The 113,943-nt window shown below is 46.3% G+C and overlaps 5 protein-coding genes across 10 annotated transcripts; 3 read left to right on the top strand and 2 right to left on the bottom strand.

The window, feature by feature from the left end:
* Nucleotides 1-3,549: 3,549 nt before the first annotated feature.
* Nucleotides 3,550-43,818, top strand: CASS4 (Cas scaffold protein family member 4; the record flags this gene model as incomplete). 5 transcript variants are annotated; one of them, XM_081256746.1, is made up of 7 exons in its annotated part: nt 3,550-3,937; nt 27,038-27,460; nt 31,959-32,060; nt 34,853-34,936; nt 35,679-36,986; nt 38,417-38,494; nt 41,506-43,817. In XM_081256746.1, the coding sequence occupies 7 exons, from the start codon at nt 3,902-3,904 to the stop codon at nt 41,914-41,916; spliced, it is 2,442 nt and encodes an 813-aa protein (XP_081112872.1). In that variant the 3' UTR covers nt 41,917-43,817. The 5 variants fall into 5 exon arrangements, with proteins under 5 accessions (XP_081112872.1, XP_081112875.1, XP_081112874.1 ...); XM_081256748.1 differs by lacking the exon at nt 3,550-3,937 and adding an exon at nt 3,954-4,078; XM_081256747.1 differs by lacking the exon at nt 3,550-3,937 and adding an exon at nt 13,406-13,531.
* On the bottom strand, nt 33,205-33,846 carry LOC308629195 (large ribosomal subunit protein uL22-like). The gene has a single exon (XM_081256753.1). The coding sequence runs from the start codon at nt 33,810-33,812 to the stop codon at nt 33,258-33,260; it is 555 nt and encodes a 184-aa protein (XP_081112879.1). The 5' UTR covers nt 33,813-33,846; the 3' UTR covers nt 33,205-33,257.
* A 3,512-nt stretch (nt 43,819-47,330) lies between the features above and the next one.
* Nucleotides 47,331-88,356, top strand: RTF2 (replication termination factor 2). 2 transcript variants are annotated; one of them, XM_081256752.1, is made up of 9 exons: nt 47,331-47,479; nt 51,117-51,211; nt 52,270-52,363; nt 54,101-54,240; nt 58,140-58,218; nt 83,654-83,767; nt 86,625-86,679; nt 86,787-86,882; nt 87,724-88,356. In XM_081256752.1, the coding sequence occupies exons 1-9, from the start codon at nt 47,411-47,413 to the stop codon at nt 87,897-87,899; spliced, it is 918 nt and encodes a 305-aa protein (XP_081112878.1). In that variant the 5' UTR covers nt 47,331-47,410; the 3' UTR covers nt 87,900-88,356. The 2 variants fall into 2 exon arrangements, with proteins under 2 accessions (XP_081112878.1, XP_081112877.1); XM_081256751.1 differs by having other exon boundaries at nt 47,332-47,479; nt 87,721-88,356.
* On the bottom strand, nt 59,918-77,919 carry LOC308629193 (beta-1,3-galactosyl-O-glycosyl-glycoprotein beta-1,6-N-acetylglucosaminyltransferase 7). Its single transcript, XM_081256750.1, has 4 exons — nt 77,784-77,919; nt 71,371-72,399; nt 70,342-70,437; nt 59,918-66,728 (listed from the first exon to the last, which is right to left on the bottom strand). The coding sequence occupies exons 1-4, from the start codon at nt 77,797-77,799 to the stop codon at nt 66,505-66,507; spliced, it is 1,365 nt and encodes a 454-aa protein (XP_081112876.1). The 5' UTR covers nt 77,800-77,919; the 3' UTR covers nt 59,918-66,504.
* Nucleotides 88,357-90,500: 2,144 nt separating the features above from the next.
* LOC308628881 (protein FAM209-like) lies at nt 90,501-92,244 on the top strand (the record flags this gene model as incomplete). Its single annotated transcript, XM_081256237.1, has 2 exons — nt 90,501-91,040; nt 91,978-92,244. The coding sequence occupies exons 1-2, from the start codon at nt 90,798-90,800 to the stop codon at nt 92,242-92,244; spliced, it is 510 nt and encodes a 169-aa protein (XP_081112363.1). The 5' UTR covers nt 90,501-90,797.
* Between the last annotated feature and the right edge of the window lie 21,699 nt (nt 92,245-113,943).

Raw genomic sequence — 113,943 nt, 5'->3', positions numbered from 1 at the left:
CCGCTCCGCGGCATGTGGGATCTTCCCGGACCGGGGCACGAACCCGTGTCTCCTGCATCGGCAGGCGGACTCTCAACCACTGTGCCACCAGGGAAGCCCAAAGGAGCTGTTTTGAGTTATGTTCATGAAGTTAAAATCTGCCAGATAATCAGGTGATTTTAAAGCAGCAGAGTCTGAAATGTCCTGCCAGGCCTGTAAGTCTCTGGACATTATGAGTGGTGGTTGGCTGGACTTGAATAAGTCAGGTATTGAGCTACCACTCATGGAGCTGAATGGCTGAAAGTCCACACGAAAACAGTATAAAAGCATATAAAGAGCAGTACACAAAAGCCATCTGCCTTCTTGTACATTTATTTATTTACTTATTTTTAATTTATTTATTTGGCAGTGCCGGCTCTTAGTTGAGGCAAGCGGGATCTTTAGTTGTGGCACATGGGATCTAGTTTCCTGACCAGGTATCAAACCCGGGACCCCTGCATTGGGAGCATGGCGTCTTAGCCACTGGACCACCAGGGAAGTCCCTGCCTTCTTGCACATTGATTGGGAGCTGTGGAGGTGATCTGACTCCCTAGGTTCTGAAAAGAAAATCAATTCAAAATTCTGTTCTCTGGAATTCCCTGGCACTCCAGTAGTTAAGACAGAACTCTGCGTTTTCACTGCCGAGGGCCTAGGTTCAATCCCTGTTTGGGGAACTAAGATCCTGCATGATGCTCAGCCAAAAAAAAAAAAAAAAATACTATTCTCAGTGGTATCTTAGTTAAGAGAGGAGGGGTGGGAATTACCTTATTAGAAGCTCTCTCACTTGGTTCTTTTGAATTCTAACTGTTTCAAACTTCTGCCTGCAGTATATTGTGAAAACCACCCAATTTTCTAGAATGATCAACTCTCACAATATTTGTGCACGTAAGAGACTGATTTGCCTTAAGATGTAAATATGAATGGATTGCAGCAAAATGTCTACAGGCTTTCATTCAGAAAAATCTTAGCAGGGTCAAATAGGAGTCTGAGAACTCAAGCCCCTTGTTCACAAAATACTACACTAAATATCTATGTAGGGGTGAGTATTTAATTTCAAGGCCAAATCCTATTACTTTTGTGTCTTGGATTTTGGTTCTGATTGTTTTTCCTTAAAAAGGCATGCAGGGACTTACCTGGTGGCACAGTGGTCAAGAATCCGCCTGCCAATGCAGGGGACACGGGTTCGATCCCTGGTCTGGGAAGATCCCACATGCTGCAGAGCAACTAAGCCCGTGCGCCACACTATTAAGCCTGTGCCACAATTACTGAAGCCCGCGTGCCTAGAGCCCGTGCTGCAAAACAAAGGCACCGCAATGAGAAGCCCTCGCACCGCACTAGAGAAAGCCCATGCACAGCAACGAAGACCCAACACATATGAATTTATTTATTCATAAATAAATAAATGAAATAAATTTTTAAATAAGACATGCAAATTATAGCATTCTAATCTGTTTAGGGACCTTTGAAGTCAGCCCTTCAGTATAGGGAAGAATTACTGTCTGGAGTTCGAGAAGGTGATAGGAACCGTCTAAACTTGAATTGGTGTGAAATCTGTCTGTTGTCTTTTTTTGTTCATCACTGTGTGACCTTAAGTGAGTATATCCATCCTTTCTTTTTACTTTTTTTCAAATATATACGAAAGTCAATAATACAGTAGAAACAATGGTTGCCAGGGGCGGGGGCAGAGGAGACCAAGGAATGACAGCTGATGGGTACGGGCTTTCTCACTGGGGTGACGAAAACATTCTGGAATTAGTGGTGATGGTTGCACAACTCTGAATATACTAAAAAACACTGAATTGTACTTTTGTGGTATGTGAATTATATCTTAATAAAGCTGTTATTTTTTTAATTCAATATCAGCAGTACAGTACAATGAATCCCCATGGACTCATCACTCGGACTCCCCAGTTTTCAACTCATGCCCAGTATTGTCCTACCTATACCTCTATCTGCTTTCCCCTTGAATTATTTTGAATTTTCAAATTTTATCTGTAAATATTTCAGTATATATCTCTGAGAGATAAGGACTTTTTAAAATGCAATCATAACATTTTTCCGTCTCAATATATATGTGGAAACATGGAATCTTGGTTTAATAAATTCCCACTCTGGAAACATGAACCTCAGCCTTAGCTGGACAGTGCTTGCCTCTTCCTCATCTGAGGTGCTACATGGCCCATGGCCACTGACACAGAGGAGCTGCTGGAGCCAGAAGAAAAAGCAGGAGGGAAGAGGTGCGCCCAAGAGAAACACCCAGATTCACATTTATCAACATGGAAATCACCTGCTATTTTGCAGCGGCCTTTGCCTCACAGATATCACCTGTTACATGCATTGCAGTGGTACTACTTTAATGAGTTGTCTCAGCTGTAAAGACTAACAGGATAAACTACTTCTGTTAGCTCAGGCTCTATACTGCTCTGCCCCTGCTTCTCGTACCTTGCCTTCCTCGTGAAGCCTTCCCTAAATTACTCCCCCACTCTCCCATCTCTGTCCTCCTCTCTATGGATCTCCACCTTGAACTTGTTGCCAAGTCAGTTTGTGACCCTTCTGTGCAATCACTGTTCCCTCCCTGTTATCTGCTCCCATCAACAGCACGTCAATTAATTGGCACTGCAAGTTAACTTCCAACACTGGTAACGATTTAAAATATAGGTCGTGGGGACTTCCTTAGTGGTCAGGTGGCTAAGACTCTACACTCCCAAAGCAGGGGGCCCAGGTTCAATCCCTGGTCAGGGACCTAGATCCCACATGCCACAACTAAGAGTTCGCATGCTGCAACTAGAAGATCCTGCATGCTGCAACTAAGACCTGACAGAGCTAAATAAATCTTTTTAAAAATAAATAAATAAAATGAAATATAGATTGTCTCAGCCAGAAATCAGTCAGCTATTTCCACCTGTAACTCCTTCCTGGTGCTCAGACTTGTAGGGGCTACATGTGGGACAGCCAGCAGACAAGACAGTAAGTGCTGTAATCACAGGAGAGAGACAGCCCACTGGAGGTGGAAGCTGAGCCCCGCTGGGAAGGATGGGTACTAGTTTGTTTATGTGAAATAAAAGTGTGAACATGCCTAGCAAGGAATCTGCTCTCAGGTAGGTCCTCTCTGGATGTTTAGTCTGAACTTAAGGAAAGTGGAAAGACTTAGCAAGTCGTCCTGAACTGTGTGAATTAGTGTGGCATCAAGTGGGTGGGTCGGTGAGATTTGAGAGATAATGTATTGATAAGTGCTCAGCATAGCTCTGCTGCAGAGCCAGCACTCAAAGACCAGGGGGTGAGTATGGGGGTCAGAGGAGGGGGAAGTGGAAGGGTGCACCTGACGGGGCAAGATGTGGGATGAGGTCCCTTGGGCACGCCCCCCCCCCCACCACTGGACTCGTTTTCTCCGGCTGTTGCAGGGTAAGTTTTAGGGGGCAAGAAGGAAGAAACACTGACCGCTATCACAAATTTGTCCTGGCGGCGTCTAATCAGAGAAATATGCTTGGTCTGTCCAGGGGGAGTTGTTCCACCACGTTCAAGGGATGAGAATTCCGTGCGTTCGTAAGTAGGAACTTCACCCTATAAAGCAGAAGACTTTTTTTTTTTTTTTCCTTTTGTGGTTTCTCGTAGCAAATGTGTGACAATTTCTACTTACAGACATCACACACTGAGGAGTGAGTGTGGCCTGGATTTCTGGTCTCCCTTCCTTCACCTCGTTTCTTCTCGTCCTTTCCAGAAAGTTTGCTGCTCGGAGAATCAGTCTGACAATTTCCTGCAGTGTCAGCTCCATAGAATTCAGTTTCGGAGAACCAGCCAGAGGCATGCAGTGACACTGCGCAACCACCTCTGAAGTCGGAGATAGCAGCCGTGGAGCTCAAAGGAGCCGTTTCACACCGGCAACATGAAAGGAGCGCACATCACGGACGGAGCGCCCAAGGTGAGTGGCGGGGCTGTCTGCAGAGGCAGACGGAGCAGCCTGTTTGTGTTATAAGGACGGCGGCCAATTTCAGGGCTGAGTTTCTGACGAAGTCAAAGATGAACGCCACTGACATCTAAGTTTGAGAAGAGAAAGTTTCACGTGAGGTTAAGTATAGAAACTATATGTGCCGTAAAGCTCCTGACCAGTCTGACTCAGAGACGGTTGCAAATTACTTTCTAGCAAAACCCAGTTTATGCGGTTGATAACACAACCCATCCCTTTGAATCCATTCACCTTCTAACAAACTTCTGAGCGACACATGGGTCTCTGCCCCAGCCCTGAGTCCTCAGCGGGCCTTCCTAGTGCTGTTTTCACGTTACCTTCTGTACTGACATGCATGAGTGGAGCTCAAGTCTGTGACAGGAATCAAAAAGGATTTGCTGTTTAGAATGTTGAAATGGCTGCTAAAAGAAAACTGCTTGGACACAAGGAAAAGTGAAGGTCAGGGTTATTTTGCTACATCTTTTATAAATTTTAAGTAGAACAGGAAAAAAAATGAAACAATTATGAAATGGGGAGCTTGCTTATATGATTAAATATGTGTTATTTATTATTATAATAATAACAATAGGTGTCACTGGTGAAATGTACAGCTGAATAACCCATGACAGTCTCTGTTACGTAGACTGCTACCATAGAATTTTGTACCTGACTATTTTCTTTGAAAAATTTTAAACCATTGGGAAAATAGAAAAAAAAATTCAGTAAACCTGTGTGTATCCTTTACCTAGATTCACCGATTCCTGGCACTTTGTCACATTTGTGTGCATCTATTTGTATATATTTAGACACAGGCTACATTCACATTTTCCAAAAATCCAAAAACATCCTTTCTAGCTTTTTTGGCTGTTATTATTTCTTTGCATGTTTATTTGTTTTTTTTTCCCAACCCAGGACTCATTCCAGGATCACACATTTTGTTTGTTAGGTCTCTGCCATCCTTAATCTAGAACAGTCCACTACTTTTTTTTTTGTTACATCTTTATTGGAGTATAATTGCTTTACAATGGTGTGTTACTTTCTGCTTTATAACAAAGTGAATCAACTCTACATATACATATGTCCCCATATCTCTTCCCTCTTGTGTCTCCCTCCCTCCCACCCTCCCTATCCCACCCCTCTAGGTGGTCACAAACCACTGAGTTGTTCTCCCTGTGCTATGCGGCTGCTTCCCACTAGCTATCTATTTTACATTTGGTAGTGTATATATGTCCATGCCTCTCTCTCGCTTTGTCACAGCTTACCCTTCCCCCTCCCCATATCCTCAAGTCCATTCTCTAGTAGGTCTGTGTCTTTATTCCTGTCTTACCCCTAGGTTCTTCATCAGTCCACTACTTTTTTATTTCTTTAATAACACTGACATTCTCTACAAATATCCAGATTTTTTAATGATTTATACTTTTTTTTTTTTAGAGAAATCTATATTCTTTTTTTTTTTAATTTAGTTATTTAGGGCTGTGTTGGTCTTCATTTCTGTGAGAGGGCTTTCTCTAGTTGCAGCAAGCGGGGGCCACTCTTCATCGTGGTGCGCGGGCCTCTCACTACCGCGGCCTCTCCTGTTGCGGAGCACAGGCTCCAGACGCGCAGGCTCAGTAGTTGTGGCTCACGGGCCCAGCCGCTCCGCGGCACGTGGGATCCTCCCAGACCAGGGCTCGAACCCGTGTCCCCTGCATTAGCAGGCAGACTCTCAACCACTGCGCCACCAGGGAAGCCCTATACTTTTTTTTAATGGGCCACTTATTCTGTCCAATTTCTATAGCACTTTACAATGTGTAATTGTAACATGTATATGTGTAATTAACATGTATATATACATATAACATATATTTGGTAGTCTCAGCATCCCCATGAATTTCTATTATCGATATTATACAGATAATAACAGCTGACCCTTACTGACTGTCCATCTGTCAGGCCTGCTGCTGAGTGCGCTTCTTCCTTTTTCTCATTACATCCTCTTGACATCTCCATAAGGTAGACGTGTTACTCTTATCCCCATTTGACAGATGAGGAAAGTAGGGTTCATTGACTTGCCAAGGTCATTTTCTAGTAAGTGGAATGCCAGGAGCCAAACCCAGACAGACTGACACAGACCCAGGCTTAACCAGCTCACTATATGCTGACCCTTAGGCCAGAGGTCCGCAGTCTTTTCATAAACAGCCAGCTAGTATTTTATGCTCTGTGGTCCACCTCTGATCTCTGGTGCATATTCTTGTTTCTATTTTTTATTTCTGGCCGCACCTCGGGTTTCGGGATCTTAGTTCCCGGACCAGGGAATCAAACCTGGCCCCCTGCTGTGGAAGATCAAAGTCCTAACCACTGGACTGCCAGGGAAGTCCCTCTGCTGCATATTCTTTTTTGTTTTTACAACCCTTTAAAAATATGAAATCATTCTTAACTCTTGGACTGGTCATGTGGATTTGGCCCACAGGCCCTAGTTTGCCGACCCAAGTCTTAGATGAATGATGTCTCAGCTCGTACGGATGCCCCCCCTACCCGGTAACAGCAGCACCAGGGCAAGAGCCCAAATCTTCCATTCCTAGCCCAGAGGCAACCTCAGTTCATGCTTTCTTGGGTATCCCTACAGAACTGCCAATGCACATATAAGATAATATGATTTTTTTAAAAGGTTTTTCAAGAACAGGAGCGGTAACTGAACAACTGTTGAGCTTCTTGTCTTTTACAGTGAACAGTACACATTAGAGTTCCATCTGTTTTAGCACCAGTGACCTACCTCAGTATTTTCAATGCCTACGTTGTCATTTAGGTGCTTTTGATTAAATGGTAACACAGTGCTTGAAGGAGTCATACCATGTGAGTGGTTCTCAGCATTGGTGCATCTGACTTTAAAGCAACCCTGACTTTCACTTAGGGGCACCCAGACTCCTTTCATGCCCCGAGGTCAGCCTGTGTACGTCATGTGGTGAACTGTGCCTGCCCTTTCAGGCTGTTGCCCAGTGTTGCTGCTTGACAAACAACCAAGAGTTCCTCGTCAGTAGAATTTCACCTTTGTGCACAGTAGATTTTGTATAATTGTCTGACTTTTATTAGGTTTCCGCAAACTGTCTTACAAAATGAAGAGAAAACTGAAAAATAAACATGGTGATATTAGAGCTAGGAAACACTGGTCTCAAACAGTGTAATTGCAAAAGGTAGAGACCGTTGTGTTGTTGCCAAGGTGGTAAATCCAACATCTTATTGGACTATAGCTGATTGACTCCATGTTCAACTCCATTCATGAAACGCTGGAAAATGAGGTCTGAAAGACAAGGTGAATAACTGGTTTTACTATATGTAAGTCCTTGCTTTGGATTTTTGGTTGTTTCAAAAGTGCCTTATTTATGAAAATAGAGTCTGCATGAATTTTAGTGATTCGGTCCCGTTTGTTGTACATTGTGTTTACTTCTGAGCGTACGTGTCTGTGTGTGCGTGCAGATGTCCACACCATTAGAGGTGATGCTGCAAATAGCATCTTTGTGTACAGGCATCTTTGTCTCCCTGGAGTGAATGGCCAGGAAATGAAAGAGGAATCCTGGGTCAAATAAGCATGGTATTTTGTTTTCCATCACTTTCTGAGAACTTCTAAAATTTGAAAACTTAGTTTCCGTAGTATTTTCTCTACAATCTATATATTTTCTCTCTTTTATAAATAGAGCCATAGGCAGTTTGCTCACTTGGTTTTCTGAAGGGAGTTTTCAAACCAAGTGTCTTTACCATGTTACTGAAGGGTGGATGTTCCAGAGCACTGATCAAAATAATATTTATGTTTTGGGCTTCCCTGGTGGCGCAGTGGTTGAGAGTCCGCCTGCCGATGCAGGGGACACGGGTTCGTGCCCCGGTCTGGGAAGATCCCACGTGCCGTGGAGCGGCTAGGCCCGTGAGCCATGGCCGCTGAGCCTGCGCATCTGGAGCCTGTGCTCCGCAACAGGAGAGGCCACAACAGTGAGAGGCCCGTGTACTGCAAAAAAATAAATAAATAAAAATAAATAAAATTTATATAAAAAAAATTATGTTTTAAGAACGTTTAAACGTCCTGAAATGTTCTCAACATTTCGGATTCAGCTTCAGTTAAAACGCAAATATCCTGTGGTCCTCTTCCATCTCAACTCTGAGTGGGATGGTTCTAGATTCACTCAAGGCGGGTCTAGGTAAAGACTCAGAATAATAATAAAAAAAATCACCAACACTCCTAGGGTTAGTTTAGACCCTGACAGGCTGCAGTGGCATCGGATGAGTCTGCCGCTCGCCAAGACTCTTCTGCTCTGGTGCTTCTGGGCAAGAACGCTCGGCGAGGCTTCGTTTGTGAATGAGGAGCAATTTCAGGCTCTCCTTGTACCTTCAAAGCTCTCAGATGGTGAGCAAGACACTTTCAACTCAGTCTTTGTCGAAGAAGGGCAAGTGCGATCACGGCAGGGAACTCACCGTCACCCACCAGCCCTGCCGCATGCCCCTCCCACCAGCTCCCACCAGCTCCCACCAGCTCAGTTCCTGGCCCTTCTCCCCTGGTGTTCCCGACCTGGGAATGCTCCTCTCTCCCTGTGGCTTCACCACTGGGTCCTCCTCTCAAGCATCTCCCCATCCAGAGGCCTCTCTGGACCACCCTGTCTAAACCACCTCCCTTTTCCACACCCATCCCATCATTCTCATCATCCATCTCAGCCTCACTTATCAAGATTGGAAATTGTCTTGCCTTTGTTTCGCCCTTTGGAAAGTCAGCTCCATGAGGGACAGATCTGGCCTTTCTTATTCAGTGCTGCATCTTTAGTGCCTACAGCAATGCCTGCACATAGTAGGTGTTCCAGAAACACTTTGGTCGGTGTGCGTGTGTGAATGAATGGGAGATTACCGGGAGTGCAGATAGAGCCCTTGCAACGTGGCCACGAGGACAGGAATGGTACTTCCTGCTCACCAGATGTCTGGGAACAGAAGTCACCCCTGACTCTCAGCTCTTCTAACCCCTACCTGGCCCCATCCTGACCTGCCTCTCAACCTAGATGCTTCGGAATTACCCCCCTCCTTCTCCCATGGTTAGATGTTGCCTTAGATCTGAGCCTGTGCAATTGAAGTCATGGCCACAGGACCTGTGGTCTTCCTCTGACCTCATCCAGCAGCCTCATCCCTTCACCTGCCTCCCAAAGCAAAACAAGTAACCACAGCACCCAGCTTGAAAACACAACTCATGGTCCACTGTTTAGCCTCTCACTCAAGACAGAATCATTGAGCTCTGGGGTTTCAGGCAATCAACACAGAGCCGACATTCCCGTGGGATCAGACAGTCGGTAAATGAGTAAATGGACACAATGATCTCGGGTGCTGACAACTGCCCTAAAGCAAAGAAAACAGGGCTTCCTGGTGGCACAGTGGTTAAGAATCTGCCTGCCAACGCAGGGGACACGGGTTCAAGCCCTGGTCCGGGAAGATCCCACATGCCGCGGAGCAACTAAGCCCGTGCTCCACAACTACTGAGCCTGCGCTCTAGAGCCTGTGAGCCACAACCACTGAGCCCAAGTGCCACAACTACTGAGGCCGTGAGCCACAACTACTGAGCCCGTGTGCCACAACTACTGAAGCCTGTGTGCCTAGAGCCCGTGCTCTGCAACAAGAGAATCCACAGCAGTGAGAAAAGCCCACACACTGCAACAAGGAGTAGCCCCCGCTCGCCGCAACTAGAGAAAGCCCCCGCACAGCAACGAAGACCCAACGCCGCTATAAATAAATAAATTAATTTTTAAAAAAGTAGTATAAACATTAAAAACAAACAAACAAACAGGGTGACCTGATAGAGATGATCCACAGAAAGGGCCTCTCTGGAAACCAGAGTGATGGGGAAAGTTTTCCAGGCAGAGGGAACAGCAAATGCAAGGGCAGGAATGAGTTCAGCAGAGCAGAGCGTCCACGAAAACGCCAGTGTTGTCAGAGCAGAGCTAACAAGGGGAGAAAGGGTCAGAAACAAGCTCTGAGGGGTGAGCAGGGTCTGTTCCCATAGGGCCCCGTGGACGCCTTAAGGACTCTGAAGTGCATTCTAACTGCAGAATGCACTCGAACTGCATGCCAACTGCTACTGTACACAAGCCACTGGCCTGTGTAAAGTAGGAGATAACATGGGCTGATTTACGTCTTTTAAGACATCTTAAGGCTGCTGTGCACACACAGACAGTCAGTAGGAAAGAGCAGGAGCGGGGAGGTGAGTCAGGAGGCAGGGCCAGGGCCTCATTTGCCATTTTGGATGGTACCGTGCTGTTCTCAGCGCACATGGAGAAGCACCGTTTGCTCAGTCTTTTGAAAACAATAAAACGTTTGGTGTTTGAGAGTGTCCGGAGATGTGAGCAGAAAGAAGAGTAAATAAAGGTATAAATAGCTTTTATTGAGCTACATGGGCTGTATGCTTTATTTTTTGAAGAAACGGATGTTTATTTTCCACCAACTTTATTTCCATTTTCTTTCATTCATTCCACAAATATATTGAGCCAGACGCTGCTCTAAATGCCACAGAAGACAAAAGTCTAGTCCCTTTTCTCAATATTTAATAAACTGTCGTTAGCGTTAAAAATCCATTACCTTCTATTATTCTTTCCCTTGTTCGGTAACCTTTATTCTCTCTCTTTTTTTTAATAAATTTATTTTATTTTTATTTATTTATTTTTGGCTGAGTTGGGTCTTCGTTGCTGTGCGCGGGCTTTCTCTAGTTGCAGCGAGCGGGAGCTACTCTTGGTTGCAGTGCGCAGGTTTCTCATCGCGGTGGCTTCTCTTGTTGCGGAGCACAGGCTCTAGGCACGCGGGCTCAGTAGTTGTGGCTCGTGGGCTCTAGAGCGCAGGCTCAGTAGTTGTGGCACATGGGCTCAGTAGTTATGGCTCGGGGGGCTCTGGAGCACAGGCTCAGTAGTTGTGGCACACGGGCTCAGCTGCTCTGTGGCATGTGGGATCTTCCCGGACCACGGCTCGAACTGGTGTCCCCTGCGTTGGCAGGTGGATTCTTAACCACTGTGCCACCAGGGAAGTCCATAACCTTTATTCTCTTAACATTGTATTTGCTATAGAGCTCACATGGCGGTGGGGGCGGGGGCGGGCGGGAAAGGCCAGACAGAACACCAACTGCTTATACTACAAGTTAAAAAAGTTGCCAGGACACTTTTCAAAGGAGAGTGGCCTGCATGATAATGGAATGAGGAAGCAACCGTAGAAATGTGTGTGGTCATGTTGGAACTGTGATGACTCAGGGGGGAAATGACAAGAGCCTGGAGGGGAAATAACTTCAAGGAGGAAGGTGGGAGGCTGGTAACAAAGAAAAAAAAAGATACCACTACAAGTGATATTCGAAGACTCCAACATGAGTTGCAAAAAGGGGAAATACGTATTTTAGGAACCATTTCCAAACGTATTGCCCATAAACTATGTGTTTACTGGAACGGAAGAGGGGTCCTGTGTGCACATGGTGAGGACAGAGATAGGAACAAGAAGGCGGAGTGCGCGCCTGCGCCTGGGACCGCATCTCCTGGCTCTTTGCGGGGAGGCTTTGCCGGCTCTTAAAACTCCTCCAGGAAATGTTATTCCTGGTCAAGTCTGGGCTCTGCATCCGCCCACCCACTCCAGGGCGAATCGATTGTTCTTTTTCTTTAAACTGTTGCTTCTCCTTAGAGTCAAGAGCAGTTTTGTTTGTTACACGTTTGTTACAGGCAGCTTGTCTTTTGGGGCTTGGAGGGGGTGAGAAGTGGGGTAAGAAAGCAGTAGGGTGGCTCTCCCTTGGAGACGCTTGCCATCTGGTTAACAAAAGGTAAAAAGTGCCTGTGGAATGTTCTCTTGGGTTCAGAATTTAAACTCAGAGGAGGCTGAAAGGGCACGAGAGTCAATTACTAAGAGCGAGAATGTCAAGTTGCTTCTGTCCTACACGGATGTTTCCCAACATGGAGGGGATCAACAGCCCTGGGGAAATCAACAGGGACAGTTACAAAGCACATTCTCTCTAACCTTCCTTGTGTGAGGCTAGCCATGGGTTTATCTGTGACTCATTATTGACAACAAAATGAATAAACCCAGTGAACTGGAATAAATGCCCACCAACAGACTGAGAGAAGAACTTAAAGAACAGGTGGCTTGCTGCTTTCCTAACACCCCTAAAAATGACCCTAGCAAATGGAGAATTCGGTGAACAAGTATGAATGTTCACTCATTTCTCTGTGATCCATTAAATAGCTTGGACCAGTTTTGAATTCTTCCTGATCAATCAAATGGAAAATAATCACACCCTGCAGGGACTTTGACCGCATTCATACAAGATGATTTTAGGTGTGGTACACAGATAGAACATTTTTTAATGTTAGCTCTGTATTTTAATGTGCATTGGAAAAACCTAAAACTAGCTCATCAAACTTGTAATTTCATAGGTCATATTGCTTTGGGAGACTTTTTTTTTTTAATGGCCTTAATTTAATATTTTCCTTGAAGTTAAAAATATACAGACAGCACATGGATATGACAGGAAGCATGCAGTTAATAGACACGGAAGTTTAAGAAACACAGTCTTAGACAAAGCTTTCTCCTAATCGGAGGTGGTATAATTGCTTAAGACCAATCAAAGGACACGAAACACCTTCTTTCGTCTCCATGCCTTTGATCCCCTTGATGCTTCAAAACAAGAAAAAGGGAAGGAAGGAAAAGATGAGAAAGGAAAAGATTCCACCTTCCATTTTCTTTAATCCCTCTGATGGCTTTCAGGAAGTAGGAGATAAGAGCAAGACAAGAAACCATGCAAAATGCAGGGGGTTGCAGCTGGATGGGAACCCTACACTTTCAGGTGAGGATACTGAGGCCCAGGAAAATTCTCAGCTACTTGCCCTCCCCCCTCCATGTGTTTCTCACAAGAGAGGGCTGAATTCTCAACCACTTACCTTGGCCCAACATTGCTCTCAACTCCTCTTTTCCCCAAACCAAATATCTGAAACAAGAATTCAGAAACTTGTCTAGCAAGGAGTGAACTTGGAGGTGGGGAGGGGGTTTGGGGGACGGATGAATAAATATGCTGGATCTCTAGGGCACTACAAGCTACAGAAACAGTTTGGTATAACATGGACCTGTCATGGGCCACATGCAAAAATATCAATTACTTAGAAGACCTGGGAGATCTTTATTGTTGCATCATTTCAACCCTGAGCTTAGACTAACAGAACCTTGTTCACCTTCCTCCCCCCAGCACACGTTGTCAGACATACAGTAGGTGCTTAATAAACAACTCAAATCAGTGAAGCAAGACAAGTGCATTTTAGCGAGGGTCCCACGAATAGGGGAAGTATATTCAAACAATATACCTTCCAGCGGGACCCAAACCTATTGGAAACCACAGCATTCAGGCATCAGGGAAGAAAATGTTTCACTTCCACTGGGTGGCTTTGGAATTTTTTTCTGACCACAGCCTCTTCCTCAAAGTCTCATCAGTCGGCAGTGCCTTCTGCGGCTACCCAAGTCTCCGTGGCGAGTGGCCTTTTCATCTGAACCATTAGGAAGAATTCAAAGCTGGAAGGATCAGAGTTCAACGTTATCATGGAGAAATCAGTTAAGGTTTGTGCGTGTTCACTGAATAAACCATGGTCAGGATCATTTTTAGAGGTGTTGGGAAAACTAGGAATCCTTCTTTTATTTAAGTTTTTCTTTTTCTCTTATATCCCTTCTCATTTCCAAGTTCACCAGGTTTATTCCCTTCTTAGTCCCCAGTGCCCACAGCTAAGCCGGAGACAATGGCTATTTGCATCCAGATGGGTGGAAGAGAACCTATGTGTTATGTAACCGGCCCCAAACTTTCCCACCCATGGCTGTTGGTTTCAGCCCAGATCTCCCACCCCACCTCCGGTAGGGACAGCTGCAGAAAGAGCAGTGCTCAGGCACAAGTGTTCTAGACCCCAAACCTCACAGCATGCCAGCGCCAGCTACTACAGAAGGAGTTCCCTTCTGAAGTGATTTCTGCCAGTGTTTTCCAGGGTATGGACTAATCACCTTTAAAAGTAATTTCTTTAAAGGATCAAGACGAAGGTGAATGTGAGTATCTGAGTTTCTCTCTTCTGGAATCCATTTCCTGCAAGAGTTCAGTTGCTTAGGACTCAGAGTGAACTGTGTAAATGCATCCATTACTTGTTATTCTGCATTTTTTCCACTAAGTTAAGGAAGTAGGTAATGATGTTTCCCAAGCAAATATCCCATCAGTGGAAATTATCAAAAGTTGTTTTATGTCCCACGTTTTGAAGCAAAAAAAGAGAGAAATAGAATTTTGTTTAGAAAGCTCTATTCTACTCAGTTAAGTTTTTGGGGTTGTTTGTTTGTTTGTTTGTTTGCGGTACGCGGGCCTCTCACTGTTGTGGCCTCTCCCATTGCGGAGCACAGGCTCCGGACGCGCAGGCTTAGCGGCCATGGCTCACCGGCCCAGCCGCTCCGCGGCATGTGGGATCTTCCCGGACCGGGGCACGAACCCGTGTCCCCTGCATCGGCAGGTGGACTCTCAACCACTGCGCCACCAGGGAAGCCCTAAGTTTTTTTTTTAAAGCTTAAAGGTGACTCTAAATATAAAAGTAATCTGGAAAAGGGCATTTCAGTATCTCAGTTAAATGACTCCAGATCACTTTCTACACATTCTGGAGTCTTTTAGTCCAGAACTTTTCAACTTTTTCAAAAGCGGAGCTGAAGCTAAAACTCAGTTATTTTCTAGCCTATCTGGCAAATTAATATTAACCACAAGAAAGACAGCAGTTTTCCCTCAGCCTCTCTCATTTAACCGCTTTGCTAAGTTTTTTAAAAAAATAGCTCCAAGAGAAGCAACTCTTCTTTATGCTGTGGGATGATGCAAGAAATTACTTACCTGTCACCTCATTTAAAAAGAAATTCTGGGGCTTCCCTGGTGGCGCAGTGGTTGAGAATCTGCCTGCCAATGCAGGGGACACGGGTTCGAGCCCTGGTCTGGGAAGATCCCACATGCCGCGGAGCAGCTAGCCCCGTGAGCCACAAATACTGAGCCTGCGCGTCTGGAGCCTGTGCTCCGCAACGAGAGGCCGCGATAGTGAGAGGCCCGTGCACCGCGATGAGGAGTGGCCCCCACTTGCCGCAACTAGAGAAAGCCCTCGCACAGAAACGAAGAGCCAACACAGCCATAAATAAATAAATAAATAAAAATTAAAAAAAAATAAAATAAAATAAAAAATAAAAATAAATTCTAAGTATTTCTGAAAATGGAATGCAGATCATTGCAGCCGAGCTGTGTCAAGTTCTACAGCACCATGTTAGGCATGACACATTAAAAGGAAATAATTTAATACAGTTGCCAATCTCAAGGCAAGTTCTGGTTGTGAAATATACCATTTTACTATGTTAAGTGACTCTCAGTTCCCTGTAACTTGTGGAATTTTACTTTTCAATGTAAATGTGGCTATGGAAAGCTACTGAAATTCACGAAAGGAAAGAAAAGTTAACTTAGAGAAGAGAAAGAGGAGGAGGCCTGATGGCCTGGGGGCCCATCTCAGCTGCAGACCTCATAATACAACTCCATGTGGAAGGAAAGCAGCAAATGGTTATCCCAACGCCTTCCCCAGTGGTACGGGAGTGCAAGGCACAGCTACAGTGTCCTGCGGCTGCTGGTCCTAATTTCTGGTCTTGGGAACAGTCCCCTCATGGGGGGGCCCTCCCACCTGGCCCAGGTGTTTGCGCCCAGGACCATGTCATTCTGCAGCTGACCTCAGGGGAGGGGGCGTACTGGTGGCAAAGGCACCCAGCCTCCCCTGTTTACCTGGAGACTTATTCGATGTCTCTCTAACTTGCCTGGGCCAGGCTAGAAAAACCCTTAAAGCTTCACCCCACCTAAACTTGTGTGATTCTTAACACACCTGCGGTGAGACCCTGTTGCCTTTAAGTGGTAGGTTTTTGTTGCCTTCTCTGGATGTCTTCTGTGGCCCTACTCTCAAGGAGCTGGGGAGAAAGAAACACTCACAAAATCAGCTGGTTCTCAACAACTGTCCAAGCACTTCTCAGCATTTTCCACGCTGTAAAGGGTCCTCTGATGGATGGGCAATAGAGTTCCATCAATGGTGTGAGTTATCCCGGAAGTACACAGAGGGTTTCCCCAGATGCCAGATGCTTTTGTGTGGCAAACTGCTTTTGGCTGAGATGAAGACTGACTGGGTCAAGGTTCCCTTCTATCAAATCTGGGAGTAGAACAAGCTTAAGTGATCATGGAAAGCAGGAGCTCAAGTTCACCAACGCAGAAGCAGTTCTCTTCTAACAGAACAGAATCTTTTTGAAACACTAGATTTTTATATTGAAAAAGCAAAACATGTACATATGGCTTTAAACATTCCAACTGTACCAATGAACATGGACTGAAAGCATGTTTTCCTTTAATCCTAGAGCTCTGTAGTTTCCTGGTCTCCGGTTCAGCTAGCCAGAGGGGGAGCCCCAATGACTCCCCAGAAAGATCATCTTCCAGAAAGATGCTGTACTCATAAAAGCATACATGGGGGGCTTCCCTGGTGGCACAGTGGTTGAGAGTCCGCCTGCCGATGCAGGGGACACGGGTTCGTGCCCCGGTCTGGGAAGATCCCACATGCCGCCGAGCGGCTGGGCCGGTGAGCCATGGCCGCTGAGCCTGCGCGTCCGGAGCCTGTGCTCCGCAGCGGGAGAGGCCACAGCAGTGAGAGGCCCGCGTACCGCAAAAAAAAAGCATACATGGGGACATACTGTCTGCACAGTTTCTCATCTTGCTTTTTAAAATATTAATCCTTGGGAATTCCCTGGTGGTCCAGTGGTTAGGACTTCACACTTTTACTGCCCAGGGCCCAGGTTCAATCTCTGGTCAGGGAACTAAGATCCCACAAGCCACATGATGCGGCCAAAAAAAAAAACACGTTAATACTCTATTTTAGAGAATGTTCCACTTTGGCTCATTTAAACTCTACCTCATTATTTCTAATGGCTGTACAGTATTCCATTATACAAATGTGTCATTATTTGCCAGTAATTACATTGAAGCCATTTCCCAAATTCTTAATGGAGAATCTAATTCTGATCCTCTAACCATACAACTTACCCAACTGAGTTAAAAATGTTATTATCAGCTTACCATGCCTCTCTCCAGAGGCACACTTTGTCATTTGCTCATCCATCAAAATGCACATGCCATCTCATGAAGGTTAGCATGCTAAGCACTATGATTTGTAGGCTAAGAGGGCAGACTCCAGGGTCAGAACTGCCTGTGTGCCAACCTTGGTTCTATTCGCTGCCCTCCGAGCAACCTTAGGCTAACTCACTCACCCTCTCTGTGCCTTAACTTTTCATCTTCTAAATGGGACATTAGTAACAGTCCCTGCTTTATGGGATTGTGACTATCATGTGAGATAATCAATGTTAATTACTTATCCCTGGAACAGGGTTGAAAAGCTGTGAGCAATCTTTATTAATGAGGCATTTGCTACATAGTGAACAACAATACAAACGTGACTCAATATGCATCCAAAAGATTAGAGAGGATTTTTTTTCTCTTTGGTTAATTATGGGAACTTAATATTAGTTGACACATACAGTGTGTAAGAAGTCTACGTAGTTATGTGGGGTTTGCAAAGTGGGGAGCCTTCCCAGATAGTCCTTGCTGTGACTCCTTAAAGCCCATTGAGCCCTCCCGTATCTCTCCCGAGATTGCCTTGCAGAATGCTGTCACCCATCCACATCTCTCATCAAAAAAGAGTCATGTGGGTACTTTGTTTCTTCCTCAGGGTTGTGTTCCTTCCTCTGTCTTTCTTCCCTTTTTGGAGAATGTGGGTGGGAAAGGGAAAATGGAGGTGGTGAGGGGATTTTTCTTACGCTCTTGGAATCTTTTCTTGCTCTCTCTCCTCTCTCTACTTTTTTTAACATATGCGTTTTAAAATATGATGGAAAATAAACATTCTCGAGCCAACAGATAGCACCGTTCTCTCTGCTTTGATCTTTCTAAGCCTATCTATGTATTTATATAATATGAAATACTTCCAAGTACATTGAAGGGAAGACCTTTGTCTTTAGAGATGATCAAAGAGCTTTCTCCATTCTGCGTTTACTCCTATGTTCTGAGTCTGGCCTCAGCAGCCTCATAAAAGATGTATAAGAGAATATCTCATTGAACTCAAAGAAAAAGTTCCTACATCCAGGGAAGACCTTCATGAACTTCAGGGGTTCACATCTCCCATACATCACAGGATTTGAAATATTTACAGTGCATGCATTTAAAAAAAATTGTGGCTTATGTATAACTATTCTCTTTCATGGCCCTCAGAGGGGGAGTATCAATCATTCCATCACCTTCCCCTAAAACTAACTACTACTTCCAAGAATTCTTGGAAGTAAGTCATGGAATCTGTGAGAAGGAAGCTAAAATGCTAAACATGGATGCTTTTCAAAGAAGGATTTTAGTAGAAGAAAAATGCCCGTCTTGTTAATGGGGTTCCACGATGTCGTACAGAGCAGGGACCCAGCAACAGCTTGCTGCTCAGGGTTCCTTCCACACTTATGATCTCTCTCTCTTCCTGTCTGGGACACTTATTTATTTACTACTTCCTGCCATGAGCTGGTGTCCCTGTGGTATGATTTACCTTCCCAAGGAAATGAAGATTTTCTGGCTACTTTAATGGAAAACATGCCAGGATCTCTACTCTCCTATCCCCTGGCCACTAACTCTGTCATTTCAAGAATACAAGAGTCTGGGGGCCGGGGGAGCACTTGTGAAGGATACAACGAGGAGAAAGCAGGACTGGGTTGTGATGCTGATCTGACCCTTGTGAGGGGAAAGAGGGGAGCAAGCAGGGGAGGGTAGAGAGAGCCTCAGACTGTGAGCATTTTGCACATAGTCTTGGATAACATAATGGAGGGTGGTGGTGACGGGGGGCTTCAGAACAGATTGCCCTTTAGAGGAGTCCTGCACTGGGCAGAAATGCTCCAGCCCCTGCTTGTTAACTTCGAGTTTGCAAAGGAAACCAGTGTGGGGCCTCTAAGAGCCCAGCAGTGGGCTGGACTCAGCCGCAGAGTACTTCATTTGTCCCAAGTAGTCATCTTTTGAAATCTGCCTGAGCATGCTGCAGTCTCCACCACTCCCAAACGTCTGACACCTGGCCTGCCTCCCTGACATAATACTGCTTGCCCGGCTCCTATGACCATTTGAGTTTGCCTCTCCTGCCCATAGATGTCATTGACCCAGCTCCTTCTAAGTTTACATGCATCTAGACTTTAGCAGATTAGAGTAGGAAATTGACTTGGACTCGGGGAGGCTGTGCACTGAATTGACAGGCTTCAGAGTCCGAAAGACTCGAGTTTGAATCCCCACTCTACTGACCGCTGCTGTGTGACCTTAACCTCTCCTAGTCTCGGGCACCATAAAGCTCTAAAATGAGGCCAACACAGCAAGTGAGCCCCCCACCCCCACCCCATCCAGCTCGAACACTCTGAGTTTCTGCAGCTTTGCTCTTTCAAGTGAACTCAAGAAAAGTGGAAAGTAAAGCAGGAAGGCAAGCCAGGCTCTTGGAGAGCCAGCATGGGGCAGTCACTGCGGAGCTGTGCCCACCCTCCCAGCCCAGAGAGGGGATGACCATCCTGGCAGTGGGAATGATGCAGAAGCCCAAAAAGAAGCTTCAGCAGGTGGCATTTCTACAGGCTCGTCTAATGTGGTTCTGCTTAGAACTGTAGCTGCTGGCTCTTCACATCACTGCAGAAGACAAAGTATGAGAACCAAATCTGTCTCTCTGCATCTTACTTCCCTTGGTCCACAGCACGCCTCTCTTCCCTTCTCTGACAGTTACAATTCTGCCCTTCTTTCAAGACTCACCTTAGGGTTGCCCGCAATCCCTTGCCAACTCCTCCTGGCAGCACTCCTAGAGCCACCTGCCACCCTCATCTGAGCCTCAGGCATCTCCCGCCTGGACTGGACCGCTGGCTTTGATGAGCCTCTTTGGCTTCACACTGGCTCCGTGGAATCCCCTTTTCACCCAGCAATCAGAGATAAACATCAACCAATATGGAACCCAAGCCCCAGGTTTTTGTTTACTTCTCTCCAGACAACCTGGTCATCTTTCAGTTTCCCCGACTCACAATGCACTTCGCATAGACACACAAATTCACTCCCTCCCTCCCTCCCCCACTTTTCTTCCTCTGCCTGGATGATTTGTCCCCCTTTCTTTCTTGATCTGACTAACTTCTACTCACTCCCCGATTGCAACTTCCATGGCCCGTTTCTCAAGGGAACGTTCCCTAAGCCCTCATCCATCCCCACTTCCCAACTGCACTCATAATTCCTCATACATTTCTGTATCTTCCTTCATTGCACTTAAGAGAAGTAGAAACCCTACGTTTATTTCTGATGTGACTGGAATGTGTCTCCTCTGCTAGGGCGTACACCGGCATGAGATCAGGAACTGTTTTGTTCACCGCTGTATCTCTAGCAGAGTGCTGGGCGTATAGTCGATGCTCAATGCAATCTTGATGTATGAATGATTGAATGAATGAATGAATGAAGCTAGCTAATTACTCCCATGACTCATTGCTGATCCAGTATAGATTAGCACATTGCACCTGGCCATTGTGTGAACGTCTCCCCAGAGAGGGAATCTCTTATTTGCCTTCGTTTCCCCAGTCTCCTTTCCCTTCTCCCAACTGTTGTATGAAGATGGGCATTTGGGGGAAATGTCCTTTTTGGAAATTGGTTAAGGTTTCATCCGTTGTACCTAGAACCTAACTGTCTTTGTGCCCAAAGAGAATAAAAATATAAACATATGCCCTCTTTCATCTCTTAAATATCTACACGAATGTTGCCAAATTATCACCCTGTTAAAAAATAACTTGGGAGTGGCCTCAGTGACAATTGCAGTTGTTATCAGGATGCTTTGCAGTCCTCGTCAGTCCCTTCCATCTGTTGTCTATAAAGCGTTTAGCACAGTGCCGGGGCATGGGTTCACGATGCCTGTTTGCTGCGGCTGCTATTTCTTGTTCTCCCCACACGGCCAGCCTGTCCATAAAAGCCTGGGTTGCCCCGACTGGACTGTTTCTTAAACATGCCTAGAGGGTCATCATCTCCAAGGCCCGTGGATGCACGTGGAGGAGCCCAGCCTCCAGCGTGTGGTCAGGGACATTCTCTTCAGGAGGTGACTCGAGCTGAGATCTGAAGGAGGATGAGTCATTCGTGCAAAGATCTGGCAGAAGAGCATTCAGGGCAGGAGGACTAGCATGGGCAAAGGTCCTGAGGTGGAAGCAAGCTTAGTGCATCGCAGAAAAGTAAGAAAATGATGCAACTGGAGGGAAATTAACGGGAGTAGTAGCGGCCCAGGAAGCCGATCAGGCAGGGCAATCTGGTAGGGAGTTTAGGTTTTGTTCTAAATAGGGTTCTAAGCAACTGGACATTTTTAAACAAGAGACCAAAAGTCTGATTTATGTGTATAAAAGACCATTCTATGCAAATCAAAACTACAATGAGGTATCACTTCACACTGGTCAGAATGGCCATCATCAAAAAGTCTACGAATAATAAATGCTGGAGAGGGTGCGGAGAAAAGGGAACCCTCCTACACTGTTGGTGGGAATGTAAATTGGTGTAGTCACTACGGAAAACAGTATGTAGGTTCCTCAAAAAACTAAAAATAGTGCTACCATGTGATCCAGCAATCCCACTCCTGGGCATATATCTGGAGAAAACCATACTTTGAAAAGATACATGCACCACAATACTCACTGCAGCACTGTTTACAATTATCAAGACATGGAAGCACCCTAAATGTCCATCGACAGAGGAATGGATAAAGAAGATGTGGTACATATACATTATACAGTGGAGTATTACTCAGAGTCATAAAAAGAATGAAATAATGCCATTTGCGGCAACATGGACGGACCTAGAGATTATCACACCAAGTGAAGTAAGCCAGACAGAGAAAGACAAATATCATACAAAATATCATTCTGGCTGGTGTCTAGAGACTGAATTGTAAGGGGAAGCGTGCAATAACGGATGTGAGGAGAAGGCTTAGAGTCTACGTGACCTCGGACAAGTCATTTGACCTCTCTGACCCTCCATTTCCTCATCTGTAGGATGGAAATAAGAAAACCTACCTCTGAGGCAGTTGAAAATTAAGTGACATAATGGCTTCAGTGCCCCCAACACAAAACAAGTCCCCATTCAATATAGTCCACTGTTACCTACCTTTTCTGGGAGAGGAACTCCCCAAGATTTCTCACATTTTAAAAATTCTTTTACGACACAAATTTTCATAATCTTTGTTATTAAAACTCTAAGACATTAATTGACTGCAGGAGATGTCTCTGGACCAATTATAATGAAATACTATTCTGAAGGGAATCATGTTATAGCAACATATTTAGGATTTTCCTTTGCTGGGACTTTATATCCTTTAAGATGTTGGCTGCTGCTCTGAAGGCTTCAGGCTGCAAGTGCAAAGTAAACTGTGTCTCCATTTTGGACAGCTGTGGGTGCCCGATGGGGTGAGTGATCACACAAGCCCATTGTTCTCTGGACAAGCATCCCCGCCTTTTGCAACAGGCAAATCCACCAGCTAAAATGATGCCAGTCTGGGCACTTCAAAGCAACTGCCATGTTGAAGCAACTGCTCTGTCTAAAGATACACACAATCTTATTTCTAGACAGGTGCAAGCACGTTTCAGATGATGGGCTTTTTCTTTTCAGACTATGTTAGATGTATTTCATGGGAATTGTGATGACGGGTTGGAGATTGTGTTTTGTTTTCCCATTTCTTCCCAGTGTGGACAGTTACAGTATCATTTTCATAAAGGTAAAATCATGACTCTCGTGCGAATATAAAATGAACTCATGTCAAAGATTTTATTAAACTGAGTAATTAATGAAGGAACCAGAAAAAAAGTTAAAATCAGGTCAAAGAGCATTTGAGGATCTAGGTGTCTGGAGACAATTCAATACAGGAATCTTAGGATAGGATTGCAGGGCTAGACACAAATCTGGTTAAAATCCAACCAACAAGATAATAAACCATTAACATTTCAGGTTCTCTTTTCTTACTGAACAGAAGTTACTGGCTTCTTTAACTGGAAAAAAAAAATCCATAAGGTAGCAAGTAACTTTACTAAGTCAGGACCTTTAATCAAGACCCTTTTTAAGATTCTAAACCTCGCTTCCCTCTAAATGCTTCATCTCTGCTCGATTCTCCAAAGCTGAGCACCCATATTCCTGTGAAACCAACTCACGGCACATTGAGGGGACAGTACTGGAGTGGGCAGACCGGCCAGGCCTCGAGGTCCATCTTCTGGACATCTCAGGGGTCATCCTTACTGAGAGCCATCAGAAAGAGTGGCCAGAGAGTCCGAGAGCTTCCTTCTTCTTAGACAGAAACAGGAGCTCTCACCTTGGTGCTGGGTGTCTCTTTACCTTCCAAAGACTTGAACAGAAGGCATCGCATCACTCATCCTTAAGCACCCATTAACTAACCAAGTAGCCAGTGAGCACCTACTGTGTGCTGGAATCTGGGGATACAGTAAGAGCAGGAAAGTGTGGCCCCCTGCTCTCCTGGACGTTATGCTCCGCAGGGAGACAGATACCAAACAGATGATCGCCCACTTAATGCATTAAATACAAGGGTCATAAATCCTGATATGGAAAGGTGTTAAGAAAAAATAATGGGGAGAACTAGCTGAGTCTGGAGGACTATGGGTAACAGGGCATCCTCTTTCAAGGAACGGACGCTTTAAATTAATCTGGAAGGATGAGAGGGATTTCACGGGGAGCAGCGGGGGAAGGTGCTAACTGTTTTGGGTAGAGGGAACAGCTTGTGTGAAGGATTCGAGGACCCCAAAAGGGTGGCGCTCCTGAGTGGCTGGTGAGGAAGTGATGCCATGAGGCTGGACAGGAGAGCAGGGGCCTGGAAGTTTTGGCAGAGTTGGGGCTTCATCCAAAGTGTGCTGGGGAGCCATCGAAGGGCCGTAGGGTGAGGAATGACACGATCAGAATTTGTGTTCCTGGAAAGTCCAGCACTGGGAACAGCGCTGGTAAATACTCAGTAACAGGAACACAGGAACACAGGGCTGACCCGAGGGGATGCTTCTCAGGATCCCTGGCTGTTAGCTCTAACTCAGCTCTCTGCTGTCCAATGTAATCTCATAAACTCACTCAACCCCAGACAAGTAAGGCTTCATACCATCCCTCTAGCTGAGGATCTGTGGTTCACCATGGGTGAAAGAGAAACTCTCCACAGGCAGCGATGACCCTCACTGTACACCAGCCTGTAACTCTTCAGGCCTTTCTTCCTTCTTTGACAAATGAGTTAACAGTGGAGATGCCCCAGGGAGGTAACGCCCTTCCCAAACTGCAAAAACATTTCAAGTTTTCTTGACAAAGATTTTAAAACGAATGCGCCATCCAACAAAGAGCTGATGCACAGGGTATGTTAGCGTGCAAGGAACTGGGCAGTTTCGTTCAAGGGTCAGGGTGGGCAGATGTGGAAATGACTCAGACCTCGCTGGTGGGCCGTGAGCAGCCCGGAAGGGGAAGCCCCAGTGATTTCCACCTGCAACTCCCCTCCCACAAATGTGTCTGTGGAAATAACAGGGGGAGTTGCAGATAGTTGGCTATCAAGGTAATCATTTCAGCATTGTTTGTAATCGCTAAAAACTGGAATTAGCTAAAACGTCCCCAGATCAGGAAGTTCGAGTATGGGTCATTCATACAATGGAAAACCATTCTGCTATTTAAAAGAATAGTGGGGGCTTCCCGGTGGCGCAGTGGTTGAGAGTCCGCCTGCCGATGCAGGGGACACGGGTTCGTGCCCCGGTCTGGGAAGATCCCACATGCCGCGGAGCGGCTGGACCCGTGAGCCGTGGCCGCTGAGCCTGCGCGTCCGGAGCCGGTGCTCCGCAACGGGAGAGTCCACAGCAGTGAGAAGCCCGCGTACCGCAAAAAAAAAAAAAAAAAAAAAAAAGAATAGTGAAGAAAACTGTTTATAGGCTGAGGAAGATGTTCACAATCCATTTTTAAGTGGGGAAAAGCAGATTATAAAACTGGATGTATCATAGATTCTTATTATGTTTTTTAAACATCTTTATTGCAGTATAATTGCTTATAGTGATGTTAGTTTCTGCTGTATAACAAAGTGAATCAGCTATATGTATACATATATCCCCATATCTCTTCCCTCTTGCGTCTCCCTCCCACCCTCCCTATCCCATCCCTCTAGGTGGACACAAAGCACCAAGCTGGTCTCACTGTGCTATGCGGCTGCTTCCCCCTAGCTATCTATCTTACATTTGGTAGTGTATATATGTCCATGCCACTCTCTCACTTCGTCTCAGCTTACCCTTCCCCCTCCCCGTGTCCTCAAGTCCATTCTCTACGTCTGCGTCTTTATTCCTTTCCTGCCCCTAGGTTAAAATATAATTGTTACTCTAAGTATGTATATGAACATGTAAGTTCAAGAAAAGGTCTGGAAAGACACAACCAAAGAAGTAACAGTAGTGACCTGTGGTTGGTGGCACTGTAGGTGTTTTTGGTTTTTTCTATTTTCTTATCATCATTTTGTATTCTTTCTTTTATGAACTTTCATCGCTTTTGTAGCAAGGAAAAAAAGGCTCATGTACAAAAATGTGCATGATCTCCTAGGATCTCAGCTGCTGTAGATTTTATGGAGGATTTTCAGTGCCTATTTGCCTGCAAGGAGGATTTGATTCTACTTAGTCTTCTCAGATATACATGCATGTGTTTCCCCAAATCCACAGACCCTATTCTGGGTTTAAGATAGTATTTTTCAGCAGTTGGCCATCCAATTCCATTTTTGTGACAGAAAAAAAAAACATTATTATGCAAAAAAAACTGCATCAGTTCTCAACCAATGTAATGGGAGGATTGGTCGTTTTTGCTTTATTTATAAACTGTATATATATTAGGGGCTAGTGGGTATAAAAAGTATAATTAACTAAATTTGATTTTTTTAAAAAGGCAGCCAGAAGGATGTATACCAAAATGATGTAAATAGTTACCTCTGAGTGATGGGATTGTAGGTAATTTTCATTTTCTGCTTTTTGCTTCTCTACATTTCCTAATTTTTCTGTAATGCATTGATATAATAAGGGAAGGAGGCGATTACTTTAAAACCCACAGGAACAAATTGCATTCTTTTATTTACAGCAGAAAATTCCAGTAAGAAGGGGTTTTACCATTGCTGTCGCTACAACAGGTGGTTTTTCTTTTTTTGGAGGACTGTGTGGCTTACAGAAAGGGCATGGGTCTGAGAATTAGGAGACTGCCCGTGTTTTGATCCTGGCTGTATAGACTAGTCACTCACTCCCTGCGTCTTTGTTTCATTGCACGTGAATAAATGAACATTGATGGAGCCTCGCCTATGCGCCTGGGTACGTGCTTGATGCTGGGGAGAGAGCAGCAAATCGAGTGAGATCTGGTCCCAGAAGTCATGGAATTTCTAGTTCCAGTCAGGAGAAAAATAACAACCAGGCAAAGAGCAGTAGAATCATTTTGACACTTTACAGCCAAGCTTTACTGAGCACTTGGCAAATGCCAGCACTGTTCAATGAGCTTTCTACAGTTACCAACCCATTTAGCTCTCACAATAACTCCATCAGGTAGATAGTACTATTATTCCCAATTTACAGACAAGGAAACTGAGGCCCAAAGAAAGTAATTTAATTTGAGCTAATTTAAGTAATTTGAGCTAATTTACTCAAGGGCACACAGCTAGGAAGTCACAGAGTCAGGATTTCAACCCAACTCTGTGCTAGGCTGCCCTCTACCATATAACTAGGGGGGTCATAAATTAAATCAGGACCATGAGAGGGGAGAGACTGGACCTGGTCTCAGGGTGGAGGTAATACTTCCTGGAGGATCTGACATTTCACCTGAGACCACGCCCCACACTCCCCGAGGATGGGTAGAAATAAATCAGGCAAACAGCAGGGACAGGGCCTCTGGGGTCGAGGAAACAAGATAAATGAGCAGCTGTGACTGGGTGCTAAGCGAGTGGTATGGCTGCAGTGGTCATTGGCAATGATCATGACCGTGAATTCTTTCTCCCCTGCCCCCAGATGCTCTTGGCCAGGGCACTTTATGACAACCACCCCGACTGCGCAGATGAGCTGGCTTTCTGCAGAGGAGACATCCTGACCATTCTGGAACAAAATGTGCCAGAAAGCGAGGGCTGGTGGAAGTGTTTGCTTCACGGGAGGCAAGGCCTGGCCCCTGCCAACCGCCTTGAAATCCTCGTGGAGGCCTCTGCCGACAGGCCCTGTCCCCCTTTCCTGAGAGGCCCGGAAGATGCTTCCACCAGCTCCCAGGAGACCTATGAAGTGCCCACCCTGCTCAACCCCTCATCTCCAGGCCCTGTGTACGAGCAGATGAAGAGCTGGGTGGAGGGGCCTCCACCTCCCACAGTCCAAGTCTATGAAGTCCCTAACCCACCTGCCAGCGCCAGAATCGTCTGTGAAAAGACTCTAAGATTGCCAAAGCAGGTAAGCCTGTTTCCAGACAGAAGAAATAGGTCAAGGGGTACATAGCACCCAGGGGCTTAACTACCCTTGAATCGTGGGTGTCCGTCAGGAGATCAAACATACAAATGGGAACCAGATGGCCGGGGTGAGTGGATGAGCTTGTGTTTGGCGCCCACTTTGGTTGTCATTAACACTCTGGGTACCTTGGCGGTTCCTGGCTCGCCAAGACACCCACACTTTGCAGGAAACTAAGTGCTTAGTCAAGCTGTGTATGAAAGCATCTCAACATTCATGGTGGTCTTTTTTTACACAGGAACACTAGGATGGCTAGTGGTAAATGGAGGGGTTGAATTTCCATGGGTCAAAGACAGGAAATCACTCATCAGATTTAAAATATGTATTCCTTTCAATCCAGAAACTTTACTTCCAGAATTGCTGCAGAAATATACAAGAAGGCAGAAATAGATCTGGATGAGGAGGCCATAGGCACTATAGCATTATTTGTTACAGGGAAAAATCCAAGATGCCTAAATGTGTATTCATGGGGTATTTGTTACATAAATTTCAGCATAACCCTATGATGAGCTACTATGCAGTTGTGAAAAAAAGATGAAGCAGTCCTATAAGGTATTTATAAGTGGGGACAAAGAACCATTTAAATAAAAACCAACCTAACAGAGAAAAGCTCAAAAAAAAATTGTGCATGTATGTGTGCATTGAAAAGAATACACACCAACAGTGGTTACCCTTAGGAAGTGGAACTGGTTAAGGAGAAAGTGAAAGAAGGCATTAAGCAGGGACCTTTATTTTATTCGCTCCTGTGTCCCCAGCATCTGGGACCATGCCTGGCATGGGGTGGGTACTTGATAAATATTTGATGAACAAAGAGACTAGGAAGTTGATTTGTGCGTTATGTAGAGCATGTGTTACATCTGTCATTTTTTTAAATAACAATTTTAAAAAAACAGAGGAAAAGAAGCGCTCAGTAAATGCAGAATGAAACTTTTTTTTTTTAAAGAAGGAAAGGAATTAAAAGAAGAGAAAAATCATGTACTGTTTTTCCCCAAGCCCTGGCCTTCGTGAAGTGTTAACAATGTAGAACAGAGTTGCATGGTCTTCAGTCACTGCAGGCATTTCCTGCCGTCACACACTTTGCTTTCAGCCCAGATGACACATCCCACCCGGCCCCAGCTCTGCATGGAAGTCCCGGCGAGGTCCGTGTCCAGGAAGGGCCACTCCTCCCATGTATGTGCTGGCCCCAACCCCCCAGCCCCCCCGAGCAACATCCCACCTACGCTGCAGGCCTCCTCCACACTAACTTCTTCAAACAAGAAGGTGTTGATTCCTTAAGAGATCTTGAGTACTTCAGATTTCCTAGCTCCCGGGGGCCGCCAGGCAGAGAACCAGCTGTTACACAGAGCAGCTGCCACCCGTAGGCACTGGCTGCAAACACCAGAAGGAGGCAGCTGAGTCTCCAGCAGCCATCCGTGGGGTGGACCCCAAGTCACTTTTCGGGAACAACTGGCCCAGATCTAGGCCTGGCACACTCAGCTGTCATCTGAGCAGCTGACTCGGTGCTGGCTTCTCTGAGAACAACGAGTGGCCTGGGCTGAAGTTAATTGAGTTGCTTTTCAAAGCCACTAAAAGAAACAAAAAAAAAATCAAAGGCCCCCTAAAAGGACAGCAGCTGCAATGTCCACTGTTCCCCGGGGATCCCAACCCCCCAGCGCAGTGCCAGGCTCCTGCAAGATGCTCTGTAAACATTTACGGAAGGAATGAAACGACCGGATCCAACCTAAGGCTTCACAACCGCGGACTCACTGTCAACTCCTAGACTGACAATGGTATGAAAGGAGAGATGAGTTTACCATCCTAACTCAGAAAAGGGCCAGGGCATCAGCTGTAACATTTGTCCTTGACGTGAAGCGTGGAGCTCTCACTGGTGCAGGCTGCGGCCATGGACAGAAACCACGGCGGCCAAAGGGGAATTTAGAAGCGAGGGATTCCTCATCACTCAAGCAGGTCTTGCTGTGGCCCCAGTAAAACACCTGGGGAACTTTCCTGCCTTTCACTCCTGCTTACTTTCCCTCCATCGCTGCCCTGTCTATATTTTTCCTCCCTCCCCCCTCCCTTTTTTATTGCCTTCTCCGTGCTTGGGGGTCTTTTAAAGCAAGAGATGCCATCTGTGGCTTAGAAATCAGGAGTCCAGCTTCACTTGGCTTTGGGGGCAGCCACAGCTATGCTGGGTGATTGGAGACATCCCAGCACCCCTCTGGACTTCTCTTTCTTGCTCTGTATCAAGAGAAAGTGTGGGGCTTCCCTGGTGGCGCAGTGGTGGAGAGTCCGCCTGCCGATGCAGGGGACGCGGGTTCGTGCCCCGGTCCGGGAGGATCCCACGTGCCGCGGAGCGGCTGGGCCCGTGAGCCATGGCCGCTGAGCCTGCGTGTCCGGAGCCTGTGCTACGCAACGGGAGAGGCTACAGCGGTGAGAGGCCTGCGTACTGCAAAAAAAAAAAAAAAAAAGAGAGGGTGGGGCTCCATCATTTCTAAGTTCACCTCAAGTTGTACCTTTTGGTGATTCTGAATAATTTTGCTTCTTCCTCTACTACAAGAAGGAAGGAGCTAGAAGAATGCAAGATGATAATCAGTTAAGAATCTTCTGATTCACAGAAAAGGCAGACATCTTCTCCCCGTTCGGGTAATCTAGCGGTGAGCCTTGAGTCTGAGACCACCCAGAAAATATTACATTCTGAGCAGAAGCGGACATTGGCAAAACCAAGCACGTCCAGCCATTAGCTTTGGGCTGTTTTCTGACGGGCCGTTCACAGGGTTGGCACACGGCCCGGGGGACCCATTTCAGAGATTCCCCGGGTTGAGTATCTCTAGATTAAGGTTGGCCAAAAATTAAAAACCAAGAAGGTGGAAATATGTCACTTGTCTCAAGTTGTCCTAATAAGGGATTCTCCGTCTTTCTAGCTGGAAGAGACCCGTGTAGATTAGAACAACTCTTCGCTTTAAAACTGAGGAAGTTGATTCCCAGGGAGGTGAAAGGCCCATCCAGGGTCACACCCTGATGAATACCAGAGACCAAAGTTTCTTTGTTGTGTCTGTCTCTGTCTACACCCCTGGACTGACAACACCCAAGGCAGAGCCCTTGGCCTACCCTTGATCTTGTTCACCTGGCTCTGTGGCTGACGCTATCTATTTTGTTTTATTGAAGTTTAACCTATAGATCCTAAGGGTACATAGTTCATTCGCTAGTATCCGGATCTAGAAAAAGAACGAAACTAGCATCCCAGAAGCCCCCTCCCACCTCTCCCACCCACTTCCCCCCAGCGTAACCACTGTCTTGAGCTTTGTTTTACTTTTTATTCCGACTTCCTTAATATAACATGCCAGCCTCTCTTAAAAAAAATAATAAAATAAAATGACCGTACAAAGAAGGTATTTGATTTTGGTTTCAATTCAGAGAGGGTAATCTTTTGTATTTCAAGTAAAAAGGTTAGATTTCCTGATGAAATTGCTTTTAGACCCTCTAGTTCTCGAACTGTCCTCCAAACCTTTCAAAACCACGTTTTTCAAAACAGCTTCCTTAACTGACTGCCGTCTACATTTTCCAAGAAACACTGGGCATTTTTGAACTGACTCCTTTCCACCTAAAATTCCAAACACAGGAAAGTCCCCATGTAGTCTGTAGGTTGTCTCTTGGGCGAGTGTGACCCACAAAGGCAGCTGCATCAATAAAATGGACCTGTGGTGATTGGGGAGTGGTAGGCAGTGGAACCGCATTTGGACAGGCTCTGCAGTGGGAGAGAGCTCGGTGTGTTCCAATAAGGAGGTGGGGTGGGCAGGGAGGAAGGCAGGTGACGGCTGACAACTGGGGACACACCGTGCATAGTCCCTGGGGTTGGGCAGGGCATGGCCTGCAAGGAGCTTGGAATTAACCCAGAGCATAATGGGGAACCATTGCTGAGTTTGTCCTAGACAGATCAGCCGAAGACCAGCAGGGACCAAGTCCGGTTTACTAATCTGCGGCAGTGTAGGGGATCACAGAGCGGAGGATCAGGCAGCACCTGTAAAGCCCCCCTGCCTGCCTCATTCACAGCTGCATCCTCAGCATCATCAGACAAACATTAATAACCCAGCATTCGAATCACAGCCTGGGGTCCCTAGAGAACATCAGAATCACCCGGGAAACTTGATGATCCTGCAGTTTTTCAGTTTCTCCATCAAGACTCAGAAATGCTATACAGTGGACCCGGAGCCCAGGAATCTGCATTCCAACCTGCTTCCCAGGTGAGGCTGATGCAGGCAGCTATGGGCCAGCATGTGAGGAAGACTGCCCTCCACCACGGACCTCCCCAACAGCGCGTCCTGCTGTTCCCAGTCTCAGAGCGAAGGGTCTCCAACTAGAGGTGCCCAGAGAACGTCCCAGTGTGTCAGAGCTGCCTTTGCTGTCTCATGACCCGTGGACTCAGCGGTGACGTCTCTTTCCCTCAACTCTTCTTTCTCTCCCCAAGGCCCTCTTCACAATTCCCAGACCTGCTCGCACCTCATTGCCAGCTCTGCCTTGCCAGGTGTACGATGTGCCTGCCCAGAGCCGGTGCCTCCCAGCCCTGAAGGTGAGTCTCAGCCGTGGCCCTGCTCTTCCCACACCTCTGCATCCATCGTGGGGTCTCAGGGTCACGCAGACCCTGCATTTCAGCTTTACCACTGAGATATCTCCTGGAGCATCAGTCCTGACTCCAAAGGACACATCTCCGCTCAGAGACCAGCTTTGTGCCCAGGGAGCCCAGACCTGCTCAGGAGAATAGTACTACTATTTGAATTCTGAATATTTAAAACTTTTTTACTTTTCATTTGTAATAGATACTTTATATCCACGCACATGTACACACACAAACATACACATACACATATCTGCACTTCTTGGGTTTTTTTTCCGGTTTCCAAAGCACTTTTACTTTGGCAGGCGCGATCTTTGTTCCCCTGCAGTGGGAGTGTGGAGTCTTTTTTTAAAATAGATCTTTTTTTTTTTTTTTTTTTTTTTTTTTTTGCGGTACGCGTGCCTCTCACTGTTGTGACCTCTCCCGTTGCGGAGCACGGGCTCCGGATGCGCAGGCTCAGTGGCCATGGCTCACGGGCCCAGCTGCTCCGCGGCATGTGGGATCTTCCCGGACCGGGGCACGAACCCGTGTCCCCTGCATCGGCAGGCGGACTCTCAACCGCTGCACCACCAGGGGAGCCCTAAAATAGATCTTTATTGGAGTATACTTGCTTCACAATACTGTGTTAGTTCTGTTGTACAACAAAGTGGATCAGCCATCTGCATACATATGTCCCCATATCCCCTCCCTCTAGAGCCTCCGTCCCACCCTCCCTATCCCACCCCTCTAGGTGGACACAAAGCACGGAGTTGATCTCCCTGTGCTATGCGGCTGCTTCCCACCAGCCAACTGTTTTACGTTCGGTCGTGTATATATGTCGATGCTACTCTCTCTCGCCCCAGCTTCCCCCTCCCACCCTGCGTCCTCAAGTCCACCCTCTATATCTACATCTTTATTCCTGCCCTGTAACTGGGTTCATCAGTACCTTTTTTTTTTTTAGATGCCATATATATGTGTTAGCATACGGTATTTGCTCTTCTCTTTCTGACTTACTTCACTCTGTATGACAGACTCTGGGTCCATCCACCTCACTACAAGTAGCTCAATTTCATTTCTTTTTATGGCTGAGTAATATTCCATTGTATATATGTGCCACATCTTCTTTTTTTTTTTTCTTTTTTTACTTTTATTTGCATTTATTTTTTGCAGCATTTATTCCCGGGCCATAAGTTTTTGTTTCTTCAATTTCTTCTGGGATATCTTTTTCTTCTGGGCAACCTCCTCTTCTGGTTTAGGAACAATCTGTTCTTTTTCAGTAAGGATCATCTCAGCGTGGCACAGAGAGCTCATGTATGGGTTGATCCGACCATGAGCTCTATAAGTCCTGCGCCGCATCTTGGGGGCTTTGTTCACCTGGATATGCTCAATGACCAGAGAATCTACATCTAAGCCCTTAAGTTCAGCATTACTCTCTGCATTTTTGAGCATGTGCAGTAAAAATTCAGCACTCTTTTTGGGCCACCGACCCTGCGTCCAGCCCCACTGTTTGGCCTGGGCACACCTACCAACTCCACCATTGTAACGACGGAATGGCACACACTGCTTCTTTAAAGTGACATCCTTCAGATACTTGGTGGCTTTTCGGATATGCATACCCTTAATGGCCTGGGCTGTTTCACGAGTGTTCTTAAAGTGAACACGAAGATTTGAACCTCTCGACTTGCATGATTTTGTGGGATTTTCTGGGTCAAGTGAATAGCGAACCATTTTTAGAGGTCACCTCAGGCCGCTGACCGGAAAAGGAAGCGTGCCACATCTTCTTTATCCATTCATCTGTCGATGGACATTTAGGTTGGTTCCATGCCCTGGCTATTGTAAATAGAGCTGCAATGAACATTGTGGTACATGTCTCTTTTTGAATTATGGTTTTCTCAGGGTAAATGCCCAGTAGTGGGATTGCTGGGTCGTATGGTAGTTCTATTTTTAGTTTTGTAAGGAACCTCCATACTGTTTTCCATAGTGGCTGTATCAATTCACATTCCCACCAGCAGTGCAAGAGTGTTCCCTTTTCACCACACTCTTTCCAGCATTTATTGTTTCTAGATTTTTTGATAATGGCCATTTTGACCGGCGTGAGGTGATACCTCATTGTAGTTTTTTTTTTTTTTTTTTTTTTTTTCTCATTGTAGTTTTGATTTGCATTTCTCTAATAATTACTGATGTTGAGAATCTTTCCATGTGTCTCTTGGCCATCTGTATGTCTTCCTTGGTGAAAAGTCTATTTAGTTCTTCCACCCATTTTTTTTTTTTTTTTTTTTTTTTTTTTTTTGTGGTACACGGGCCTCTCACTGTTGTGGCCTCTCCCGTTGCGGAGCACAGGTTCCGGACGCGCAGGCTCAGCGGCCATGGCTCACCGGCCCAGCCGCTCTGCGGCATGTGGGATCCTCCCGGACCGGGGCATGAACCCGTGTCCCCTGCACCGGCAGGCGGACTCTCAACCACTGTGCCACCAGGGAAGCCCTGAACTACCGTTTTTAACTGCAGTTGCAGCTAATTCTCTCTATACTTTGTCCCCACCTTCAATCGAGGAGTCACCTTTTCTAAAGCACAGAGTCCATTGTTGAAAATATACCCAGTAGAGCACACACTTCCACCATAAAATCATCATGACTGAAATCCCCAAGTCTTCAGTGATTTGTGTTTTCATTTGGAAAATAGAAAAGAAACGGTGGAGTGGAGAGAGTTTGTGACGTGCAGCCATCAGGAGGGAAACATTCAAGTTGTCCTTCTTTGCGGTCTTTCCCCAGGAGCCAGGGAAGCAGCAGCAGCTATATGACATCCTCCCCAGCCCCCCAAAAGCAGCACTTGGTCCCCCTGCCAGCCAACCAAACGTAAGTATGACGGGCGCTGAGATCCGATGCTATGCAAACCTGAACGGCCTCTGGGAAATGTTGTTTGCTTGGTCAAAATTAGGAATGCAGGGCTTCCCTGGTGGCGCAGTGGTTGAGAGTCCGCCTGCCGATGCAGGGGACACGGGTTCGTGCCCCGGTCCGGGAAGATCCCACATGCCGCGGAGCTGCTAGGCCCGTGAGCCATGGCCGCTGAGCCTGCGCGTCCGGAGCCTGTGCTCCGCAACGGGAGAGGCCACAGCAGTGAGAGACCCGCGTACCGCAAAAAAAAAAAAAAAAAAAAAAAAAAAAACCTGTGCCCAAGGTGGCAACTCAGCAGTGTCACGAAGGATGCATAGGAGTTTGTTAGACGGAAAGCAGGGGGTTGGGAAGACATTTAAAGCAGAGGAACCAGTTGGGGCAAAATTAAATATAGTTCAAGGGAGCATTCTGTGTTCAGGGGAAGGTAAACAGCAAGAGGAGCTGGACCTTTAAGGAGGGTGGTGGCAGAAGCGGAGAGCAAGAAGGCTCAAAGGAGGTTGGAGCCCGACTGCGAAGGGCTTGCGTGATAGCAGCAGTGGGCAGCCACAGGAGAAGCTGAGTGGGGGAGCGTCGATCAGATTTTTAAGAAGCACAGTGCCCAGCACTTGGTGGGTCCTCAGTATAATACACATGTGTCACCTGGGTCGCTCATACTGTCTTCTTGTTGCTCCTAAACTGGGTGACTTTGTGTGGTTTTTCACAGGAGCAGAGTGTTCCCCTGATGTCAAGCATTGCCTTAAGGAGAGGCAGCTGCAACATGTTGCCAAGCCCTCAGACATCCGAATGGATTTATGACACGCCAGCGTCTCCGGAAAAGGCTGATGTAAGAAACGCATCTCTAAGCAGCTTTGTGGAAAAATTGGGGCACCGTGCTCTCCCCGGGTACATGTCCAGTTTTCACAGCCCTCAGAACAGCAGAGCAAGGACCCTCAGTCCACACCCGTGGAAAAACGTGCCCATGCAGAAAAAACTCAGCCTTCCAGAGATTCCTTCTTATAGCTTTCCACCACCCAGGGATGCATTCCCTTTGGATGAAGGTGTCAGCTACAAGATCCCTTCAAGCTTTCTGATCTACCGAGTGGAACAGCAGAACACCAAGCTGAACATCTACGATGTCCCTAAAGCAGTGCCAAGTGTCCCCCAGGATGGGAAAGAGCTGGGAAAAGCCGATGGGCCTTCGGAGAATTCCGTGGACCATAATTCCTCGTGGTTCTCTGGACGGGCAGCATCGCCGTCTCCTGAGCCAGAAGGCTTGTCCGTTTCCAGTTCTGACAGCAGAGCCAGCGTCCTCTCCTCATGCTCCTCCACGTCTAGCCACCCTTCTAGCTCCTTCTCAGAGGAGTCAGCCAAAGACCTCCCCTTGGACCTGGACTTGGCCAAAGAGACAGTCACAGCTCTGCAACACAAGGTGGACAAGTCTGTCGCGGGCCTGATGCTCTTTGTCAGTAGACAGTGGAGGTTCAGAGACTACCTGGAGGCCAATATCCACGCGATCCGCAGGGCTGCCGACTGCATAGAGGAATCCTTGAGAGAATTTCTGGATTTCGCCTGCGGCGTCTGTGGGACTGCCTGTAACCTCACCGACAGTAAACTTCAGGCCAAAATTAGGGATCAGCTACAGACAATCTCCAACTCCTACCAAATCCTGCTTGAAACAAAGGAAAGTCTGGAGAGCTGCGATTGGTCCCTGGAAGTCCTTGTGACCAACAAAGTCCAAAACAGCCTGGATGACCTGGAGAGATTTGTCCTGACAGCGCGGATGGTTCCAGAAGACATCAAGAGGTTCGCCTCCCTCGTCATTCCCAACGGGAGACTCCTTTTCAAGCCGAACTGTGAAAAGGAAGACCCCGTGCAATTGACCTCAAATGCAGAATTTAAGCTTGCAAAATCCATCCGGCTTCCCCAAAAGGAGATTGAATCATACCAAAGGAATGCTCCTTTTCAGAAACAAAGGGAAGGCGAACACCCTCCTGAACTATTAAAGAAAAATAGGACAAATGTTTGTGAACAGGTGAGTTCAGAGTGGTATACTATAAGGGGACTTTCCATTTTTATCTGGAGTGGTCACCAGTAACTTAGATGATGAGAATCTGTTTTATCGTCTTTGGGGAGACAAGGGTTCCATTTTCCAGAAAATAAAATTCATGGAAGTAAAAGTTTAGGTGAGCTCTTTTTTTTTTTTTTTTGCGGTACGCGGGCCTCTCACTGTTGTGGCCTCTCCCTTTGCGGAGCACAGGCTCCGGATGCGCAGGCTCAGCAGCCATGGCTCACGGGCCCAGCCGCTCCGCAGTATGTGGGATCTTCGCGGACCGGGGCACGAACCCGTGTCCCCTGCATCAGCAGGCAGACTCTCAACCACTGCGCCACCAGGGAAGCCCAAGGTGAGCTCTTGTAGGAAGTAAGATATGTATCTTAATATTAAGGCAGACAGGATGTCTTCTGGAAATTTTGGGGTTTGGGGCTTACCTCTGATGCTAGGATTAGAAAGGATTTTGAAAACCTTGTGAAACCTGTTCTTTGAACAAAATTTTTCATCTCACCACCAAGTTTCTTTGCATTTTTGACAGTTATAAATTTAGTCATTGTCAGTGTGTTTCTTAGAAACAGAAGAGGAACTGTAAACACTCTTCAAAATTGTGCATGGTCCTAGCAGCCTCCAGACCCTAGTTACTCTTAGGAATACTTTGCTCCATGAGTCTAGACACTATAGAAAGAGACCCTTAGTTCAAGAATTGCAAGTTGCAGGGCTTTTCTGGTGGCGCAGTGGTTAAGAATCAGCCTGCCAGGGCAGGAGACACGGGTTTGAGCCCTGGTCTGGGAAGATCCCACATGCCTCAGAGCAACTAAGTCCATGAGCCACAACTACTGAGCCTGCGCTCTAGAGCCCACGAGCCACAACTATTGAGCCTGCCCACTAGAGCCCATGCACTAAGAGCCCGTGCTCCTCAACAAGCCACTGCAATGAGAAGCCTGTGCACCGCAATGAAGAGTAGCCCCCACTCGCTGCAGCTAGAGAAAGCCCACACGTGGCAAGGAAGACCCAACACAGCCAAAAAAAAAAAAAGAATTGCAAGTTGCAAGAAATGCAGCAGGTAACCTGGGGCCTGTGTCACGGAGATAACTCAGTGCTTTCAGCCCCAGTCTTGGTCTTCTGCTGACATGCCTGGAGGTGCAAGAGCTTTAACACACTCTAGAGAAGCTGGAAATTTGGATATTTTTCATTTCCCAATAAAATTGTGTGTCATTATATTAGGCCGTGTTGGTAGGCAAAATTCAGCCCTCGGGCTGCTGAAGTCTCCTTTGTTGGAAAAAGTCATCACTAGGTAGAACCATCAACAAAAACATAACGAGGAATGCTCAAGTTTTAAAGTGGACTTAAACAGCTATATAATAGTATAAAGACCATTCTAGTTGGTAATTTGAAGGGATTTTATGTTTCAGGAGTTGCCTAACCTAGAAGAGAAAGAAAAACCCATCTTGGTACAAAGGTTGGATAAAAACAAAGACTTAGAAACACAGGTAAGCGATGATGCTGACTCTCCAATACTTCTGATTGACTAATAGGCTTTATCCCCAGGGATGTTTCCTGCTGTGAATAATTCAGCTTTACAGCCCGGACCCACATGGGAGGAGACTGGGTTTTCTGACAGTTCTTCCTTTTTTACAATAGAAGGAACCCTGGAGATGAGCAAGTCCAATGAGCCCCAAAATGTGGAACCTGGTCCTTTAACCATCAGTGAAATAATTCTAGGTGCTCTGCGAGTTTATCACAGGAGATACTGACATGGCATGAAGTCGCATGGACTCACATTCTTGTTGACATTTTTCCCCCTTTGGCTTAAACAATAGAAATTTATTTTCTCACAATTCTGGAGGCTAGAAATCCAAGATCAGGGTTCATTTCTTCTCAGGTGTCTTTCCTTGGCTTGTACATGGTTGTCTTCTCCCTGGGTCTTCACTTGACCTTCCCTCTGTGCGTGTACCTGTTTGACATTCCCTTTTAATGTTTCTGATTACAACAGAAAAAACATTTTGGTTTGGGGCCTGTGTATCTTCAACACCTCTTTGACATTTGATATTCTTTCTTTTTTTTAAAATCAAAAATGTTATCATTGTACTTATTTTTCATTGGTCACCTCCTATGAATAGCAAATGATAGTAGTTTTCCATTTACCAATTTTAAAAGTTTTAACTTAAGTAAAAACAGCTGATCACTTAAAAACAAAGATGAAGCTGACCGAAGTTAAGAGGAAGGTAGAAAGGGCGTAATGTGAGAAGGTTTTCTTTGAATAACTGAAGCTTGGGAACCAGTGAACCCATTCAACCTCCTGGCTGATGGGGGGTGGGGAGGGCAGCATGGGCGAGAAGGGACAGAGATATCCAATGACGTGGACAAGATTGTTTGCCTTCTCAGAGGCCAATTAAGATAACAACCCAGGCGTCCTGATGCTTCGTTCTGCAAACCCCAAGCCCGAAACTTGGGGCCTGTCAGATTGCTAAAAGTCATGCTATTTTGTTCAGCATGAAGTATGCCTTGGACCAGTGGTTCTAAAACCTGAGAGTGGGTCATAGTTTCCCATAGGGCTTGTTAAAACCCAGAGGGCTGGACCCCACCCCAGCGTTTCTGATTCAGTAGGTCTAGGGAAGGGCCTGAGAATTTTCTTTTCCAACAAGTTCCCAGGTGCTGGAGGTCCAAGGATCACCCTTGGAAAAACCCTGCTTTAGACTGACTGGTTCTCAGTGGGGGTGGCAGGGGGACCACTGACCATCAGGTGGACAGTTCTTCATTGCATGGGATGGACTGTTCAGCATCCCTAGCCCCCTGCCCACTGGTAGCCTGTAGTGTTCCCTGGTCAATGTGACAACCAAAAATACCTCCAGAGATTTCCAACAGCCCAGAATAAAAATCATAGTACCTTTTTATTTACCTACAGGTAATACTCCCAAGCTAAGATGCCAACATTCCAATGTCCAGATGGTTGCTCCTCATTTCTAGCCTCTGATGCATTCTTCTCATGCTCCCTGCCCCCCGAGAGTCCATCTCAACCAACACCCCAGTCTTTTTTTCCCTTTACCTGTCTATCTTAATCTGTTTGTGCTGCTAAAACAAAGTACTATAGGCTGGGTGGCTTATAAACAACAGAAATTTATTTCTCACTGTCCTAGAGGCTAGGAATCCAAGATCAGGGTGCTAGCAGGGTCAGATTCTGGTGAGAGCCCTCTTCCAGGCTGCAGACTGCCCACTTCTCATTGTATCCTCACCTGGCAGAGAGCAGAGGGTGGAAGCAAGCTCTCAGGCAACCCTTGTAAGAGCACTAACCCCATTCCTGGGGGCCCCACCCACATGACCTCATCTAATGCTGGTCACCTCCCAAAGGCCCCATCTCCCAATAACTTCACACTGAGGGGTAGAGTTTCATGATATGAATTTTGGGGAGACACAGTCAGACTATAACACTGTCTGAGTGCTTCTGAGCTGGGTGTTTTAAGATCGTAGGTTGATAAGAGTGCACAGTTTAATAGAAAGAATGAGAGTTTCAGACTCGCTGACTAGGCTAAGAGCTCCAGATCTTTATTTTGCTAATAGAGTGACCCTAGGCAGCCTCTTCTCTTCCGGAAGCCTCAGTCTCCTCACCTATAACCTAACAAAGGGGCTTTTTTTTTTTTTAACTTTTTATTTTATATTAGAGTGTAGTTGATTAACAATGTTGTGTTAGTTTCAGGTGTACACAAAGTGATTCAGTTATACATATACATGTATCTATTCTTTTTCAAATTCTTTTCCTATTTAGGTTGTTATATAGTATTGAGCAGAGTTCCCCATGCTGTACAGTAGGTCCTTGTTTGTTATCCAATTTAAATATAGCAGTGTGTTTGATTGTCACCTGGAGTAGGATTTCCACTAAGTTTGATGCTGAGAATCTTTCAACAGTGAATAGGCTTTGGTTCCACATTCCAGAAAATAAAATTCACGAAAGTAAAATTCTAAATAAAACTTTAATTAGCAAGTAAGATAAATATTTTAATCTTAAAGCAGATAAGTCAGTATATTTTTATTTCTTCTGGAAATCTGGGGGATTCAGATTTACCTCTGATACTGGAACTAGGAAGGGTTTTTTAAATGCTTTAAAACCTGTTCTTTGAGTAAATTTTAAAATCTCACCATCCAGTTTTCTGCATTTTTTTTAAAGTTATAAATTTAGTCATTGTCAACGAGTTTCTTAGAATGGGTTTCTAACAGTTTGTAGAGAGGATTGAATACGATTTTATATGTATCTAATATGAATGATTTTATATATATAATGCAATATATAAAATTATATACCTGAGAGATAATTTATATGTAACAGTGCTTTGAAAACCTTAACATTAACTTCTTAGGCAAATGTTGCACTGTGGGGCTTCCCAAACAAAACTGTACTTTTTCTTACAAAAGGTCTAGCAAATTGAGCAAAAACAGGAAAAGCGAGACAACCACAGCCTGTCGATCGAATCTCTCTCTTATCCGTTGTTTCCTTTCCCTTCTCTAGAATCCTAGCTCCCTTAGCCCCCGGCTTTTGAGTCAGCAGAATCCTGAGAAGAAAATCCGCCTTTCTGAACACAGCCGCCTCTATTTCGGGGCGCTGTTCAAAGCCATCGGCGTGTTGCACAGCAGTCTCGGCAGCAGCCAGCCCCCCGAGATCTTCATCACGCAGAGCAAGCTAGTCATCATGGTCGGGCAGAAGCTGGTGGACACGCTGTGCCAGGAGACCCAGGAGAGGGACGTGCGCAACGAGATCTTGCGCGGCAGCAGCTGCCTCTGCGGCCTGCTCAGGGACCTGGCGCTGGCCACCAAGCACGCCGTACTCCAGCATCCCAGCGCCGCCGCCCTGCGGCACCTCCAGGCCGAGGCCAAGAAGCTGGAGCGGCACACGCAGCAATTCAGGGCGACGTTGGAATGAGCCTCCTCCCTCCCTCCTTCTCCGTGTTAACTTCTTCGCTTCAGCTTCACACCCACAACCTGTGCAAGTCTGTGCTCTGGGAAAAGCCAGCCTGGGGATACACCAAGGGGTGGCAACAGCCGTGGTGCCCCAAACCGGTATTACCAAGTGGCTGAGCAACCCCAGGACATTGGCTTATCCCACAGAGAGTCAGGGAAGAGAATCAGGTGTGAACTAAGGACCAAAGTTTTTAGCCTATCATGTAGGGCCAGTGTGTGAAATGAAGTTATAGAAATCAATTTTTATATTGGCTAAATGTGTGCCTGTTTTAAACTCATTCATTCAGTACTTACTTATTGGGTACCTGTTATATGTCAAATTCTAGGTGCTGGGCATATAGCACTGAATCAGACTGAGGCTTTGCCCTCAAGGAGCTTACAATCTAATGGGGAGACAGACAAATGATGAAGAAATACATTCACAATGTATTAGGTGCTAGGGAGAAAATAAGTAGGAGAAGCGGGGAGAGATTATTTTCAAACGATTAATTTCTGTTGCATCTGCTAAAAAATATAATAAGTTTTTCATTCTGGATTAAACTAATTCTGTGAGATTGGTACAAATTATGTATCTGCATCTTACACCAAAAAAAAAAAATATATATATATTGCTATTTTATCTGAAATTAGTAAAACAGGCATGTTATAAGTAGCAATAAATTTGCAACATAACATGTTCTGTTGGGTTCCCTACTAATTTATTTTGTACATTATAGGTTCTGTGTTGATAAATTCAGTATGTTGGATCATAAAAGGTTTATACCTCAGTGGTCTCAAATGTGTTACCATTTATAATATTATGTAAATACAGTCATGAATTGCAACATCCTTTGTAGCAATCTTTTCTTTGGAAAAGTCTTTGATCCGTGTCACTTGGGTTCTGGTACCAAAGCAACATGTTTACTTGTGTCATTTAAACGCTTCTCCCCAAAGTGTTCAAGGAGCTACAGAAGAGGCCAAGTTCGCATGCACAAGGCTAGCTCAGGAAAAGCAAAGCCAGGAAGTGTGGTATAAACAGGATCCCTATCGCTGGGCACAGATCTGAGCAGGGCCCAGCGCTTCCCCCGCCACCCCCGCAAGTCAAACCACCTCCTCTTCCTCTCCTTGTAGCTGGGGCTTTAGCTTACATTGCTATGGTTACATCATCACTTCAAGTCTTCATGTCTCCTACGTGCACCTCAGCCACAAAGCATCTCCAGGCTGGAAATCACCTGAAATGGTACCAGCTCTGGTTCCTATCTGCTACTTAGTAAGCTCTTTTAAATTGTTGACTGCCAAAAGACTAATTATTTTCATTGAGTTAGTCTCGGGGTCCCTAAAGAAGGATCCCATCTTTGTGAGTCTTGGTTCCCTACACTAGAATGGAGAGATCCACATTCTGGGAGCAGCTGTGATCTGTATCAGCTAAGACTCCTTCTGTTACAAGGGATCAAAAACCATATACACTCTCTCTTAAGCAATAAAGGGAATTTATTGACTCAAGTATCTTAAAATAATCCAGGGGCAGGCTGGCTTCAAGAACAGCTGGTTTTAGCAATCCCACTACTGGGCATATACCCAGAGAAAACCATAATTCAAAAGACACATGCACCCCAATGTTCATTGGAGCACTATTTACAATAGCCAGGTCATGAAAGCAACCTAAATGCCCATCGACAGACAAATGGATAAAGAAGGTGTGGTACATATATACAATGGAATATTACTCAGCCATAAAAAGGAACAAAATTGGGTCATTTGTAGAGACGTGGATGGACTTAGAGACTGTTACACAGAGTGAAGTAAGTCAGAAAGAGAAAAACAAATATCGTATATTAATGCATGTATGTGGAGTCTAGAAAAATGGTACAGATGAACCGTTTTGCAAGGCAGGAATAGAGCCACAGATGTAGAGAACAAACGTATGGACACCAAGGGGGGAATGTGGGTGGGTGGGTGGGATGAACTGGGAGATTGGGATTGACATGTACACACTAATATGTATAAAATAGATAACTAATAAGAACCTGCTGTATAAAAATGTTTTTTTAATTAAAAAAATTTTTAAAAAAGAACAGCTGGTTTGGGGTCCTCCAGCAGAATCATCAAGGCCCAGTTTCTCAGTCCCACTCTCTCTGTGTTAGCTCTCATGGTTGCAAGGTGGCTTCCCTGAGTTATGTCCTTCTTGGTTTGTGGTCAATGGGGAAGAGTCTTGATTTGTGCTTGGACTAGTTTAGATCAGATGCCTGTCCCTGAAAGCGCCATGATGACAGGGGCATGTAATACCCAAGTTGTCCTAGACCTGGAATTCACCCCTACACACACACGCACACACACACATGCACGCAAACACACACAGACACACACTCCCATGTGTCCCGAGAGAGGTAAGGGGATGGATCTGACAAGAACTGTGACATGCCTGAGATTTTCTCCTACTTCAAATTCACAAGTTAGCCTGTGACAATTTCATGAATGCTGAGAGAAGACACGAGACTCTGGGGTCAGAGACTATGTTAGGGTCCCCAAGACCAGGTCCAGTGATTCGATAGGAGGATTCACAGGTTCCCACATATAGCTGTGCTCACAGCTCTGAGCCATCACGGTGAAAGGAGACAAAGCAAAATCGACAAAGGGAAAGCGCATGGGGGGGGGCGGGTGAAGTAGCAAGGAAACCAGGCTCAAGCTGCTGAGACTCCCCTCCCAGAGGACACACTTAATTCCTCCAGCAGCGAGCTGTGACAAACACATGGGCAATGTTGACGGTTAGGGAAACTCTTGAGAGCCTGGCCCCCAGTGCCTTCACTGGGGCTGATCATGCAGGCAGCCTCTGTGTGGCGTGGACCAAAATTCCAGACTCTCCAAAGGAAAGCAGGCATCCAGCATGAATCACATCATTTGTACAAACAGTTTAGGCCCTGCACCATCCTTATCAACTCTGGGGATGGTGAAAACCCTCCTCAAATCCAAATTCCTATCCAACCACCAAAGCCAACCTTGCAAGCAGGCCTTTCTAGGGAGATTAGTCAGGCCTGTTATGTCAACTCTCCTGCACAGTCAAGGGGCTTTTCTTACAGCCTCTCAAGCAGCTTATATTTCATCTTTGCATCATTTCCTCACATCCCTCAAGTCCCAGGGGCAATGCAAAGGTGGGCGCATGTGATGCTGTGCACACAGTGGGTTTGCATCAAAGCCAAAGAAAAAAAACCCTGAACACAGGAAGCCCCAATCTTTTATAGTATCTGTGTAAACCTGACCAAGCTTTGCCTCGGAGGGAGACCTTATTTTTACCATATTGGACAGCAAACAATCCTGCCCTTCTGCTCTGGAGGGAGAGGTTATCTCTGTCTTCCAAGGGAGTTTGTTACAAACATCCTGGAAAAGATAGTCTAGAAAAAAATGTCAAGTCAATGCCTCTGCTCAGAAGATGTGCAGAAACACGAGAGACCCTTGGAGCGCTGTGTCCCAGCTGGGGCCCCTAGCAAAGTTAGCAATGGCGTTAGGAGGAGGGGTTGCTCCAGGGAGACACCAATAAGTGTTTACTCCAGGGGGCAAAATGATGTTTTACACATGAGTGATAACAACAGGATGTATCTATTAAGGGATTACTATATTCCAGACACTGTTCTAATGCTTTAGATGTTTTAGCTCATTTAGTCCTTTAGAAGTGACATAGTCTCCAATAGGTAATGAACAGCTCCCAAATGGTTTCAGAATACTATGTATGTATGTATGTGAGTGGAGAGATCAAGCAATGGAGAGATAGAGCCAAAGAGAGAGAGAAAGACAGAGACAGACACACACACACACACAGGTCTGGAGCTGTATCTATCTATCTATATTTCTTTTTTTGAGAAGAGCTCAAACCAAGGACCTTTGTCAACAAAGTACAAAACCATTGGGTTTAAAATAATGAAAACTGCTGCTCTTAGCTAAATGTGTTTCCTTCCTTTTTTTAAAAGAGAGCAGTTGTGGGATGAGTTTCCACCGATTAATTCAATAGGATAATTACTTCTGAAAAAAACCTGTAAAGTAGGATAAAATCATCTTTTTTAGCTTTCAGCAACTTTTGGCTAAGTGTTTTTCTCTAATGCCCAGACTTCTGTACTGTTTCCTCTCCAGGTAGGGAGAGGAAATGGTGGGTGGTATGGTGGTGATGGTGGTGGTAGCAACTTGACCTCAATTAAGTTCAATTTCATCAGGAAGATGGAAATGGTAAGAAGCCTTGTTTAGAGATCTCCTAGGGTGATAAGCACTGTGGACCCAAGCACCCAGTGGCAACTATTTTTCTTAACAAAGCATCTTTTAAAAACTTTATGTGCTCCCCAGGTATGCACCCCATGTCTCCTGAAGCTGCCCCTTTGCAAAAGTTGCCCATTTATGTAGGTTATTTGCTAATGCCCTTTTCCTTTCATTCATTCAACAAATATTTATTGAGCACCTCCTATGTGCCCAGGCCTCTGCTGATCATTAGAGGTGCTACAGGGGACAAAGCAAAGGCTCTGCATCATGCAGCTTTCATCCCAGCTGAGGGAGATGGAAAAGCAGGGCCAGAACGGGGTGAGGCGAGTGAGGCACTCTCTTTGGATGGAAAATGTAAGGGGGGCTCCCCCAAAACTTAGTACTCAAGATAAATTATACTTTGATGCCATATTTAAAAAATCTAAATCAATGCTAAAAATACATGGTGAACAAGATATCAAAATTTAAATTTATAACATGGTATCAGTGGTGGGAAGTGCAAGGAAGAAATTAAACCAAGGTAGAGGGTAGCGTGATGGAGGAGACGTGCTCTTTTAGATGGAGAGTTCTGGGAAGATGGCTCCGAAGAGGGGACCAGGAGCCGAGTGATGCATCACTGAAGGGAGCTGGCCTGGCAAACATGGGGAAGAGTGTTCTGGAAAGGGAATAGCAAGGTGAATGCCCAGAGTAGACGTACACCTTGAGAGTTCAACGGAGAGGAGGATGCCCCTGAGGCTGGAACTGAATGAGGGAAAGAAAAGAGAGTGACATGAGCTGAAAGGAGTAGCCAGGGGCCACTTCATGTAAGGCCCGTATAGTCCTGGAATATTTTTTTTCGGGCCCCCCGCGCTGCCCCCCCCGGACCCCGCCCCCGGAGGGTGGGGAAGCGATTACGCGGGTGCAGCAGAAATCCAGCGCCCACCCGAAAGACAAAGGGACTGGCTGCCGCGGTGGAGTGGAAGAACGCTCCACACCCTGCTCGGCACGCGACACCCAGTCAGCACTTTGCAGCAGCTCCCGCCGCGGGGCCCCGCCCAGCGCCTAGCGATGTTCTCCATGGCAACCAGGGCTGGGCAAAAGCCCCACCCCACCCCACCCCACCGCACCCCACCCCGCCGCGTTGCGACGGGCGTTTTGCGTCACTGCGGCGCGCCGGAAGTGACTGCTACAGGCGCTAGGCAGCCCGGAAGTTGCGGCTGTAAGGGTTTAGTTTGGACTCTGACTGCCGGCTTGCGATGGGTTGCGACGGGGGAACAATCCCCAAGAGGCATGAACTGGTGAAGGGGCCGAAGAAGGTTGAGAAGGTCAGTGACATGGGCCCAGTGGGGCCCGGGGGTAGTGGGGCACGCGGACGCCCCCAGGGAGCGAAAGGAGGTGGGAGGGGGAGCCAGCGGGTTTCCACACGCAACTGTGCTCATTTATCCCTTTTAAAGAACTCAAGACTAACCACAGTATTAATAACGGACCTTTATTTAGTGCGTGCTGTTGCTATTCACCCGGCATTGCGCGTAATATGGGGTATCTCGTAATTCTCAAAACAGCTCTACGGGTACATACTGTCAGAAGACATGGAAATTGAGGCTCAGGAGGAGAAAGTTTTAGAGCTAGTAAGTGGCAGAACCAGGATTTGAAGTCTGTCTGCTGCTAGTAACAGTGATACAAATGGCTGCTGTTTGTTGAGTTTTGTACATACTAACTTCGTTTTCTCAGTGAAGTCTTCTCAAACCGTTACCTATGAAATCAGATCCTCCTCTTTTTTTTTTTTTTTTCCTGCTGCTCTGCGAGGCATGTGGGATTTTAGTTCCCCGACCAGGGATCGAACCCTTGCCCCCTGCAGTGGAAGCGCGGAGCCCTAAGCACTAGACCGCGAGGGAAGTCCCCAGGTTCTCCTCTTAAAAACAACCATGTACACTGCTTTCAGGGTGATTAATGTTGATCTCAGAGGATGGTAAGCTCCTGGTGGCAGAGCCTGCACCTTTTCCCCCCTCTACAACTACCGCAGCTCCTGGTGCAGTAAATATAGTGGATAAATGAATGAGTGAATAATCCCTAATTCTCGCCAGTGATTGGGCAAATTATGTATTATAATTTCCATGCTACTAACAGGGAAATTGAGTCAGTAACGTGACCAGGATCATGCAGCTGGTAGGTAATGAAGCCAGGATTCACATCCAGTTATTCAGGATTTCAAAGTTAGCACCAGTAATTACTTTTTAATAATAGAAGGTGTGTAAAGCACCTAATACAAGTGGCTGGCACATTGTGGATGGTCCATATGAGTCTCCGTTCAGCAGCCAGAGAAGTCTTTTTTAAAGATAAATTCCACATATCAACTGTATTTAAACCACTCCAGTGGCTTCCCATTGTATTCAGAAAAAGAATCCCACAAGACCCTGTGTGGTCAGACAGGGTCTGATGTAATTACCTCATCTTCTGCCCTTCTCCAACCCTTTAATTCTGTTCCAGCTACACAGGCCTTGTTCCTCAACCTGGAGTATAATTTTCTCAACCTGATATGGTCTTCACTGAGATAGTCATATCATTTGGGTTTTTTTTTTTAAATATCAATCAGTTCTTTACTCACATGTTATCTCAGTCCACTGTAGCCAAAATACATCTCACTTCTGATCACTCTATCCTCTTCTGCTGCTTTATTTTTCTTTCTTTAAAAAAAAATTATTTATTTATTTTGGCTGTGCCGGGTCTTAGTTGTAGCATGTGGACTCTTAGTTGCGGCATGCTTGCGGGATCTAGTTCCCTGACCAGGGATCGAACCCGGGCCCCCTGAGTGGGGAGCGTGGAGTCTTACCCACTGGACCACCAGGGAAGTCCCTACTTTTCTTTATAGTGCTTATCACTATATTTGTTCTTGTCTATTTCCTATATGGACAGGGTCCTTGTACGTCTTATTTCTGCGACCCCTATGATGTGTCTGCCACACAGTAGACACTCAACAAATATGTGGAATTTGAGAGTGAATGAACACCCAGGAGGATGGAGCGTACCCTCTGATCATACCTACACGTGCAGACATTAATGCTGGGTAGTTACCACTTGTGTGCGAGAGCTTTTACCCAAAGAGTATTCAGCTCAGTTTTGTTAACTTGTGCCCAGAGCTGAAGAAGTAGCTTAATGAAAGGGTTGGCAAAGAATAGGTGTCAGAAGGGGATAGAAAAGAAAAAGGGTGATCTGAAACAACTAGAGTGCCCAGGCAGGATGGATTTTTATTATCCTTATTCACTCAACAAATACTTATTAAGTGCTTACCGTATACACCATTCTAGGCCCTGAGGATGCAGCAGGAAACAGAGTCCAGCCCTTGTAGAGCTTACATTTTCAAATAGGTAAATAATAACATTTGTTGATCACTCATATGGTTTGTTGGGTCTGGCCCAAAACATTACTCAAATTTGAGACCTTGCCCTGAAAAGAGTGACCCTAGAATAAATGTTTTCAGAAGTTTGGGGGGGACCAATTTTTAAATTCCTGGGCAAGGAGTAATCTAGAAAGTAGATCCTAAACTTGCTGAACATGGCTTTTTATTTTTTTAAATTGATTTTTTGTTAGCTGCGTTGAGCGGTGAGCAGGGGCTACTCTTTGTTGCGGTGCGCGGGCTTCTCATCATTCTGGTGGCTTCTCTAGTTGCGGAGCCTGGGTTCTAGGCGTGGGCTTCAGTAGTTGTGGCTCACGGGCTCTAGAGCGCAGGCTCAGTAGTTGTGGTGCACGGGCCTAGTTGCCCTGTGGCACGTGGGATCTTCCTGGACCAGGGATCGAACCTGTGTCTCCTGCATGGGCAGGCAGATTCTTAACGATTGTGCCACCAGTGAAGTCCCCTGCCTGGCTTTTTATCCTAGCTCCTTTGTCTGCTTGTGTGTTTGTGACCTTGACATGTAACTTAACTTCTTGGTATGTCAGTTTCCTCAACTACAAAGGTAAAAATCCTAACTCAGAAGGTTTTATGAGGGCTAAAAGACAAGTCACTGAAACTGCTTAGCACAGTGCCTGGCACACAGTAAACACTTAAGTAGTTGTTCCTGCAAAAATTAAATTTAAGGGAATTTAAAATTTTCAAATGTGCCATCCTGTTACATTATTCAGGTTTGACATTTTAGGAAGAGGAAAGAGTGGGACATGGAATATTAAGTAGGAGAAAATATCATTTGAGGGCTATGGAAGGTCTCAGATCTGGATCTTTATACTGTGGATAATGGCTTGATATGCCACATAGTGAGCAGTTGGCAAAAAACACTTCTGTTAAATTGCTGATTTTATAGAGAATTATACAGTCTTTGTGCTGAACTGTTTTTTTTTTTTTTTAAATGCCTATCTTCTCAATTCTTTGTCCTTAAATTCTGCTACAACTTTGGAGCCTTTCCCATTGTTAGGAATTAACCTGTACTGCTTGTTTTTCTGTATGGCCTTCCTAACTTACTGTTAAGGTACAGATATTAATATGTAACTAGCATAAGCAATATAATGACTTGATGTAAACTGTTTCTTTGTACATGTCATGTATAGAGAGGCCTTTATTTGACATAGTGTCGGTTACTTGTGACTTTTTAAATCCCGACTTCGTGTGTCACTATCTTTGATTTAAGAAACAAAAATCGTGGGACTTCCCTGGTGGTGCAGCGCTTAAGACTTCGCACTCTCAATGCAGGGATCCTGGGTTCAATCCCTGGTCAAGGAACTAGATCCCACGTGCATGCCGCAACTAAGGGTTCGCATGCCACAACTAAGGAGCCCTCGAGCCACGACTAAGGAGCTGGTGAGCCACAACTAAGACCCGGCACAACCAAATAAATAAATATTTTGAGAACAAACAAACAAAAAAATTGTCACAGTGTGGTATTACTGAATAAGCCTTTATATGTGGAACTGTGGACCACGTGTCTTTCAGAGGTGAAAATTAATTGACAGGATTTTTTTTTCTTTTCTCAGGTTGACAAGGATGCTGAGTTAGTGGCCCAGTGGAACTATTGTACTCTAAGTCAAGAAATATTAAGACGACCAATAGTTGCCTGTGAGCTTGGCAGGTATGGTTCCTTTACTTAACGGAGACGAGTTTTCATTAAACGATCTTAAAAAGAATTTTAATGTATAAATGCTGTTCTTGATTCATCAAATGTGAATGATCTCCAGCAAATTTCTGAAGCCTGGGTTATCATTCCCTGTCTCAGAACGTACTTCTGCACTTTTCTATTCAGTTTGGTTTATTTAATCCATGAGTTGAAAACTCAGGGGCCATTAGGAGTTAAGTTATAAAGATAAATGCATGAAGGACCCATGTGGGGTCAGTAGGGAATGGTGAGGACTGGGGGAAACTGGAGAGTTCACATCCTGTCTAAAGGGTAGCTGCAGGAATTCCTTGGTGGTCCAGTGGTTAGGACTGACTCCATGCTCTCACTGCCAAGGGCCCAGTTTCAATCCCTGGTTGGAGAACTAAGATCCCACAAACTGTGCTGCACGGCTGACAAAAAAGGCAAATTAAGCGTAGCTGCTATTCAGTTCCAGCCTGTTGTTACAGTTCAAGAATGTAGACTGATTCCAGGACATCTGATTTTTTTTTTCAGGGGAAGTTGAAAATGTGTACTTTTTTTTTTTTTCTTTTTTTTTTTTGCGGTATGCAGGCCTCTCACTGTTGTGGCCTCTCCCGTTGCGGAACACAGACTCCGGATGCGCAGGCTCAGTGGCCATGGCTCACGGGCCTAGCCGCTCCGCAGCATGTGGGACCTTCCCAGACCGGGGCACGAACCCGTGTCCCCTGCATCGGCAGGCGGACTCTCAACCACTGCGCCACCAGGGAAGCCCGAAAATGTGTACTTTTATATTAAATTTCCCAATTTAAAAAAAGCCTTGTTCAGGTCACATTCAGTCCTCAGACTGCCAGTTTGTAGCCCTTTATTTAAACTAGTTTCTTTCTTTGTATGCTTTGGAAATGGTCGATACAGGATTAAATTTACTTTTTTTTAGGAGTGCAGGGCATTTCTATTATCAGACGTAAATGACTTTGGATTGTACTCAATTTAGTCTCCTTCCTTTGGGTGAAGGTTGATTATTGCCAGAATGTTTTGACTGGTCTTTATTGTTGCAGACTTTACAACAAAGATGCCATCATTGAGTTTTTATTGGACAAGTCTTCCGAAAAGGCTCTTGGGAAGGCAGCCTCTCACATTAAAAGCATTAAGGTAAGACAGGCGATTCTGAAGTGCTCTGGGGCTTTCAGTGGTTCGGGTTTATTTTATAGAATTCATATACATTTTAGACTGAACTTGGAAATTTGGAATTCCAGTCCCACCCAGCCACCTAATAAAGGTGTGATTTGGGGCAGGTCACTTGCAGTTCAAACCAGAAGTCCCCACACCCATACTTCCTGGATTATAAATCTGTTGTGAGTTCATATGTGTGAAAGAACTTCAAAACGGTAGTATACAAGTTTCAAAACTTCGAAACTTGTATATTGTGCTGTATAGGTGTTGGGAGGCATTATTTTTATAGTTAAAACTCAGCCACTCGAATTTTGGTTTGGAAGACACTTTTATAGAATTAGAGATTTTTACAGGTAGATAACTATTCAATCATTGTGGTTATCTCCTGCTGATTAGAGGTTCTGAAAGTTCTTTCATAAAAGTGGAAAAACAAGCTTTTTAGTAAAGGAAGTTTGTTGAGAGGACAAAATCTTTCAAATCTGGTCAGTGGGAGAAAAATCAAAGCAGTGAAGAATTTGAGAACCACCAAGCTTGACAGGTGAAAACACTCACTGTGTATGACATGTTGAGGCCTCATGGCTAGTCAGTGGGGCGCTTAAACTAGATCCAGAGCCCCTGACTCCCAGGCTAAGGCTTTGAATTTTTTCCTCCTTCTTTTTCTTTAAAAAATTTTTTTAGTATTATAATAGGCTTTTTGTTTGAGTTCTTGGGGTAATTACAGAATATATTTATTTCAGACAAATTAGTGATTCTGAGATGTAGCCGTTGGTAGTGCTGTAGAGTAACCATGCTGATTGTTGTCGTTGTTTCCTTGGGAAGAGAATTCATTTCTCAAAACCCCATAGTAGCATAATTATCTTATCTCAAAAATGTGATTATCACTGAAATTAACTTATACAAGTCTATACTTAAAACACAATATATAATGCATGTGATTGAACTTTCAATTTTAATGCAAAAATTTTTTTCCCAAGAAATCACAACTATAAAGACAAAAGGATTCACATGAAACAACGCAAAGGTTATTATTACTGCAGTCAATAGTCCACAGATACTCTGAGCAGAGAGCTTGATGAGCACACAAGCAGGAAGCCGACCCCGTGTGCGGTGGCTTTCCTTTCAAGGTGCTCAGCTGCCCTCTGGAGTGTTGAAATCAGATGGTGCGGTTAAATATGAAGAAATGCTTCAAATGCTAAAGTGGGGCTGTTAAGTCACTCCTTGTAAAACTGAATTTTGAAAACCGGAACAGCTGGATCTTGGAGTATGACAGTAACCTCTGGCTAATATTCTGCCTTGGACTCATTAGACCATGGCTTCACAGATTTTACCGTCTATTTAGCTGTTAAATAAACGTGGCTGGTCAGTAATATGAACAGCCTCAGTGAGGCTTCATCAGCCAGGAAAGAAAGTGTTCCTTTCTGGATGAAACTAATACAAAGCTTTCTTCTCTTAGTGGGGTAAATTTTCATGTCTGACGTTACTTTGCCTTATATAGCAAAATGCTTGTAAAATAGAAATTAATTATTTGCTAGACAGTGCATTTAAAAAATTTTGTTTTCTATTACAACTTATGGTTTAATTTTATATCCATGTTAATTGATGTTAAAGGAAAGTAGAAAAAGAGGTTTGGATGGGAAGGGACTGGAATAATAATTAAGGCCAAAGATGATCCATTTGTCAAAGGAACTCTTACAATATTCATGTTTTTTTTCACAGAATGTGACAGAACTGAGGCTTTCTGATAACCCCGCCTGGGAAGGAGATAAAGGAAACACTAAAGGTGACAAACACGATGACCTCCAGCGGGCACGTTTCATCTGCCCCGTTGTGGGCTTGGAGATGAATGGCCGACACAGGTCAGTAATGGATGTGGAGTCTGAGTGAGTGATCCCGGTGCTGTTAGGATCTGTGCCGAAGCTTAATAATCACACGGGTTTCTTTAAGGTGTCTTTTGGTTTGGGTAGTGCACAAGACCGTGTTCATTCCCTACCAGCCACATGTAACATGGCCTCTTTGTTGTCTGCAGCTTTCTGTTCTTGAGGTTAGGAGAACCTAAAGTAAAGAGGGAGTTTAAAAATTTGTCTTGTGACACTTAAGAGGCTTGAGTTGAGTTCTTTGGTCTTCTCCTATGGGAAAGAAAGTAAAGGACAGATATTTTCCATCAAACAAATCCCATTTCCTTACAATTGCTTAAAACTCTGCAGTGGAAAACGGTCTTACAGAACGTGTGGTTGATCGGTCAGTGAAAGGCCTAGTTGATGATGATAACTTGCTTTGAATTTGTAGCTAACAGATCCTCTGGCTAGAGCACCAGAAATCTTAAGCTTGAGATTTATATTGCAAATGTAAGTAAGTAAGTATATTTCCCCCTTAAAAAAAATATGAATGTCGAGTGGATTAGTAGGTGCCTTTTTATAGGATGTGTCACTTTACCAAAGCTTTAAACTTTTTTCCCACCATTTAGAAATCTCTTTAATAGCTGGTAGTCCAGACTGTCATCTGGAATCTTCCATCTAACATATTACATGTTGAAAGGAAATCATTTAGGCCCCTCCTAAAGTTTACCGTTTAGTGCTGACCCTGTGAGGTGATGGGTATGATAATGAGCTTGATTGTGAAGATCGTCTTACGATTTCTACATAGAGCACATCATCAAGTTGTACACCTTCAATATACACAATTCCTGTTTGTCAGTTACACCCAAATAAAGCTGAAAAAAGCCTTTCATTTCATACCCAAATGAAAGGCTAAAGTTCACAAGAGGGATATTCTGGGGAATGAGATTCACGTACCTAACCTTGTCCTACTTGTGTGTGTGTGTGTGTGTGTGTGTGTACATGTACGTACGTACACATTATTTTGAGGTGAAAGTCATAACATTCACAATCTTTTTAAAGTGTATGCTTCAGTGGCATTTAGTACATTCTCAGTGTTGTGTAACCATCACCTCCATCTAGTTCCGGAACATTTTCATCACCCCAAAGTAAAAACCCCCTACCCATTAAGCAGTCCCTCCCCATGCCCCCTCCCCCCAGCCCCTAGCAGCACACAATCTGCTTTCTGTCCAGTGGGTTTACCTATTCTGAATATTTCATATAAATAGAATCACACAATATGTGACCTTTTGTATCTGGCCTCCCACTTCTTTTTAAGAAAACCATGGTTCACCCCCAAAAGAGGAACTTAGCAGAAACAGACCCAACTCTGGCGTCTTGAGCAGGGGTTACCTGTAGCCTGTTGCTCCGATTGTGGCTTCCCCTAGTTTTTTCCCTTTCATTTGCTGGTGAATCTCTTCTCCTTTTTCTCTTCTCAGTTAATTGAGCTTTGCCTGTTTTGGCTTTGCCCTCTTGCTGTTAATAGGGCCTCCACACTAGAAAATTGATTTTGGGGTTAGTTTGTATATTTAATAACATTTGTATAATAAAGATTTAAGTGTATAGAAAAAAAGAAATAGGTTATTGGTATAATAAAAACATTTAGCCTTTGTTTAAAGAGAAACCAGTTCCTAAATCAGTAATACTTAGTAAGCATTCATAAAGCAGCGTTTTTTTAGTCCTAAACAACATTTAATGAATATTAATACAATGTTATTAATTTGGTTTTCATTAGAGCAATCTGCATCTGCTGTAATCCCTAGGATTAAAAGTTTCTATGGAGAAACTGGAGAAAGTTTCTATGGTGAAAAGTTTGGAGAAAGTTTCTATGGTGGCATGTTTTAGAGGAACATAAGAAGTAAATGTGAGGGACTTCCCTGGTGGTCCAGTGGCTAAGACTCCACGCTCCCAATGCAGGGGACCCGGGTTTGATCCCTGGTCGGGGAACTAGATCCCACATGCTGCACTGAAGAGTTCGCATGCCGCAGCGAAGATCCCACGTGCTGCCACTAAGACCCAGCACAGCCAAATAAAAAATAAAGAAAGAAGTAAATTAAAAAGAAGTAAATTGTGAAAGTGCTTTTTGCACCTTTGCCCCATCCTAGCCTCCAGTGACAGCACTGTTAGCTGTTCGGTGTCTAACGTCCCCTACAGACCTCTGCAACCCCAGCACACAACACACTTCCCTGCACCTCTGCAAGAGAGATACAAATAGACATGTATGCTTCCCACTGGCATGGAATCATATTACACATATTTTGTAACCGTATTTTTTTCTACTTCTCTGTCTAATTTAAACATTTTCTTGGCCATACATACAGATTTCCTTATTCTTTTTTTTTTTTTTTTTTTTTTTTTTTTGCGTCGGGTCTTAGTTGCGGCAGGCGGGCTCCTTAGTTGCAACTCGCCAGCTCCTTAGTTGCGGCAGGCAAGGTCCTCAGTTGTGGCTCGCGGGCTCCCCAGCTGTGGCACGTGAACTCCTAGTTGCAGCATCACGTGGGATCCAATTCCCAGACCAGGGATCGAACCCGGGTCCCCTGCCTTGGGAGTATGGAGTCTTAACCACTGTGCCACCAGGGAAGTCCCACCTTATTCTTTTTAATAGCTGTGTAAGAGTTCATATTTATTTAACCAGTCCTCTGTTGATGGGCATTTAGGTGGCTTCCTCTTCTTCCTTGCTTTACTGCATAACTTCATAAATACATACTTTGCATGTGCACACTTGCGGGCATGTTTCTGTAGGAGAAAGTCTGCAGAGTGATGCTTTACCTGATGCTACTGCCAGTTGTCCTCCTGAAATGTTGTACCGTGTTGTACCCACCCACCAACAAATGTGCCTGTTTGCTCAGACAGTTTCCAACTGGATACCTTCAGACTCTTTCATTATTGCCTGATAGGTAAAACACTGTATGTCCTTGTTTGAAATGCATTTCTGTAATTAACAGTAGGGATTAAGCATCTCTTATGTGTGTTGGCTGTTTATATTTCTCTTGTCAACTGCATGTTAATGCCCTTTACCCATTTTTCTATATTGTGTACTGTTGCTTTTAAAGACCTCTTTGAATATTCATAAACTCTGAACCTCATATGTGTTTAAAATATTTTCTCCCTGAGTTCCTATTCTGTCTTTTGACTTTTTGTGGTGTTTTTAGAAAATGCCTTTATTTATTTTTATTGATAGGGTCTTTTTTCCAAAGGATTATTGCAAGCGGGTAGGAGTGGAACTTTGGCCTATGTTTGTGGTTTTAATTTCAGCACACAAGTTTCTCCTCTCTCTGAAAAGTAGAGCTTTTCCTAAGTGACTAAGAAAACTTTCCTAAGCTGAAATGGCGTAAATTGAAGAAGCAGTTACCCTTAAGATACATCTTGCTAGCAGATGCACAAAATAAATAGGGATAAAGCACAGATGGTCACAGACACAGTTCAAAGCTATGGCAGCTTGACACTGAGATGCTGAGTGTAGTTCCTCTAGAAGGAGCTTGGGGTGCGAGCTGCCTGTATAACAGCTCGCTGCAAAACAAATGCTGAATGCCATTTTTTAGTTTTTGCCATTTTTCATAAAAGCAGAAATCCACTTTGGATTTCTTTCCATTAGCGAAAATAGGTACTAATGTAGGTCTTTCGTAAAAATGAAGTGGCGTAAAGAAAACTTTCAGAAAGCGGGGTGTGTGTGAGTGCGTGTGTGTGTGTGTGTGTGTGTGTTTTAAGTACTTTGTTTATTTAGGACACACTGATTTTTTTTTTAATGGAATCAAATATAACCATTTTTTTCTTTGTGGTTCTTGGCCTTTGTGAAAACAGAACAAATGTTAATTGATAACGTGGGTAATAATTTTTAAATTGTTATTTAAGTCATTCTCCGCGTTGGATTATTTCTCCAGGTTTTGTTTCCTGCGGTGCTGTGGTTGCGTGTTTTCTGAACGAGCCCTGAAAGAGATAAAAACAGAAGTTTGTCACACGGTGAGCTGTTGACATACATCATTTGTTCCTTCCCAGTAGCTGAAGAAATCAGATGGTTTGGGGTCCCCCCTCCATGTGTCATTTCAACATCTTTCAATTCCTTCTGAAACATGAATCTAATTAGTTGCTTCTCTGCTTAAAACCTTTCTCCTCCCGTCCTTGCTGGAAGTAGAGACTCAGACCACCTCTTGTGACGTGTCCCTGCCCACCTGTCCTCTCCTGTGCCTTTGTCCCCTCCACCGTGACCTGCCAGCGGGAGGGGTCCTGCTCCCCGAACCTTAGTTCCAGAGCCATTGCTTCCTGTGTGAACCTTGCTGCTCAGTCTCCTTCCCTGCTCCCTGGGCACCTTTTTATCCCACTGATCTCATCACAGTGTAATTGCTGGTTAGGTGGTGCTTTCCCTACTGGACCATGAGGGTTCCTTCTTCTAACTCTTTCTCTTCTTTTTTTAAGACTTTATTTCTTTTTGAGCAGCTTTAGGTGCACAGCAAAATTAAGAGGAAAGTAAGGGGTTTCCCCTGTACCCTCTACCCTCACACGTCCCTCCCCCATTATCAGCATCCCCCCCAGAGCGGTGTACTCGTTCCAGTTAGTGAGCCTGCGTTGACACCCCATCATCTCCCACATCCCCTTTACATTAGGGTTCACTCGTGCTGTACATTCTGTGGGTTTGGACAAGTGTATAATGACGTGTATCCATCCTTATAGCCTCACGTGGTGTATCTTCGCTGCCCTCGTGATCCCCTGTGCTCCGCCTGTGAGTGCTTGAGAGCGAGGGCAAAGCCCGTCCACCCTTCACCCCGCCGGCCTGGTTCTCCCCAGGGCAGGGCGCACGTCCTCAGTAGATGTCCACGGGAGTGAGCGAACCCGTCACGTGAGGGCGCGCCTGCTCAGCTCACGTGAGGGCGGTGCTGAGGGCTTTGCCCTCACGGGGTTGCTGCTGCAGCCCAGGACATCTGTGTCTGGGTGTTCCGCCGGTCCGTGGGGAGCCTGGCATTTACTTTAATGTCATGGATGCCAACAACTCCTGGCTGCATTTTCACCCACAGTAATTCTGCTTGGATTTCCTTAGGCCTCCCAGTACTGTTTCTCCCTGTTGTGAATTATTCTTTGATCCAGTAGCTATCATGGAACGGCTGCCATGGGCAGCACCGTCCTAGGCACGTGGGGGGGCGTACATTGTAGATAAGATTGATCCAGTCCCTGCCTTCATGGCACCCACATTCCAGTTGGAGAGAGAGACACTCAGGTAACCGAGCAAGGCAGTACCGCTTGTGACAGCTGCCAGAAAGGAAGCGCAGAGGGTGAGGTGCCGGAGGGCGAGAGGCCTCCTCAGCGGTGGTCGCCGGAGGCGCCTCTGGGGCTTTGAGCTAAGACCCGAGGTGAGCAGCAGCCAGCCGAGCAAGGCCTGAGCCAAAGCTCAGAAGTGACGGAGGACTTCGCTAGTTGAAGGAGCAGAGAGTGCGGTGGAGGGTGGGGACAGGAGAGAAGTAGATGAGGTTGAGGGTCAGGCAGGGGCCACCTTCTTTAGGGCCCAGGTGGCCGCCCTGGGACTTGTGGATTTTACCCTAAGAGCAGTGGGAAGCTGGGGGCAGCTTTCGGCCAGGCCGGATGTACTTTAGTTTCAGAATGATTTCTCTGTAAAGAAGTCAGACGTGGAGGAGGATACGCTCAAATGTGATTCCATTTATTTGAGACTCAAAGACAGACAAAAGGTGATTGGTAGTGAAGAAGTCAGGGAGGGGCGTGGAGTTGTTTCCAGTTTGGGGTGATTACGGATCAAGCCATCAGAGAACTTGGAATCTGTCTCATTAAGCTTTTGCCAAAAAAAGAGAAATTCAAAGAATGCATTCAGGAATTGATTCATGTCGTTTATTGTCCAGTATTTATTATGTCTCCTGTGTTCAAGATGATGTTACAGGTGTTCCCAGGTAGGATGGGATGTGAAGGAATCAGTCCCTGTGCCCAAGGGGACTGCAGTCGTGCAGGAATCAGGTTACGTGAAAAATCATATTCTGCTTTGTTTTTTGAGGCCAGTTGCCAAGTGGATGTAAGGATGTTACTGGAGTTGAAGGGTCAGAGAACTTTCTGGCTGTGCTGGTGAGAAATGGCTTTATGGGAGGAGACATTGTTCTAGGCCTTGAAGGCAGAGCGTGTTCTCACGGGTCAGGCTTTCCCAGAGAGTGGGACATGGCTGCTGTCGTAGGCAAGCTGGTGTGAGGGGTCCACAGACAGGACCCCAGGCGTCCCTGTGAGACACTGCACAGCAGGACGGTAGCTCCCATTCTGGCGCACCTTCTGCCCGTGTGCCTGCCTGCCTTGCGGAGAAAGTCTCCATTTGGTCCTCGGATGGTTTTACTGCATCTCACTGAGCTCCCAAGAGAGAGCGGACCTTACGCTCAGAGCCTTGGCAGGCAGGGCCTCGAGAGATTTGTTTGTGTTCTCTGCATTGTTATGCTTTCTTTACATTTATGGCAAGGGGTACTGTTTTTATACATATGGTATGAACATAAAGTCAACATTTAAAGTAAATTTAAGTAAAAACAATGGGTAGATTTAATGAAAGATATTAAGATACTGACGGTACCTTAGGCAAGGGAACACCTGAAGTTTGAGAGACGCCCTTGTCAGTGATGGTGGGTGCGCTGTGGGCAAAGGGAACGCGTGGGAGAGGAGAGCTGCCGTCACACTCAGGGGAGGAAGTGCCGGGGCAGCCTGTGAAGATGGGGCCTCAAGGCGTAGTCGTGCCCCAGCCGCTCAGGAGCAGGGAGAGGCCAGAGATGTGAGTCCGACTGCTGGCGGAAGCTCTGAGTGCCAGGCAGAGGGGCAGCTCGGGGGGCGGGCAGCAGGCGGCCCTTGACGCCTTTGCAGCAGCACAGCGCCTTGGGAGCAGCGGGGTGTAGGTCCGTGCAGTATGGGCAGCGGGGAAAGACTAAAGAAGAGCAAGAATCTGACAGCAGGTGAGGAGAAGGAGCCCGAGAGAGAAGTACCGTGAAGGAAAGGGAGCTCCGCTGGCCTGGGCTTCCTGCGAGCAGGAAAGGAACCTCGCTCGCATTTGCTCTGTGTCCAAGTGTGTGTGTGTTTTCACAAATAGTGCGTGAGGCGTTGTCTGAGAGTTTCACACATTCACAGGTACACTGAGGAAGTTTCCGTGAAAGAATATAAATATGAGAAGGTGGGAAATGAAGCTGAAATTTATTAAAGCAGCCAAATGTCCTGAATCAGTGGTTCCCAGCCCAGGCTGCACTGCAGAATCACCACAGTGGTTTGCTAAGTTCCCACTCCCTACCTCAGGCCCCTCGTGAGAATCTTCAGGGTTAGTGTTAGGAGCCCGCACGGAGTTCCACTTTTATATAAGCTCCCAGAATAATTCTAAGGGGCAGGTAGGTTTGGGGGACTCAGGGGTCGAAAGCAGTCAGGCTTCTGTCCCCGACCCACAGGGATAACCTTCTTAGATTGGTTTGCAGTTGTCCTCTTCACTGGCTGACCTCAGACATCCATAAGCATCTTGACAGACGTGCAGCAGAATAGGAGTGTCTACTCACAGCTCTGCAGAGAAGTTGATTTTATTTCATGGAAATGCAACATTGCAAGGGAACTGTGAAGTCATTTTGTTGGTGTCTGGGAACAAAGTGCTAGTAAACTTCTGGAACTCTACATAGAGCACTTCAAGGGAAAGGAAGGAAGTAGGAGGAAAGGGGAAGCAACTGCATCAGGATTGCACAGGAAGCCAAGACCAGACGAGGACCGGACACCAGCTCCTCCAGCCTCCTAATGGGGGCTGCCAGGGCTGTTGAGACCACCTGCAGTCAAGACAGGACCCTGGCTGGAGTCCAGGAACACCTCAGGGACAAAATTCTCTTAAAAATAAATCTTTTGTCAGAAGAGTAATATTTTACTCTTCTCACTTGTATAATCTCCTTAAAAATTGCCTTCGCAACGTAGCTAGATTGAATACTCTGCGTATTAGTTTGCTAGGGCTGCCATAACCCGGTACCACAAACTGGGTGACTTAACAGAAATTTATTTTCTTACAGTTCTGGAGGCTAGAAGTCTGCAGTCACGATGCTGGCTGGGTTGGTTCTTCCTGAGGGCAGTGAGGGGAGGATCTGTTCCAGACCTGTCTCCCTGCGTTGTCGATGGCCGCTTCTCCCTGTGTCTGTTCATATGGTCTTCCCTCTGTGGAGTTTGTCCCTGTGTCCAAATTTCCCCTTTTTATAAGGACACCAGTTGGGTTGGATTAGGGCCCACGCTAGTGACTGCACCTTAACTAATTGTATCTGCAGAAGGTGACATTCTAACATACTGGGGATTAGGACCTCAACATTTGCCGGGGGTGGGGAGCATAATTCAACTGATAACACTATACAATTTAGAAAATGAGAGTATGGGACAGTCAGTCAGTGGCACAGTTGAGTGGGAGTCATTCATTCGGGCACTCACAGGACCAACATTGAGAGCCTGATATGTATCAGTTTTGGTTCACACACCAGCACTGGCTGGCTTGGGAGTATAAATCACTTCACTTCTCTGGGCTTCAGATTCTGGTATGTAAAACAAAGGAATTGTAGTAAATTCTTGGACGCTTTCCTTTTAGACCCAAATTCCAAACAATGACATTTTTAAATGAAGAAAAAATCCAATGACAAATTCGTATACTGTCATTAGGAATCAAGCTCGTACTTCTAATTTCAAGTCCCTAAAGTTTAGTAACACTAAGTACATCAGTCAAGGTTGGCTATGTCCTGTAACAAACAGCCCCCCAATTCCAGTGGCTAATAACGGTGAGAGCTCCTAGTTAGGCAGCTTTCTTTTAAGGGAAACTCAAGGACTCAGGCTTCTTCTGTCCTGTAGGTCTGACCTCCTCTGGTGTTTAGGGTATTCTCCGTTCAGCTGGCTGATGGGAACAGAGAAGGAAGCATCTAGCTTAGGAGGTTTTTATGGGCCAGGCCTACTTAATGCTTCTGTTCACATTCCATTGGCCAGAACTCAGTCACGTGACCACAGCTACATGCAGGAGCCTGGGGATTATAGTCTAGCTGGACGCCCAGGAAGAAGCGGTGAACAGGAGCCACTTCTACCAAACTAGCAAAAGGAAGAGTGATGGTGCAGTTTCAGGAGCTGTAGCGCATTGTGAAAACGTGAATGATGTAAGATAAGGCCACAGCGTCAAAGTCGAAAGCAAACATTTTCATGTTTTAGGTAACGTCTGAAATTTAGAGGAACCAACATCATAAGAACAGTGTCAGGGACTTCCCTGGCAGTCCAGTGGTTAAGACTCCACGCTTCCATTTCAGGGGACACGGGTTCAATCGCTGGTCAGGGAACTAAGATCCTGCATGCTGCGTGGCACGGCCAAAGGGGGAAAAAAAAAAAAGGAAGACACCTTCCCTTGGGAACAGAAAGGAATAAACAAGTAAACAAACACGATAGAATGTGATATTTAAAAAAAAAAAAAAAACGAACAGTGTCAGGAGCCTCCGTGGTACTGAGGGTGTGCACGTTCTCTGCTTTTCCCTGTGTAGTTCCATCAACATTTGGCTTTTCAGTTCACTAGAAGAGACTCCAGGGTTTGAAGTGGCTCTGGTTCTGTGTCTAAAACACATGGTGTGCACACTTGATTTCAGTAAACAGAGTCCAAAGAGATGTAGTTGCTAGGTTTCTTTGTTTTCACTGTCAACAAAGCACTAGTTGAAAAATTAGTTGTATTCCCCACTGTGTTCTTCCCTTCTTGTAATAAGAAGAAACACATTGGAGTAATCACAGGTTGCAAAATAAATGATGGGCTTGTTACTCAAAACACAGTCCATGGTCCTGCGAATATTGACATCGCCTGGGAGGTTTTTTTATTTTTGTTTTTTAAGAAATGCAGACTCCCAGGCCCCTCCCCAGACCTGAAGAACATTTTAACAAGAGCCCCAGGGCATTTGTATGCACTGTAAAGCTTGAGAAGCTGATCTGGGTGTTAGAGGTGTAGGCAGCAGCACTTGACTTGCTAGCCTTCTGGCTTCGTTTATTTAGGCTTAGTGACAGGTGAGTGCGGTGTGGGGATGTTTTAAAGTCAGAAGTGAAACAAAAATTTACACTCGTATACCTTTTGTTTGTTTGTTTGTTTTGAGTACTTGTCATGGAGGGGGTGGAGTGGAAAGGGGAGAAAATAAGTTAAGGAAGGGGGTCTCTTCAAAAGCGGTTGGCGAATTCTGCTGTTCGGGCCCAGCCTCCTTCACGCTTTTCCTTTCTACTGTCTTTATGGTCTTTGTGAATATTAAGCCTCAAGAAATCACATACAGCACAGGCAGCCATAAACTTCTACATGAAAGAAAAATACAATAGAAAAATTGAAGAGTAGACTCTGCATGTTAGCAAGAAGGTTCTGTTCCCCAGAAAGTTAGAGAAATCATCTCAGTATCCCTGTTACCCTCAAGATTGCCTTTACGTTACAGTCTGTAGCAGTGTATTTCAGACATGTTTTACATATGATTTAATTTTGTTCTTTTACTTTATGAATGAGTCCAGTCAGAGGCTGAGTCAGGGTAGACAGAGCAGCAGCTTCTTGCTGGTTCTGATGCCCACGGAGGCTGCTGCCTTACCTTGGCCTCCTGGCCTGTCCCCTGACGCTCCACTGAAACCCAGCTTGTGCTTCCCTGAACCTCGTGCTGCTTCATTCCACCGTGCCTTTAAGTTATTTTATTATTTTTATTTTATCTCACTGTTACTGAAAGGATTCACTGAGGTGACTTCTCCCATTATAATGTTTGAGCCCTCTGAGGGCAGGTATGTGTTTGAACTTGGGCTCTATGAGTTGACGTTGAAATGAGATGAAGGAAGGCTTATCTTTTAAGTAACTTGAAAAGATTCAAGCTTCTCTTTTATTTTTTATTTTATTTAATTTTAAAAATGTAATGGGGTGTACACTTACTTGCAAATGAGTTGTGATGAAACGTAAGGGACATGATTGTGGTGAACCTGAGCTTTCGGAACAGCCAGTCAGAACACGGCCGTGAGCTGTGTCTGCCTGTGAGCGGGGAGGCTACACCCAGCTGTCTGGGGCTCTCATGCCCTTCTCCGATGGTCTTAACCCTCTACTGTGTGTTCTCCCTGGGATTACATATCTCTGGGGAAGAAATGCTTGTTTAAACAGCTTTTAATATGCTGTGGTTATAGCTCCGTTTGATTTGTGGGCTGTGCTTTCAGAACCTCTTTTCCTTCTATGTAGTTTTCTTGCTTTTCAAGGGCTAGTTTCATTGAGTGGATTTCATTTCATTTCTCTGTTTGGGAAGCGTCAGTTCACTGAAGGGTTATACTTCGCCCTTGAATTATACATCTATTTCTTTAGTGTCCTCTCCTGTGGTTCCTGTTTTTCCTTTATTTTAGTTGTTTTAAGTTGTGCTATTTAATAGTTGTATATTTCCAGCCTTGTATGACACCGTGAGCTCTTTTTTAGAAAGAGAGTATATTAAAAGTCCTCGACAAAACAGCAAAGATTCGTGGACTTTTGGCAGACCTGAATCTGTGAGTAGAGAGAATTAAGACCATTTATGCCTTTGACCTGTGCTGTTCTGTATGGTAATCATCAGCCACATGTGACTATTTAGATTTCAATTACTTAAAATTTTTAAAGTTAAGGTTCACTTAATCAGCCACTGCAGCCACGTTTCAGGTTCCCAGCTCTCCCCGTGGTCGTGTCTGGTGTCAGACTGTGCAGACGTAGACCACTGCATCATCACAGCCTCACGGCTGCAGGGACCTAGGGCGGCCTTGTAGGAAGTTGTGTTTCAACTCCAGAATTTTATTTTACCCAAAGGAAATAGACTCTTCCATGTTTTTCTAGGATTTCCAGAACAAAGTTACATTGTTCCCAGCCAGAGATAAGCATATTTTCTCCCATTTTCTGTGGGAGTCTGTTCTTTGTTAGAATCTCATCCACAGTAGTATATCTTTAAGACAAGATGTGTTCTTATTCTAACCTGAGCCTGGACCTAAGTGTCTGGGGGACTTCGATTTTCAGCAGCTGTTAAGTGAAGCAGTCGAGCCTCCAGGTCACTTACCCAGTCACCAGTGGGACTTTGAGTTACTTTTTCTCTTGTGATTTCTTTCTCAAAGCCGTAAAAGTGGCCTATAATCAATAGCAGAGTCTTGTTGGTAGCACGTTTCTAAACTCATTTCAGGACTAACTTGTGTCAAGGAATTATTTTCCCATTCTTTTTGGTTGAATGTTCTCTGATTTCAAGTCAGGGAAACAGAATTATACCAGTAAGAAAGCAAACATTCTCTGTAACTTCCAGCTCAGCGGTTCAATTTCTTACTAAAATGACTCTCCCGTTGGAAATGCCATTGTGGTTCCACAGGGACTTCCGCCTGCCCTAGAACTTTAAGTCTGTGCCACCGCTCCAAGCATGAGACCACAAGAGGCTCGGTCGAGTCAAATTGGTTGGCAAACAAAGAAGGTGATCGAATGATCCAGGGCAAGTCTCCTGGTCCGTACACACAGACGTCCTGGACATAGTGGCCTGCAAAGGGAACACAGAAACTTAGCTGCCTTTGTTTCCGCGTCAGTTTACATCCACCCGGAAAAGTGATGCACTTCTGAGGTCATCTGTACGGCCTCTCTGCTTCATGCCAGTTCAGATTAAATGGGGTTTCCATGATCGCTTTGACAGGGGCTTTTATGTTGAATTTTGAATTCATGATGGAAGGGAAGCTTTCATTCGTTTGGTTAGTGATTTCTGAAATGTTTAATGGCTACTTTAGGTGAATACTGTAGAATTTTAGCTAGTCATGAGCACGAGGGAGAAGTAACAGCCATCATTTGCCAGATAACACCTAAATTCTGATAGCTGCTGTTTTAAGTTCCATGAACTTTTCAACTGTTTTCCTCGGTTGTGGGTTGTGTTGGTTTTAAAAAGTCATTGCTTCAACCTTCTATTGGTTTTGCAGAGTGAGTTTGATATAAATAGAAGTAATTAAAATTGGAATTCTAGTTTGAATCCAGTACTGATTGGACTCCTTCGAGGTGAACTCAGTAGCACGTTTTATGTGTCTGACACTGTGCTTGACTCTTCCTGCTCTATTTTTTTTTTTTTTTTTTTTGTGGTACGAGGGCCTCTCACTGTTGTGGCCTCTCCCACTGCAGAGCACGGGCTCCGGACACGCAGGCTCAGCGGCCATGGCTCACGGGCCCAGCCGCTCCGCGGCATGTGGGATCTTCCCGGACCGGGGCACGAACCCGTGGCCCCTGCATCGGCAGGCGGACTCTCAACCACTGCGCCACCAGGGAAGCCCCCTCCTACTCTATTTTAATCCTCCCACCAACAGTGGGAGGTGGTTTCTGTCATCACCTTCAGTTCGCAGAGGCAGGAGTGCTCAGTTTGCGTGTAACGGAAATTTCTGTTCATTTTGGAGACCTTGCTCTTTTCTCTGCTCGGTGCTGCCATGCTCTCTCCCCCCTGCTGATACTGTAATCCTACTTCCAGAAACCTATCTTAAGGAAATATTATTTAAAAGGGTTGGAACTGCATGCATAGAAATGTCCAGTGTTGTTTGTAAGACTGAAAAAAATCAAAAGGGATCTTTTCCCTGCTAAGCGTGCATTCGTGTAGTAAAGGGCCTAGAACTGGCCCATGGTGAGCATTGTATGCGTGAAAGCTGTTATCATGATCAGAATCTTTTTAACTGATAGACTCTTGGTGCGATGTCACAGAATCTCAGTAGTATTACATTTAACCAGTTGAAAGTGTAAATATGAAGATAGTATGAAAAGCTTAGAACATAGTGAAAGAGGAATCAACTGCACCTTGATCGTAACTGCATACTCTATAGTTTATGTACTTATGAACTGGAAGGGAACACAAATAAATGGGACTTTGTCAGAATTGGGTTAATGCTGTTTTGGTGATTAAAAATAAACAAACTCTTTGTTGCTGATGGCAATGGGATGGCTCTGCACTGTGTGCAGAGCTGGGCCATATGCTCCCCCAGTGGCGTGGCACCAGGCAGCCGCACCTGGTTTGAGACCCAGCTCTGCCACTGCCTTTGCCACTTCCTGTGCCACATCCTGTGGCTCTGGGAGTGACCTCACGTCTCTGAGTCTGGGGTTCCTCATCTGTAAAGTGTGCGTAATGATAGTTTCTACCTGCAGATCGCTGTGAGCATCGACGGCAGGCCCAGAGCCGGGTTCCAGAAGGGTTTACCACAGACCCTACAACAGTGCTTGGCCTAAGTCGGGACTGACTGAGTGCTGGCCGGGGTTGGCCCTGTACTGCTTTGCTAGCAGAACCATTTGCACAGTGAAGCTAGTGAAGGCAAGCACTTTCTGAAGTGTTCACTTGTAGGGATAATGATTCTCGTTAAGACGCGCAGTGACTAGGTTTTTTTTGCAAACATTATTAAAATACTCAGATTTTGCTACTCTAAGAATTTGGAATCATTACTTTATCATTGACAGCCACAACCCTTCATGACATCTTATATACCATTGGTGAATCACTTTTTCAGGAAGAATCTGATCAGCCTCTCCTTTTCTGAGCATTTATCCGCCAGTCCTGTCAACCCCTGTGTAATGACAGTGAGCCACTTACTGTCTGAAGAAAGGCCAAGGTTGTTTGTTAGCCTGTCGTTTAACTGTCACCTTCTTTCTATGTGACTATCCCCCTAGCTGAATCATATCTACCTTTTTAAAAATACTAGAAAATTATTCCAGTCCTTCTGACCTGGTACCTGTCAGGAGGATGGCTGTGCACATGGCAGCGGGACTTGTTTGTCTTTGAACTGTTCTCGTATTAGATTGTCCATTTTTTGTTTGTCCACAACCTGTTTCTTTTAGGTCAGTCTTCAAATCAGCTTGGAAACTGGGCGAACCTAGTTTATTTTGCATTATCTGATATACTGTATTCAGACCCGAGGACTGTAACCAGATGCCTTGTGAAAATAGGTTATACATCTCTGCAGTAGCTCCCGTGGTGGTTAGGGAGCTGCTTGTGGACAGACAGCGCAGGGCCCAGGTATCCCTGGAGAGCACGTGCTCTGCCGGAGCCGCCTTCACACACGGCTTTGCTCCAGTCTTCCCGCGTTCTCTGTCCACCACCAGCTGTGGCCCCAGAGACGTCAAACACGCTCTGTTTTCCTTCCCCGGAGTACACCAGAGAACTTGCCGTCTTTCTACTGGACTCGTCCGTATCATGCTATGAATTGTGTGTCATCCATCGTTTCCTCCCTGAGACTGTCTGCTCACCCTGGGGGTGCGGGGGTGCGGAGCGCCAGCCCCAGAGAGGAGGCACGGATAACTTCCCGGGAGCCAAGTTCTAGCTCTTCGACTCCGGAGGTGTTTTCCCCGAACCGATGCACCTGAGAGCTGCTCTGCAGCCAGCTAGTTCTCTTCCAGACTCTTCACAGAACAGAGATGTCCTCTCCTCCACCCCAGATCTGGCTTTTGTGTATTGCCCTGGTCACTAAAACCTCTGGCACACAAGACAAAGGGGCAAAAGAATTCACAGCCCCTCAGGGAGAATCTCCTGAGGGCAAAGCAAAGAGACCTTTTTTCAGCAAGAACTGCGTAAGAAGTATGGGGGGCAGCTGGCTGACCCCACCGAGGAGCATATACCTGTGTTATTCAGGTGTCTGTTCTAGTAAAGAGACCCAGGGAGACAGAGAGCTCATTTTAAATAAATGTTAGGGTTTGAATTCTAGGAGCAGGTGGGAAAAGCCAGATAGCTCATGTGTTTTTATCTTAAAACTTTAAAAGTGGCTGCCCTGTTGTGTGTTCACTTTGTGAAAATTTATCGACTCAAATACTTAGAATTTGTCTACTTCTCTGGATATTATAATTAAAAGGAAAGTTTTAAAAAAATTGACACCGTGCTAGTTGGATCATCACTAATTCTTCCAGACTGAAGTAAACGTGACTGCCAGTCTTCTCCCACTGTTTTCGGGGCAGCAGTTGTACAGTTTTTATACAATTTGAAGGTGTTTTGTGGCTTTTGTTTTTGTTTTAGTTTTGGCCACGCTGCGCGGCTTACAGGATCTCAGTTCCCAGACCAGGTACTGAACCCAGGCCCCGGCAGTGAAAGCCCAGAATCCTAACCACTAGGCCACCAGGGAAACAAACCCCTTGGGTTTTGTTCTTACCTTTGCAGCCATCATGAACAGTTCCCTCCTTGTTTTTCCACTTAATGGCTCGAACGTTTCCTTCCCAGCCAGTGTTTGGGGTGGAACCTGGAGCATCTAAGGGAAAACACGTGCAGGCATACAGTGAGCAGATGAAGGGAAAGCCCAGCCTCATTCAGAATGCATGTTCTCATCTGATGAAAGGCTAACGCTTCTGGGGGCGGGGTGTGTGCTGCACCTGTGGTAGTATCGGGGTGGAGCGAGGTCCCGTATTCCGTCTTTGTGCTTAGATTTCACTTTTCATCCCTTCCTCCATCCCTAGTAACTCACCTAGTATTGACAGCATGTTATGTTGGGTTTCTTTGGATCGCGTTTTCTCCGCAACAGCTCTCTGGGGGTGATTTGAAAGGATTTTCAGTGGATATGAGAGGTTTTAAAAAGCGCCTAACCCATTTCTGCTGGATTTCATTGTTTGCGCTGTCGCCTGGACTGACCGATTCGCTTAGCTGTTCAAGCTTGAAGCCACATTCGCAACAATCAGCTTTATAGAAAGAGCAAATAAGCCCATTTAAAGAAAGGCCTCAGATTTCCCTCTGCCTCTAAGAAAACCTATCTGAAGTATCATATTAGCCACAAACAAAATGACTAGTTTTAATATTTTCCATTCTTAATGAGCCCCCAGCACGATACCTGGCGCTAGTAGGTACCCAGCAGTATCTAATACGTGAAGGAAGAAAGGAAGAACTTTCCGAAGATCTGCGCTCAGAATTTTCAAAAGGCTCTATTTGAGGAGATGCACAATGCTGGTACTTCCTTCTGGAGAGGGAGCAAAAGCAGGCAGCCTGATCTGGGAACATGGCGCTCTCTCAGCAAACCTCAGATCCCTAAAAGCAAAGAGCCTCCTGGACTACCCAGGTGGAAGGTCTTACAGAATATAGAGCTGTTTACCAAGCCAGAGAGCTGGAATAGAAAGAATCTTCAGTTAAGGATACACTTCTCCTGTTGTTGCCTCTGGCCTGAACAGACGCTGTTTTGCTGGATTGCTCTTACCTTTCAGTCGGTTCAGAGTTACCCAGTAATGTCGCTCTGGACCGTGGATGTCTTTAGACCACCGAAGCATGTCTTTTGCGCGGGTGTCTGTTAGTACAAACTCTACAAACTTCCTTGTTAGTACATAGTAAGCACTTCCAAAATAAATTGTTAAGTTATGGGGTGGTTCATCTTTGAATCTTTCATTTGGAGATACATAGATATCTTCTTCAGGGGTGAATTCGGGATGGCTTTGACTTGTCTTGGATTTAATGTTTGGTGGCTGGATTACTCCAGGAGTGATATTTTTATCATTCCATTTGCTTCTGATGTAGTGTATGATTTCTCTGTTAGTTTTGATTGGAAAATCCTGTCCACAAAGATTAATGACATAGTTCCATTGAAATTTGGAATGGACTAGATCTTTCATACAATTAATATCTGCCTGTAGTCTCCTAAAGCCAGTGTGAGCCATTTTCTCTCTCGTTGATGAAATAAAAATATTTTCAAAACAATTAACCAGAGATTGCACAGCAGTCTTATACTCCTTGGGGGCCTTTTCATCAACATGAATACAGTAAACATTTTGAGGCGCATAAATAGCTCTGAGAAGCTGCACAAACATAGCCATCTCCTTATGAATAGTTATAATATATGCCAGAGGGAAGGTGCCCTCTTCTGCAGACAGGGGTCTGGTTATGAAATGCAACTCCTGGGATAGCCTGGAACAATTTCCTGGTCTGTGTAAATGAGCAAGTATTTCAGATCCATGAGGGTTTTTACAGAATTTTGCAATTTGGGGAGCCATCTCTTTCCCTTCAAACAAAGCCGAACACAGTTCATCTGGATAAAAGCCACATTCCACTACTGCTGGGTAGGTGGGTTCCTCCTCTGGTTCCTCAGGAGTTGGATTCCTTAAATAAAGAAAAATGAAGATGCAAATGGCTGCGCACACGAGAAGACCTGGCTTTGTGGCTCGCAGCTGGCTCATGTTTTGAGCTCCAGTCGCCTTCTTATTACCATGGTTTGAAATGTTTTCCTCTAAGCTTCCTAAAAGAACAACAGGCAGAATTTAGGGTGTTGTTAACTCTCCCCATCCCTGCTAACTCTATTGGCGTACACGTATTTAAAGTGTATAATTTGATCAGTCTTTATATACGTGTATACTCATGAAACTGTCACCACCGTCATGGTAACAATCATTTCTTTTACCCCTAAAAGTTTTCTTGGGCCCCTTTTACTCCATCTTCCTTCCACCATTGTCTCTGGACAATCACTCATATGCTCTTGTCACTGTAGACTAGTTGGCATATTCTACAGTTTTATATAAACAAAGTTATACGTATGTACTTTTTGCCTGGATTTTTTTTCACTTAGGATAATGATTTTAAGATTTCATCCACATCACTGCCTTTATCACCATTCTTCCCTTTTTATTGCTGAGCAGTATTCCATCAAATGGACGAGCCGCAATCTGTTTATCTGTTCATCTGTTGAAGGACACTGAAGTTGTTTCTAGTTTTAGGATATTACAAGATGCTGTAAGCATTTGTGCACAAGTCTTTGTGCAGACCTATGTTTTTGTGTCTCTGGGGTAAATGCCTAAGAGTGAAATGGCTGGCTCGCATACAGGTGTATGTTTAACTTCTTAAGAAATTGCCAGGTTCTTTTCCAAAGTGGATGTGCCATTTTACATTCCCACCAGCAGTGTATGAGAGCTCCACTTACTGTACATCCTCACCAACACTGGGTATGGTCAATTTAAAAAACTTTACCCAGTCTAATAGGTGCGTAGTGGTAATTCATTGTGGTTTTAACTTTGCATTTCTCTGATGACTAATGATGTTGACTGTATTGTCATGTGTTATTGCCCTTATCTTGGCAGATAAAAATCTCAAATATTTATTTTGGACATAGATACGGTCCTGTTCTGCATTATTCAGAATTTATCTTATGCCATTATTCTGTACCGTGTTATGAGAATATATCTTTCCAATAAAGAAAACAACAAATCAAGAGAAATTTTGTGATCACATAATTCAACTTGTTGAAATGAGTTTATGAATTGCTTTTAGAGAAGGCGTCAGTGATTAAAAACAAGATATCTTTATCTAATAAAATTATTTGATAATAATTTAGCTTCCTCTCTTGAACTCTACAGAGATGCATGAATAAGTATTTTAATTAACTAATTATTATTGGCATGCAAAGACCATCCTTTGGAATTTAGGGAAGAAAATTGATCAGGTAAAATGTCTATATTGTTAGTAGTTTTCTCCCTTGTTTATGAATTTTGTCTGTAGGTTTCTGTAAAAAGTCATATCACTGCTTGTTCCTACTTCCTATTTTTAAAAAAATATTTATTTGTTTTATTTTTGGCTGCGTCGGGTCTTAGGTGTGGCACGAGGGCTCCAGAGTGCGTGAGCTCTGTCGTTGTGGCGTGTGGGCTCTCTGTTGTAGCCCATGTTCTCAGTAGTTGCAGCGGCGTGCAGGCTTAGTTGCCCCACAGCGTGTGGGATCTTAGTTCCCCAACCAGGGATCGAACTCGCGTCCCCTGCATTGGAAGGCAGATTCTTAACCCCTGGACCACCAGGGAAGTCCCCCTACTTCCTGTTTTTAAAGACCCATTTACTTTTTTTTTTTTTTTTTTTGCGGTACGCGGCCTTCTCACTGCTGTGGCCTCTCCCGTTGCGGAGCACAGGCTCCGGATGCGCAGGCTCAGCAGCCATGGCTCACGGGCCCAGCCACTCCGCGGCATGTGGGATCTTCCCGGAGTGGGGCACGAACCTGTGTCCCCTGCATCGGCAGGTAGACTCTCAACCACTGTGCCACCAGGGAAGCCCCCCATTTACTTTTGACCAGTGTTTATCTCAGATTTGACATTAGTCCCTTACCTTTCCACATCATTATTGCAAATGCCATTTGGATAAAGCATTAACAAGGCAGCATTTTGAGTTATCCTGTGTTCTTAAACTAGGAGCCCATAAAAACTGTAAATGCTGATTGTGGATTTTAAAAATGTATTTATTTTCATTGTATAGTTTCTTTTTACCCATCATACTTCAAAAATAAAACAACCACTGCCCAAATATCAGGTTACGTTTTACTCTGGTTTGGTAAATGTTGATTGCCCCAAGCATAAAACGTTATGGCATAATTTTACAGACATTTTTATAAATTACATAATACCTTTTGTAAGCACAATCATCATTATAATTAACACATTTCATATCTGGCCTCTAAAATAGACACAACATGTATCATAAAAACAGAAATTCAGTTGGACGGAAATACCTTCTTGAAATGAAAATAAAGCCTTTAACTGCTTCTCTGTTAAGAATTTTGGTGAAAGGTAAACTATGTCCCATAGTTTGTTACATTTTCTCCTGTGTTTAGCTTTTGCGTGGGAAGGGGGTTTGGGGGTGTTTTTGGTTTGTTGTCTTGGTGGTTGTTTTTAAGCTTATGGTCAAAGTGTAAAACATGCTGGTCTCATCACAGAAATGTTAGCCCCACTTCACTGACAGACTATATACCCCATGCAGAGACCAGGGGATTGGGTATTTTCAGTGTTTTATGATAATTAAGTGAAGACACGTCCCATGTGTAGTCCGTTGTCCTTCAGGGCAATACGTTGGCTAAATGCTTTCCCTTCCTTATTTATAGAGAGACAGGCACAGGAGCTTGGTCACAGTTAATCTGCTGCCTTTCTGCCTCGTGTTCTGTTAGTGCAGTGCTCACAGTTGACCAGTTAAATCTTCCTTTTGGCTCAGGTTCACTTTGAAATTTAGAAATCGGTGTGGCTAGAATGCCATGTTGTGGGAAGGGTCACCAGCTTTATTTTCATTGTTTCAGTACAAGCTTTTCCAGGTAGTCAGGACAGCCTTGTAATGAAGCCTTTGGAGACTCCGCTGCTGCTGAATTTACATAGTTCTTGCTGTGGCTTTAACCTACATCTGGTGGATAATGTGAAAATTCCCACAGGAATCAATTCTTTAGGGCCTGGCAGTTTTTCCTTTTTAAATCATGGTGAGCATCATTTTCAGCTTTGCAGACATTTCAGTTCTTGGTGATTTGTTGTTGTTGTTTTGTTTCTATAATGTGAAATCAACTTTTGTAGTCATAATGAAACTGTAATTGTTAAACATGTGCCTTTTTATCACTAAATTAATTTCCAAGAAATGTGATACTTTCCAAGTGAGAGGAACATGCAGCCCATTAAAAAAAAGTGCAGTCTTACTAATTGTTGAGCAATTTTTTTTCCTCCACAAAAAGTTTAAATATTTATTTATTTTAAAGACTTTAGAAAGAGTGGCAGTTATCATTATATATCATGGAGCAGATAGAAAAGTTCTTTGTTCAGACCAGACCCAATTATTTTACCACTGCAGTGTTCTATTTCCTCATGTACTACTGAAATCACAAATGATTTATAAAATTATTATTTTGTGTGTGTGAGAGAACATTTTAAGGCTTTTTTCATATAGTGTCATTCCTTAAATTATCTTTCCTGGGCCTTATATATTTTGATAATCTTTTAGTTCCTCATATCTGCAGCCTTTGGTGTGTAGCATCATTAAAATATGTATAGTGTACAGTAGAATTAAATAGCTTCCAGACAGTGAATAATGTTTTGAAGATTACACGTTCAGTTGACTGAGGACATATGACATCCAAGGGATTTTGTAGAATATCTTTCAGTAGCAGTAATTACCAAAGTTACGGTTAAAGATGGTGTTAAAATTTTTTCCTTTTTGTGGTACTAGAAATCACAAATGATTTCGTTATAGTTCTCAGAATGAAATTATTTTACCTTTTATTTATGTTTTTGTCCAAGCATAAAATATTTCCAAGGAGTTTCAAAATACGTTACTATCCTAATTATGAGAGCCGGCGAGCATATTTTCCTTCTTCTTTTCTGCCTTCTTTATCTGTCTGTAGTGCCCCTCTCCCACCGCCCCTACTGCAGGCCTTAACAGCCAAGAACAGAAGTCAGCAATATGGGTCTGGTACTATGTGTTGCCGCTAGAACACTTAAGGGCAGTCATTTTGAATTTGTTATGACGGGATTTAATTTGTTATGTAGGCTTTTCAGGGGGAGTTGGCAACATCCTGGATAAATTAATTATTTTGCTAAATCTTATACTTTGTGGGGTTTTTTTTTTTAAATTTGGTTGCACCGGGTCTTAGTTGCGGCAGGCAGGCTCCTTAGTTGTGGCTCACCGGCTCCTTAGTTGTGGCATGTGAACTCTTAGCTGCGGCATGCATGTGGGATCTAGTTCCCTGACCAGGGATCGAACCCCGGCCCCCTGCATTGGGAGCGCAGAGTCTTAACCACTGTGCTGCCAGGGAAGTCCCTCTTGTTTGTTTGTTTGTTTGTTTGCGGTCCACGGGCCTCTCACTGTTGTGGCCTCTCCCGTTGCGGAGCACAGGCTCTGGACGCGCAGGCTCAGCGGCCATGGCTCACGGGCCCACCCGCTCCGCGGCATGTGGGATCTTCCTGGACCGGGGCGTGAACCCGTGTCCCCTGCATCGGCAGGCGGACTCTCAACCACTGCGCCACCAGGGAAGCCCACCCTCTTGGTTTTTTTTTAAAGGTAATTCCTGTTAGTAAATAGAAAATGGGCATCTTTAAAGATGAACTTGTAATATTTTGCCATATATTCTATAGACTGTTACTGTTTTAGAGTATTAACATTAGCTTAACCAGATTAAACAATTTAGTCTTTACTTTCTGGACTGCAGATGGGGGTGTATGATAGTACCTGCCTCCTGAGGACACCAGGCTAGGGGTGTGGAGCAGCTGGCTGAGCGTTTCCCACTGAGCCTGGCCCGGGGCGGTGCTCAGTGCTTGAGTGGGATGGGGCTACTCGGTACCCGCCAGTCCCAGAGCAGTGAGACCCTCAGACCATGAATGTTGGTTCTCTCTCCAGGTACTGCATGTTTGTCCTAAAGAAGTCACTGTAGCTGCAGCAATGAAAATTTTGTGTCTGTTATTTTTGTCATCTCTGGGCTCAGAATGATGTCCAAAGCACCCTACAAGTTAACAGTTTTTTCTTGAACTATTTGAGCTTTATCATAGTAGTTAGACTGATTTTGAATTCAGACCGTCAAAGCTGTCCAGTAAAATAGATGTCTTAATCACAACATGCTTATGCCTAAAATGTGTATACGTTTCTTCAGCCACTTTGATGTGAAGGGGAAAAGTACATTTTAGGATATCCATTTAAAACAATCACAACGAAAGCAACGTTTTTGTTAGAGGACTGTTTTTTGAGAGGAAAAGATGCCTGCTACTTCTGCATTTTAAAATATTACTGATATTCCAATAGTTCTATTTTAAAACCATGGAGGAGGCACAGAAAAACATATTCTAATAATAAGACCTGCTCAGCCTGTGCCATTCAGGATCTCTGCATAGTTAACGAAGCACTTACCGAGAGAGGCTCGCATATGGCGTAGAGGTCCTGGCCGTGTCCGCGCCCAGCCTGGCTTTTTTTTTCCTTCAGTTGCTTCCTTGCTGTGGCTCTGGCTGAAATCACATGAACAGAGTTGCTTGGCAGGTTTTGTTACCCTTTCATCCCTGGAGGATTTTATTCTTGTTGATCCTGACGCATGGGTTGGGAAATAGAACCTGCGTATTTCTTCAGGGCTGGCCCCCTGCCTTACAAAACAAACAGCAGAAAACACCCAGCCCAGGTGAAGGACAGCGCAGGGTAATTGTTGGATTCTGAAAGCTGGATGAAATCCTGGCAGTCCTGGGTCAAATTCCTTAAATGTTTTTAAAAGTAGGAGGCCAAGTTTGGTTATCGGACACTTTTTCATTAAAGGGATAAATAAAAGTCATTTTAAAATCTCATTTGAGGGCTTCCCTGGTGGCGCAGTGGTTAAGAGTCCGCCTGCCGATGCAGGGGACACAGGTTCGTGCCCCGGTCCGGGAAGATCCCGCGTGCCGCGGAGCGGCTTGGCCGGTGAGCCAGGGCCGCTGAGCCTGCGCGTCCGGAGCCTGTGCTCCGCAACGGGAGAGGCCACAACAGTGAGAGGCCCGCGTACCGCAAAAAAAAAAAAGAAAAAATCTCATTTGATTCCTAAGTAGCATTCGGAGTGCTTCAGCGTGGCTCTCCAGAGGCCTGACTTCAGGGAGGCAGGTGCGCCCTGCCGTGCTCCGTCCTCCCGCGGCCCGTCTGGGCATGGTTAGTAACGACTCCCTTTCGTTATTCTCCTCCGATGGATACTTTTCCTCCTAACATCCTTCCTTTCCTGGTTTACAAGGTCATCCCGCTCGCTGGACCTCTCTTTAGGTTTACCCCAGATGTGTCCGTCGGGAATAGTGAAGCCAAGAGACGTGAATCACACCCCGCAGAGACCCTCACCCTCGTGGGTGTCCAGACACCTGAGCTCTTTATTTAGTCAGCCGAGTTCAGCTTTTCTTCACCTGCTGCGGTGACTCGAGATACCTGTTGCTCTTTTGCAGAACAGATGTTGCTGTTGCCCTAGAAAGATTTCTTAACTAGGCAGATAGAACCTAGTCTCTTTAATCTTAAGGGGATGCAGCATTGCTGCACGTGTGACATGTATGCCTTTTATATAAAAACAGGTCCGTGCAGCCTTTTAGTGGGGAGACCCTGTATATGTTTGCATGGAGTTGTTCACATTCTGTGAGTTGAGAGACTAATTTTATCAGACAAGAGTCAGGAAAGGAAAGGCCCCCCTGTCAGCTGGTGAAGTGTTGCTCCAACTCTGCCCCCAACCCCGAGGGCTTGTTTTAACTTGTCCTGTGAGTGCTGCTGAACTGGCCTGGCAGGTCCGTCCCTGGGGGAAGAGGATTGGCGCTAGATTTCACCTGGACCTCACATGCTTAACCTGGAAAAAAGCAGTGGAAGAACCTGAGAAAATGATGCGGAGAGTTGCCTGCGTGCAGCTTTATACTCCCATAGCTCTAAGGGAGACACAGAGTAAAACCAACCATGCTGAACAGAGTGTTGTAATAAATGGACAAAAAAAAGGCTTAATATATCAGCTTCTTTTTTTTTTAATTATTTTGTTTATTTATTTTTGGCTGCATTGGGTCTTCGTTGCTGCACGCGGGCTTTCTCTAGTTTCGGTGAGCGGGGGCTACTCTTCGTTGTGGTGCGCAGGCCTCTCATTGCGGTGGCTTCTCTTATTGCGGAGCACGGGCTCTAGGCGCGCGGGCTTCAGTAGTTGTGGCTTGCGGGCTCTGGAGCGCAGGCTCCGTAGTTGTGGCACACGGGCTCAGTTGCTCCACGGCATGTGGGATCTTCCCAGACCAGGGCTCAAACCTGTGTCCCCTGCATTGGCGTGTGGATTCTTAACCACTGCACCACCAGGGAAGCCCTGTATCAGCTCCTTACACTGATGTGATTCAACTAAAATTTTTGAAAGATGAAAATCCTAATAAATAAAACAGACATAGAGCGTAAACATGTAAATTACAAAAGAGGCGCTGTGAATACAGTGGGGTGTTTTATGTTTCTTAAAGCCAAAAAGGAGCTGTGTTCTTCTGGTTTTTAGATTAGCATAAGTTTTTTTTTTCCCTCCTTTACGTGGTATGATGGGCATTCTCATATGCTGTAAGGAGTGTAAAGTTCATGTGACCTTCTAGGGGAGCTATTTGGCTTTAATATTTCACTCCCTTTCATCCTGGTTTGAAATATTTCTTTAGGTCATGTTCTCATTGCTTCATTCAGCAATTATTTACTGAGCATCCACTGTGTGCAGGACCCTGGGCTTAAGACTCAGCTACAGCCATGAAAGATAAAGACAAAACCTTCCCATTTGGAGCTTACAGTGTGACAGAGGGAAGCCCTATTTTAAAAGTCAATACACTCATACAGGCATACATTCATTTATCATAAGCCATGAATACAGGAAACAGGGTTCTGTGATAGAGAACAACCAAGTCTCAGAAGTGGAATTTGGGGGTCAAAGATGCATGTAATCAGTTGTTCATCACAATTATTATTTGTAAGAACAAAGATTGAGAAACCACTGTTCCATTTGTTTGTGATATAAATATACAGATATAGTAGCATATTACCCTTAATTCTGTTTCCTTCAGCACTTTCCTACTGGCCTTTTTTTTTTTCAATATTAAAAAAAAAATTAACATCCAGAGGTCATGTAATATACAACTTCTAGTCTGTTTTTCCTTTTAACATATAATGAGCATATTCTGTGTTGTCGAAAACTCTAAAATAACTATATACTCTTCCTTTTTAGGAATGTGTTATGATTTATTTAGCCATTTCCCACCTTTTTTGGACATCTGAGGTACAAGTAGTAAAAGGAATCAAAACTGAAAGTAAATATATGATTTCACCTGTACGGGAACAGTACACATAGAAAAATGGGAAATACGGGTGTTTTCTACTTTGTGTACCTGTTACTTTTATAAGCAAAGAGAGGGTCAGTCCCTTTGGGCTGCTGTGCCTTTGCAGCAGCCCCTCTCCCTTTCTAAAGACCCCCCGCCCTTTAGTCCACGGAGGAGAGCCCCTGTCTGGCAGCTGACATCGTGGCAGAAACCTGCTTCCTGCTCTGGTTTTACTTGCCTCCAGGGACGGGCCGCTCCACGCAGGGCCCTGGGTTCCAGCAGAAGCCTGGTGAGGTCAGGCATGACCCTAGAACAGGTGCGGGGCCGGTAGCTGGAGGGAGGGCCACGTGCTGCCGTCCCCAGGGGCTGCCCACTCAGGGCCAGGCAGTTGAGGCCTTGAGGGGTGGGTTCGGTATTAGTGGATTTTTTGAATTTTGGAGACAAAGAGCAAGATATCTCAGGTTTTAACGTGCAGGGTTCCCAGCTCAGTGTTGTTATTAGCAGCTGATTCAACTCTAGGACTACAACTCGGGTACAACACACCACAGCTGTAGGCAGGACAGGGCCCACCGTCACACGTAGACAACTAAACAATCGTGTGCAGGGAAGGAGGCTGCGGACCGCTGGCACGATCGGTCAGACCCGGGCAGCAAGAGTGGTGAAAAGGCGCAGAAAGCCCGCGGGGGAGGAGGATGAGGGCTGTGACGGGGCAGGGGGGCAGATGCGCTCAGGAGGGTTATTGACGCCAGAGCCCCAGCCCCAAGCCCCACCGGGCCTTATCTACCACCTGATTCTGTACCTGCAGATCCTTTTTCCTTCTCTCTCCAAGGAGGACAGCCCCCAGGGGAAGGCTCTGCCCCAGTCTCCCACAGCCCGGGGCTTGCCAGGTGGCCTTCCCCTGCAGAGGGGCTGTTCCCCTGCCCCGGCCTCCTGGCATCTCTGTTCTCCAGAGGCAGCCCTGGCCAGACGCCGTATCAGACGCCCCCTGTCTGTGCACAGAGCTCCTCTCTGTGGCACCAACCTCAGGCTTTCTGGGTCTTTACCACCTTAGGAAAGGAGCCGACTTTGACCTAGAGCTGTGGGTTTTGGACACAGAACCACAATAAATAACTCAGCTAAGGCAGCAGCCAAGGAGAGTCAGCAGACGGTGACCGGCTCCTCTGTGTGTTAAGAGGTGCTGGGAAAGCTGTGGCAACTTTTAAGAAAAAGAGTAGTTGTGTGGCTTTTCTTGTGCTGAGAATGTTTTCTGTCAGAGAGATTCTGGGCGTGGACTCGGCATACGGCCGTCCTCACGGCCCAGGTTTGTCCAGTGAACCAGCAGGGCCGTGTAGCCCTCAGATGGTAAGGGGCAGAGACCCAGGCAGAGTCTAGAGGAGTCCGCGTGAGGCTTCCTTATGCTTTCTCCCTTCCCCGAGGGGGCACAACTCCCAGCGAGGAAAATGCAGCAGCGAGTACTGTCATCCCTCCCTATCGGTTGGGGGGCTGGGGGGATTGGCCCAGGACTCCCGCATATACTGAAATCCGCACATGCTCAAGCCCCTTATATAAAATGGTGTAGCGTTTGCATATGACGGACACCCATCTTCCCGTTTACTTTAAGTCATCTTCAAGTTACTTATAATACCTAATATAATGTAAATTCTATGTAAATAGTTGTACATACAGTGTAAATGTTACGTAAGTAGTTGCTGGTCTGTGTAAACAGTTGCAGGGCCCTGCACTGGTACGTAGCAACTATTTATATAGTATTCAAGTGTTGCTTTTTGGAACTTTCTGGAAAATTTTTTCTTCCCAAATATTTCCTCTCTGAAATTGGTTGAATCCATGGATGAGGAACTCAGGTTATGCGATGCTTCTGCCTAGGGAAGCTAGTTAGAGACACGATGCTGAGGGCTGGAACTTGGAGCTCCATCTGTGTTAGGAAAATGCAAAACTGGTGATGGTTGAGTGTTCAGTGCCCAGCTCTGGGCTCCATTCCCTACGGCGTTACCCTTAATTCTTGCCCCAACCCGATCATGCTGGGAGTTCAGTATATCCCCATTTTACAGATGCGGTAACTGAGGCCAAGGTCTAGGCAGAGGGACTCTGGAGAACCCACAGGAAGAGGGAAACAAACCCCGAAATGGATGCTGGCCCAAACACTGTCCTCAGCAGGGCTGGCTCCCCAGGGAGCAGTTGAAAATGCAGACCCCCTGTGGGCATGACAGTGGGCAGCTGCAGCCCAGGAAAGAGCCGAAATGCAGGCTGTGCCTCCGGAATGGTCCTTCCCTTCTCCTGCTGGGATTTAGCCCATTTACCCTAATTGGCCAACTTCCTAAACTCTAGAACAGTGGTTCTCAAAGCCTGGTTCCCCCACAGGCAGCATCTGCATGACCTGAGAAAACGTTAGAAATGCAAATTATCGGGTCCCACCCTAGAACTCCTGAATCAGAAACTGGCGGTGGGTCTCAGGGATCCCCCCAGAGATGCTGATGTAAGGTCAAGGTTGCAAACCTCTGTGTGGCCTGTGAGATCCCCCGGCCTCTCCGTTTTAGCCTTGGCTCAGCTGTGTGTGAGTCCCACAGGTTCTTTATTAAGTCAGTATTGCTAATGATTCCTTAAACGGACATTTCCTAAACGTCCACCCTGAGCTTGGGTCTTTGCATGGGGCCCCTGGAGGTCGGGTCCCGTGGGGAGGCCTGTAAGCAAAGAAGCCCAACACGATTAGGAAGTGGGAGGGACCCTGCAGAAATCCAGGTTCCTAGACACCAGCCAGGGCCAGTCTGGCAGGCAGGCCTGCTCTGCTAACTGTACACAGAAACTTTCCCAAGCAGGGCTCAGGGTCAAAAACTGGCCAAGCCAAGGTGCAGGCGGGGAAACAACAGGAATTTCCCAAGAGCTTGAGGACCAGTGGTTGGGCTAAGAGTGAGGGCCTGAGGGTAGCTGCTTTCCACGTGGTGACGGAATCTGTCGTCTTCTCTCTTTCGTCCTCTCCAGTGTGGGGCTGCCTTCCAGGAGGACGACGTCATCGTGCTCAATGGCACCAAGGAGGACGTGGAAACGCTGAAGAGGAGGATGGAGGGGAGGAGGCTGCGAGCCAAGCTGGGGAAGGTACCGGGGTCCTAGGCTCGCCTCCTCACCTTCCCGCGTCGGGGCGCAAGTCAAGTCTGCAGGTTCTGCCCCGCCGCGGCCTCTGCTCCAGAGCCCGTCGCAAACCCGCCAGCTGTGCTGCTGGCGCTGGTTCGGGGTTCGCTGCGATCGAGGCGGTTTTTATGACCAGGCGGGCCCGGGCTCTAGAAGATTCCAGGCGGCCTCGCTGGGTCGGGCTCAGTGGTCTGCTCTGCGCTCGGCTGCCTCATCGGTGAAGGGGGGCGGGGGGTCACGCCACCTGCAGGGGGCGGGTGTGGGCAGGAGGGTAGAAAAGCTCAGGCCTGTGAAGTGCGTCCGGAGGGCAAGGCAGCCACCACGATTGCTGCGCGGGCACTGAGTGTAAGAGGCTTGGTGTCACACCTTGTAAAACTGAGGAGGAGTAAAAGTCACCACCCCCAGCACCTCTGGAGAGCCTGTGCGGCCCAGGTTTGAACGTCCTAGAGATCTGGGGGGAGCCCGGGGCCTGTGCTTCCCACCCACTCCTGGGAGTGCAGATGCAGATGCACACACGCATGCGGCCACACACACATGCATGCAGACACACACAGGCATGCAGACACACACGCACACATGCAGACACACGCACGCACAACCCCTCCCTGTGCTCCCTGGAGCAAGGAGACAAGCAGCCTTCCCCACCGTGGAAGCCGCCGCCTGGCCATCCTGAGCCTCCCCTGGCCCCGGCCTTGAATGGCGCCCCGGCGATGCTTGCTGATGCCCGGTGCTCTGGGTCGGGGGTGTTGGGGTGAAGGCTTTGCTTTGCGCCCCAGGTTTAGAACCACCTTCCATAAGCAGTGGAATCCGTGCTTAATGATCTGATGTGATGAGCAGGCTCAAAACAGTTGATCAGCTAAGAAATCGTTCAATGTGTCATCGATTCTGGATCCAGTAGTAAATTTTGTTATTTCTTGAGCACTTACAGATGATAGCCATGGTCTTTTTTTCATCCTTTAAAAAAAAAAAAAAAGGTTCAGGGTAAATGTGGGAGAAACTTCATGCCATCAGAACTAAGGCAAAAGAATGCCTAAAGTATTAGAAAATTAGTTTCAGTATCCTGAGGACATAAAATTGTGAAGAGAAATAGCCTGCCTGGTTTTGTGCTACTGGTGTGCATTTACCAGTGATGTAATAATTAAAGATTTTTCAGGTTTTTCATTTTTTAAAATCATAATAGAGGAAAGTGCAAGACCGTATCACCCTGGAAAAATATATAATTCATGGTCATGAGGCTTTAAAAAGCTGAGAATATGATAGCAGTAGCGCTATTGTGTGTGGGTCCAGAATTCTCAGAAAGAGCCAAACCACCGGCATTTCCTCCTTTGATAGCTTCACTTGGGTAGAAAATAAATAATGTGTGTGAATGGTTCTGTAGTACAAGGAATTGTGCCCAGCTTTAGTGATCAAATACCAGTAGAAGTACTCTGTGAAGCGGTCTTGTACGAGGTTATTACAACATTCATGAGAAATAAAGAGACGCTCTGTCATTTAAAGGGGTGAGTTCGGGTTTAGAAGCGAATAGAAGTTTGAGGTATTTTTGACGACATTTACCAAAAAGGATCTGCCTGTTCTTTGTTGCTACTATTGATCAAGTTCAGTTTTTAAGAAGCAGAAAAGGGAAAAACTGTATTTTAACGGAAGCTCCTAGAGACATTGGTATGGTCATTAGCCTTCTTCTTACTTTAGTGAGTTGTCTCCTCTGTCCCAGGCTTCCTGCCAAGTTGTTCAAAGCCCGGTGGAACTAACATGCCCCTCTCCGCAGAATACTCCCTGGACCTTCTGGGAATGCTTCCTAGAGACGGCTAACAGGAAACCAAAATATTTCCCCAATGTACCCGGCAGCTGGAGACAGGGCATGGCATTTCCTGTCTAAGGCCTCATTGCTCGTGCTTTTCAGATAACCTCAGCTGTGAATGGAGGGCTTAGAAATAAGCAGTTTTCTGCATGTTTTTTCTTTTTGAAGGATGGGGTGTTACCCTCATAAATTTGAATGCATGTCTTGCATGTGTGAAATGAACAGGACGTGTTTATGTTTTATGCAAGTGTTATAGATCACGTAGCATATACATATTACAGGTTCAGGGCCACTGCCTGAGCAAGGTCTTTGATGTTTTCTAGTGATGGGAGCCTTCTGAAACGTTTAGGCTGCGTATCTCTAACGCCACCTTTTGCATGCTTAGGAAAACGGCATGTTTAAAGTAAATTCTCTGAATGAACCTAGGTCCTGTTTGTCCTTTCTGTGATTGAATCAGCTGTGTGGTTTTAGAATGGTTTGTTTCATTTCTTAAATTTTTGCTGACCAATTTAACTATTATGAGTGACAGAATTCTAACAGAAGTAATCCAGAGCCGAGGAGAATTGGCTAAAGTGTTCTTTAGTACAGGCCTCAAGTCCTTGTCTTTAAATACACAAATGTCAAAGCAGTTGGACAACTTTGAGGAAGTCTTCCTGGAAAGGTTAAGACCCAGTACCGGCTGGACTTACGTTGTCATCCAGTTAACTGCTCTTCTGTGTGCAGTCGTCACCATTAACACTGACTCTTACCACGAAAACCTGTCCTCCGCACCTAGATGTGTTGCGGGTGTGGTTTTGGAACATAACTCTACAGCTGAGCAGATCTCTACGGATGTGTCATGTGAGGCGAGAGTGCACAGCTGGAAACACGTGGGGAGGCCCGAGGTTTAGGGCAGAGGATCAGCGGGACGCCTGCCCGGAGCGACCCGTGCGGGCCTCTCACTGGGCTCCCGGACTGGCGGGAGCCACACTGACACCGAAACCGGTGAATCTGAGCACGTGTCCGCCCTCCCCTTTCTTTTCACAGAAAACAAAGAAACCCAAGGTGGCAGAGTCTCTCTCAAAATCAGATGTCAGTGAAGGTAAGATGCTAAAAGAGGTCCTTATTTTAGCAAAAGTAAGGCCATAGGCCTGTTTCCCACGTAAGTTCCTGATGTTGTTTTGTTTTGCTTACTTCGTTCTTTCACAGAAGCCCCAGGACCATCAAAAATGAAGACAGGGAAGCCGGAAGAAACCAGCCTTGATTCTCAAGAGAAGAAAACCACCTCGGCTCCCAGAAGTGCAGGTGGGTCCTGTTGAGACGGCAGCGGGCCACTTAGACAGCTGGGAACCTGCGTGGGTGCGTCACGGTCTTGCTGGCGTGAATTCGAGAACTCAAGCTCGTCCTAATGAATAGTTCACTATTCAATAGTTCACTATTCTCTGAATAGTTCACTGAGCTCTCTTGGCGGGTAACTAAGAAACAGTTGATTCACCTTAGAGCAGGAGCCCTCTCAAGACGGAAGGGGTGTGAGCACAAATGCCAGTTTTCCTGTGGAGTCTGCACTCGGGGCCAGGCTAACAAGGGGCGCCAAGGCCTGACTCGGGCGTTCCCTAATTTAAGGCTGGGGCTCGCTGTGCACCCCGTGTGCACTCGAGCCAGCCCTCCTCCACCTGCTCTTGACCGAGAGAGCCATTTTGTTTGCTGGATAGTCCAGGATTTAGTGCCTTTCTCCCGAAACTCACTACCTTTAGCAAAGAAAATAGTATTTATTTCACAAAGAAGAAAAGCACAGATTGATGAGGTAAAGGAGTGTGTAAACCTGTGGTGTAATCGTCCTCCAGAGTGTTCATGGGTTCCAGTACCCCAGACACACACCTCAGCCACCTGGCCTCGGGATCTGATGTACGTCATCCCCGGAGCTGGGACCAGTGCCGTGAATATATAGCAAGTAGCGATGAGTGTGATTTTAAATACAGTAGCTTCATTTGTTTTTAGGACTTGGCGATTGAGATAACATAGTTCAACATTCATCCCCAGAAAGCAGGAGGGAAATTCCTGGGATTAATGAACTTTTGAGGATGTGACGTTTGGAATGATCTGTAGTCCCAGCTTTAAAGTTTTGGGCTTTTCATTTTTCCAGCAGCACAGGGGACCTCTTCCGGAAAAGCCGGGAAGCCTCCGTGTGGAGCCACGAAGAGGTCCATCGCCGAGAGCGGAGAGTCAGAAGCTTACAAGTCCCTCTTCACGACCCACAGCTCCGCCAAGCGCTCCAAGGAGGAGTCGGCCCACTGGGTCACCCACACGTCCTACTGCTTCTGAGGCCCGGGGCACGGCCTCGGCGCACCCCAGAGCTCGGAGCCGGCGTGGCGGGGCAAGACGGGGTCTCGGTGACCCTGCCGGCCCCACCCCGTCGCCCTCTCCGCTCACCTCCTCCCCCAGTGCGCGTGGACCTGCCCACGGCCGGCCGAAAGCACGCTGGCCGCACTATTTATGCTTAAAATAATTAAAGACGCCAGATTCCTCACGGGTATGTGGTTGGCTCATTTTGACCCAGATTCTCATGGTTTTGCTCGCGGCGGTTAATTAATTAAACAAGCCAGGTGAAACCGAACTTGAGGAAGGACGCGTCTGCAGTGCATTCCGCCTGCAGGGCTGTAGGAGGGGTCGTCTCAGCGCCAGGGAGGGGACTGAGGGGCCTTCCTTGCGGATCGCCTTGATGAGGAGATTTAGTTGGCACCCGATGATTTCGTGCGAAAATAAAGTAAGTCTAAAGTCTGCTCTGGCTCTCGTCTCTGGATTTTTCTTCTTTCTTCCCCGAACGTTGAGTAAGAAAATTGCAGCCATTGCACTGATAGCGATTGTAGTTCTATGACATCATGTCAGTTCCACTTTCTCTCTCAGCAGAAGATTATAAAAGGGGGAAACTGTGCATAAAATTGGTGTATCTTATCCATAAAGTGTGTTGAAGTGAATAATTAATGAAATTCTCCTATGAGACTAAGAATCAGGAACATCCAAGTTCAACACTGCCTTTCTGGAGACAGTTGTATCATTCAGATGGTTCTTTATACCAGATCCAGGGCCCTGGTTTCCATGAAAAAGCAGGCAAAGGAAACACAACATTGTAAGTCGGCTGTACTTCAGTAAAATACATTTTTTTAAAAAGCAGGCAGGGCTCCCCTGGTGGCGCAGTGGTTGAGAGTCCGCCTGCCGATGCAGGGGACACGGGTTCGTGTCCCGGTCCGGGAAGATCCCACGTGCCGCGGAGCGGCTGCGCCCGTGAGCCATGGCCGCTGAGCCTGCGCGTCCGGAGCCTGTGCTCCGCAACGGGAGAGGCCACAACAGTGAGAGGCCCGCGTACCGCAAAAAAAAAAAGCAGGCAAAGGAGCTGGGAGAGGAAGGTCGGAGGTGGGAGGGAGCAGCCTCGGAGGATTCTGGGGAGGGGGTGGAGAGCCGAACGCAGCTTGCTCTGTTCCCGGTCCTGTGCCTCAGCAGGGTGGGAAGTTGGACCCGGGGACGTGTTGACGTTGTGAATATAGAGGAGTTTTAATCAGAATGATAGTAACCTCAGTGAACTTCTGTTGTGGACTTTTCCAGAACAAACCTGAAAATTATCTATTTTCTTTCCCAGATCAGCATTTATATACCTTTACATACAGGTAAGTCTGGTTATAATAGCCGTGCCTATTTCCTAATCAACCCTTGGGCCTCGCGCCCCTGTAAGCCCTGCACAGATGCTCTCGGCAGGGAGCCCCACGTTCCCACCCGAAGCTGGGGGAGCATGTGCCCCAGGGCAGTCTGTGCCGCTGGATCCCACTCTCCGTCTCCCCTCCTGGTTTCAAACCATCTCACAGGACTTCATCACTCAACACAGTTAGAGGCACAGTGCAGGCACCCAGTGGACCCTTGGTTATATCCAGCAGAAGGCTTTATTCCCCGGGAATAAGTGTGAATCAGGTGACCCAGTGGAACAGGTACAAGCCCTGCGTTCCATTAGTCGGGACTTTTTGTTTCATGTCAAAGAAACATGGTTTCTAGTGCACTGGCCAGTGAGCCCTGGCTGTACTCCTGGCAGCAGACTCTATCGTCCTGCAGGCTGTGTCCCTCTCACCTCAGAGTCTTCACACCTGCCTGGGTGTCAACCACTTCCCCATCTTATCCAGCCAACTCCTGATCATCCCGCACATTCCACCACCTGAATGTCTTTTTCAGGAAAGCCTTCCTGCCTGGACCAACCTAGAGCTGCCCCCTTGTGTTCTCTTAAAGCTCTCTGTTCTTATCACATGTTATTTTTTTCTTTTTTGGCCACACCGTGCAGCATGCAGGATCTTAGTTCCCCAACCAGGGGTTGAACCCGTGCCTTCTGTATTGGGAGCGTGCAGTCTTAACCACTGGACCACTAGGGAAGTCCCCTTATCACAATTTTAATGAAATAAATGATACTCTTAATTAACTCAGGCATTGCACACTCAGGTGAAGTCAATGAGCGTAACTGTGAGGCGATAGGGAGCGGTGGGGACTGTGGAGAAAACATGGCCACCTAGAGGGGCGGTTGCTACTCACCTCCAGCAGAGAGGGGCCCCCGTGTTACCAGATGCTCCATACTTTTCAAAGGAAACTTAGTTTCCTGTGAAATCTGGCCTTTTTAAATGAAGCCCTCCCCCTACCGACATTTAAATATTGGCAAATAATAATTTTCAGAAACAATGTAGGCCAAACAAAGTACGTCAGTGGCTCCTAGTCTGTAGCCTCTGTTTTTTTGGTTGTTTTTTTTTTTAGCCTCTGGTTTAATATCTTTCTTTCCCACTAGGCTCTCGGCTCCACAGGGGCACATGCCCGGGCTGCTGTGCTCACCACAGCGTCTGCAGTCAACAAATAGAAAAACAAAAATAGATGGACTCTCCCAGTAGAGCATGAGGGTCAGAAAGAACATAACTGGCAAGGAGATGGCCTTCTATCACTCCCCCGCCTCTCTTTTTATTGCCCGCTGGAAATTTCACCATTTCCCTTTAAGCCCTACTCCCAGGCAACCCCTGCGAGCCTCTTTATCCTCTGCCCTGAAGTCATCACAATGGCCAGAGCTGGTTCTGGCTCAGGGCCTCTGTGACATCACCAACCGCCCAGCCCAGCCCTGGTGCCCAGGCCTGGTTCCCAGTCTCCGGGTGCAAGGGCAGACCAACCCACCATGAGCCACTTTGTCCCCCATCTCTGCTCACCATGCGGACGCTGAAATGGTGGTGGTTCTTTGCTCTGTGCCTCTCCTGCGGCTATGCCTTTATGTCTTCTTCTCTGAGAGAGAAAGCCAGAGAACCCAAGGAGAAGGTTCCTTGCGGAGGGCACTTTCGAATTCGGCAGGATCTCTCAGAGCATGTCCAAGGCTGGCTTGGGAGCAAGTGGCTCTGGCTTTTTTTTGTTGTCGTGCTGTATATGATGCTAAAGTTTCGAGGAGATAGCGAGAAGGTATGGTAAGGATGGCTCTGTTTTTCACACCACATTGATTCCACCGCAGAAAGCTCAGACTCAGAGGAACACATGCTCTGGTTGTTACAGGCAAGACCGTTAAGTACAACGAGTTTGAATACAGAGTACCTACTTCTGGTCCTGAGAAACGTTGGCTAACTCATTTCCCGACGTGTCCTTAGGGGGGACGGTAGATCTTAACTCACAGAGGTGGGGACTCATAGTTGAAGACCACCTTCTGTTTACTGGGCAACTAAAACCTTGGCTCAATATTTATCCTGTTAAATCAGATTTTTCAAATTGAGGATAGATTCAAGAACTTGGCGTGTTTCAGGTCAACATTATTTATGGAGGCAGATTCCCTGCCCCTGATTTTTAATTTCCCTAGCGTTTGAATCATTACAAGTTGCTGAACTGAATGGAAATTGTATCATTATCCCAGGTAAAGGAAAAGACCTGTCGTAAAGGGTCAGAGGTGTAAAGAGGTAACAGCCTGTCCATAAAGTGGCTGAACAGCTCTGAGAAGGGGAAGGGAGAGAAATTCGGCAGCATGTTTGCTCCCGGACAAACCCACCACCTCAGGATTCTGTGTCCAAACTGATGGGAGCAGGGGTTGGCAAACCTTCTCTGTAAAAGGCCAGATAGTTGATATTTTCAGCTGTGCAGCCCATTCAGTCTCTGTTGCAAGGACTCAACTCTGCCGTTTGAGCGTGAAAGCAGCCATAGACAGTATGCAAATGAACGAGCCTGGCTGTGTTCCAATAAAACGTCATTAACAAAAAAAGCTGGTGGGCCGGATTTGGCCATCGTTTGCCAATCCCTGGGCTAGATCAATGCTAGAGCCAACTTCTCTTAGGTGAGCCCAGCTCTCTTAGAATTGTGTCAAAACCAGCAACGTCAACAGTATTATTCACCCTGAATATATCCTTCTTGACAGGAGCAGAATAATCCTCCTGCCCTTCAAGGCTGTTCATTTCGCTCTCCAACAAAGAAAAATCAAAATGCTTCCCCCAACAAAGACTATGCATTCAATACCCTAACCCAGCTCCAGATGGACCTTGTGAAATTCATGTCCAAGGTGCAGAATCTGAAAGCCGCCATGGCAACCGGCAGTGCTCTCAAGCTTCAGAACTCAGAGGTGCCTGCAGACCCACACAATAATATTACAATATATGAGATATGGGAAGAAGACGACTCCGAGTGAGTGGATCTGTGTGTCACAGTAGGAGAGAAAAGTTTGAGTGCTGGCAAGCCATATGCAAACTAATAAAACTATTCTGAAGAAAAAGAATTCTCGAATTTGGGACCTTTTTCCTTTCTCTTTTTTTAAGCTTGAAAAAAGTGTGAGGCCAGTAGCCATAGCAGTTATTGTTCTGTTTTTGCCTTCCTCACTTCCTCTAGAGCTGAGGGTGGTGAGAAGTGCGTGGACAGTGACATTAGTGTAGGGTGACATTCTTGGCCACTGTGCCATGGCCCTTGTAGAATAAGGCTTGGGAAATTTGGGGTAAGATGCTGACATTATTTTCATAATAACTATCTTTAGCTATTTTTGTAAAAGACAGAACCTTTTTTATCTTTATGATTTATTATATTACAAAGGACAACTTTATAGGTTTTAAAATGATAAAAATGATTGTTAGGAGGTATGTGTGTCAAGGGGATGGTGGATTCTAGAATCATTTCATTTTCTTACCACCAGAAAAGTCGTCTTATTCATTCTGTCTCATGGGTCCTATGCATTGACTTTTCTACTACAAAACTAACAGTTACATGTGTCTAAGTGGATTCAGAAAAATGGAGAATCAAACCATGTTTTTAATGTAATTCGGATATAGATGAGCTAACGAGGGGTTCCCAAATTGGTCAATATGAATATTCTTTATAATACTTATTTAAAACCTGGGTATTTTGGCATGTTTGTATGGCTAATGGAAACTACACTTACTCCAGGCTGTTCTGTTAGCTCATGACCCCTAATGTAGGCCAGCCTGGTAGTTTTAGAGACGTGCAGGGACTTCCCTGGCAGTCCAGGGGTTAAGACTTCGCCTTCCAATGCAGGGGGTGCGGGTTTGATCCCTGGTCAGGGAGCTAAGATCCCACATGCACCTAGTGGCAAAAAAAAAAAAAAAAAACATAAAACAGAAGCAATATTGTAACAAATTCAATAAAGGCTTTAAAAAATGGTCCACATCAAAAAAAATCTTAAAAAAAAAAAAAAAAGACCTGCAGGTGCAGGCCTGGGCAGAGACGTCAGCTGTGTGAGACCATGGCAATTCCCTTATTTCCACTTCAGTCCAAATTAAAGTGGGCTTGGCTCTCCATCACCTCCCTTCCCAGCCACAAAGAGTTCAAAGAGTTCACCCTTATCGTCGGAGCACAGTCCTCAGGTTCAGTCGCACATACGTGTTCGGGAAGAGAGATCAGAGCCGGCCATCTCTTCCCATCTCGTAATCGCGATGCTACCTTTGAAAAGTGGTCCCTGAGCCCTTTACTTTTTGCCGAAACTTCAACTTCCAGGATGTGGAAAAACTGGAAGGAGCTGAGACGCCTCCTTTGTGCCTTCTGTTCTCTTTCTGGGTGTTTTCAAGCAAATGGGACTATGTGAGTTATTTTCACAGCACATTCTGGAGAAGGGCAGATAAGGAAAAAAGACTGGTTTTAACCTGTGATGTCAACATGGGGCACATTTTAGATTAGAATAGAGATAATGTAAGGGTTGCCAAACCATGGCTCACAGGCCAGATCAGCCCACTGCCTGTTTTTGTACAGCCCATGAGCTAATAATGGTTTTTATACTTTTAAATGGTTGAAAAAAATCAAATGATGAATTGTATTTCATGACATGAAAATTACATGAAATTCAGGAATTCCCTGGCGGTCCACTGATTAGGACTTGGCACTTGCACTGCCGAGGGCCTGGGTTCGATCCCTGGCCAGGGAACTAAGATCGGCAAGCCACGAGGTGAGGCCAGAAAGAAAAAAGGAAAAATTACATGAAATGCACATTTCAGTGACCATAAATTAATTTTTATTGGAACACAGCTGTACCCATTTACGTATTGCCTACGGTTGCTTTTGTGCTCTGTGGCAGAGTTGAATTACTGCAGAAACCATTATGGCCCCAAAGCTGAAAATATTTACTAACTAGCCCTTTACAGGAAAAGTTTGCCAATCCTAGTTTATGCTAATCTTATTTATATGTTAACAACCAGAAAAGGTGTTCATTGAGAACCAATGTATTCAATAACCTTCACAAATAGCCCCTCTTTGTCTGATAGGCAAAAATGTAATTTCATATCATATTTTTGTGTCTGCTTTTCCCAGGTCACTACTAGCTAATGATGGGAATCCTAAGAAGGAGCAAAACATCAAAATGCAAGTCGATCCAGGACATAAATGAGAACGAAATCTGCTGTACAATTGGATTTAGCAATTCCCATAAAATAGTGTCCTGGGTCTTTGCCTCGCCCTAACACAGAGCTTTGCAGACCTCGGTGTTGCCTGGAAAAGTGTTTCCTCACCCCAGTGCATTTCATGCAATATTTTCAGGCAAAAATGCGTTAGATATAGATGGAGAAGTCAGAGCTCCACAAAGCTCACCTCTGTTGTCCCAGTGTCAACTCAAACCCCAGTGTTACCACACTCCGCAGTGACTCAGCAAATCGTAGCCGCCGGATCGCTGTAGTTGTCTACACTTGCTGTCTCTGTCAGAGGAGGTTCACTCGGGTGGTTGGCAGAATTCGTAGCCAAGACCCTCTCCTGGGGGCCTGAAGAGGCCGCTGCCATACGCGAGGTGATGGGTCGTGGGGCAGGGACGTGAGGGCAGCCTTCAGGCTCTGAGAATGGTCCCCAGTCAACAGCTAGAAAAGAAACCCGGAATCTCAGCCATTAAACTGCAAGGCCATGGGCTCTACCAGCAACCAGTGACCTGGAAGAGGCCCCCGAGTCAGAGAGGATCCCAGTCTGGTGAGACCCTGAGCATATGAGCCCACCTACCAGAACATAGACTCCCAACCCACAGAAACTGTGAGATAATAAACGTGTGTAGTGTGAAGCCACCAAGTGGCTTTGTGGTAGTTTAATACAGAGCAGTAGAAAATGAATACAGGACACACACACACACAAACTCTTTCCAACTGCTGTTTCTGATGCCTCGGATGACACATCCACGCTCCCTCTGGCCTAGTCACCAGCCTCTGAACCAGGGGAACGGGACCAAAGGAAACACTGGCAGAGGGTCACGAACAGGGCTATCCTGCTCCTGGAAACCAGAGGTTACAAAGTGTTGGCTCAGGGACCAAACCTCCCACCACCCCGGCATGTTTATTTGACCCATAATCATATTCTTTAACATTTTATTTTGAAATTTGTAGATTCACAGGAAGTTGCAAACGTAGCAGAGTATCTCCTTAGACGCTTGGCCTGGTTTTCTGCATTGGTTTTCCCCAGCGGTTACATCTGACGTAACTTGAGTACAGTCACAAAACCAGGAGACTGACATTGCAGCAGTGTGTGGGGGGAGTTCTGTGTTGTTTTATCCTGGGTGTGGGGGCGCGGACCCACCCCTCCCCCATCCTAGCAGAGACCCCCAACCTCTGGCAGCTACCAATCAGTTGCCATCTCTGTGATGTTTTTCAATTTTTATTTATTATTTTCAATTTATTTTTGGCTGGGTTGGGTCTTCGTTGCTGCGCGTGGGCTTTCTCTAGTTGCAGAGAGCGGGGGCTGCTCTTCATTGTGGTGCGCAGGCTTCTCACTGCAGTGGCTTCTCTTGTTGTGGAGCACGGGCTCTAGGCACGCAGGCTTCAGTAGTTGTGGCTTGTGGGCTCAGTAGTCGTGGCTCGCGGGCTTAGTTGCTCCGCGCATGTGGGATCTTCCCAGACCAGGGATTGAACCCGTGTCCCCTGCATTGGCAGGTGAATTCTTAACCACTGCGCCACCAGGGAAGTCCCCGTCTCTATGATTTTTGTCCTTACAAGAATTTATGTGAATGAAATCATACAGCGTGTGACCTTTTATTTTTTAAAAATATTTATGTATTTATTTAGCTGCGCCAGTTCTTAGTTGTGGCACGCAAGCTCCTCAGTTGCAGCATGCGGGCTTTTAGTTGCGGCGTGCAGGATCTATCTAGTTCCCCGACCAGGGATCGAACCTGAGCCCCCTGCATTGGGAGCTCGGAGTCTTAACCACTGGACCGGCAGGGAAGTCCCCTACAGTGTGTGACCTGTGAGGCTGGCTTCTTTCACTCGGCATAAGGCCCTTTAGATCTATCCAGGTAGTCTCGTGCCAGCACTTCGTGCCTGTCTGCTGCTGAGTCCGTGGAACCCTCTGCCGGCCGTGTGGGGGAAGTTGTGTTCTCTTGTAGGTTTCGGTTATAATTACAGAGCTGCTACAAAGAATCGTGTGCAGGTTTTTACATGAACACGCATTTTCATCTTTCTGGTATAAATGCCCAGGGTTGCGGTCGCTGGGTCACATGGGAAATGCATGTTTTGGCTTCCACTAAGAGTCAAAGATTTAGAAGAAGATACAGTCGGGGAACTGCCGCTCTTTCCTCATCCCGGCTGCCTGGATCCCACAGCCTCCTGCCCGCCACGAAGCCCCGTAGTGATGTGATCAGCCTCTTTGGTTTCTGTTTTGTCCTTCCTGGCTTTCTCTTGCACAAACGAACAGATGCGTGTGTATTTTCTTTTTTCTTTTTCTTTTTTTTTTTTTGCAGTACGCGGTCCTCTCACTGTTGTGGCCTCTCCTGTTGCGGAGCACAGGCTCCGGACGCGCAGGCTCAGCGGCCATGGCTCACGGGCCCAGCCGCTCCACGGCATGTGGGATCTTCCCGGACCGGGGCATGAACCCGTGTCCCCTGCATCGGTAGGCGGACTCTCAACCACTGCACCACCAGGGAAGCCCGCGTGTGTATTTTCTTATACCCCTTCTTTCCGACGTGAAGGACAGCGAGCTTTCCAAATTCTTTGGGGCTTTGCTTTTTCCACTTAACAGAAGGCTCTTGGAAATCCCTTCAAAGTGGCTCTTAGGGGGTCTTTCTCATTCTTTTTTCCCGCTACAGAGTGCTCCATTGTGTTTGTTCAGCCCCTGTCTTATATGCGGACATTCAGGTAGCTTCTAGGAGTTTGAAATGACAAATAATGATGCAGTAAATAACCTTGTGCATACGTATTTTTATGGTGTTGGAGATGTATCTTCAGGGTAGGTTCCTAGGGTGAACGCATGTGTGGTTTTGTTAGGCATTGCTAAATTTCCCTCCAGAAGGGTTGTGCTGAGTCGCGTTCTCATCAGGGATGCCAACACAGCGTTTCAGCTGCCCGAAACGCCGGTCGTGGAACGCTTTGCATGGCTTGCAGTTACTGAACATTTCCACTAGGTGGCAGACAAAGCCCGTCACAGGGAACAGCGCTCTCGTTTCCCGAAGATTTCGTTTTCAAGGGTCCTCGATAAGTCATGTGTGAGTTGAAGTAGTAGTTGTCATAATACTTGTATCCCAGTTAGCAACTAGCATTCATTGTACTGGTAGTAATGAAAACATTACTTTTTGTTAACAATGAACATTTGTCGTTTGATTATTCACTCATTCATTCAAGTTATTTGTTCTATGCACCGTTCCAGGCTCTGGGCATGAGGAGATAAAAAGAAACAAGCAAACATCTTGCCGGCACAGAGTTTGCATTCCACTGGGGGAGAGACAAGAAACACGTACATAAGTCCAATATGTAGGCTGTCAGGTGGGCCCATGTACTACAGAGAAAGGTAAAACAAGGAAGGGGGGAGCAGGGTGTGGGGGTCAATGAGTGAATGGTTGTTTCGGATCTTAGTATGGTCGGGGGGAGGGCTGCTGAGAAGCCCTTACGGAGGGAGTCAGCCCTAAGGACCCGAGAGGAGATGAGGAGGACGCGGGAAGGGGAAGTGCAAAGGCCCTGAGGCAGGAGCGCCAGGCCTCAAGGTGAGCTGCTGGGGGTCCCGTACTTGGGGCCGAGTGAGGGAGGGGATGAGGTGGGACACACGGAGCGGGTGCCTCGCAGGCCACCGGCAGGGCTCGAGTTTCCCTCCTAAAGAGATGAGGGCCGTGGGGAGACTGTGGAAACCCTCCTTCCCCCACTCCCCGGACAGAGACGCACCCATCCTCCAGGTGTCTCCAAACGGCCCAGCCCGGGCCACACCTGATCTGGGCTTTGTTGGTCTCTGTTCTTTGGGGCCTTGAGGGTGGGGGATATGGGGACGACCGATGCGGGGAGATGAGGCTTCCTGTGGGAGACGAAGCACCTTTCAGGGGCCCTGCTGAGTGACCTCTGCCTTCCATTGTCTTTGGACCACTTAACAATTCTGTAAACTGTAGAAAATGGGTAATACACGAAGCCTCGGTGTTTATCAAAATGCAGGTGGATCTCATGTAGGGGACGCAGTTAGTTGTGCAGCTCTGTGTCTGTCTGTCTCTCCTCCCGTCGGCTTCCGGTCCTGCGAAGCCTCCTCTGAACCTGCTGTACCGCCCTACTGGCCCCTCCTTAACCAATGAGTTGCGTCACGTTTCTGACACATGATCGTCTTATATTGCATGAGTCGTGAGTCGGCCGCTTCAAAAGTTCCCTTTCCCGGTGCCCCGAGCCCTTCCCAGCCATGGTGCGGACATGAAGACGGCTCTAGCACGTTACCCCAGGAGGTGAAGAAATTAGATTCCCTTCCATTCTGAAAACCCATAAAAAGGAAATGTGATGGAGAGGAGGGGGCAGTGGCTGTGGGAGGACCTGCTGCGGCCCAGGCTCTCCTGTCTTCCATTCTCTAGGTGTCAGGGACACCCAGGGGAGGGGGCCCACGGGGACCTGCCCGAGGGTGGTGACCCGGGAGATGCAGCACCCTGGAGGCAAAGAGGAGGCTCTAAGCTCCTGGGGGCAGAGCCTGGTCTCACCACAAGCACCCCTCCTCCTCCCAGCAGACCCTCGCTGCCCGCACAGGCGAGAGGGAGGCCTCCCCAGCCTCGAGGTCACTCCTGGCGCCCTCAGGAAAGCGCCTGCCTTTGTTGGGCAAACTTCCGGATTCCTTCAACTTGAAGAGCCCGCGAGTCTGCTCAGTACCCTTCCCTCCCCAGCGTGCGTGGACTTAGACATCAGGCAGATGCTGCAGGAGCTTTGCCTCTCACTTGGACCAGTGCCTTCCGGCCACTTTGTTCTTCCAGAAACACCCTCTCCCCTTCACTCACTCATCCTTCCGCCGTCATTTATCTGTTCATCATTCAACCAGGACTCAGGAGCATCTCACTGTGCGGACATGGCAGTGGGTGCTGAGGATACAGGGATGAGCGAACATGGACCACAGGGAGACCCACCTCACACACCTTAGAGGCTGCTCTCGAGAAAGAGACTGTAAAATGGTGCAGCCACTGTGAAGAACAGTACGGAAGTTCCCCAAACACTTAAAAATAGAATTTCCATATGATCCAGCAAATCCTCTTGTGGGTATAAAACCCCAAGAATTAAAAGCAGGATCTGGAAGAGATGTTTGCACACCCAGGCTCATAGCAGTGTTGTTCACAACAGCCAAGAAGTAGAAGCAACCTAAGTGTCCATGGATGGATGAATGGATGAACAAAATGTGTCTTATACATGCGTTGAGTATTATTCGGCTTCAAAATGGCCAAGCACCCTCTGGGCACCAGGAATCAAATCCTGCAGTATTACTGGGGGCTGTCAGACAATTAGGAAAAACAGACAGTGGCTACAAACACATAAAAATATACAACAGCATTCAGGAGGGGGTAAGTGCTGTGAAGAAAAATACTCCAGAGGAGGGGTCTCTTGTGCCAGATGGTCAGGAAAGACCTTTCAGAGGACACTTTGAACAAACCTGTGTGAGGTGAAGACCCAGTGATGGGAAAAGCAAGTGCAAAGGTCCTGAGGTTCTCCTAGAAACCCACCCCTTCCTTCAGAGGACTGACCTCCATACTTCATTATACCTTCATTTGTGTTGTAATTGGGTCCTTACCGGATATGCTGTCCCCAGATGTGCCACTTTGGCATAAGGATTATTTTGAGCTGAAGGCAGCTGAGGCAGGAAGAGTTCTCCGCCCTCCCCTTTTCTGCCTAAAAGCAGGACATAAATTTCCCACCGAGGAAGGTGCCCCCCTTCCCCGCACACCAGGGGGAGAACAGTGACTCTTATCATCAAAGACTGGGAGTGGAAACCGAGATGCATTTGCATAAACAGACCTGACTAGAACAGTCCTGTTTTCCATTAGTTTCCCCCATATATTTCCTAGTCACTTCCCCACAGTTTGTCCCTTGAACCCTAAACCCTCTTTCCTTTGTTAAAATGGTATATAAGCCCCTGAGTCTACCTGCTTCTTTGATTGTCACTTCTTTTCTGTGAACTCCTGTGCACACAAACATTAGTAAAAATTGTCTTCTGTTCGTCCTTTATTGGTTTAATTCATAAACCCCTATTTACTGAGCATAAGAGAGTAGAGGAAAAGCTTTCCTCCCCAACAGTTGTCTTTTTTTGTCTTTTATTATTATTTTTTCAGTTTTCTTTTTTTTTCTCCCCAACATTTTAAATTCTCGATTTTTAATAGATTTGGGCTCTTCTTATTCTAGAGTTTGGATGTACCATAATTTAACCAGTTCCCGACTGGTGGATGTCTGGGTGCTCTCCAGTGTTTTGTTATTACGAACACATATGGTACCTATTTCCCTAGATTGGGCAGGATTTGATGCTTCCCACTTCAGGCCGTACAACCGCCATCTGCCAGTGTTTGGGTTTATTCCACAGTCAGCAAACACGGAAAGCACAGCCCGCCAAGGCACTGAAAACAAAAACCCTGCAATGGCTTACACGTGACTTATTTTAGAATTTCTAAGCACAGTTAAGTGATGACTCATCCCACTTAAATTCTGAGCTGTTTAAAGGGCCATCTGGTTCATCAGAATGTGAAAGACTTTGCCCAGCAACCTGGAAAAGGACCCAAGATGAAGACAGAGCGCTGTTTAACCACCGACAGTGAGTCCCAAGGAACATCAGCCGCTCCTTGAGGACAAGAATGTGGTCAACTAAATAACCTGCATAATGTCTGGGCCTATTTTTGTAAAAAATGTTTCCTCTTTTTCTGATTACATAGGCGATGCAACCCAAAGCACAAGTAACCAAAGAAAAATAGATCAGTTAGGCTTCATCAAAATTAAAAGCGTTTGCGCTCCAAAGGAAACTATAAGAAAGTGAAAAGACAACTCAGAGAATGGGAGAAAATATTTGTAAATTATATATTTGACAAGGATCTAGTATTAAGCATATATGAAGAACTCACAACTCAACAGTGAAAAGAAAAAAACCCAACTGAAAATGGGCAAAGGACTTAAAGAGACATTTCTTCAAAGAAATGTACAAATGGCCAAAAAGTACACAAAAAGATGCTCATCATCAGTTGTCAGGGAAATGCAAATCAAAACCATAATGAGGGCTTCCCTGGTGGCGCAGTGGTTGAGAGTCCGCCTGCCGATGCAGGGGACATGGGTTCGTGCCCCGGTCCAGGAAGATCCCACATGCCGTGGAGCGGCTGGGCCCGTGAGCCGTGGCTGCTGACCCTGCGCGTCCGGAGCCTGTGCTCTGCAACGGGAGAGGCCACAACAGTGAGAGGCCCATGTACTGCAAAAACAAAACAAAACAAAACAAAAAACCACAAAACCCCAATGAGACACCACTTTGTACCCACTAGGATGTCTGTCATCAAAAAGGCAGACAATAGGAGGTGTTGGTGAGGATGTGGAGAAATTGGAATCTTCACACATTGCCAGCAGAAATGTAAAATGCAGTTATTTTTGAAAAAAGTCTGGCATGTCCTCCAAGTGTTACATATACAGACTCACCATATGACCCAGCAATTCCATTCCTAGGTGTCCGCCACGAAAAATGAAAACATACATCCACACAAAATTTGTACATGAATGTTCATAACAGCATTATTCATAACAGCCAAAAAGTGGAAACTCAAATGTCCATCATCTGGTAAATGGATTAATAGTGTGGAATACCCAAACGATGGAATATTATTCAACCATAAAAAGGAACGAAGACTGAAAAAAAAGGAATGAAGACCCAAAAGACCACATACTGTATGATCTATGTTATGGAGGAAAAACTTCTCCTCCATCCTCTTAGGTTCAGTCCATGGGGACCTGTGAATTAAACTAACAAATGTATGCCTTTTCTCCTAAATTAACAGGAGCAACAAACCCCTCTACAGAGGGGTGGTAAGGGAGGACTCTCCTTCAACTCCCATTCACGCTTTTTAACAGTTTATTGAGGTATAATTCACATCGCATACAATCCACTCACAGCATACAACTGAATGGCATGTTTTGTATAGTCACAGGTATGTGCAACCATCACCACAGTCCACTTAAAACATTTTCGTCACCTCAAAAACCAGCCGCATACTCATTAGCACTCACTCTCCATCCCTGCCCTGCCACTGATAACCACTAATCTACTTTCTGTCTTTCTGGATTGGCCTCTTCTGGACATTTCTCATAAACTGAGTCATACACGTGCAGCCTTTTGTGTCTGTAGCATGTATCATGTTCCTTCTCATGGCTGAATAATATTCCATTGCATGGATGGACCACATTTGGGTTGTTTGCACCTTTGGGCTATTAGCTCTCTCATTCTTAATCCTATCACCTTACCTCACTGCACTGTAAGCTCGAAGCAGGCACAGAGTTTTGTCTGCATCACTGCTGGGTGCCTGGCCCACAACGATGAATGAGTGATTGGAATTGGACCTGCTCCCACTGAGTCAGGCCTCTGGGAAGTGAGGGTATCATGAGCTCAGGGAGAAGAAAGTTCTCATAGTTTCTAGGTGTGGCCTGGAGACGCTGCTTTTCTCTTGGCCACCGCGACCTCTGCTTTGAGAGTCTGCACCATCCACTTTATCTTCCTCTGAACCTTTCTCGTAAAGGGGAGGTGTTGGGACAAGTGGTGGAAACGGGTGCGCTGGGGGGAGCGGGGTGGGGGTAGTTGGGGTGGGCGGGGCCACTATCTTCTGGGAACTGATTCCTGAAACTTGTGGGTTCTGCCGAGACACCAACCATGCAGTGGTTTCAACAGTTACCCCATGGAGGAAGGTTCCCATCTGTGATCAACTCTCCTAGCCCAGATGAGGATGCTGATAATCCCCTCTGCTCGGCATTTTATTTTATTTTATTTTTGTAGTTTGGGGGAAATTTGCCAAACATACCCTCTTTCCAGGAAAAGGAAATTTTTATTTCCTTTTTAAAAAAATAAATTTATCTTATTTATTTTTGGCTGCATTGGGTCTTCGTTGCAGCGCACGGGCTTTCTCTAGTTGCAGCGAGCGGGGGCTACTCTTCGTTGCGGTGAGCGGGCTTCTCATTGCGGTGGCTTCTCCTGTTGTGCAGCACAGGCCCTAGGCACTCAGGCTTCAGCAGTTGTGGCATGCGGGCTCAGTAGTTGTGGCTCGCGGGCTCTAGAGCGCAGGCTCAGTAGTAGTGGCGCGTGGGCTTTGTTGCTCCTTGGCATGTGGGATCTTCCCGGACCAGGGCTCGAACCCGTGTTCCCTGCGTTGGCACCCGGATTCTTGACCACCTCCCCACCAGGGAAGCCCAATTTCTATTATCTTGACTTCATTCTCAGACCAGCCTTCCCCCGTGCTTGCAAAAAGGCTGCCGGGAGCTCCTGAGGCCACCGCCATGGAGATCTTTCCTTTGGCTTCCTTTTCAAACGTCTCATGGCCTCTCATTGGCTCTTTCTAGATCATCTGCCCATCCCCGACCAATCGCAATGGCTGAGGTGAAAGCAGAGTGCTGATTGGCTTAGGCCTAGGTCACGAGCCACATCCTCGTCCTGGATGCTCAACTTGGGGCGACATGTGGACTGGGGGCAGAGGCGTGGAGGAAAGCGGGGGCACTTGTTTCCAGAGGACGGATGGATAGAAAATGTGGAAGGGACACCGAATACCGTGTTTATGAGAATGTAAAGTGAAAGCCTGCAGTGGTGGGGTTCATGCTCAGGGGTAGCTGAGGCCAGATCAGGGAGGGCCCAAAGGGAGGTGCTTTGCAGCTTAGATGCGGGGGGCGGGGGTGGGGAGGTGTGGAGGATGTGAGCCAGCGTCCCGGAGACGGCAAGCCTCATCCGTGGGCTGCCTGGCTCAGGTGGTGCTGGTGGCCAGCGGTTTCCATCTGTGAGTCAATTCTTTCACCTTGACAATGATGAAAGAGTAGGGATGCTGCTTCTCCTGAGTTCCTTCCTTCATGGACTTGTAATCCACCCAGTGTACTCAGAGGTCCACACACTTCTTCTGTAACGGGCCAGAAATAGTAAATATTTTGGGCTCTGAGGGCCATCTGGTCTCTGTCACATCTGCTCAACTTCACTGTTGTAGTAACAGCAGCCATATTATTCACATATTGCCTGTGGCTGCTTTTGAGACAATATGTACCGCAGAGCCTAGAATTCCTATCTAGCCCTTTACAGAAAATGTTTGCCAACCCTGTCATATACTAGGAACATCTTCCAAGTGAGTAAACACCCTTCCTCACCGCCATTTTTAGTGACTGCATTTTGCTTCCCGTCCATAGACTTTTCCAAAGCTGCTCTACTGAGGACATGTATTTCCCTGGCAAATGTTCTCAAAAATGAGTTTGTTAAGGAAGACACCTGAATTTGAGAAGCAGTGGGACAAGTGTCCCCAAAGCCCCGCCTGACTTCTCTCCCTGCCCAGCCCTGGTCTCCTGAAAAACGGACATTTTCTCAGGCATGTCTCCTGACTCAAGAACTTGCAACTTTGCAAACCCATAAAGTAGGCCACCTACTCAGGAATCCTACTGGCCCTGTCCTGATAGTCCAGGACAGTCCCTGCTGGTCCCTGCAACCTGGTCCCAACCACATCAAGCTGTTTACAAGGAGCTCCTTGAAAAATTTCCCCCTTAATTACAGTTTAAGCTGTGCTAAAGAATCACTTGCTTGCCTGGGGTCATGATACATCAAGCTGGGCAGGGGTCTTCTTGTTGAATCAAGGAGGTGGATTCAAGACAGAAGCTTGAACCAGTTTTTCTAGTTCCCAGGCACCCTCCAGATTCTCCTCTGGGTTTACTTTTCTTAGGTAGCAAACCTTACCTGGATTTGCAGAGAACATGGGGCTCTTTGTCATACAGGATCCCTCAGGGGCCCACGGGCAAGTTAATTGTTTGGAAAGTGTTGCCTCTTAGGCATTTCTTTTTTTCATAAAAGAGGAATTAGAGTCTTTGGGTCCTATAACCTTGGATTTCTGCCAAGTTTCCTCATAGCATTTTCACCTGAAAAAGATGAGCCTTTCCCCTCCTGAGCCAGGAGAGTGTTTCGTGTACCAACAGTGGTGTTTGAAAAGCCCAAACTCTCAAGCCTGGCTATACCCCTGCATTTATCATGTCAAACATCCCAAATGCAGGTGTCATCTCCCAACCAACTTTTAGATGGATTGGAAAAGCCAGAAAGAAGTAAGAGGCAATCATTATAATCATTTTTCAGATTTATAGCATTGCCTTTTTAAAAAATGTTTGGGGGGGCTTTGGAGTTTGTTTAAAATTTATTTTAAACTTTTTTTTTTTCCTGTGGTTGTAAAATGATGCATGGTCATTATAGAATTAGGAAATCTTAGGCTGGGCAAACAAACAAACAAACAAACATAGCCACCAGCCCACGGTCAAGGAGGTAAACATGAATCACCCTGTAGGACGGACTTGGGCCCCATATCCTGCATTCTCCATGCGGTGTGGTGTTCAAAGACAGAGTCTTTCAAGAGAAATGGAAAACAGAAATATTGTTGTTTGTTGTTACAACAGGTACATGGAGAAATACACACATAACTCCACCCCCATGCAACCATTTTTGTGTGTGTGTGTGTGTGTGTGGTTCGCAGGCCTCTCACTGTTGTGGCCTCTCCTGTTGTGGAGCACAGGCTCCGGACGCACAGGCTCAGCGGCCATGGCTCACGGGCCCAGCCGCTCTGCGGCATGTGGGGTCTTCCCGGACCGGGGCACTAACCCATGTCCCCTGCATCGACAGGCGGACTCTCAACCACTGCGCCACCAGGGAAGCCCGCTTACCATTCCTTAGCCTTGGTCCTCCAGCTGCAGGGTAATTCTGGAGTTGGGAAGCGATGAAAGCACCTGGCTTCGGTGCACCCCAGAGGAAAGGGGTGATAGTTATGCTGACGTAGAGCTGCAGCGGGCCTGGTGCCAGGATTCGGGTTTGGTTGCATCTCCAGACTGAGCTGAGGGTCTGTGCAGGGGGCAGCTGCCAGTGCCCCCGCCCGCCTGCACACAGCGTGGCCGCATATGGAAGGATGGAATAAGTCACTCTGGAAGCTTCTCCCCTTGAAACGCCTGACATTAAGGAATCTTCCTCCTTTGCTCTCTTTCTCTCCTCCCCTCCTCCCTTCCTCCCTCCCCCCCAACCCCTGCTTTTTTTTCTTTAAATTCCCAATGTCAGTTGATGCCTTTTCAAAAGCACCTAACTAAGCAGGACAGGCAGTGTGAGCACAGGCTCTAGGCAGGATTACGGGAAGATTAAGATCCTTTGTCAATTTCTCCTCTTCTCTGCAGAGACAAGACCTGAAGTATCGCTAAAGAATCCCCCTGGAAACCACTTTCTCTGGGGCCTCCTTTGGATTGCCTCTGGCTGGGTGGAGCTGCCACGTGTGCAGCCTTCACGGGGAGCGAGCTGCCAACCTCGGAGTGGGTGAGCCAGGGCGTTCGCGTTGGGTTGGGTCTCCATTCTGGGGCCAAGTCGACTCACCTCTGGGGCCAGTTGCTTCAGACCTCAGAGACAAGCCACGTCCTGCCAAGAGACGTCTGCTTCCCAAATGCAGGGCCCAAGGGTGCGGTCCTGCGGGCATCCCCGCCTGCCCCTCCCCGGGTCCCCGTCTTCCTCCGTTTCTCCTGGTTTATGGAGGAAACATACAACCTGCTCTTCTGACCTAAGGCGGGTCCCCCATCTTGCTGCAGGTCCCACCCTTTGTGACTTTCTCCAGGATTTCAAGTCCTTAATTATTCCCTCCATTCTCCCAACTTTTCCATTTCTCTCTCCCCTGCATCCCACCAGCCTGCGGCACTGCTTCCTTATTAGAACGAGAACAGAACTCTCTGACCTCTGTGAGGCCCACCAGCGTCCACCCTCATTTATCTGTTTTCCTTCACAAACGTTTCTCCATTTGCTCCGTTCCCACCCGTTCTCTGGCCCCCTGCCCCACCCCCGGCTTCTCTCTCACGAGGGCACCTCCAACCATGTTACAATACACAAAGGACCCGCTCATGGCCTCACGTGATGAGGCTTCCTTGCTGCACTCCACACAGCTGACCACTTTTTTCTTCCAGAACCTCCCTCCTTTCTTTCCTTCCGTGACACGCTCGCGGCTTCTCAGCCTCCGTCTTGGGCCCCGCTCCTCCCCGCCCTCTAAGCGCTGGGTTCCGCACGGCTCGCCCTCGTCCGCTGCATCACTGGGCGCTCACGGGATGACCTCATCCACCGCCAAGGCTTCAAATGGGACCTAGCGGCTGAGGGCTCCCACGCTTGCCCTCGGGGCCTGCCGTCTCCTCCCAGATGGATCGCCTACCTGACGCCCCTACTTGGATGTCTCGTGGGCTTTCCGCACTGAACGTGTCCACAGGAAACCTCGCGTTGTCTTCTTCCCCACCCTTCTCCGCCCCAGGCCCCCTCGGCTCCAGGAACGGTACCGCCCTTCAAGCCAGACGCCCCTGCTTCTTCCTCTCCTCCCTCCCTTCAGCTCCCATCCAACCAGCCACCAGCTGTCCATTCCAACCCCACTTTGGTCGTCGTGCTCACTTTGCCACCTGAGGCCAGGCCACAGTCAACGCCCTCCTGGGTGACGTGACAGGTCTCCTGCGTGATCCCCAGCCCTCACTCCTCACACTGCTGCCCTTGGCCTCTCTCTAGAACGAACGTCGAATCAGGTCAGTCCCCACTTAAAACCATTTCATGCTCCCTAGGGCTCTGAGGGGAGGTCTAACTGCCTCAGCTCAGTTTACACAACCCTTCAGAGCCTGGCCCCTCGCTGCCTCTGCCGACTCCAGGGCCACCCCCGCAGGGTGCACTCTGTGTCCCTGATATGCTGACAGGCTCTCGGGTTCCAGAATGTTCTTTCCACTCCAGGCCTTTGCACTTGCTGCTGCCTTCTTGGGCTACCCTTCCCTACCCTGCTCCCCGCCTCTGGTTAGCTCCGACTCATCCTTCTGGCTTGACTTAAATGTCCCTTCCTCCCGGAAGCCCTCCCTGTCTCATCCTCCCCAAACAAAACAAAATCACATCAGACCTAAAAACTGAGTCATAAGCTCCTTTCTTCCCTGAGGAGGGATCACGAAAGCTGTGTCTGCAAAACAAGCACACCGCTTTTACTTGCCTTCCTTGTTACAGGTTCATAGAAATGGGGTCTAAATATAAACAGTTGCATAGCACTAGAAAAACACAAATCTTGGGACTTCCCTGATGGTCCAGTGGTTAAGAATCCACCTTCCAATGCAGGGAACACGGGTTTGAGCCCTGGTCGGGGAACTAGGATCCCACGTGCCGTTGGGCAACTAAGCCCGCGCGCCGCAATGACTGAGCATGTGAGCCGCAACTGGAGAGCCTGCGTGCCACAACTACAGAGCCCACGCGCTCTGGAGCCCACGTGCCACAGCTACTGAGCCCGCGCACCACAACTAGAGAGAAGCCTGCTCACCGCAACTAAGCGCCGACGCAGCCAATAAATAAATAAATATTTAAAGAAAAACACAAATCTTTACCTGATATGTGACTGATGTGATTAGCTGATTGGGACAGATCATCAGAACATGAAATAAAAGCAGAGACTTGATTAATAAAAAGTATACCTTGCTCACGTAAAAAGATACTTAACTGGGTTTTATAGAAACCGAGTTCTTTTCTTCCACATGGGTGGTCAGTTATTCCAGTGATAGATTACAGAATTGGCTTCTGCCTTTCACGTATTAAATCACAGCACCGTCTTCCAGAATTGTAAACACATCCTTGGCTAGTTTTGTTTCATTCATATCATAATTATCATCATCGTCACTTAGGATGGCTTGAGAAATGGAGGAGCAGGCTGGCTATTGCATATTTTGACCCCCCTTGGCCTCACTATGAGTTGTATTCCAAGTGTTTGGCCGCTACTAGGGGCTGGTTCAATACCGATGAATGAATGAGTGAATGAATGAAATCACTCTCAACCCAGAGTTCCAGGTTTCATGTTGCTGGCCTCCAGCTGTTAATTTCAGCACACACACAAGACCAAGCATGACCTTTGCTCTACAAATCATGGAACCATCGGATGACAGGATGGCAGGGTCCCCGGAGCACCCATGGATGGCCCTTCTCCGAATGCATCAGTTGAGTTGGCTGAGCCATCGCACCAAGCAGGCAGGCTGCAGGCTGGGTGGAAGAAAGCGTAGGGGGAGGGCAGAGTGGCCAGGTCATACCTGGGCCTGTGGATTTTATTCTCGGTATGGTGAGAAGCCCTTGGGGAATCGAACACATCACCTGATCTGATTTCCTTTTTGTTTGCTTTGCTTTTTTAAAGATCACTGCAAATCTCTGGAAAACCAGATCCAGGACTGGAGAAAGTAAAGGTAGGAGAGTGTAAACACACCACTGTGACACCAAAGGAGGCCCTCCCCACCCTTAATGGCAATGCCTAGAGTCAGATCGCCATCTTGTGGTCAAGCCTAGAAACTGCACCCTCCCGTCTTAGTTTCCAGTGCTCCTCGCAGTGGAGGGGCCCGGATTTGGACCCCCAGTGACTTGTCCTACCAGAGTCTGGGGTCTAAAAGCCTATGTTCAAGTCCTGGTTTGACCACCCCCAGCTGTATGACCAAAGAGGATTCAGGTTTCTTTATTTTTTTAATATAGATTTGTTTAATTTATTTATTTGTTTGTTTTTTGGCTGAGTTGGGTCTTTGTTGCTGCACGCGGTCTTTCTCTAGTTGCATCGAGCGGTGGCTACTCTTCGTTGCGGTGCGTGGGCTTCTCGTTGCGGTGGCTTCTCTCGTTGCAGAGCACGGGCTCTAGGCGCACGGGCTTCAGTAGTTGTGGCACGTGGGCTCAGTAGTTGTGGCTCGTGGGCTCTAGAGCGCAGGCTCAGTAGTTGTGGCACACGGGCCTAGTTGCTCTGTGGCATGTGGGATCCTCCCGGAGCAGGGCTTGAACCTGTGTCCCCTGCCTTGGCAGGCGGATTCTTAACCACTGCGCCACCGGGGAAGCCCGGATTCAGGTTTCTTATCTGAATTGTGTAGATAGCAATGCTCTCATCTCTGTGGGTAAAGACCCAACGAGAAATGAGATTGTCGCTGTCACAGGCTTTTGTAAACTCTCCTGTCTGTGGTTGATGGGTATTGCTTTCGGAGGGTGCAGTAAGGATGTCCTTCCTCAGGGTTACCTTAAAACGAGAACATAAGATGTCTGGGTGGTTTGGATGTTTAGCCCTGGAAGGGGGTTGGGAATCATTAGGTGTGACCTCCTTGTTTCAAAGAGGAAGAAACTGAGGCTCAGGAGAAAAGAAAGCAGAAGCCAAGACTTTTCAAGGCTCATATTGTAGGACTTGGCCTTGCTGCTTCTTGGTTTAGCAGTGAGTCGAAAGCTCTGGCTTCAGACGAGGACCCTGGAGGGCAGAAGCTCCCAGGTGGGCACCGCAGAACAGGGTTCAGGAATGTGGCCAGTGAGGACGGAAGTCACGACCCTTTAGAAGCTGCATCTTCAACGTGCTGATAAAGAGGCGCCCAGGGAACCTGGGAGTGGGGCTGGGGGCTCTGGGCAGCACCCGGGTTTGCAGAATTTCCGACATTTAGTGACGACCTTGCCCCAAACCCCATTACTTTACAGAAGGGGAAACTGCGACACAGGGGGAGGGGAGCGGCCCCACCCTCGGCCGGGCAGCATTTTCAGTAGCTGCTCCATCCCAGCAAACTGTAGGGCTGCAGGCCTGGCCCTTTGTCTGATTCTGACCAAATACCTGTTCTCTTAGAGGGATCATGGAACTATGCACTTTACTGCCTTATTATTCTGTTGAATCCTCCCAGCAGCCCTGCAGATGGGTTTCTTCCCATTGTGCTGATGAGGAGACTGGGGCTCAGGGAGAGGGTGTGATGCGGGAGGTCCAGAGTTGAACCTGTCTCTGCTCAACTCAGGAAACTGGGTTCACAGCCACTAATGTGTGCGGTGTCACCGGGAGCTGGGAGCTCTCGGGGAAGGGGGCGTGTTATAAAGAGGGGGTGAGGGGGATGTCTTCTCCTAGGAGGGCCGTCTTCAGAGATTACTTAGATCTCTGTGACCCAGAGCAAGCCATCTGCCCCCACTCACTGCTTTGTAAAAAATGAAATCAAGGACACCAAACAGTGGGCATCAGGCTCCCGCCTCAGTTCCTGACACACAGGACCCAAATAAAGGCATTTTCCTCCATGGATCCCGCCCACCCCTCAGCTGCTCCCCACCCCCAGCTGCTTTAGAACCCAGATGGGGCTTCCCTGGGGGCTCAGTGGTTAAGAATCCGCCTGCCAATGCAGGGGACACGGGTTCGAGCCCTGGTCCGGGAAGATCCCACATGCCACGGAGCAACTAGGCCCGTGGACCACAACTACTGAGCCTGCACTCTAGAGACCACGAGCCACAACTACTGAGCCTGCGCTCTAGAGCCCGTGCTCCGCAACAAGAGAAGCCACCGCAGTGAGAAGCCCGGGCACCAAAGAGGCGTAGCCCCTGCTCACTGCAACTAGAGAAAGCCCATGTGCAGCAACGAAGACCCAACGCAACCAAAAAAAAAAAAGAACCCAGATGAATGAAACCTCCAAAGATGGGAAGGACTGAAGTGTGAATGACTCTAGGGATTCCTCCTACCCGCTTAAGAGGATACCTATGGGAAGAGGAGCAGGGACATCCCTTGCTGGAAATACCCCAGCTCCCTGAGGGGCAATGGCAACCCCATCATTTAATGGAGAACAAAAACCTGCCCCAGGAGTTCTGAGTGGGGCAGGAAGGGAAGATGCCGTCTGAGGCTCCCTGGGCCTGAACCCCCAACAGAGGCAGTTCCCAAACCTGAGCTGCTTGGTGGGCTGACCTTCCCGGAGCATCCAGATGCTAGGCTACCTGGTGTCTACTCCCAGCCTGGGCCTTGGGTCACCCCCACCAGAGTGTCTTCGACCCTATGGACACGAAAGTCCCAGTTTGACTCTGCCGTTGTTTCTACATTTCCTTCCAAGTATTTCTACCTAAGCCTGGGGATCAGAAACAGTAGGAATCCTTTCATAGATTGCAGACTGGACCTGGGAGGAAGATTCTCAAAGAATGAACAAATGAGGGGATGAAGAATGATGAATCTGGGTGTTTTCTTTCTGACCCCACTGTCTCTAGGTTCTTTGGAACCCGGGGTCATCTTTTATCCCCCACAGTACCTCGTGCCTGTCTTAGACTGGTTATCTATCTCAGGGGTCCAGTTGAAGGTCTTTGTAGGGCCCAGGTAGCCAAACTGTACTCAGTGCCGCCCCACAAACTAGAAATCACTTTAAAATGCACCCTCTGCACACATTAAAAAGATGTTCTGTGGTGTAAATGAAAAGATATTTTATAACTGAGTTTTGCCAGGAACAAATTGTTCACTTTGTCCTTGTGATGCAGATTTCATTATGTTTAAGTCCAATGCTCTATAAAGAAACCCCCAAATACCCTATATGTTTGCAAATTTAAAGACAAACCTGTAAACAATTCATGAGTGACAGAAGAAGGGGTGAGATAGGGGAAGGGATTAAGTGGCACAAACTCCTACGTATAAAAACAAAAAGCCACAAGGATATATTGTACAACACAGGGAATAGAGCCAAGAGTTTATAATAACTTTAGAGTATAATCTATAAAACTATGGAATCACTTTGTTGTACACCTGAACCTAATATAATATTATAAATCAACTATACTTCAATTTAAAAAAAGAAACTGACAAAAAAAAGAGGAAGTCATAATATAAGTGAGAGAGTATTATAACCAAACAGCAATGAAAATCCTATCTAGTTAAACTTGTGGATTCAGCTATGGTAGTAACTATAGGGAAACATATGGCCTTAAGTGCACATATAATAAAGAAAAAAGGCTGAAATTAATAAGCTAAATATCCAGTGCAACAAATTAGAGAAAGGATATCAGAATAAACCCAAGGAAAATGGGAGGAAGAAAAGGATAAAAATGAATTAGAATCAACTCAGAGTATCACAAACCAAAAACTGGCTATTCAAAAATAAAAACAAATAGGTAAAACCTTGATGATATTACTTACAGGGAAAGAAGAAGATATAAGTTTGAGGAATGAAAAGAAGTACACTACAGTTACTGTAGAGGTTAAAAAGTAAGCCAACGCTTAGAAGCAGATTTATGCCAATAAATTAGAAAATTTAGAAGAAACTGTCAAGTTTCTGGGAAAATATAACCTTACAAAATCACTTTAGAGGACCTGCAGTAGACCTGTATTTGTTACCTTGTATCAGTAGTTTAAAGTACAGTGAACAGAGACTCTGCAGGACTCTGATGATTTCACAGGAAAGTTCTTAAAAAACCCAGAAAATTCCTATATTGTTCCAGGAGATAAAAAAATGAAAGAAAACCATTCAATGCATTTTTTGAGGCTAGGTTTACCAGAGACAAATCTGTGAAAAAGAAAAGCCATTGTCAATATTTCTTGTGAACATAAATTCAAAAATCCATGTACATAAAGTATCATCAAGTCAAATGGAAGTCAATATGTAGAATGTACATGAGGATGGAGGCCCATGGAACAGGGTGGGGTAGCGGTCCAGCAGGGGTTTGTGTCTACCTAATGAGGGTGTCCTGAGAGCCAGTGGCCCAGTGGTTCAGG

This window comes from Mesoplodon bidens (assembly GCF_964165515.1).
Source record: "Mesoplodon bidens genome assembly, chromosome: 15".
NCBI classification, from domain to species: Eukaryota; Metazoa; Chordata; class Mammalia; order Artiodactyla; family Ziphiidae; genus Mesoplodon; species Mesoplodon bidens.
The sequence above is the reverse complement of the archived record's forward strand: the minus strand, read 5'-3'. Positions and strand labels throughout refer to the sequence as shown.

Coding starts and splice junctions, on each gene's coding strand:
- LOC308629193 (XM_081256750.1), bottom strand. Junction 70,438..71,370: donor AACTCTGAACCGACTGAAAG/GTAAGAGCAATC, acceptor GTTTTCCCTTAG/ATGCTCCAGGTTCCACCCCA. Junction 66,729..70,341: donor TGTTCATGATGGCTGCAAAG/GTAAGAACAAAA, acceptor TTCCCTTTGCAG/GCCACTATGTCCAGGACGTC.
- LOC308629195 (XM_081256753.1), bottom strand. CDS start 33,812: ATGGTTCGCTATTCACTTGACCCAGAAAATCCCACAAAATCATGCAAG.
- RTF2 (XM_081256751.1), top strand. CDS start 47,411: ATGGGTTGCGACGGGGGAACAATCCCCAAGAGGCATGAACTGGTGAAG. Junction 54,241..58,139: donor GAGATGAATGGCCGACACAG/GTCAGTAATGGA, acceptor TTATTTCTCCAG/GTTTTGTTTCCTGCGGTGCT. Junction 83,768..86,624: donor TGCGAGCCAAGCTGGGGAAG/GTACCGGGGTCC, acceptor TTCTTTTCACAG/AAAACAAAGAAACCCAAGGT.